This window comes from Gigantopelta aegis, chromosome 9, assembly GCF_016097555.1.
Source record: "Gigantopelta aegis isolate Gae_Host chromosome 9, Gae_host_genome, whole genome shotgun sequence".
Lineage (NCBI taxonomy): Eukaryota > Metazoa > Mollusca > Gastropoda > Neomphalida > Peltospiridae > Gigantopelta > Gigantopelta aegis.
This window is the reverse complement of record NC_054707.1, coordinates 17948087-18080951: the sequence shown is the minus strand read 5'-3', so window position 1 is coordinate 18080951 and position 132865 is coordinate 17948087. Positions and strand designations below refer to the sequence as shown.

Below are 132865 nucleotides of genomic sequence, written 5' to 3'. Positions count from 1 at the left end.
CTAATGCAGAAAGAGATCTTTTATATGCACTTTCCCCACATACAGGAAAGCACATACCAAGGCCTTTGACCAGTTGTGGTGCACTGGTTGGAACGGATAAAACCCAATCAGAAGTCGACGCGTAGTTTGAGGTAGTGAGGTTTACTATCTGAGTTTTAGTCTCACTGAACACAAGTATAGCAGGTGGCTATAGGCTCACCATGTCCATTGCCAAATTAGCCAAATGCCACTATATGTTCATTGCCAAATTAGCCAAAAGCTATTTTTTATCGAAAGTGGCTGCACTATTTAGTCTTTGGCTAGTAACACTTTTCTTAAATTAATCACCTACATGCATTAATAATTTACCAGGAAATACTCTACATATCTGAAAATTGGCGAAACCCAAATTTGTTCCAGTGTGAGCCCTGGTTCATAGGTATTGCCCCCATTCCCACTACCATTTCTGGGCCATTCGAGGTACTTAAAGGTAGGGTCAACTCAAATGGAGTTATAGTATTTTTTTTATTTTTTTTTTAAATCCAAAGGAAAAAAAAGCATATTATTAGGCCTATTGGTATGTTATTAGGGTGCCAGGAAATCACAATTCAGGCCATCTAAATTTCAAAATTGCCCGGGGGTTGGTATGCCTCAGAAACCCCTTAATTGCTCGGGCGCAATGCACTTCATGCCTTGAAAGTTGTACCTATATGTATTATGTCTTGTTTTAAAAAAAAAAAAATTCTGAATCAATAGGACAACAGGTGATGAATGGAGCACAATCATTTTAATGACCGAGTCGTTTACTTTCCGAACTCTCCTCTTTCTGTTTCTGTAAAACCATTGAACATAAGATATAAAATAGATAAAAAAAATTTTTAAATAAATATAAAACATGAAATGTAGCCTTACAGAGAAAGAAACATTCGTTCTATCTTACATATTCGGGTTTTCACCCACCGTAGCGAAATTACACATGCCTGCCACAAGTTTATGACATTTGGAAGGAAAACAAAATGTATCAACTATCCGAGTAACTATGTAAAGTAACACACACACACAAAAATCCCAACAATTTCATATACCGCTTCAGTTTACTTGATTGTCAGAAACATTTTTATTGGTCCGCTCTTGACAACTACAGCCAATTCAATTCAATTGATCTCTTTGCTATAGCCCATAAAATAAAGATAAGTTTAAATAATAATAATAATAATAATAATAATAATAATAAGTTGACCGGTGAAACAATCTAAAATTAAACTGCTTGTAGGACGATAAAACACAATGTAACAGGGTTTTTTTTTTTTTTTTTTCTCTCTCTCTCTCTCTCTCTCTCTCTCTCTCTCTCTCTCTCTCTCTCTCTCTCTCTCTCTCTCTCTCTCTCCTTTTAGGTCTCACTACACAGATCACTTCCAGGTTAGAGTTCACTGATCACGGTTCACTATAGTTCCTAATTGTGACACATGTTATGGTTCACATATTCACTTCTAGGAAATGGTGAAGAATTAAAACAATATGTATGCTTAATGGTACGCCTTCTGGCTGTATTTTGCCCATGTCATTTTGTGATATTGAGCATCGACCTTTTGGGACATGGGTGTATAGCGCAAGAGACAGCCGGAGTGAATCGGTTAACGAAGCACGGGTACTACAGCCAGATGCGGTCATATAGCAAAAAACTGAGACGGAAATGTTCTCAATTTTGGAGTGAAAATAAATGCTTGTATAATGTATGTTCGCAATGGTGTATGTTGTTAGTGCCAACGAGAACCCGTTCTATTGGCAATGTTCGTTTGAAGTTGAGCAATTTAACATGGGTTTCAATGGCAGATGACATCTGTGTAGTGAGACCTAACGACCGAATCGACGTTTGCATAAATATGACGTCATGAACAATGACTACTGGTTCTGGATCGGAATTTCAAAATGTAGCGCTAAACTTGTATTGCATTTGTCAAACTGGGTAATAGGTTTTTTTCTTATCAAACTTGGCATCAGGTAGGATTTTGTTTTTTAAATTTTTAAAGTATATATTCCGATCTTATTTACTTTTGGTGAACCGTCTAAATTTACTTCAAAAAATTATATTTTAAATGGAATTATAGTGCAAGACACGAGAAATGCAACATACGGAATACATTAAAGTAGGTATAATTTTATTAGTAGTAGTCAAATTGTACACACTTTATAAAGCACGCACTGTATTACGTACCCGTAGTGTCAGCTCGAGTGGCCTCTAGCGCCGTTCAGTTATGGCTAGCGCTAGAGGACACCCGACCTAACACCACGGATATGGGATACAGTTACACTTCGTACAACACACACTGTATTGCGTACCTCTGGTGACAGCTCACGTGTCGCTCAGTGCTCGTCTGTTATCAATGGCACATCAGCAACACTCGGGCCAACACAACATGTACGGGATACAATGATACACACTTTCTACAACACACACTGTATTGCGTACCTCTGGTGACAGCTCACGTGTCGCTCAGTGCTCGTCTGTTATCAATGGCACATCAGCAACACTCGGGCCAACACAACATGTACGGGATACAATGATACACACTTTCTACAACACACACTGTATTGCGTACCTCTGGTGACAGCTCACGTGTCGCTCAGTGCTCGTCTGTTATCAATGGCACATCAGCAACACTCGGGCCAACACAACATGTACGGGATACAATGATACACACTTTCTACAACACACACTGTATTGCGTACCTCTGGTGACAGCTCACGTGTCGCTCAGTGCTCGTCTGTTATCAATGGCACATCAGCAACACTCGGGCCAACACAAACATGTACGGGATACAATGATACACACTTTCTACAACACACACTGTATTGCGTACCTCTGGTGACAGCTCACGTGTCGCTCAGTGCTCGTCTGTTATCAATGGCACATCAGCAACACTCGGGCCAACACAACATGTACGGGATACAATGATACACACTTTCTACAACACACACTGTATTGCGTACCTCTGGTGACAGCTCACGTGTCGCTCAGTGCTCGTCTGTTATCAATGGCACATCAGCAACACTCGGGCCAACACAACATGTACGGGATACAATGATACACACTTTCTACAACACACACTGTATTGCGTACCTCTGGTGACAGCTCACGTGTCGCTCAGTGCTCGTCTGTTATCAATGGCACATCAGCAACACTCGGGCCAACACAACATGTACGGGATACAATGATACACACTTTCTACAACACACACTGTATTGCGTACCTCTGGTGACAGCTCACGTGTCGCTCAGTGCTCGTCTGTTATCAATGGCACATCAGCAACACTCGGGCCAACACAACATGTACGGGATACAATGATACACACTTTCTACAACACACACTGTATTGCGTACCTCTGGTGACAGCTCACGTGTCGCTCAGTGCTCGTCTGTTATCAATGGCACATCAGCAACACTCGGGCCAACACAACATGTACGGGATACAATGATACACACTTTCTACAACACACACTGTATTGCGTACCTCTGGTGACAGCTCACGTGTCGCTCAGTGCTCGTCTGTTATCAATGGCACATCAGCAACACTCGGGCCAACACAACATGTACGGGATACAATGATACACACTTTCTACAACACACACTGTATTGCGTACCTCTGGTGACAGCTCACGTGTCGCTCAGTGCTCGTCTGTTATCAATGGCACATCAGCAACACTCGGGCCAACACAACATGTACGGGATACAATGATACACACTTTCTACAACACACACTGTATTGCGTACCTCTGGTGACAGCTCACGTGTCGCTCAGTGCTCGTCTGTTATCAATGGCACATCAGCAACACTCGGGCCAACACAACATGTACGGGATACAATGATACACACTTTCTACAACACACACTGTATTGCGTACCTCTGGTGACAGCTCACGTGTCGCTCAGTGCTCGTCTGTTATCAATGGCACATCAGCAACACTCGGGCCAACACAACATGTACGGGATACAATGATACACACTTTCTACAACACACACTGTATTGCGTACCTCTGGTGACAGCTCACGTGTCGCTCAGTGCTCGTCTGTTATCAATGGCACATCAGCAACACTCGGGCCAACACAACATGTACGGGATACAATGATACACACTTTCTACAACACACACTGTATTGCGTACCTCTGGTGACAGCTCACGTGTCGCTCAGTGCTCGTCTGTTATCAATGGCACATCAGCAACACTCGGGCCAACACAACATGTACGGGATACAATGATACACACTTTCTACAACACACACTGTATTGCGTACCTCTGGTGACAGCTCACGTGTCGCTCAGTGCTCGTCTGTTATCAATGGCACATCAGCAACACTCGGGCCAACACAACATGTACGGGATACAATGATACACACTTTCTACAACACACACTGTATTGCGTACCTCTGGTGACAGCTCACGTGTCGCTCAGTGCTCGTCTGTTATCAATGGCACATCAGCAACACTCGGGCCAACACAACATGTACGGGATACAATGATACACACTTTCTACAACACACACTGTATTGCGTACCTCTGGTGACAGCTCACGTGTCGCTCAGTGCTCGTCTGTTATCAATGGCACATCGGGCAACACTCGGGCCAACACACACATTGCGTACCTCTGGTGTACAGTGGGCACATCACAACATGATACACACTTTCTACAACACACACTGTACTTTCTACAACACACACTGTATTGCGTACCTCTGGTGACAGCTCACGTGTCGCTCAGTGCTCGTCTGTTATCAATGGCACATCAGCAACACTCGGGCCAACACAACATGTACGGGATACAATCACACTTTCTACAACACACACTGTATTGCGTACCTCTGGTGACAGCTCACGTGTCGCTCAGTGCTCGTCTGTTATCAATGGCACATCAGCAACACTCGGGCCAACACAACATGTACGGGATACAATGATACACACTTTCTACAACACACACTGTATTGCGTACCTCTGGTGACAGCTCACGTGTCGCTCAGTGCTCGTCTGTTATCAATGGCACATCAGCAACACTCGGGCCAACACAACATGTACGGGATACAATGATACACACTTTCTACAACACACACTGTATTGCGTACCTCTGGTGACAGCTCACGTGTCGCTCAGTGCTCGTCTGTTATCAATGGCACATCAGCAACACTCGGGCCAACACAACATGTACGGGATACAATGATACACACTTTCTACAACACACACTGTATTGCGTACCTCTGGTGACAGCTCACGTGTCGCTCAGTGCTCGTCTGTTATCAATGGCACATCAGCAACACTCGGGCCAACACAACATGTACGGGATACAATGATACACACTTTCTACAACACACACTGTATTGCGTACCTCTGGTGACAGCTCACGTGTCGCTCAGTGCTCGTCTGTTATCAATGGCACATCAGCAACACTCGGGCCAACACAACATGTACGGGATACAATGATACACACTTTCTACAACACACACTGTATTGCGTACCTCTGGTGACAGCTCACGTGTCGCTCAGTGCTCGTCTGTTATCAATGGCACATCAGCAACACTCGGGCCAACACAACATGTACGGGATACAATGATACACACTTTCTACAACACACACTGTATTGCGTACCTCTGGTGACAGCTCACGTGTCGCTCAGTGCTCGTCTGTTATCAATGGCACATCAGCAACACTCGGGCCAACACAACATGTACGGGATACAATGATACACACTTTCTACAACACACACTGTATTGCGTACCTCTGGTGACAGCTCACGTGTCGCTCAGTGCTCGTCTCAATATCAATGGCACATCAGCAACACTCGGGCCAACACAACATGTACGGGATACAATGATACACACTTTCTACAACACACACTGTATTGCGTACCTCTGGTGACAGCTCACGTGTCGCTCAGTGCTCGTCTGTTATCAATGGCACATCAGCAACACTCGGGCCAACACAACATGTACGGGATACAATGATACACACTTTCTACAACACACACTGTATTGCGTACCTCTGGTGACAGCTCACGTGTCGCTCAGTGCTCGTCTGTTATCAATGGCACATCAGCAACACTCGGGCCAACACAACATGTACGGGATACAATGATACACACTTTCTACAACACACACTGTATTGCGTACCTCTGGTGACAGCTCACGTGTCGCTCAGTGCTCGTCTGTTATCAATGGCACATCAGCAACACTCGGGCCAACACAACATGTACGGGATACAATGATACACACTTTCTACAACACACACTGTATTGCGTACCTCTGGTGACAGCTCACGTGTCGCTCAGTGCTCGTCTGTTATCAATGGCACATCAGCAACACTCGGGCCAACACAACATGTACGGGATACAATGATACACACTTTCTACAACACACACTGTATTGCGTACCTCTGGTGACAGCTCACGTGTCGCTCAGTGCTCGTCTGTTATCAATGGCACATCAGCAACACTCGGGCCAACACAACATGTACGGGATACAATGATACACACTTTCTACAACACACACTGTATTGCGTACCTCTGGTGACAGCTCACGTGTCGCTCAGTGCTCGTCTGTTATCAATGGCACATCAGCAACACTCGGGCCAACACAACATGTACGGGATACAATGATACACACTTTCTACAACACACACTGTATTGCGTACCTCTGGTGACAGCTCACGTGTCGCTCAGTGCTCGTCTGTTATCAATGGCACATCAGCAACACTCGGGCCAACACAACATGTACGGGATACAATGATACACACTTTCTACAACACACACTGTATTGCGTACCTCTGGTGACAGCTCACGTGTCGCTCAGTGCTCGTCTGTTATCAATGGCACATCAGCAACACTCGGGCCAACACAACATGTACGGGATACAATGATACACACTTTCTACACACACACTGTATTGCGTACCTCTGGTGACAGCTCACGTGTCGCTCAGTGCTCGTCTGTTATCAATGGCACATCAGCAACACTCGGGCCAACACAACATGTACGGGATACAATGATACACACTTTCTACAACACACACTGTATTGCGTACCTCTGGTGACAGCTCACGTGTCGCTCAGTGCTCGTCTGTTATCAATGGCACATCAGCAACACTCGGGCCAACACAACATGTACGGGATACAATGATACACACTTTCTACAACACACACTGTATTGCGTACCTCTGGTGACAGCTCAAGTGTCGCTCAGTGCTCGTCTGTTATCAATGGCACATCAGCAACACTCGGGCCAACACAACATGTACGGGATACAATGATACACACTTTCTACAACACACACTGTATTGCGTACCTCTGGTGACAGCTCACGTGTCGCTCAGTGCTCGTCTGTTATCAATGGCACATCAGCAACACTCGGGCCAACACAACATGTACGGGATACAATGATACACACTTTCTACAACACACACTGTATTGCGTACCTCTGGTGACAGCTCAAGTGTCGCTCAGTGCTCGTCTGTTATCAATGGCACATCAGCAACACTCGGGCCAACACAACATGTACGGGATACAATGATACACACTTTCTACAACACACACTGTATTGCGTACCTCTGGTGACAGCTCACGTGTCGCTCAGTGCTCGTCTGTTATCAATGGCACATCAGCAACACTCGGGCCAACACAACATGTACGGGATACAATGATACACACTTTCTACAACACACACTGTATTGCGTACCTCTGGTGACAGCTCACGTGTCGCTCAGTGCTCGTCTGTTATCAATGGCACATCAGCAACACTCGGGCCAACACAACATGTACGGGATACAATGATACACACTTTCTACAACACACACTGTATTGCGTACCTCTGGTGACAGCTCACGTGTCGCTCAGTGCTCGTCTGTTATCAATGGCACATCAGCAACACTCGGGCCAACACAACATGTACGGGATACAATGATACACACTTTCTACAACACACACTGTATTGCGTACCTCTGGTGACAGCTCACGTGTCGCTCAGTGCTCGTCTGTTATCAATGGCACATCAGCAACACTCGGGCCAACACAACATGTACGGGATACAATGATACACACTTTCTACAACACACACTGTATTGCGTACCTCTGGTGACAGCTCACGTGTCGCTCAGTGCTCGTCTGTTATCAATGGCACATCAGCAACACTCGGGCCAACACAACATGTACGGGATACAATGATACACACTTTCTACAACACACACTGTATTGCGTACCTCTGGTGACAGCTCACGTGTCGCTCAGTGCTCGTCTGTTATCAATGGCACATCAGCAACACTCGGGCCAACACAACATGTACGGGATACAATGATACACACTTTCTACAACACACACTGTATTGCGTACCTCTGGTGACAGCTCACGTGTCGCTCAGTGCTCGTCTGTTATCAATGGCACATCAGCAACACTCGGGCCAACACAACATGTACGGGATACAATGATACACACTTTCTACAACACACACTGTATTGCGTACCTCTGGTGACAGCTCACGTGTCGCTCAGTGCTCGTCTGTTATCAATGGCACATCAGCAACACTCGGGCCAACACAACATGTACGGGATACAATGATACACACTTTCTACAACACACACTGTATTGCGTACCTCTGGTGACAGCTCACGTGTCGCTCAGTGCTCGTCTGTTATCAATGGCACATCAGCAACACTCGGGCCAACACAACATGTACGGGATACAATGATACACACTTTCTACAACACACACTGTATTGCGTACCTCTGGTGACAGCTCACGTGTCGCTCAGTGCTCGTCTGTTATCAATGGCACATCAGCAACACTCGGGCCAACACAACATGTACGGGATACAATGATACACACTTTCTACAACACACACTGTATTGCGTACCTCTGGTGACAGCTCACGTGTCGCTCAGTGCTGTCTGTTATCAATGGCACATCAGCAACACTCGGGCCAACACAACATGTACGGGATACAATGATACACACTTTCTACAACACACACTGTATTGCGTACCTCTGGTGACAGCTCACGTGTCGCTCAGTGCTCGTCTGTTATCAATGGCACATCAGCAACACTCGGGCCAACACAACATGTACGGGATACAATGATACACACTTTCTACAACACACACTGTATTGCGTACCTCTGGTGACAGCTCACGTGTCGCTCAGTGCTCGTCTGTTATCAATGGCACATCAGCAACACTCGGGCCAACACAACATGTACGGGATACAATGATACACACTTTCTACAACACACACTGTATTGCGTACCTCTGGTGACAGCTCACGTGTCGCTCAGTGCTCGTCTGTTATCAATGGCACATCAGCAACACTCGGGCCAACACAACATGTACGGGATACAATGATACACACTTTCTACAACACACACTGTATTGCGTACCTCTGGTGACAGCTCACGTGTCGCTCAGTGCTCGTCTGTTATCAATGGCACATCAGCAACACTCGGGCCAACACAACATGTACGGGATACAATGATACACACTTTCTACAACACACACTGTATTGCGTACCTCTGGTGACAGCTCACGTGTCGCTCAGTGCTCGTCTGTTATCAATGGCACATCAGCAACACTCGGGCCAACACAACATGTACGGGATACAATGATACACACTTTCTACAACACACACTGTATTGCGTACCTCTGGTGACAGCTCACGTGTCGCTCAGTGCTCGTCTGTTATCAATGGCACATCAGCAACACTCGGGCCAACACAACATGTACGGGATACAATGATACACACTTTCTACAACACACACTGTATTGCGTACCTCTGGTGACAGCTCACGTGTCGCTCAGTGCTCGTCTGTTATCAATGGCACATCAGCAACACTCGGGCCAACACAACATGTACGGGATACAATGATACACACTTTCTACAACACACACTGTATTGCGTACCTCTGGTGACAGCTCACGTGTCGCTCAGTGCTCGTCTGTTATCAATGGCACATCAGCAACACTCGGGCCAACACAACATGTACGGGATACAATGATACACACTTTCTACAACACACACTGTATTGCGTACCTCTGGTGACAGCTCACGTGTCGCTCAGTGCTCGTCTGTTATCAATGGCACATCAGCAACACTCGGGCCAACACAACATGTACGGGATACAATGATACACACTTTCTACAACACACACTGTATTGCGTACCTCTGGTGACAGCTCACGTGTCGCTCAGTGCTCGTCTGTTATCAATGGCACATCAGCAACACTCGGGCCAACACAACATGTACGGGATACAATGATACACACTTTCTACAACACACACTGTATTGCGTACCTCTGGTGACAGCTCACGTGTCGCTCAGTGCTCGTCTGTTATCAATGGCACATCAGCAACACTCGGGCCAACACAACATGTACGGGATACAATGATACACACTTTCTACAACAACACACACTGTATTGCGTACCTCTGGTGACAGCTCACGTGTCGCTCAGTGCTCGTCTGTTATCAATGGCACATCAGCAACACTCGGGCCAACACAACATGTACGGGATACAATGATACACACTTTCTACAACACACACTGTATTGCGTACCTCTGGTGACAGCTCACGTGTCGCTCAGTGCTCGTCTGTTATCAATGGCACATCAGCAACACTCGGGCCAACACAACATGTACGGGATACAAAAAGGTACATTACAATAATAACAGACCCGTAAGAATCAGGGAAGATGGGTGGCGTCTGTCACCTTCAACCAGACGTAGATTCAGGAAGAGGGTGCTGGAGGTGCGCACACCCTTCGAATTTTGATGTGGCCTTAATAAGTCGACCCCCCCCCCCACCACCACACACACACACACACACACACACCACCACCACCACCACGAAGGTGATGGGGTTTTAGGTTGTTTGCTTTTTAAAACATTTTCCGAGGGAGTATAACAGGGAACGCCCAATAAACTTCACTAACCAGTCTATACCCCACTATTCGCAGCATAATGTCCTTCTTGTAAAGACTTTTCAATAGTGCCTTTTCATAATGTTATGGTGCCCTTTTTGGGCCTTTGTTACACCAGTTGTGGAGCAGTGGCTAGAATGAGAAATAGCCCAATGGGTCCACAGACGGGGGTAGATCCTACACCGAACGCGCATCAAGCGAACGCTTTACCACTGGACTACGTCCCGCCCACCTTGAAGAAAATATCAAAATATTGAAAACATCCTCGAAGAAGTAAGGAACTGCATTTTACTTTGGGAAATATGACGTTATGATGACAGGCGAAGATGATGGGCCAGTCATTGATCACTTTTAGTATAAACAATAGATATTCAGTACCTTTTTAATGGTATATTTTGGCATTAAATTTTGTATCACACAACATTTTGACTGTAAGCTTGGTATGAAATTTAAAGTTATTCAGCTTCAAAAGGTAAGACTTTTTGTAAAACTTCAAAACGATGTATACCAGTAAATCCTTTTCATTATCTATATCTTATCTTATTATATTAATTTAATTGTTAAAAAAAAAATAATAAAATAATAAAAAAAAGAAGAAGAAGAAGGTAAATAAATTATTGGTAATAATTGATGAGCATGTTGACAACTAGAATCTTTAATTATGAAAACAATAATTAGTAAATAATTTTGGCCATTAGGTTGGACTATACCAATTAAAATCCCATAGGCGACCATGTTAACGTTTGTGTTTAAAAACACTATATGAAATATATCAACCAAACTATGACCCATAAATATAAGTACTACAACCCCTACCTCAAAGTATTAACTGCAGAAAATGGTACCTTTCATGGCTCATTTTCGGTATAACCAGATGTTTCTGCAACACCCCTAGTTTCGCACAATATTTGAGTACTTTTTTTTACAGGTGCCCCATACATGTTCCAAGCACAAGGCTACTTGACACGGTGGTACTACATCAAATAAAATTGCATACATTTTTAGCCCAAATGAAACTAATTTGTTTTGGGTACCAGACGTTTCGCTCCGCCCCCCCCCCCCCCCCCCGCTAGTTCGCCCCCAGTCAATTCGCCCCTAGGTCTATTCGCCCCCAGTCAGCTCGCCCCTAAATAGGATGTCAGTTCGCCCCCACGTGAAACACACACAACACACAAAGGTACCAGTTCGTCCCCAGTCAGTTCGGGTCATGTTCCTGGCCTGGAAAGTCATGAAATTTTTATATTGGTCATGGAACAGCCTGAGTGTAATAAAGTTCTTTCTGATATATCCATACGTGTTTGTTCTGTGTTGAATACGAATGCCAGGCTAGGCAGGTCAGGTCAGGTCATAGGAAAGAAAGAAAGAAGTGTTTTATTTAACGACGCACTCAACACATTTTATTTACGGTTATATGGCGTCAGACATATGGTTAAGGACCACACAGATTTTTTTTAGAGGAAACCCGCTGTCGCCACATAGGCTACTCTTTTTACGACAGGCAGCAAGGGATCTTTTATTTGCGCTTCCCACAGGCAGGATAGCACAAACCATGGCCTTTGTTGAACCAGTTATGGATCACTGGTCGTGCAAGTGGTTTACACCTACCCATTGAGCCTTGCGGAGCACTCACTCAGGGTTTGGAGTCGGTGTCTGGATTAAAAATTCCATGCCTCGACTGGGATCCGAACCCAGTACCTACCAGCCTGTAGACCGATGGCCTGCCACGACGCCACCGAGGCCGGTGTCAGGTCATAGGATTTTACGTGCACATTCAGAATAAGTTGCTGTAGCACACGCCTGTCCTCCGTCCATGACAGGCCAAGAAGTGGAAGTGGAACTCTATTTACGTGCCCCTATCCAATCAAGGTTCAGGCACGCCCACCCCGGATTTAGCCTCTGACTTCGCCAGTGACCAATTCCGGGACAGGAGGAGGGGTGGGGGGGATTGAGTTTGAGGTGGGCGGAATTTGGAAAAAAGCCATTTAGTGAAGTCCAGCGAGAGCACGGACCAAATAGCAGACACCAAGTGAGGCCAAGCTGTGATTGGCTGAATTTCGATTCCTTGGAAAGCTTGTCAAAAGTCTAAGTCTGCATATTGAAGTCCAGCGAAAACGCGGACCAAATAGTAGACACCAAGTGAGGCCAAGCTGTGATTGGCTGAATTTCGATTCCTTGGTAAAACCTGCTAAAAAGTTAAGTCTACATAGAATAACTGCATCCAAAAACATGTCTGGACTCTAAAATTAAACCCATAAATAGTTAAGACTGCTCGGCCGAAAGGGTTTTAAGGTGATTTTGAGCAATTGATCGGGCGCCAAAGTAAATTGCGTCGGACTATTTATAAAAAAATAAACATACAAATTTTGAAGTCGATCGCAAAAGTCCAACTAGCCCAAAAAGGAGGTTAATACCTGTCCTAGTAAAGGTTGGCGTCTAAGGTGATCCGATGAAGTCGGTGGTGTCAAGATGCGGGAGGTACGACCGGTAGGCGGAGGTCGCTAAACTCCTGGCGATGGATCGATAGTCTGCCGCTGCGACGGTTTTCAGGACGCGATGTAATGTCGGGTTGTCCTTCTCAGAGAGTAGCAGTCCTTGGTTGTATCTTCCGTCCCGGCGGATGGTAACGCATACTGCGTTGTGTCCCTCCTGCATCTTGACTCGATGGACGGCGAAGTCCCCTTGATCTTTGCTGGCTGGAAGTGGGTGGTAGGCCTGATGTTTGGGCGTGCTGATGAGTTGCCGTACGTCCTCGAGGTTAATCTTAACCAGTTGTTGGTAACGCTGTGGAAGACGGCCGGCCTGCAGTGACCATTGCTCCACTGGTTGTGTGACTGGTTCCGGCGGTTGTGAGGGGCGACGTGGCTTGACTGGAGTGTCACTCGGAGGAGTGGTCGCCTTTCTCTTCACAACAGCCGTCTTCCGGGCCTGCGTCTCTACGGGTGTCGCCTGTAAAATCGGCGACACAGCCGGAAACGCTGAAGTAGAGGCAGGTGGAGTAGGTCTGTTGTACGGTGTGTCACAGATGGCTGTGTCGAACACGTTCAACTCGTCCTGTTCGTTTGAAGAGATTCCAACAGTTAAGGCCGGGGCCACTTCCGTCTTCGTCTTCTTGCTCTGGTGAGCGGCGTTGGGCGGTCCAGCAGACGGAGCCGCTGCCGGCGGTTTAGCCGCCGGTTTTGGCTCCCCCTGCGCCGCCGCTGGCGTACGTCTCCTCTTCCTCTACCTTCCTTTCTTCGCAATCCTGTCTCCGTACACCAAGGTGTACGAGACGCGGTATTCTATTAGCGTCCCATAAGTCGCAATTAATTCCCCCAGGTGTGGGGGGGGGGGGGGGTAATTGCACAGCGCACTCGACCATGACCGGTTGGTTTGGCTGCATAATGAAAACTGAAGAAATCGAATGTGACAGGCCAGGAGTGGGAACTATTTTCTCGTGCCCCTATCCACAGAGGTTCAGGCACGCCCACTACGGATTTAGCCTCTGACTTCGCCAGTGACTAACAGGCCAGGCTAGGCTAGGCTGGTCGTACGCGCTTTTATGGCCATTATCACGTGTTAACCTGCTAACTGTAATCAGTAATAGTGTTTTTAGAAGATGATCATCTTTTTTGATGTTCATGGTTACTAATTAGTGGCCAAAAGAACCCCCGCAATAATCCCTGTTAGAATAATGCTCACCAGAAGAGGCCATACCGAAATGCTGTTCAAAGCCCTCTTAGGTGTTAGCCGAATATGTATAATCAGCATCAAGGTTATGTAGCTGCTTAACCATTGTTTTATTTGTTTATTTCTATTTGAATTTGTGAAAACAATGTCGGTGTCTACGCTTATTCAGCACCCTACGTTTAACTACATCTAAAAAAAATATAACCCCGTTTTACAATTCTCATGATTCATGATCAGTCCAAATTGTGGAAGGACAACAACCCCTTCCCTCTAAGAAAAGAAACACACACGAACACACTTTAACATCCTCTAAAGAAACAGTACACTAATTGTTTAAAAGTAACAACTAATTGGGGGCGAACTGACAAATATTTGGGGGCGAACAGGCAAACAGTTGGGGGCGAACTGGTACATGGGGCGAACAGGTCAAACTGGGGGCGAACTGGCTGGGGGGGGGGGGGCGAAACGTCATGGATTCATTTTTTTTTTTTACAACCGACACATTCACATTTATAACCAATCACAGGACTTGTGGTGTTAACTTCTCTATGCACTTCGAACTTCGATCCAGCCGGAAATTAATTTATTTAGTGCTACCATTATATATGACTTTGATATTGCTCCTTTAAAACGCTTCTTTTTTTCTCTCTTTTTTTCGGTGTAAGATGAGAAGATAACTCTATTCCAGAAGTTCATTTCCGGTTTATTAAAAGTGACAACATGGCAGATTGGAGACGCTCGGGAAATGGTAATACGCATTTAATTTACAATTACGTGAATATATCCTTGAGTTTTTACAATATTTTACTCGAAATCAATATTTCCATTACACCAGCTTTATAGCTGATGTTTATAATTACATGTTATCTACAAGAATTATATTTGACAGTCTTTAACTTAAGAATAAATTTAAAAAAAAAAATTGTTTTGTTTTTATGCACGTAACATTGAATAGTAATATTGAATGATTGATTCTGTCATCTGTTTCATCATGATCATATCACCATGTCGTTGATAGTAATACCAATGCAGGGTGATGTGTCGTCCACAGTGTGACAAGTCACAGGTTTGATCGCAGTGGTCTGTCACTTTGGTGTTTGGGGGTGGGGGAGGGGGCTTGCGGTGAACTCGTATGGAAAACGTACTCGTATGGGGGAAAATGCAGTGAAGTCGTATGGAAATCCACAAGTGAACTCGTATGGAAGACAAACTCGTATGTGGGAAAATGAAGTGAACTCGTATGGAAATTACAAACTGATATATCCATAACTGTATAGCAGCTTGTTTGTAGTTGTTATGCAGAGACAAATCCACTAGCCCAACGTCCATGGCTAGTGGTTTTTAAGTTCGGGCTGGTGAGAAACGCAAAACATGCATGCATTGTTTACGGTTTCTGTTGCAGGAAATAAGTCTAATGACATGCGTGTTTTAATTATAGGTGACTCCTGTTGACACATAAACTGTGGTTGACACGCAAATAGTTGACTGATGGGGACATAAATAAGAAGCATGTATACAAAACAAGTGTCAAAATAAACATTTAAGAGAAATATCAAAGTTAGTATATCTGCATATCCATACATCCCCATACGAGTTCACCGTTATTTTTTCCATACGAGTTCGTTTTTCATACGAGTTCGTTTTCCATACAAGTTTTCCGTTCATACGAGTTAGTTTCCATACGAGTTCACTGCATCCCGGGGAGGGTCCCATCCCAATCGTTAGCCTAAAGTCTGAACCAAATTGTTAACAACTACGATAAATTACTCTCCTACCTTTAATTACCATTAGATTGTCCCCACACTTTGTTCAAACACTGTCACAGATTGTGAAAAAAATATTACAGTGACATAGATTCCACATACAATCCTCTTAAGTATGTGACGTAATTAATCTGACATCATGATGAGTGTGACAACCTTTGGGTATGTCATGGCATTGTTAGATTATGTCATATCGACCCACCCCATTCCATAAACAAGCAAAATGGTAGACGGCAGAAAACTGCATGTATTTTGCCTTATTCAATCTCAGTGAAGTTGATATTGGTGACATCGTTACAGTCTCGTATGTGGAATCTGTGTCACTATAATGTTTTTTCACGATATGTGTTTGAACAAAGTGTGGGGACAATCTAACGGAAATTAAAGGTAGAAGAGTAATTTATCGGAGTTGTTAACAATTTGGTTCGGACTTTAGTGCACAGGGCACGTTAAGTCAATTTTTTTTTAACGTACACAGCAAGTTGCTTCACTCTACTAAGCAAATTTAAAATGACGGGTATATTTTTGAAGGTTGTCGTTGAAGATTTATTTTGTTAATGATGCAAGTACTTAATCAGTATTTTGTGAGTATGGTAGGTTATACATTTTTGGTTTGTGTGTCCATTTGTTGCACTATTTCGGTTAAGAAACAGTTGAAAGATAGTGCCACAAGTTTTGAATACAGGCTATATATAGGGTATGTAACAAGATCCGGACGTAGTAAGAACCCAATTTAATTAAAATTAGCTCCACTATTACATGTGGATCTAACAGCAGCCCGTTGGAGCTCATGTCCAGTTGACCTTTCATTCGACCAATCAAAACCTTACTTGCAAAATCATGCCAGTGATATGAAAAGAATTTGAAAACATTTGGGATTATGCCGAAGGTATACGAAATGATTCGGGTGAATTACGAGGTATGTCAGAAACTAATTGCAATATAAAATGTCATATAAAATTTGTTTCAAGATGGGGGGGAAAAAACGTGTGATGGCATAGCCATAAAATCGGTTTATACTAGTATACAATCCAGAGTTTATTACTGCACTTTTCCCCCTGTTTTTTTTCAATGTTGAAATAGACCAACAAGTTTGCCCATTGCATAAATAGTCTCGCCTGATATTTTTAGAATTTCCATCCTCCTGAATAATGCTATAAAAGCCGAAGTGTAATTGGTCGATATTTAAATTATTATTTATAGATGAAATGTCACCTGGAGATGGGAGTCCACACGATGCCGTTAGATCTTCTGGTAGACCCAGTGGAGCTAATTTTAATCAGATTGGTAAGAACCACACTTACTACGTCCCTCCAGACTATCGTTAGCCAAAGGCTAAACTTTTATGGTAGTATGTTGCAGCAGAAGCATGTTTTATGTGTCTTTTTCAGATCCAATGGTGATAGTTTATAGGATTTGTTAAATAGACTGTCCGAAGTTTGTTGCCATTGTTAAGATATTGCCGACACTTTATGACTAAAAAAAAAAGCATATTAAAATTAAATATATTTTCTTTTACATAAAATATCAGTGGCCATATATTAAATTTTTGTGTTTCTGATAATCCTAGTGTTTGTTCTAGGCAAAACTTCATTTTATTTCCATATATATTTTTTTGTCATACATAAAAAGTTATTCATAGACCAAATCCATTTTGAGCTATTTACAAAAATACGGTCCATGATTAGGATGACCAGAATCACATGGAATATACAGACACTGATATTTTAAACAAAACACTTTATTTTGTATTATTATGTAATTTTAGTCATTAAAAGATTTTATCATATAATATATAATATCTTACATTTTCAGTGCAATCAAAGTATGTGATATTTTTCAGATCACATACTTTAAGAATTTGATAACTTTGCAAATTAGATGTCAATTAGTCAAGGTCTCGGCACTAGGTTTATTGACATTTAAGCAAACGTACTTGGGTGACACTCCATAATTGACGTATGCATTCATAGTCATCAAATAAAAACATTTCAATGGCAATTTGACACTGAAAGCTGTCCAGCGTTCAGTAAACAAAAAAACGTTAGGCATAACTTTATTTTTATGTAAGGACATCCAAAATGACGTCATTCAAGTTTGGCGTCATTTCCATTCAGAAATACACCGCGCCACATATTCTTACGTCATTTGAATATCTAGTAGTGGCGGACTGGAATTAAAGTTGAGTGTACTGTTTACATGTTGTATTAAGCTTGAGCTTATATGATAAAGAGATTATTACCCTTGTGTATTTCGGTATTGTCATTGCTCAATGCTCGCCAGAGGCTCGCATAATACAATTTTAATTCCTAATATATCATATTGATGATACCAAAAAATAATAACCTCTATTTATTAGTCAGAAACATCATACAATGGCAACTAACTCAGGACAATTGCTTTACATAAAGTAATACCTTTGATATTCTGCTAATGTAAATGGGAGCCATGTAGAGGTAGTTGATCTTTTTTCCAACACTATTTATTTACTCTTCATTCCTTTTATTTTTGGTATATAAAGTAATCCTTACTCATGCCTTCTAAACTTAAGACAAATTAATACCTGATAAAATAAACAGAATTTTATTGATAATGATATTTTAGGCAAAACTGAAGAAATGTTGGATCATGAAAATCAGTCTCGGGTAGAAGGGCTAGCAACCAAGATTTCACGTTTGAAAGGAGTAAGTTTTTGTATGGTGGTGAAGCTAGAAATTCATGAATATTTTATTATTTCTGTGCTTATGTATATTGCTTTGATAATAATTAATCATTGTTTCCATGAATTTAGCCCAGTTAGAACTTGTGAAATGGCTCATAACAGTTTCAAGTTTATTTATTGCCTTAACATGAGCCTTGATGTGTTGGAAAGATGCATACCCGGACCACCAACACATACTGACACTTTAATAAATGTGACCGGCCTCGGTGGCGTCGTGGTTAGCCATCGGTCTACAGGCTGGTAGGTACTGGGTTCGGATCCCAGTCGAGGAATGGGTTTTTTAATCCAGATACCGACTCCAAACCCTGAGTGAGTGCTCCGCAAGGCTCAATGGGTAGGTGTAAACCACTTGCACTGACCAGTGATCCATAACTGGTTCAACAAAGGCCATTTCTGCTAACTGGGGCAGTCATTCTCTTTCATTTTCATGGTGTCTGGTACTATACCCAGACCTGTCAACCTTTAGTCAAGAGAAAGCAGGAGGTGTGTGTTGAAAAAGCAGGAGATTTGGTCAAAAAGCAGGAGATTTAACCCAAAATCGCAAGATTTTAAAAAAACATTATTACAATAAGTTATATGAATACTTTATAATGTCATATATACTTCTTAACTTTAGATCTTGGCATTAAAAAAAAATATATATTATTATTATTATTTTTTTTTTTTTTTTAAGTTTAAATATTATTATGATTTAATACATATTTAAAAAAAAAAAATATTTTATCCAAAAATGTTAAGAACGTGAACAAGAAATAAAAAATTTAATTAGTACATTTACGGTATTACACTTACAGCCTTACAGGTTGCGTTACATTATCATTTGTGGTTAGTGTACCTAAGTACCAAAGACAAATTTATATAAATCTTATAAATTAATATTCAGTTTTTACTATAATGAGGAACGGTGGCGTGGTACTGATTTAAAATCATTATAATGATGCAATAAACATTGTATTTTCATTAATCATAAGTAAAACCTCATTACGGACATCGTGTGAAATATACCGGAATTATACCCATTTCCGTGAGTAACTTTATGTCAATGTCAAACACAACATTTTTTAATTGTACAAAAATAATTTCTTGAAGTGTACCCTTATAACCAACATTTTACCGCACAAAATACAAAATTAACTGACACAAGTATGTTTATACAGCTAATTGGTCTTTTCGTTGTCTTGCTGTGACATGTGATTTTAACATGCATCGTGTGTATCGCTGTCAACTCGGGAGTCTGGCAGTTCAGATTTGTCATAGTTGCATTATGTAATCCAGTGGGAAGACATTTTACAATTCAGAGGTGTTATTAGAACTAAATTGGATAGTTTTTTTTTTTATATATGGCAACACTGAATGTCAATACACAGCCTGTTTAATTAGCGGCAACACGCTTCATAGCCATTACGATGACAACAAACATTATAATAACACATCATTTTATAAACTCCATGTGCTTTTTTAACAATATAAATAGGCTATCCCACAATTCTCACTTCGGCAAAGGTTAAGCAGTCGGGACAATTCGGCCTGTTACATTCTCGGAAACCGAAAGTAGTCGACATTTTCCGAATGAGAAAAAAAGGCAGAGTTACTTCCCTTCTGTTATTTTGACAAAAGAGGATCGATTTTTTTTATGCTTACAAAAATGTCATATAACAGGAGAAACTGTCTCCCGCACAGGAGTCTCCGACCAACACCTGTATGCACAGTGTAAACAAACACTCCAATTTACGACAAGGTGCTTCGCTTTCATCAGTCTGACTTTTAAAGTAACATAAATGACTTGATAGTATAATAAACTATTTAACTAAATATATTTCTATTTGCATCAATAGAATGAAATGGAGTTATAGCATTTTTCTCTCTTACAAAATCACCCCAAAAAGCATATTAGTCCTATTGGTTGGAGCAAAAACGACCACTGACATCCAATAGCCGATGATTAATAAATCAATGTGCTCTAGTGGTGTTGTTAAACAAAATAAGTAATTTTCTCTACCAGAGAACAATTATTATTATTATGGGGAATTAAATTCCCAATCAAATGATAATTTCACGGTTTCCGTGTGAAGTTTTCCAGCAAACATATTTGTGGGCCTTTACAGTACATAAGCATAAAAACACTTAGTTTATTGTGTGCAATTTGGATCTGATGAATGTGTAATATCACTACTATATCAAACTACTTCACTTACAGGTAGTATGGTTTTCAAGTAACAGGAAGACTTTATTAAGTCGAGTAATCATGGCTTGGGTAATTTTAAAGTAAAACGTTATTTGAGTTGGTTGTATTTTTATATGATTAATACTAAATATGATTCTTACTTTGCAGATAGCTGTGGATCTGGAATCTGAATCAAGAGAGTCGAATCGATACCTTGATGATATGGTGAGTCGCTGGTGAAAACCTGTCAGTTCTCATTAAAAATCTTTCTTTGATTATTTATATCAAAGTGCATAATTTTTAGAAAATGGACTAGAACAAAATCCATATCTAATAAAGTGATTAGGAAATTCTGTTTTGCATTATGGACGTTTGTGATTCAGTTCTGTAGTGATTTGTTTGTTAATGAATCATAATTATTAAGTAATCATTGACATTTTCAGTCAATGAGCAATAGTTATTATAATAAATACAATGAAGACTCTTTGTTTGTATTATTTTTCTGTCTTGTCAGTTGTACATAGAAAAATAGACTAAATTTTATCTTATAAAATTATTTTATTCAGAAGATACTTGTCAGGGAACATCTTGTTTACAATCATGTCACATTTCGTTTACTACTAGGTTTCAGAGAGGGCTGTATGAATTTAAAACATTTAACAGTAAGCGTTTAAAAACAAAATGAATTTTGAAAACATTTGGCAAATTTTCTTTTGAGTTGGAGAAATAATGTTACTACATTTTATTAGAAAATAACTGGTTTTCTGCCATTTTTGAAGTTTAATGGATAATTTGGCAAAACATTGTGTTTACTCAAAGCTAGCCTTCGTAGTTACTAATCAATTTTTAGTTCACTAAAAATGTTGCTAATCAAAATTTTGGAAACAAAATGTTCCCTACCTCTACATAAATTAATTACATTCAATGTTGGCATTATAAATTGGTACTGATTCCAGTTTAATTTCTAATAAATTTTTGTTTTTGTTTTCAGACAGATGATTTTGGGAGCACCACTGGACTTCTGTCGGGCAGTATTCACAGAATAAACAATATGATAAACACCGGCCGAAGCAACAGGAAGATTATGTGCTACATTATCTTAGGACTTGTTGGACTCTTCCTTATCACATATTACTTGATAATTCGAGTGACAAGTTGATACAGACAGCTGCAAATGTTGTCGAGGTGTTAAATTGGCTTTCAGTAGCTGTCCTTAAAAATGGTTTATGTGCATTCTACACCTGTTGAAAAAGATCTGGTATATTATACCTTTAAAACGTTTTGTTGTTGCAAGTAAAACACCATTTTCAGGACCTCATCTGGACAAAGCAGGTCAGTGAGAATTAAAATGGGGCAAAAACTATTTATGAGTTGCATAGAAATAAATTCAAGTACCCCATTTTGTTTTTGCGAAAGTCATAATGATATCCTAAATTTAATGCACAAATTAAATATTGTAAAAAAAAACCCCCATTGTACTGTAGTTGAAAATCTTTTAAAAAATATATATATATATATTACAGTGCCCTAATTAATTTTGGAGGGGGATTTACCACTTTGTTACTTATATAAGGCGCTAATATGGCTGTCAGTGAACAACTTTTGTCAGCTGTTTACTTGTTGCTCAGCACTATTTAACATCTTACTTACTTTTACTTGATCCTCTTTGTGTGCTGTCACACATAAGGCCGACAGCAAAGAACGCCAATGTTGTCCGTCTGTTGCAAGCTTCGTCACGTGGCCCAAACTCCACCCAAGAGCCTTCATCTCCCGCTCCACCGATCTTCTCCAGGTCTCCTTGGCTCTCCCCCTCATTCTCTTACCACCAGGGGTCCAACGCATGGCCACTCTTGGAATGGATGTCAGTGGCATTCTGCAGACGTGACTATTTAACATCAATTAAAGTTAAAGTTTGTTTTGTTTAACGACACCATTAAAGCACATTTATTAACAAGTTATCGGCTATTGGAAGTCAAACATTTGGTAATTCTGACATAGTATTAGAGGGAAAACCTTCTTCGTGTTTCCATTGGTAATGAGGGATCTTTTATATGCACCATCCCATAGACAGAACACGACAACCTTTGATATACCATTCATGATGCATTGTTTGTTCAAAACCTGCCTGCTTGGTTTTGGTAAAATTCTGGCTCTGATGCACATCACATTAAACAGTGTTTCCTGGTAACATTAATTACTGCTGTATTGGTCATTGTCATCTCATATCATCTCTGATAAAGATTTATTTATTATGGTGTGTGTTATTTTTGCTGGCGACAACAAATGATTAGAAGCTGTTGTTCAAATGATTCAGATGTTTTGAGTACATCATTAAATAAAACATTTCCTTCCAAGATAATTCAACATCAGTATATTTTTTAAAGATAAGAAATATAGATTAACCAGGGCTTTTTTTTAAATTAAAAATATGACAAAAATAATATTTATATCTTCAATCTTGCAATTTATCCATAATCAAAATCATTAGTAAACAACACTGTAACACACAAGTGACAGCTATTTTGTTTTTATTGTACATGATAAATTTCTTTTGTTATATATTTGTTTTATTTAAAAAAAAAAAAAATGAAAACTTATGTTGTATATGCAGGGATCGAAATAAGTGGAGAACAGTTGTTCAGGTTACCAAGAGGTTACCATTTATCAAGAAAGTCAAGAACAATACTTTGTTTTTTACAAAATCTTATTAAGCTGAAACTACATCACCTAAATGTTGATCAACTCGCTGTTATTTACATATATGTACAGTATCAGTACATTGAGAACAGTGGTATGAAGAAGAAGTTTGTTTTGTTTAATGGCACCACTAGAGCACATTGATTTATTAATCATCGGCTATTGGATGTCAGACATTTGGTAATTTTGACATATAGTCTTAGAGAGGAAACCTGCTATATTTTTCCATTAGCAGCAAGGGATCTTTTATGTGCACCATTCCCACAGGCAGGATAGCACATACCACAGTCTTTGATATACCAGTCGTGGTGCACTGGCTGGAATGAGAAAAAGCCCAATGGGACACCTGACGGGGATGATCCACAGTGGTATGAGTAAATAACAAAGTACAGTAATGTCTGTGAAGGTATTTCATAGTAATAATGTCAATATAAATGTGAGGTAACCTATAGCTTACCAGGTCTGTATTTTGTGGTAACCTGGTAGCTAGGGGGAAAATTTGGGTGGGGGGGGAGGGAGGGACAGATGAATTCTGCGCATACCTAAAAATCCAAGAACGGTTGAGAAGAGAATTTTCTTCAACTTTCTAGTATTTTTACCAGATTTTTTACTAGCTGCGGCCCATGTGTACATGGGTTACCAGACACATTGCTTATTTTGATACCTGTATATGGATTGGTTAGCTTAGTTCATGATCAGTTTCTCATTTTTTTAAAATACATATTGTATATGCAACAAATAAACCAATAGTATTTTCTACTAAATGTTAATGCAGTTCCCTCTAACAGCTTGGTGTAGTATGGTGTATATATGTAACATCACTGTGATGTCTAATTTGCACATTTGTTTTTTTTAAAAAGGTCTTTTTAATTATGTTTTTGTAATAGTTGACTTGTATTATGGGTTATGTTGTGAATATTGTTGTAATTGTATTAATTATGTTGTTATAATTTGACATTGAGGTGGCAGAGAGGGTGGGTGTGGGAGGGCTTAAAAATTTTTTCAAAGAGATCTACTTTCAGGCGATATTGTCAAAATATTATTCAGAAAGAACACTCTAATATGTACGAGTATGTTCTGTTTTAAAAAAAGCTGAAATATTGGGGCGGCAGCTGCCTCCCCTGCCGTTCCAGCTCTGATATCCGTGTGTTAAATAGAAAGAACACTAAAATATGTACTTTTTTCTTCAAATTTGTACCCCCTTGATCTTTAATGACCTCTGGTGACCCACAACACACTTTTCAAAGTTAATCTCCACTGGAATATGATGCAGCACATCATCCTACATGGAAAAACCATGGTGGTTGCTTTGACTCTCGGGTAGAACGAAATCCTAAAAATGCCTCAGTACTAAGTAGGTACTGTTAAAAAAAAGCAGCTGAAATATGGGGTTGGCGGTCATAGGTGTACGAGTTGAATGGGAGGGGTTGGGGGTGGCAGCCCACCACGACCAGAGAAATAAATATTTTTCAAGTTTTACCAACCCCCAGTATTAAAAGTGTCCTCGCTAATGCCTATGACCTATGCCGGAAAAATGAGGATAAAAATAATGTGAATATTTATTACTATATTAGTAATATGTAAGCTTACAAGAGTTTGCAAGGCAATGCACATTTTGAGATCTGCCAAAGGTATGCGATACCTTTAGACTGGTTGATTATTTATTTATTTTATTACAGTGTAAATATTATTTTTAAAAAGTGTTAATGTTTTAGTAAAAGTATGTTGACAGTATACACAGGTTTGTAAAAATTGCAATATGAATGCAATATGTACATTACTATATATAACTAATGTATAGAAAACATTTTATGATCTATTATTTATGTTTCCTAAGACTCTAACACGGACCAAGATTTGTTGGGTATAATTATAATAAAAACAACATTATACATGTGTATACTATTATTTAGTTTTGTTTTTATTTAAAGGTATATAAATTTAATAATACCTTAGCACATTTTAAAGAGACAGACCCTAGTTTCAACCCGTGAAAATTAACACTAAGTTTAGTTAATCTACAAACCTGTAACACATTTGGATAAAGTTAAAATTGAGTGAAACATGAGTCTGTTACTTTGGAATGGTGAAAATAGACTAAAACTCGACTCCATACTTCTCAGACGGTGGGCGGAAAAAAAAGGAAAAGGAAAAAAAGTCAAGGGAAAAAAAGTCATAGAAAAAAGGTAGAAGGGAAAAAAGTCAAGAGAAAAAATGTCATCGGAAAAAAGTCAGGAAAAAAGGTAAATTTTTGTTTTTGTTTTTTGTTTCCTCAGTAATCACAAATAACGAAGGAAGTGCTAATAATAGAAAAAATATTTTATTTAAAAAAAAGTACACAACTATATATACATATATATATATATGACTGGCATCATTATTATCGTATGTTTTGTTTTGCAACAAATGATGAAAGTTAGTCATTGATCAGGCAAATATTTTGATAGAACTATTTTCTTCCAACAAATATAGCAATGTTGTCGGTTGCGATGGCAGAGTTTCCTAGTGGAACGCGAATGATGTAAAGGTGGCCGAAGATGACCGGTGCCATTGAGAAATTCCCATCCATAATGGCATAAACGATGTTTCTGCTTCAGCAAGATGACGGAGCCCTTCGTTGGTTGAAGCATTCGATTTTCACTGTTGGCACCATTATCATATATTAAAAACTCCTCGTTTTGATCACCATTCACAAATACTGTATATTCATGACGAATATCATCAAGCTGCATACGCGTTTGAGGTGAGGGAAGACTGGGTCGCTGATTCCTGATTGTTTTGCTTTTTGCATACCTCTTCACTCGGCACATGGGTCCTCACTGTTGGAAAGATTCATTCTACATATTCAGTAAAGATTTGCGTTGGGAAGTAGGACACTTGCTGTGCTTAATAAACACATATTTACACTTTGTTCCATTTTGTTATGTTTTATATCTGTTTTTAAAAATATATATAGTTTGACTTTTTTTCCATTTACCTTTTTTCCTTCTCAGACGCACGTGTGTTTTTAAAAAGATGAGAAATGCATTTTGCGATATTAAAAACACCAGGATGACCAAAAACACTTCGAATGTACGGAAATTGATCATCTAAACCATAAAATCTAAGTAAAGTATGATTTCAGTCATCAAAAACGGCTATAATAGTAAAAAAAAAAAAAAATGTCTTGGTGTTTAAAAACTAGGGTATGTCCCTTTAAGCTACGGCTATTTGGCGTCGAACGTGGTTATTTCTTAATTTTGCACCAGAAGAAATCCGCTCCAGCCATATGGGTATCGTTTAATAGTTACGTAACACAAAATTAGGCTTCTTTTTTTCTTTTCTTTTTTTGCTTTTTTTTAAATCCCTCCCCCCAACCCCATGTAACGTCTTGTACCGCTAAGACCACTCTCCACTCTAAACTTGCGTAACGCTTGTCAATACCCCCTCCCTCCCTATATATACCGATTTCCCTGTCTGATGTAATTTAAGCGATATTGCATTTTATGTTTGTATTTATAGTTTGTTTGTTAATGATAAGACAGAATATATGTTAAAAGAACACAATAATATAATAATATGAATGGCTGCATTTTATTTATGAATAAAAAACGAGATAATAATTGTAGGACATTACGTAACTGTTAACAAAATGTCACTTGATACCCCCTCAGGCTTTTCCCGCCATAACGTTTTTTTCTTACACACCCGTCGTTCTTTATGAGAGGTGGGGATCCAGGATTTTTTATAATAGTCTTAAATAGAGGCGGGCGAAAACCCCTTGTTTTTATAAAAGGTCCTTGACAGGCGGACGGGATAATGAGTATTTTGTAATATAATTATATTATTTCACCAAAAATAGGGGTGGTGGCTTGGGCCCCGCCAGAATCCACGCAAACATGGGCCGTTCGTTTTATTTAACGATACACTCAACACATTTTATTTACGGTTATATAGCGTCGGACATATGGTTAAGGACCACACAGATATTGAAAGAAAAAACCCGCTGTCGCCACTTCATGTTCTACTTTTTTCAAATAGCAGCAAGGGATCTTTTATATACACCATCCCACAGACAGGATAGTACATACCACGGCCTTTGTTACACCAGTTGTGGAGCTCTGGCTGCAACGAGAAATAGCCCAATGGGACCACCGACGGGAATCGATCGTAGATAAATCGCGCATCTGGCGAGCGCTGCATCAATGAGCTATGTCCCGCCCCCCACCCACCCCCCCACCCCAACCCCCCACCCCCATGACAAACCAAAAAAAAAACTAGATGTCCTGAAATCTATGTCCTGCATTCTATAAGTAAAATTCATTGTGACAATGCGCTTCAAATAAATGAACACTAGTTACAGTCATGTACTAAATTGTTGGATTGAATGAAATAATTACTTAAATGAGCAACTGCTAGATCTAGTCAGTAATACATTATAATTACAATAGCAATCTGATTAAAATTAGCTCTACTGGCCTAATAGTAATTAATTAGTGGAGATAATTTAAATTAGATTGTTACAATCGCAACACAAATTTATAATTTGGCAGGGTGTCGTGGTTAAGCTATAGGACATACGGCTGGTATGTACTAGGTTCGCAGTCCGGTACAGGCTCCCATCCAGAGCGAGATTTAACGACTCGGTGGGTAGGTGTAAGACCACTACACCCGCGGTCTCTTCTCTCTCATTAACCACTAACCCCTGAGGTGTGTGTCCAGGACAGCGTGCTTGAACCTTAATTGGATATAAGCACGAAAATAAGTTGAAAGGTGTGGGGGTGGGGGGGGGGCCAAACTTGTTGGAGGTAGAATTTGAATTTCAGGTGTTAAACTATGGTATTTCCAGTCTTCTGAACAGAGTAACAGGGGAAAGTGGGTGGTGGGGGGGGGGGGAGCGGGCAAGGAGGCCTGTGCTTTATCCATTATTTCTTTCTCCGAGTGCAGGTAATTGTGCAGGCAGGGGGACTGTCTAGGCTATAGCAAGCAATGTTTTTAGACGGGGGGGGGGGGGGGGGGGGGTCATTTCTGCTCTCCCGGAAAATTCATTGGGAAAACTAAAAAATCGCTTGTAACGGGAGGTGTGTGTGGGGGGGGGGGGGGTGACCGCAAACCCTGCCCCTCTGAATAATATAATTGACTGGTGTGATATTCTTTGCCTTTGGCAGAAAACCTACAAGAATCGATAAAACTAATTATTGTGGGTTACTTCCCTTCGCTTGCTTTATTTCTCCGTGTCGCGGCGCTAGCTACTTCCTTTTTCATATTGTTATTGGTGTACATGTATGTATTATTGAAACATGTTACCAGTCAGATAAAAATCGCAATCATCGCTTTGTATTATTACTTGTACGACATGACACTATTATTTCCATGTATTAAAGATGAATGAATGAATCCAATTTTGTCGTCATTTATATTCTGTACTACTTAAATAACACAAATAATTTTTGTATTGGGATTCGTAATGTAGAGCCCTATAACAATAAGTAAATTATAAGTGAAGGGGTATTTGTGTTGATCGAGCTTTGTAATAATATTGCGTCCCAAAATCCAGATATTGAAACTTATTTGAATGGATTCCGCCCATTACCCCGTAATCCATAAACGTGGGTGGTGTGTAGGGGAACTGGTGGACTGGAACTGTTGTCATTTTATTGGAGGGGAGAGGATGTGATTTTGTTTTAATTTGTTTGCTTTAATTACTTAGTTTAAAAAAAAAAATCTAGCACAAATAGATGGTTGTTTAATATCAATCGAGTCTTGACTCAAAATTCGTCCTTTAATATACTTTGAAGAAACGGACGAAGATTATTTTTTTGACAGATACAAGAAGATTCGAGTCATTGATCAAAAATGGCCATGTCATCTGCCATTGAAACCCCTTTAACCTTAAGCTACATTAATTGTAACAAAAACCACGTTAAGTGGGTACAAGTTTATAATTTTTACTCACGAATTCACTTAAATGTTTCATAAATACATGAATAAAGTTCATATATGAATCGGTAAGTATTATTTTTCATTTCTTTATAACTTTTTATTATTTTAGATTGGCTAATCGTGATAAAATTAGGCAAAAAAATCGAAAAAGTTGCATTTACTTACGGGCATTTTGTGGCCAGCTGTCCAGTATTTATGTCCATTATTCCCGATAATAGTGGTTTTCTGACCAGAATTTTTTTTAAAACCCGAACTACGATTCATATTGCAATATTTGGTAATTTTTCGTTGTTGGTAAAACATCAAATGTATTATCAAATTAGCTGTCACAATCAGCTATGATCCCTGAAAATTACCGCGACGTGCCGCCATTGTTGTCAAGCACTCCACAGATGTCAAACAAAAACCACCATTTTGAAAAAATTTCTTTTTTCTTTAATTATATTTCCGTTTCCGGTGAGTGTCATGTGCAAAACGACGGGAAATATGAATTGGGGAATGCACTGTATACAGTGTACAGAATATCGACTGATGTGACGTCGGGCGAGATATCTCACCTACAGTAGTCAGAAGGTTAAATTGCCCAACTTCAAATGAAGATTGCCAATAGAGCAGGTTCTCGTTGGCACTAACAACATACACCATTAAACATGCATATTGTTTTAATTCTTCACCATTTCCTAGAATTGAACCATAACTTGTGTCACAATTAGGAACTATAGTGGACCGTGATAAATGAACTCGCCCGGAAGTGATCTGTGTAGTGAGACCTTAACGACACCCCAGCACAATAATACACATCGGCTATTGGGCATCAGAAAAGTCGTACTCCTAGATACATGCAGAGCTTTAAGCTGGGCACATATCTCTGTGATTCTGTTGAAATTGAATTATAACAGCCAATGCAGCCCTCTACATGCGACTGATTGCTGCACAATTTTAAAACATTAAACAGTAGTTGCTAATCAATTTTTAATTGTGTAGAAATATCACTATTAACAAAATGTAGGTCCCATCTGACTGCTAAATGGAAAATTTAACATAGTGTTGCAATGTTGCAATTGTTTGAAATACCTATTGATCCAATTTTCTGCCAACTCCCACCCGTAACACAATGAAACACTATTGTAATACAGAAAAATTAATAATGTTCAAAATGTTAATATGCAAAGAACACCGAAGTAGGACATGTATCTGTGAGAAAACAGGTTTGTGTGCAAATATTGCAGAGGTATGAGCATTCTTGTTTCCAAATATACAAGGTAATATTTTTTCAATCTCTCCACAGTGTGCAGATCGTTTCTACAGCCACTGATTGGCTGGCTTAAAAATCACAATGTTTAATTTGTTGTTTTCCTTGGCTGGAACTTCACTTTTATTCAGATGTTTTCATTCGTGAGTCTGATTACACAAACATAATACAATCTACAAAGACTTAAAAAAATGCTTCTGACTTGTTTGTTTGATAAATCTGAAATAGTATGTTTTCACAAGCAGCGGCTTTAATAGCATAGAAAAACATTTATATTCTAATGCAACCACAGCCATATTATTTTGTATTGTAAACATTTAGCAGTAAAAAGAACACTGTTGTGCTATGACGTCATTTAAATTGTTGTGTATTGTGTGTAAGATTGTAAGGCCAAACAAAAAAAATGGTTTGTTTCCGGTCACCCGACCGACCCTAAATTTTGCCACCGACCCTGAACTTTTTTTTTCTGCTGGGGTGAGGGGAAGCACACAGGGAAGTTGTGGTCGCGGATCGACAAAGCAGACGACAAAAGTACTCAAGTAGGATAACTCTTACACGTCAGTGTGTGTGTTAAATGGAGGTTGAGGGGTGTGGGGAGGGGCGGGGGCAGCAGCGATGGTTTTTATACACCCCCGTTGAAATTGGAATCATTAACCAGTGTTCTACGTTGCGACCAAAATGTTGGCGTGGCGACCGATTGAATTTATTATCGTCGCCATCTGGCGACTGACTCCAAAAATGTCTGAGTATTAAATTATTTGCCATGTGCGTTCAGAGTCCTAGCAGCAAAAACAAATGAAATTTGTTGACATCATTGTGCAGTCGGAACATTTCACTATTTACGAAGTTGTCCGATTGATCACTGTGAATTCCGTATTAATTGTCGATACAATTCGGAACTCATCGTTGATTTTAGTAATTTGGCGAAAACAATCCAGATACTTACAACACATTCATAATGATACAAAATGAGTAGTGTCGCACCGTGGCGAGTAACATTTTAAGCTTGGCTAGTAAATTTTGTTTGTCCACTAGCCAAAGAAGAGTAAGTTATAAAACCGAGTGTAGAACACTGTTAATAACACGTGCTCTTATTAGGTACCATGGTAATTGGTGACACACGAAATCGCTTGACAGTATGGTAACGTGTGTGGCGATTAAACGGCTTTTATTACAAACTGCTAAATACTGTAGGCCTATAGAGGAAAATATATCATATTATCGTAACTCCAGTCATCTCATACAGTGTAGGTTTATTTTCCAAAAACAACAACGTGCGATCTCAACAAAACAATAAAGGATTTCTCGATACCACATGCACAGACTAGGCGTTTTTTCCACATGCAAAGGTGAAGGTCATTTGAAGAAGACTTCGTACAATTTTCGTTGTTGGCTACTGCTTAGGCCTAGTTACTAGTACCCAGAATTTGTTAATATACACGGGTGTAGCCTGTAGGAAGATATCAAAAAGTGGGGTGGGTGGGTACACACACGTATAAAATTAATATATAAACCATCGATGCCGCTTCCTATGCCAGTGATGTAGATAGGCCTATCAACTGCTGAGCATGGGTAATAATTAAATAAACGGAATATTCAAGAATAACAACTAACATTAAACAGTTCACATTTATTTCAGTGTTTCAGTTAATTGGGAATAAATTAATTTGAGTGATTTTAGCATGGGTCCGTTCAATAGGCTAATAAACATTAAAACTTTAAGTCCGTCCCACAGGGAACGCCTTAGCCCGAGTACTCTGACTGTAAGAGAGCTAGACAGACATTTGAACATAAACACGATCTCATTATTTATGTCCAAATTTCCGTCTAGCTCTCTTACAGTCGGAGTACTCGGGTTAGAAACGCCTTTTTTATTACTATGAAATTTACTACAAGTTATTCATTTCTAAGCCGATTGATTTGTAAATTGCACACAAAATTAGTATTGTTTTGTTATTTCCAATACAAGTTGGATAAATCTGTGAACTTTTTGTGCAAACATCTATTGACCAACTTGGACAAATTTGTGCAGTCATCCTATGACAAAACTGGACAAAGCTGTGAAGTTTCTGTGCAGTCATCTACTGACTTTTATTGGTGAAAGGAATAGTTTGAACTTTTTTTGTTTTTCTGTCTTTTGAAAATGGCATGTGAAACTTAAAACTGACATTGACAGTGAGATTGTTTTTATTTCTCTCTCAGTCTCTGGCTGCAACAAGTAAACTAAGATTTTTCAGACAGCTTGCCTTCATGTCTTTCATCTTGAGATTGAGTTTTTCTCTGGCAAACACATTTAAGGTAGGGTAACCTTTCTTTAACTAAAAAAAAAAAAAAAAAAAAAAAAAAAATCTACCTACCTACCCTACTTTTTTTGGCCATGTTACCTGAAACAAACTTTTTTTTTTTTTTGCCTAATGTACATTGATTTAGTTCACTAAAGATAAATTAAACACCTGGAGTTATATATATGTAATATATTGCATTGGAACAGTCGCCTAACCCGTCCCGTACGTATTGGTATAGTTCGCCATACTGCTGCCACACAAATACTTGCCCAATATTTTTAGAATTTGTATGCTCCCTAATAACGTTATAAAAGGCGAAGTGTGATTGGTTCGATATTTAAACTACTATTTGGAGACGAAATGTCACTTGGACATGGGTCGATGCAATGCTGTCAGTTCTACTGGTAGAGCTATTTTCAATCAGATTGCGTAAATCTATGAATATTCATTGCAATGCATGAAAACAAATGAATATATTTAAATTAAAAAAATAAAAAAACTTTTTTAATTTGATCTGAAACAAAATTATTTAAATATTGTTTAACATGCATTAAAATGAACATTTATGGATCTATGAGCGACACGGATTAAGCTTATGGTTCGCGAGAAAATTAATTGAATTGAATTCTTGTTTTAGATGGGTATTGCAACTATGGTTGTAGTTATTTTCTATATATAAAAATCAGTACTGATGGATGTTTTTCATTTCAGCAAACATGGCGTAAACCAAAAGGAATTGATAACAGAGTACGAAGGCGATTCAAGGGTCAGTATTTGATGCCAAACATCGGTTATGGTAGTTCCAAGAAGACCAGACACATTTGCCCTGATGGTTTCAAGAAGTTCCTTGTGAACAACATGCGGGTACTTGTTTATTTTGTTTGGTGTAGCCAATTAGAATTGCTGATATTACATAAACCTTAAAAAAGAGAAACTAGTTTTTAAATTGCGGAGCTGGTCATCATTCAAGAGTGTTGTCATCCAGTAGTGCCACACCTATAGCCCAACATCTAATTTGGTTGTATTTTAAGTATAATGTATTAGTCCCCTGCTGGTCCAATTGGAGAGGACTATACAGGGTTTTATCATCTATGTTTCTAGACTCCGATAATCGGCACCATTCGTCAAAAGCTATGTTGTTTTTTTATTCCCATTTTGGAGTAAAAATATTCCCAATAATTCTAAATATTATAGAAAGGCATATTTTGAAAACAATACATACGCCTAGATATTAATTTGAATAAATACAAGTATATGTATGTTATTAGTCTTTTCGATTCTAACATGGCTTAAGTACTCAAATGTGTTTTTTTAATGAATCTGAAAATTCCAAACATTTTGTAAAACAACACTAAAAGTCAAAGCCATGGGTGTCAAGTCAAATTTTAGAAATAAAACCTTACTATAGGTTTCATAAGTAAGTAAAGTTTGTTTTATTTAATGAAGCCACTAGAGCACATTGATTTTTTTATCTTATCGGCTGTTGGAAGTCAAACAGATAGTCATTCGACACTGTTTTTTTAGAAGAAACCCGCTGTCGCCACATAGGCTACCCTTTTACAACAGGCAGCAAGGGATATTTTATTTGTGCTTCCCACAGGCAGGATAGCACAAACTATGGCCTTTGTTGAACCAGTTATGGATCACTAGTCGGTGCAAGTGGTTTACACCTACCCATTGAGCCTTGCAGAGCACTCATTCAGGGTTTGGAGTCGGTATCTGGATTAAAAATCCCATGTCTCGACTGGGATCCGAAACCAGTACCTACCAGCCTGTAGACCGATGGTTTGCTATAGGTTTCATCTTTGTTCTTCTATTCGTCCGTCCATTTTTCCGATGTTTTTTTGACAATGTCTTGAAATATTGAGCTAAATTTTGTGTATACAGGGCTAGAAATGAAAAAAAAAATCTACATGCACCAGGTGCATGCTGAAAGAAAAGTTGCATGCACCAAAAAATAAGGCAACTTTGTGGGGTTTTTTATACGAAGCTATTCGGCAATACCTATATTTATTTATTAACAGTACCGGAACGTTATACAACTGCGTTTATTACTGATTCTTGATCAAATTTGAAAATTTCATCCAACGTAAACGCCTTACAGAAATCTATAATAGGCCTATTACAAAAACGTACGAATATTTGCAGAGTTCGAGATTAACGGTATCCCGGGGATACCAGATTTTGATCTTGGATACCAGACTTCAAGAACCCAGTATCCCATCGGTATACCATATAATGGTGTGTTGTTGTTTTTTATCCTGAGTTTTTATTTTTCGTTGAAACAATGAAAGTCGTCATTTACCGGCGAAGTTAACTGAAAGTATTTTCGAGCTTGTACCATCTAATGCTACACCGTAACGATATTTCCCCCAACTCGTATCCAGTTTAATGCTACGCCGTAACTATATTTCCCTCAACTCGTACCCAGTCTAATGCTACGCTGGAGCAATAGCAGCGTAGCAATAGACTGGGAACCGCTAAGTCGCTATTGGTTTTGTTGGATGTTTCCTTCCTTCAAGTTATATTTACAGAAAATTGATACAGGTAGGTTTATCATTAGTAATGTGGAGAACACTAAATACTAATTTGTCAGTATTACGCAAAAATTGATGTAGCAAATATTTTTGCCGATTCGGTTTGATTGTGAATTCCGAAATTGCGATAGCGGCGTAGCAATAGACTGCGAACGAGAACAGTGTCGTCCAAGTTTGTTAAGATTATTTTATGACTTTCGTTTAAATGAAAATGGATAAATTTTTGACAAAGAATCCCCTTGCTAAATCAGCAACACAAAGTCACACAAACGAAATAGGAAGTTTAATCAGTCCTGGAAAAAATTCTCTTTCCATGGGTGAAACTCATTGACAAAAAAATGTTCTGCGATATTTGTGTAGGTAGTCCAGTAGCAGATTGTGACAGTAAATTTGTGAAGGTGGGTTGTGAAAATTTCCATATAAAATCACTCCAAACTCATAACAAAATTGAGGGACACCGTAAATGTTCTGATGTTAGAAAGGCAAGGTCTGCTGTACCAGGTGCTAGTCCCGCAGAAAAAGCACTAAGAGCTTTAACTGAAAAGGATTTTAATAAGATGCGTACGTTGTTCAGTATCACACATTCTTTAGCCAAAAATGGAAAGCCATTTTCTGATTATGAGTGGACTTGATCTTCATGAAAAGATACATAATATTGATTTAGGTGAAACTTATCAAAATGATCGGGCTTGCCGCAACTTCATTACTTTCATCGCTGAGGCAGAACGCCTCAAACTTGTGTCAGAACTGTCAGAATCTCTGTTCTACAGCATAATTACAGATGGCACCACAGATTCTTCAATTTGTGAGGCAAAAATCATGTATGTTCGATACTGCTATAAAGGAAAACTGTCAACCAAATTTTTGGCACTTCGCAATGTGCCGAGGGCCAACGCTGAAAATCTTACAAAAGTTATAGAAAATACTTTGAAAGAGTTTGGGGGTTTTACAGATGCAAATATTTATGCAAAGCTTGTGGGATTTGGCGCTGATGGGGCAAGTGTAAATATGGGTTCCCAATCAGGTATCGGTGAACGGTTAAGGAGACAACAGCCACTGATCACTTCAGTTCACTGTATGGCTCACCGTCTGGAATTGGCATTTAAAGATGTTAATTTTCTGGAACATATTTACTTATTTTACCATGGAAGTTCACTCAACAGGAGTATGCTAAAGCGATGTGCTGGCACCTTTGAAGTGACTGGTATTCCAACACGTGTAGGCGGAACACGGTGGATACCACACACCCATAAAGCACTACAGAACTTGTGGAAGCTCTATCCGGCTCTACTACAACACTTTGGCGAGCTTGAAGTCAACTCCCATTCAAAGGATGGGTCGTCAAAAGCAATTGGATTTTTGCATCAACTGAAGAGACCAGCATTTATCAAGAATGCAGCAATGACCACAGATATGTGCACAATTCTAAAGAATCTGTCTTTGTTCATACAGAAAACAGACATCAACATCGCTGATGTTCAAGAAGTTTTAAAAGCAACTGTTGACAATCTTCTGAAATTAAAAGAGATACCTGGGCCAAAGTTAGCTGATTTGTTAAAGGCTGGCATATTCAACGACATAGATATCAAGGCAGATGGAGATTGTACTGTACAAAGTTTCACGAGTGTGATCGATAAATTACAGTCAGCCATAACATCACGATTTGCTGGTCCTGGTCACACTGATCATCTAAACTGGATCCAATTTCTTAATCTGAAATCTTGGCCAACAAGGGGATGGAGAGATTTTGCTGACAAGGATGTTACATCACTTTGAGAAGTACTTGTCTGCAGCTCATCCAAATGTTGAAGATGTGATTGCTGAATCATTGATTGAATGGGGTGGACTTAAATCTAGAATCTATGGCAGATATGGTGGAAATAACCTTGATTGGCAGCGGATCAATCGTGAATTTGGCGATACCACAGAAAATTTCATGTTACTTGTAGATTTGCTGTTGTCAATTCCGGCTCACTCAGCTGATTGTGAAAGGGGGTTTTCTTTGTTGAAGATCATCAAAACAGATTGGAGGAATAGGCTAACAGATGCTGCTGTCACTGACCTTGTACGCATACATTTAGAGGCATCTGACATTAAACAGTATAACCCAGATGATGCTGTTCTTCTGTGGAACAAGACAGTGGTTTGAGGCCGTAGACCAAATCAGCGTATTTGGAAAAAAACAAAAGACAGACGAACTGCAACAGCAGGGGTTTCTCTAGAGCGATAAGCCGACATGGCCCGTGCTCCCTTAGCCAGCCAAGTAAGCGCCTTAACTGCAGGACCGTGTCTGCTTAATTTGTAACATGTATACAAAACAATGGAGCTGTGATCCGTAACTTCATTCACCACACATTATCACACTTCCATTTGGTATCTCTGCAATTCTTTAGATGTTCACTTTGAGGTCCATTGATCGCACCGTTTTAATTGTCGGCGGGCTTGTGCTGGTCACGTGGTACAGGTGATCGGCTACTACTAATCCGCCAGATAACTGCTTCTTGTAATAATGTCTGTATGCTTGGGAATTATGCATCAAGACAAATCAAAGAAAATACCTATTAATTGAATAAACATCTTAGAAGGTGAAATTCTTGAGTAAAACATGTCACCATTATTTTAATTTTGTAGTCTTTGAACCAAAGTAATAAAAACAAACCGACACTGCATGTTAATTTGAATACACATGCCATTTCAGGGCCAAAAGACATGTCGGCTATCCCAAGGGCTGAGTTCTGCCAGACTGAGCAAAAACAAAACGTTCGCTACACTGGTTTGTGCGCTTCACGTTAAACCAAATGGACACGACGGACACCAATCAAATAGTTCGCGAACGTTAGGAAGAACGTTTGTTGGCTGAACTGAGGAAAGCTCTCGGCGTAATATATGTCACGCTTCAGAGTCAGCTGACACCCATGTGTCAAGAGACATCGTTGCGGACATGAACAATACGATTACACGGAAGTAAATCTTGATGTAAATGTGTAGAAAAACAATAGTTGTTTGCATGAATGAATACCTAACTGCAGTTTCATTATTTCCTTTGTCTTTGTTAATTTTGTACCTATGGTCGAGAGCACGCACTGAGATCGCGATCACAGGAAATGAACATGCAGTATTTATACAAATTGCAGTTAAACGTACATTGAATTAGTTTACAATAATCATATTTGTTAGATATGTGTTTGTTAAACTGTGAGGTGACAAGCATTTAACACGACGCTGAAATCAACAGCAACAACATGGCGCAAATTATGAAATTGTTGAGGGTGGGGAATTGATGGGTTTTTTTTTTTTTAAGTTTTAAACCCCTCACACCCCCCCCCCCCCCCCCCCCCCCCCCCCCCCCCCCCCCCCCCCCCCCCCAAAAAAAAAAAAAAACCCCACAAAAACAACCCCAACATGATTTGATGGATTGAAGGCAAACACTTAACTGTTTTCAACCCACTACCCCACTTCTTTTGGCTTGATTTTTGTGTTATAATGATGCTATATATGTAAGTGCCTTAAAAAAATCCTGGGGAAAGGCCTGAACAGTTGTAACTGAATCAGACTCTTCTTGTTCATGTCTATCTGATTCAGACGAATGTGATATGGATTAAGCCAAACTCCAGGGATGAGAATCTTCTGCAAAATTCCATGGATTTGTGTTGCTCTCAAGAATCATCTAAATGCGATAAAACTTTTAACATTTCTTTACAGTGGTGGAGGGGGCAATATTCTGATTTGTAACATTGGCCATTAACACAGTCAGAAACACTCATTTAAAAATTTAGCACTTATATTTTTTCCTGTTCTCTATTGGTGAGTTTTACTTTATAACAATTTGATGGTCACAACAGCCGACTTATGCTCAGCATGAAGCTGCAAGATTTCATGCGAGTCACGATGAACTAGTATTCCGATATTGGTGTGAACCAGACTGTTTCTTAATTAGGCACAGTAATTCCAAAGTCGATAAAAACACTGAAAAGGCAAGTAGCCATTATAAAATGTTTCCAATACAGACTTTTTTTTATATATTAAATTTACAATTGGCTTGCTAAACATTTGAATATCAGGTAACCATACCCAAAAGTGGGATACTAAATTCTCAGGTGGGATACCAGATTTTGAAATGTTAGTATCCAACTGGGATACTGCCCCAAATTTTTAATCTTGAACACTGATTTGTGTTTTGTATTAAGCAAGTTATCAACTTTTTTAACTCTATAAGATCTGTTGGTATAATATAAATTAGCCTACGGAAATCGACAAGAAGTTGCGATTGAAATAATCACTGGCTGACTTCGAGTCAACTACGCGAGTAACGCACCTGCACGTTCGCAATCATCTGATCAGGTGCCCATATCTGAGGTTGAAAATGTTCATGGCAGTTACGGTACTTTGTATTGATCACAGATCTGGCGGAGTTCAATTTGTCTGTGTTATGCTCGTGGATACGTTCACGGATATAACCGAGATATTGCCGGCAATTTTTGCAAATATATACTCTTCAAAAAAAGTAACGCAAAAGGGTACAAATGGGTTATAACTCCGATTTTATGTTTCCTACCGGTTCATGCTTTGTGAATATAAGGTCATTGCATGTCCCAAACACATTCCCACGGTTACATTCGATAAAACGCAGCTACTGTACAATAAAGTTCCAAAATGTGAATATTCGCAAAAACGCAGCCACGTGCAAACCATGTCACCACTGCACGTGCGTTGTCTGCACGTGCAACATGAACACCGACAGTATAAAAGTGCAGGGTGTTCGCTTGCCTGGCCTCTGTATCTGGCCAACAGTTGGCAATCCAGGACATGCCACGTCTCAGTGAACCGCAGAGAAACAATGCCATCGGCCGACTAGACGCAGGCGAATCCAGAACGGCCGTTGCCAGGGCATTCCATGTGTCCCCAAGCACCATCTCCAGACTGTGGGACCGTTACCAGCAACATGGATCAACACGTGACCTCCCTAGATCCGGTCGACAACGGGTCACTACCCCCGGGCAGGACCGCTACATCCGGGTACGCCACCTTCGGGAACGATTGACTACTGCCACCTCCACAGCCGCAGCAATACCAGGTTTGCGCAGGATATCCGACCAGACCGTACGGAACCGCCTACGTGAGGTAGGAATTCGTGCCAGACGTCCAGTTCGAGGTGTCATCTTAACACCACAACACCGTCGACTCCGACTGCAGTGGTGCCAGATTCATCAACAATGGCCTCAACTGCGATGGAGACAGGTGTGGTTCAGTGACGAGTCCCGATTTCTGCTCCGACGTCATGATGGAAGATGTCGCGTGTATAGGCGTCGTGATGAACGTTATGCGGCAAACTGCGTGCAGGAAGTGGACAGATTCGGCGGGGGTAGTGTCATGGTGTGGGCAGCCATCTCACACACTGGCAGAACTGACCTGGTCCACGTGCAGGGCAACCTGAATGCACAGGGCTACATTGACCAGATCCTCCGGCCACACATCGTTCCAGTTATGGCCAACGCCAACGCAGTGTTCCAACATGACAACGCCAGGCCTCACACAGCACGTCTCACAACGGCTTTCCTACAGAACAACAACATTAATGTCCTTCCTTGGCCATCGATATCACCGGATTTGAACCCAATTGAGCATCTATGGGACGAGTTGGACCGACAGCGACAACCACAGCCCCAGACCCTGCCCGAGCTGGCAGCAGCCTTGCAGGCCGAGTGGGCCACCATCCCCCGGGACGTCATCCGTACTCTGGTTGCGTCAATGGGCAGGCGGTGCCAGGCAGTTGTCAACACACGCGGAGGCCACACCCGGTATTGACTCCAGATGACCTTGACCTTGGTGGTGTGTCCTATCACTTACTCACAATGGACTAGAGTGAATTGTGAACAATCCTGCAACATTTGGTAATTATCGGACTCACCATTCAGTAATTAAATCAATTCTCCAAATGTTACGACAATGTGGTTTTGCGTTTCTTCTTTTGAAGAGTATATTTCACGGAAATGACCGAAAGGGCGCCATTGTTGTAAGTAGGATTATGGGATATAAAATGGATGCGCCCATAAGATAAAAGTTATCGTTTTCATGTGGCGAACAGATTACGAAATGCATACGCAAAATTCAACAACTTGAGTCTGAATCTGGTAGACAACATGATACTAGTATACGCAATACACAGTACTTGAAAAATATTAGCATGCACCCAGTTTTAAAAGTTACATGCACACGCAAAAATCAGCATGCACCAGTGCATGTACTAACACTGCATTTCAAGCCCTGGTATAGCTTTGTTATATTCTATCACGGATCAGGTTTGACTTTTCATGACGATTTACCCATTTTTATTTTTTTACCCTTGAAGTTAGGAGATAAGAAAATTTGCATTCTAGACCTTTTTTTTTCAAAGCCTGAAGATATTGAGATGAAATTTTCTATATAGAGGCTTCATCACAAGGGTTTTTAACTTTAAAAATATCAACCAAGTCTGTTAATTGGTATTTGTCAAGGCTCTGCCTAGACAAGCAGCGATGAACTAGACATGGTTGATATATTTTACATATTAAAAAACACCAGTAGTGAATTCTATTTACTTCTTAAATAACGTTTTTAATTTGATATTTAGTTCTGAAGTCGCCTCACCAATAATAACAGGGCTAGCTCTGGCACTTGCCACATTTGCCAATTGCGAATTATAAAAACAACTGGTGAATTTTATTTCAATTTGGCAAAATAATTTCATGAAATAAATGATATTTTGTTTGAAAATAACTGGGTTCCTGGCATTTTTGAAGTTTATTAGATGATTTGGCGAAATTTTCTGCTGACCCATAGCTAGACCTGAATGACATTACACACTTTAACTAGATCTCATCAAAACGTTACTCTCGGGTATACAAGTCTTGTTGGCTGTAAACAAATGACTCGTTGACAACAAAGCATTATTAACCAAGTTAATAATGGTAAATATCAAATGGGTTTATGACATGGATATCATGGGTAAGTTATCTAGGATAAATTGCTTTATCGTGTACTGTTACAAATCAAGTTTAACGTTTCATTACCCAATTTTTATACAGTTGTTGCCTTTGAACTTAGGAGATACGAACATTTATTGGGCTTGGAAGGGGACATGTATTGCAGTACTTTCTGAATGTTTTTTTTTTAATGATTTAAATTTAAATAATGATAAGTCTTGTTTGGACAGGTACGGTTTAATTCGGGATGGCAGAATTTCAGCCCAATTTAACCCCACAATTATAAAAAAAAATGGTTGTGCAAATATTTTTGCATACTATCTTTCCTGAATATTTCAGGTTATGCAAAGTTTGATTTAATTATTCTTTCATATACAATACATGTTTAATTTATTATTTCAGGATTTGGAGGTCCTTTTGATGCAAAATAGAACATTTTCTGCTGAAATTGCGCACAACATATCCAGTCGCAAAAGGAAAGAAATTGTTGAAAGAGCACAGCAGCTGGCCATTAAAGTGACCAATCCAAATGCCAGACTCAGGTCGCAAGAGGACGAGTAAAGTTGATGATGATTGTCAATTAAAAAGAAAAAAAACTGAACAAGTGGTTTTGCCTGAATTTTGTTATCTTTCCATTTGACAGATTAAAAAAAAGTGAAGGTGATGTAGTTTCAAGTCTATGTTTACAAATTTAATAGTTAATTCAAATATTGGAAGCTAACACGACCATTTAATAATTCAACTGATGTTGGTTTGTGTCTTAATGTTGGGGTAGTCCTGCCTATCATAGTATGGAAAACACATTTTGAAAAGTTTATTGCTGTACCCCCATAACATTTCGTAACACTTCATGATGCCCTCTTCCCCTATTTCCGTAATTGATGAATGGCCTCTTAATATAATTGATAAGCAAATCTGTAGGGATATTGTACTAAAAGGGCTTGAGATGTGAAGTAAAATGTGGCCTGATAATACAACAGTGTGGGATAAAGGGTGGGTTTAGGAAAGTGGAAAATTATTATCTGTCCGGTATTTTAGAACATTGTCGAATTAATATTGCATGTATTAATATAACAGAATCCTGAGCTAAATGGATTAGATACTAGTAACCTGCAATTTAGTGGTGGTTATACTGCAACCCCTGCAATTAAGAAAATGTCTTCCAGCATAAAAAGTGCTGTGGGAATGAAAAACTCCATAGCACTGCAGATTGCTGTGAACAATTGCAGCGATTGTACTGTGAATATCTATTCCACCTGATGGGTCTAAATTTACTGCTATTTCTTGGATTTTGAGGTAATGGAAACGCATCAAATGTCAGCACCAACTCGTTGGTTGTATGGTCATTGGACTGAAAGTTAAAGCTGCACCTTATTTTAAAATAGTTTGTTTTGTTTAAAGACATCACTAGTGCACATTTATTAATCATCAGGTAAAGTGTTAAAAACGTGAACCTGGTACATTTTTCCTTATGTTGCAAGGAATCTTTTATATACTCGATCCTACAGACAGGATAGTGCATACCATGACCTTTGATATACCAGTTGTGCACCGACTGGAACGAAAAATAGTCCCAATTGTATTTTATAAGTGTTATGATATAGATAATAGCTTTTTTTTCTTACTATTTTTTGTTTGTCATAATGTGCTCTTTGTTTTCTTGTAGACCTTACGATATAGGTTACATTGAAATGTATGCTTAATAAAATAAAGCCAGGTGGAGCACTGCAATATAATGTGAGTTTGCATATAACTGACATCAGTAGGAACTGGTGTGTGTGGACAGCACCCCCACTTGCACGAGTTAAATCGTTTACTTATTTGTCTCGCGGTCACAAAGTTTAAAAAGGTACATTTGTTACCTTTTCAGACGAGTCAACTTCTGCGCTAATGTTTTGCATTAGATCGTGTTACTTTTCAGACGGGGTCAACTTTCTACACTAAAGTTTTGGTTTAGATCCGTTACAAAAAAATTTGGGTCCTAGATTAATGAAACTATTAGGGGGCGGGATGTAGCCCAGTAGTAAAGTGCTTGCTTGATGCGCGGTCGGTTTAGGATCAATCCCCACCGGTGGGTCCATTGGGCTATTTCTCGCTCCAGCCAGTGCACCACGACTGGTACATTAAAGGCCGTGGTATGTGCTATCCTGTCTATGGGATGGTGCATATAAAAGATCCCTTGCTGCTAATGGAAAATAAGAGTTGCCCATGAAATGGCGACAGCGGGTTTCCTCCCTCAATTTCTGTGTGGTTCTTAACCTTATGTCCGATGCCACATAACCGTAAATAAAATGTGTTTAGTGTGTTGTTAAATAAACTATTTCCTTCCTTTTGTTCGTAGTGTCACCTATAGATGATCACCATAGTGCACTGGAAACGTTTATACTATGCGAGACCCAATTCAAGGAATTCGTTGTGGATTTTTGTCTTCAATACATATAAATTAAAAAAAACTAAACAATATCTACATATGCCACCCACCCCCTATCGGGTCCGATTGTACCTATTGTGGAAGTGCATAAAACCAAAATACACACTTAACGTATTTGTTGCAACAAAGGGCGCGCTATTTATCTCAGTCGGTTGAGTGCTGTCTTGAGGTGCTGCGTCGCAGGATCGAGTTGTAAGCACCAAATGTTTGACATCTCGATGATTAATTGATCAACACGTTCCTCGCATCGGAACAGTTTCGTAGTCGCCATTTGTGAACAATCACTTTTCGGCTGGGGTCGTTAATTTTACCAATTTTTACTACCCATTTATTAGTTTAAAAAATCGTAGATGGCATCATTACTTTCCTCTGGTGTAAGTTGGTACGAATTCAGGCTGCCCCTGTTTTCGGTCATACAAATTTACTATCGGGAATTCTGCTATGATGTGCATGCAAGGTGTGCAGAATGAGATAATGTCCATCCCCTTCATAAGAAAATGGGCGGGATTTAGCTCGGTCTTGAGTGCTCGCTTGAGGTACTTGCGTCGCAGGATCGAACCACCTCGGTGGACCCATTCAAATGATTGGGTTTTTCTTGTTCCAACCAGTGCACCGCAACTGAACAAAGGCTTTATCTGTGGGAAAGTGCATATAAAAGATCCCTTTCTGCATTAGGAAAAATGTAGCGGGTTTCCTCTGACGACTACAAGTCAGAATAACTTTGTTTGACATCCAATAGCCGATGATTAATTGATCAATGTGCTCCAGTGGTGTTAAAAAAAAAAAAAAAAAAAAAAAAAAATTATAAGAAAGGACAGAACTATTTTTTGAACGACACCTCAGCACGTTTAACTGCACCCATTTGATGTCTGATGTATGGCTATTTCGTTGTTAAAGGAAACCTGCTGCTGCTGCTGCTGCGACATGGGATACTTTTATTCACTTCCCAAACACGCGACATTGCATTCCACGATCTTTGATTTACCAGTTACAGGGGATGAAGTGAATATTTAACGCACTCTAGCATGACAAACACAACGGTCACTTTGTGTCAAAGGTGACCACCAACATCGACACGCCGATATTGTTAATATCACAGGCGTTCGGGTCCACCGTCCTTGTTGGAGTTTATGGGTGTTTAATTAGTAATACTCCTGGATCGAGCCATACCCTGTGGTGTATATATTGAGTACATACGATAACATGGGGATTGGCTCGTTCCATCGAGTGGTACTAATTAAACACCCATAACAATGTATCAACTCCAACCAGGGCCGTGGTTAATATATTTACTCAAAATTACTGTTAATTGTTACACTGGTAGCAAATGATTTTCAAACCCTGAAAATGTTTTAAACTACCGGTACATTTATTTGATGTGTAACATTCCGACATTAAGTCGTCAACAGAGAGAGATTAAACCGGCTACCGCCATAAAAGCTACTATTATCGACAGTGCAATGGAATGGAAAATTGTTTAACGTGCACATTCAGAGCAAGCTGTTGTAGCGCACGCCTGTTCTGGGCACAAGTACCGGCCTCAACCGGTTCTTCCGTCCCGAACAGGAAAGGGTTTGGGTGGGTGGAAGAGGGGACCGCCTGCACTGGCAGGAGCAAGGGAGCACCAGCAGTCCGACCGTAGCCGGTAACAGGCGGGGGGTGGTATGGTGCTAGTGTAATTTGGAATGTCCTGTAGGATTAAGCCAAAGGGAAATGGTGCTCATTTTGATGAAGGAAATTTGGCGCAATTTTGAAGGTCGTTCTAAAGAATAAAAGGTAGGGAGCTACGTATAGGTTTGGATTTTAGTAGGCCGAGTGTAGCTCGTTATCGACAGTACAGTAAGGGATCTTTTATAAGCACTTTCCCATAGACAACACAGGGCATGACATTGTATACCATGGTCTTTGGTGTACCAGTCGTGGATCATTGGTTTAGACGGCGGAAAAACACGAAACAACTGAGTGCAACCGATCGTAGTTCAAAATGACCTTGATCCATAGGGCCAGGTTCATATGAACCTGGAGGAAAATAGGCTTGGTGAACATCCATATCAAATGTGAATGTTATCCTTGAAGAACAAATATTAAATCAAGTTTCCTTATTAGCTTAGCCTTGCCACACATTCAGATTCAAGCATCAGCGTGGGTGTATGCAGCTGGAAGATTCACCTCGTTTAACAACCGTACGAATATGAAAGCCACCTATTAAAGGTAGGGTCAACTCAAACAAGAGCGTTATGTGTTGGAAATATGCATACCCGGACCACCAACACATACTGACACTTTAGCAAATGAAAAACGAGTAATTTTAGAGTTAATAAAAAAACATGATTATTCCTGCTAACTGGGGGCAGCCATTTTGTTTAGTTTTTGTGACGTCCGGTGGGATAGCTTGGGGCGAAGTGACGTCAGCTCCTGTATGTACAGTGTAAACAAAAGCAGTAATTTTCGACAAGGCGCTTCTCTTTGATCAACCTGACTTGTAAAACAGCATAAATGACGTAATAATATAATAAACTATTTAACTAAATATATTTCAAGTTGCATTAACGGAACAAAATGGGGTTATAGTATTTTTCTCTGTTTAATAATCCAAAGGAAAAATTTACACTATTAGGCCTATTGATATGCTACGTTGGAACAAAAACGACAACCCACGATACCCAAGTGATAATTTTCTTTTCTTTGGGACTACGTAATTGGTCAGTTCTGTGGTTTTAGATGGAAAAGTCTACTTAATCAATAGTTTTACAGAACTATTTACAGTAATAAACCATTTTAGGGGCGACAGGTAATATTCCACAATACCGGTATGTATTTTTGTATCTAGACAGCGTCAATTAATTGGCTCGTCTGGTTACCAATCAAATACACACCTGCCAATCAGGAATCACAGGTAGAAGCAACTAACAGCATAGACCAATTAACTAAGAAAACACTCCGTGTATCATTTCAGTACGTAGGTTAATGCATGGGCAAAACATTGTTAATTGTTTCGATTTGTTGTGTAGCCACTTTGACAATGGTATTTTATTTTGTATTGAAACATTCATCAGAAAATATGATTTTTACCAACATATAGCAGAATGATTACTATTCTGAGGTTGTTGCCATTGAAAGATGTTTCTAACAAAATTACATGTTTAGAAATGAGTGTCTGTATTTAACAGGGGTGTGAAGGAAGAGGGTTTAGGGGATCGAAAGAAAGAAATGTTTTATTTAACGACGCACTCAACACATTTTATTTACGGACATATGGTTAAGGACCACACATATTGAGAGAGGAAACCCACTGTCGCCACTATTCTTTTCGATTAGCAGCAATGGATCTTTTATATACACCATCCCACAGACAGGGTAGTACATACCACGGCCTTTGATATACCAGTCGTAGTGCACTGGCTGGAATGAGAAATAGCCCAATGGGTCCACCGACGGGGGTCGATCCCAGACCGACTGCGCATCGAGCGAGCGCTGTACCACTAGGCTACGTCCCGCCCCTTAGCGGATCGAAACCCCAGGCTCGTAGGATCCGTGTGTGTGTGTGGGGGGGGGGGGGGGGGGGTCACGTGCGCCCGCCCTCCCACTCGTGGACGAATATGTATGTTGTTTTTTTTTTTTTTGTTTGTTTTTTGTCCTACTCTATAAATAAAGATAAACATTTGGCCATTAGAAGCTGTTAAACTCTCCACCCCCAATTTTGACACTAAGTCAAATCCCACTATAGATGTCGTTCCTACGGGCCTGAACGCTGAAATCTGTCTCAATACATACTCCAAGGGAGAACGACTTTACCCCCACCCCCACCCCACCAGTAAATTTCACTCACCATAGTTTAGACCCCCCCCCCCCCCCACCTCCGCATAAATTCCTAAAAACACCTAAATCATGATTACAACCTAACGTGTGTCACTGAGACAATACATTTGACTCAAATTGAGCCACCATGGTATTTACCCATGCGGTTAAGATGACGAATTTAAAAGTAGGCGACGTCCCTGTGTGTGTGTGTGTGTGTGTGTGTGTGTGTGTGTGTGTGTGTGTTTTTTGTGGGGTTTTTTAACCAAAGTCATTCAGAACCTCCCACTCACATTTAGGGGCTATTTTCTTTGAGATGATGGGTATGTCCAGACACGATTAAAATGTTAATACCATTATTCCGGAGGTGATGTTCTTTATCAAATCAACAGGAGTCATTTTTTATTTTTGGCTGAAGTGCACTAACAATATGTAATCATTATTAATGTTTTTTTTCCAAAACGTAGCTGTAAACAGTGTAATTAAAATATTAGTACAGACACAGGTACCCACAAACAACATCCCCGGGATACTATATTTTTATTATAGAATATCATATTATGGAAGGAAGGAAATTGTTTATTTAACGACGCACTCAACACATTTTATTTACGGTTATATGGTGTCGGACATATGATTAAGGACCACAGATATTGAGAGGAAATCCGCTGTCGCCACTTCATGGGCTACTCTTTCCGATTAGCAGCAAGGGGTCTTTTATTCGCACCATTCAACAGATAGGATAACACATACCACGGGCTTTGATATACCAGTCGCGGTGCACTGGCTGGAACGAGAAATACCATATTATGGAGTATTATTGCCTTACATTGGACATTCACCAAACAAAATAATAATTTAAAAAATACAACTGCCATGATAGGCAGCCCTCATTAGCAGAGGCAATACACACTGTCGCGGTGTATATAATCACTTATGTTTAGTGACAAAGCTGGCGACGTTCATTGCGGTTGTATTTATGGAATTCATCTTTGTGCGCAGTATTTAACACAATGTGTGTAGGACCTACATTAATCGATTGGACAAAAAGATCCGTACAAAGAAGGCCGTTGGCAGTGCAAATCAAAAGAGAAACGGATATAAAATTAGAACGATCGGAAACGATTAAAGGGGCTTGCGCATAGATTTAATAATAGGACCCGGATTTATTGTTTTGGGGTATACTTGTGTTCTTGGATAGGCTCGTGGTTTCCAGTCATGCTGAGCATTGCTTCTTTGGAAAATTATTTATATATAGAAAGAAAATTAGCTTTGAACAATTTCCGCCTCTATGACTGCATGAGCTCTATGCACGTGAGCTTACGTTATAAATGACAAGCATATTCCTTGCGTTCGGAAAACCTCGATGTGATAGTTAACGAATACATCCGCAGAGTTCTGAGTAGAGCTCAGTGCCCGTGACCTTACTGACCCAGGCGATCATTGACGTAACTTCCGATGATGGATCTCATTCTGCGCACCTTGTATGCGCATCGTAGTAGGATCCCTGATAGTAAATTTGTTTGTAACCAGCCTAAATTGCAGACGATTTTTACTGCTGTGCATGTTTGTTTCCATGTACGGGGTATGTAAGGTTGTTGTCATATATTTTGTGAATAAACATATGTTATCTGTTAGTTTCCAAAAATGTGCATTAGTCAGCAAACCCTTCTCTTTTTTTTCAGGTCTAGCCAGAACGATGCAAATATGGTGTCAATTCCCAGTCCCGAGTTGAGAAAAACACGGTGTTGAGATGGACAGATACATCACTAGAATGTCTTTTCTGTGCTAGAAACAACTACTTTTTGGATTTCTAGGATGATCAGAGCTTCTGTGTTATTGGTATAATCCCCTTTTGTAGAGTAAAATGAGAGTGAAGCTGGTAACCCATTCGGAGATATTTGGACAGTTCTCTGGCGTTTAATTAATTCTCGGAGGACATTTTTTTCACAATAATTTCTTATTTCATGTATAAATTGCTTTGTAAATCCCTTGTTTTTAATCTCTGTGCTGGATAAATGTTGTGATTTTCAAACATATCAACAGAATAATAGTGATCTCTTGTTCTGTTGTTTCAGTAAGTTAAAACAAGTTTGATTTCCTGGTTGACACATATATTCATTCATATTGAAGTCTTGTACCTGTCTGTCTTTTGTAAAATCATAGATTAGATGCTTGCAGTTTTGTGTTGATTTATTCGTACAATTATGTCCAGAAAACCTGCCAAATCTAGTGATAATTTGGCTGTGGCAGAAAGACTTGCTGATTATAAAGGGGAGAGTGTTACACCAATTGTTAACCAAGGGGCAGGTGATTCGCCAGATCTTGAAACTCACAGACCATTTCATTCAGAGATGAACTACGCAGATGATATCGGAGCATCAGTGGATAATATCTCCCTGAAGGACAATCTCCATGCCAAAGAAATCACAAAGGTTTGTTAATTTGTATGTCACAATATAGGGTAATTTTCTATTAAAGATTGTAAGATTTTCTGTCTGCTAAATACCATTCTAAGACTTCAGAAGAATTATTTTTTTATTATCTGCATTTTATTAAACAGTCTTAATTTTTTTTTTAATTTGTGTTATATAATCGTCAGATATACAGTGAAACCTCTCTAAACCAGACATCCACTGGACCAAGTTTTTTGCAGGGCTTCTAGATTATGGTAGCCCCACTCCCATGGCTAGTGATATTCAATGTTGGGCTAGTAAATAACTACTATTGCCATGCCAGACAGGGCTTCTAGATTATGGTAGCCCCACTCCCATGGCTAGTGATGTTCAATGTTGGGCTAGTAAATAACTACTATTGCCATGCCAGACAGGGCTTCTAGATTATGGTAGCCCCACTCCCATGGCTAGTGATGTTCAATGTTGGGCTAGTAAATAACTACTATTGCCATGCCAGACAGGGCTTCTTGATTATGGTAGCCCCACTCCCATGGCTAGTGATGTTCAATGTTGGGCTAGTAAATAACTACTATTGCCATGCCAGACAGGGCTTCTTGATTATGGTAGCCCCACTCCCATGGCTAGTGATGTTCAATGTTGGGCTAGTAAATAACTACTATTGCCATGCCAGACAGGGCTTCTTGATTATGGTAGCCCACTCCCATGGTTAGTCATATTCAATGTTGGGCTAGTAAATAACTACTATTGCCATGCCCGATGGCTAGTAAAAAACCCAGGTCAAATATTGCAGTTAAGTCTATTTTGTAAATATGAACATGACGCCCCCACCCCAACACCCAATGTTAGTGTTTTTAACCTCTATCTCCCTCATTAGGTGACATATCTGATTACTATTATTATTTAGTAAAATTGTATTAACTTAAAGTAAAGTACGGCTAGTGGATTTTGATTCTTGGCTAGTAAATGTTTATAATCGCCGATCCCATGGCTAGTGGATTTTATAAAAATTCTAGAAGCCCTGTTTTTGTCCAGTTTTTATGGGTTTGTATTCTGACAAAAGCTTTTGTTGTACTCTGCTGTTTGTTTCCACTGGTATCCTATTCATAGTCAGCCGTATCTATGTATTGAAGATGTATTCAACTAATAATGTTTTAAAAGATAAAGAAACTTTGACTTAAGATATTTTAATTTCTGCTTATAAATATACTTTTAATGCTTGTATGTTTATCATCAAGTGATTGTTCAATACTGTGACATTTAGCTGGACGTTCCATGTTGAAAATCTATGTTAATGAAATGCTACTGACATCTTTTTGACAGCACAAAGCCAACATTACTTTTGCCTACTCTTTATTTTGCTAAATGAAAGTTTTTTTTTTTTAACAAAATCAAAACGAAGACTGGATTAAATGCATTGTTGTTTTGTTGATCCTGGAAGCAAACTTTAAAGTTGAAATTGTGAAGAATATCAAACAGTGCTCTACGAAGCGAGTAAAATACTCGCCATGGCGACTAAAAACATTCCCTGGCGTCTAAAAAATTAAATCACATTCGCCATTTGGCGACTGTCCAATAATTTTACTTTAAAACTACATTCCCTGGAATATTTTTATTATTTAAGCATATAGAACAGAAAACCCAATTACGTTTGGTGCATATATGACGCCGCACTCCGCATTGGTTTCACTACACTGGCTTATCCAGGTCAAAAACAAAGCCATGATTTTGAAAGTGGAACATTTTTGACGGGCTCATACCGATCTTGGTTTTCACTAACTTATCAGAAGTATAGAATTCCCCAACAAGAGATCACGCGAGATTTCGCAATTTTTTAACAAATTTAACTGTCTTGATTGAGGGGTCGTCTCATATCTCCAAAACATATTTATATCCATAGAGGAATGGTACAACGCCTTTCCAGGGGTCGGTGAGTGGGGGATTTGCCTTAAAATTTTGACAGTGGCCAGCTGTTGGCATACACGTTACATGTAAAGGGGTGTTAATAATTACGTAACGCTCTATGGGTAGAGGAAGAAGGTATTGTGTTCGATTTACGTAACATTTTTCAAGACTATATGTTATTTTTATTCATTACTTAGACCTAAAAAGGTGTTTTTTTGGAAATGCGCGGTCAGTCTAGGATCGATCCCATCGGCGGGTATACAAAAAGACCATGGTATGTGATATCCTGTCTGTGGGATGGTACATATAAACAATCCCTTGCTAAAAAAAAAAATGTAGCGAGTTTCCAAGACGCGTGTGCAGGGATTTCAGTTGGGTTGGGGTTATAGACTGTTGAGCGAATATGGGGCCATGTTCCCCCCCAAAATACATTTCAATTTATTTTAAGCTTTTAAGTAAGTGTTTCGACCTCCAATACCCTCCCCCTGCACATGCACCCGATTCCTCTCTGAGATTATATGTCAGAATTACCAAATGTTAGACATCCAACAGCAGATGGAAGGATAGGATATGTTTTATTTAACGACGCACTCAACACATTTTATTTACGATTGTATGGGGTCGGATGATTATTAAATCAATATGCTTTATCTTTGATGTCGTTAACCCCCCCCCCCCCAACTTTACCCTTTACAAACGAAATAATATTTATTTGAATTTGTCGATTTTAACACGTAAACTTAAGAAGTGAAAACGTTCATTGTCTACTTTAGTATATTTTATTTTAAAAATATATACATGATTAATGTGTTACTAGTATACAAACTAAACTTTGAAAGTTCTACTAACACTTTATAAAATATCAGTACTGAAATAGCAAGGTACGACTGTCGATAATGCGTTGTCAAGATCAAACCGTTTTTAACTAAAGACTAGTCCTGTATCCTCAACCGAACGTTTTTCATACAGCGTAAGATTTCTCTTTAAATTTTTTGAGACGAACCTTACAATTTGAAATCGGCAAACGCACGTGTTAACTGAAACTGACAACAGGCTGTCGTTTGTGCTTTGCCGAGCTATGGTGGCACAGGTGACGAATCAAGTGTATACGTTTGACGATATCCGTTCATAGTGAACACACACAACTTTTTTAAAAGTGCATTTGAGCTTGTATTTCACATTTGTACATGATGTTATAATATGGTAACCAGAGAATGTAACTTTAATCTGTAAACAAAGCTGGACAACGGAAAACACTGTGGACCAGTAGCAATTTATCTTCCATAAAACGTGTTATCTATCTGTAGTTTGTTTGAAAAATAAAAGTTTGAGACATGTTAATCGGACTATGCACGAGTAAACACAGTGACGTTAAGGGGGAGGTAATACTTTGTTATGATGTTATCTGCCTTAACTTGAATATCAAGTGTTTGGAAATAATTCGGCCCCTGTTCAGTTTTGGACCAAGTCGGTCCTGTCCCATTTAGAGACAGGTTTTATTTATATATGAAATGAGATTGTTGAGCCACTGTACGTCTTTAATTATTTTAAATGTTGACTTGTATATGTGTTGTATATGCTGCACTCCAATAGTCTCGTGCTTATAATCGTGATAACGGGTCCCTCCACGATAACGACGTCTCCAGTCGTGAATGTCGTTTTAATCACATCATAAGTCATGTTCACCAGTGGAAGTTGAAAACATGTTTCTATTTTTATGACTCTACTTTAGACTGCTTTAAAGACACAACTATTTACAAAACAGTATTTATGGATTGACAAGGCAGTATGTGATGAAAATAAATATTATTTAAAGAGACATACCCTAGTTTTGAAACAGTAAGGCATGTTTTTGACTATTAGAGCCGTTTTTTGATAACTGAAATCACACTTTACTTAGGTTTTATTGTTTAGATTATCTTTTTCCGTACATTCGAAGTGTTTTTGGTCTTCCTGGTGTTTTTAATATCACAAAATGCATTTCTCATATTTTTAAAAACGCGCATGCGTCTGAGAAGTAACAGCTATGGAGTCGAGTTTTAGTCTATTTCACCATACGGTAATTCACCATTTCAAAATCACAAACTCATGTTTCACTTAATTGTAACTTTATCCAAATGTGTTACAGGTTTGTAGAAAAACAAAACAAGAATGTTTGTTTAAATAACAACTTTGAGAAAAGATGAATACTGTAAAATACTTTATTTTCGCAGGATCAAATTTTCGTGATTTAATAAAAATGAGTCACTTCGCGAGCATTTAACCGTCACACCTCAACATGATGTTCATCTTAAAATTAAAATCTGTAGGCCTGCAGGCATTTTTCAACATTATTTTGAGTTAGGTGGGTGATCTGTAGCCCACCTGGTTAACACCTTATGCAGGTTATGGTGCCTTATAAGGCCTGTAATCAAAAAGAGTATCTGATTTTGTGGCACTTCATTCATGGGGCGGGATTTAGCTCAGTCGGTTTAGTGCTCGCTTGAGGTGCTCGCATCACAGGATCGAACCACCTTGGTGGATCCATTCAGCTGATTAGTTTTTTTCTCATTCCAACCAGTGCACCACAGCTGGACAAAGGCTGTGGTATGTGTTTTTCTGTCTGTGGGAAAGTACATATAAAAGATCCCTTGCTGCATTAGAAAAAAATGTAACGGGTTTCGTCTGATGACTACGAGTCAGAATTACCAAATGTTTGACATCCAATAGCTGATGATTAATTAATCGATGTCAGTGGTATCATTAAACAAAACAAATTTCTTCACTTAATTCATATATACTTTGTCACCAAAAAGCATACATCGAAATAAGTTGAGAACTGCTGTTCATGTTACCAGGAAGTTACCAAATGCAAGAAATCAAGAACGGTACTTCGTTCTCCACAGCAGGCGAGATGTACCCCAGTGGTATAGCGCTCGCTCAGTGCGCGGTCGCTGTGGAATCGATCCCCGTCGGTGGGCCCATTGGGCTATTTCTTGTTCCAGCCAGTGCATCATGACTGGTATATCAAAGGCCGTGGTATGTACTACCCTGTTTGTGGGATGGTGCATATAAAAGATCCCTTGCTGCTAATCGAAAAGAGTAGCCCATGAAGTGGTGACAGCGGGTTTCCTCTCTCAATATCTCTGTGGTCCTTAACCATACATGTATGTATGACGCCATATAACCGTAAATACAATGTGTTGAGTGCGTTGTTGTTAAATAAAACATTTCTTTCATTCTCCACAAAATCTTATTAAACTAAAACTACACCACCTAAATTTGATCAGTTGAGTGTTTGTTTAGATCAACATACAGCATCAGTAGATGGGGTACCCACGGGACAGGGAAATCAGGGAAAATTATTTTAAAATATTCCCTGCAGGGAAAATTCAGGGAATTTGAAATTTTGTTCTGATTCTTTGAAAATACATGGAATTTTATTTGGATGTAATGGAATCTGGAAAAATATCAAGGAATTTTGTTGTTCTATATTGTACACATGTATATACATGGATATGTACATACAAAGTCATGTAAAAATGTAATAAACCTAAGATTTTGAATTTCTTTGTCTTTCATGACGGTATTGAATGATAGCTACTGATGACTTCTGGTATATGTTTAAAAAAATATCTATTTTTATTGAGAAATCATCTAGTCACTATATCAAATTGTAAAAGGTTATACCAGACTTAATCTATATATGCAAGTATTGTTATATTTGTAAACCATAATCTTTATATTCAGCATGTAGTTTTACATGTAGTTATAATACAACATAATGCCTAATGTTTTCCCCAAGGACCACAGTGAACATTTGTAGTTTTTATGGCTAGTCAGTATTAACAATAACTGGAACATTAGAAAAAAAAAATGAGTTGAAACGTACATGTATATATATACTCAAGGAAAAAAGTTCCTGTGCATCATTAAAATTTCAGTGAGACATTTTTAAAATTTAAAAATATTGTGTTTTACATAGACGTACTATTGGTCTGTTACAAGTACAGTGATCCTCTCTGGCCTTCTGAACCTGAAGTACGGTCTACACAATGCTAGGTGCGTCGTCGGTGACGATGTAACAGAACAACGTCTTGACGTACAGTCATGGTCGTACTTTGTGATCACCTAATTGGTTGCGTACATTTCTTCCACTGATTGGCCTTAACTCAGGGATGTATTGGGATGTTAAACTTGTCATTTCCAAATGATTCCACATGTGTACCTGCTTGATATTGACATTTGTTAATGTGACGTTCAGTGTAGACTCCCTAAACATGGAAGATCCCTAGTATCCCTAAACTGTCGATAGCATATCCGCAGACACTGCATAGTGTTGTGATGAAAACCAATAATACCCATCTTTCAAAGCAGTTCTTCTCTTTTTGGCATGGCAGCACACTGACAATGATCAAATACCAACAAAAGTATTTTTCTGAGTGATGAAAATCCATACAGTAGTTTTAGAGTCCAGTGATAAGAAAAATGGCGTCAAACAGGAGCATGTGACAATGCTAGTAATGCAACTTGTGATCACAAGGCATAAATAGCTAGTGCAGTTGACAGGACACCGATAGAATATCGAAGGGAGTGGCTACACTTTCATTTACTGAAACCTTTATGACCAGATTTCAAGTAAATTATATTCTATATGCAATTATTCACTGTACAGGAACTTTTTTTCTGTGAGTATATATTGTCACAATATGTTGATTATGGTATTTGGAGGTGAAGACGCGGCTATTGGGAGTGGCAGGAGGCCCTTGGATACAATAGAAAATCATGGATATTGGACAGGGAAAAATATTTTACAACAGGGAAAATGTAGGAAATTCTAATTTTCTAATTCTGTGGGTACCCTGAGTAGAGAACAATGATGTGAATGAATAACAAAGTATCTGTATCTGTGAAAGGTTTTTACTGTAATACTGTAAGTCATAAAACATTAGTGATCTTAAAATTTAGGAAAATCCAAATAAGTGACTTACTTCAATCTCTGGATAGCCCATATATTTTTCATGATTGTGTGTTGTACATTAAACGTTAATTAATAAATCCATTGTTATTGTGGTGTCAGATTTCTTTTCTTGATGTCTGTAGTTTTAAACCGTGTATCCCTACCATATTTAAATCCTTACTGTACATAGATGTCTTTAAACATTCCATTTGTTTTTCTTTCTTTTTTAATCTCTTTTTTTTGTGTGTGTGGGTGTTTTTTTTTACATCAAACAATATTACATTCATAATTGTTTTGACCTATCTTTATTTGTAGGAGAAAAAGTACAGTCAAGGCTCAATAGCAGTAGATCCTGTGATTGCCAAAAAGCAGGTGACTGTGACAGCCCCTGGAACTAACAAAGCAAAACCAACAGTAACTGGAAGACCATCCATAAGGGCAGATCTGGTAAGTAAAATGTCCACCAAATTGCAAATTTTGTTTCATTCATTCATTGATAGTTATTTTTGTCCAGTTACGGTTCAAGTGCCATGTCCTTAGGTAGGACAGGGCATACATAGCCTAATGGTAAAGCACTCACTTGATGTGTGGTGTCGTGAAACAATACCAAATAGTTTTTGATGTGCAGTCAGTCTGGAATCGATCGCCGTCAATGGACACATTGGAGTATTTCTCGTTCCAGCCAGTGCACCATGACTGGTATATTAAAGGCTGTGGTATGTGCTATCCTGTCTGTGGGATGGTGCATAAAAACAATCCCTTGCTACTAATGCAGGGCTCGAACTTAACGACAGCACCGATGGCAGTTGCTGTCGTGGAAATATAAATTGCAGTAGGTCGGGAGCATCATAGACGGCATAACAGTCTATAAAGCTCCTCAACAATGGCAACATTTGTGCATTTGAAATATGTCTACATACATCAAAATAAATTATGTTTATTTGTTGCATAAGTTACTTTTTAAAAATTGTTATAGGCAGGGTCAAAATTGCCATTGGCGGGTCATTTCACCCATTGTATTTAAACAAACATTGCCGTGGGTGAAAGTTTGAACCCTGTAATGGAAAAATGTAACAGGTTTTCTCTTTTGGTTTGACGTGCAGCACATGAAAACAGTCTACTGAACATTTCTCCGCTCTATCTGGCTGAACACGGCCTTCATTTTAGATGTGCAAATATCGTGTTATATGCAGATTGAATTAGAATCAGATTTTACATGTGGTTTCTTAAGTATAAAAGCAACAGTTGACTTACAGTGATTTAGACACCAGATAATATACAAACTTTTGTTTCCCAGTGGAAGGCCATGTCTCAGTGCTTGTTACCAAGTTAATGGCAAATGTATCGGACTTGGTAAACTTCTTGCTTAATTATCAATTTTGTCTAATCTAATATGTTTCCTTTTATCCTTTTCCTTTGCTTATATGTGTTTCTTGGTTTCTCAAAAATAATGTTGCTGTGCTGTCTTTTCTGTTTTAGGATGTTGCTAAGGAGTTCAAAAAGTGTAAAGAAGAAGGTGCTCAGCGTTTGGATCTAAGCAAGTCACAAGTATGCAATATTACTTACAATAATTCTTTTAATAGTTCAGTGTGTACATTTTATCCCAGTGTGATTGAAAATAATTCTGACATGTACTTACATTTAAACTTACAAAGAATGTTACAACTGCACTGCAGTCAATTCTAATTCTTTACCTTTGAACTCTTTGTCACCTCAGCTAGTCATTAACAAAACAGACACGCCTCTGGTTCAGGGTTCCTTTATTATGGTGTGGTATGGTGAAGAAACCTATAAAAATATATAAATACATCATACTTAACATTCGGTTATAATAAATAATGTACAAATAATATTTTCACAGCATAGGGTCATTCCATGTCAGATCACCCAATGGGTTAAACCCTACCCGCTCCAATTTCAATGAAATTTGGTATATAAGGTTATTTTGGCCTTTTCTTTTTTTTAAATTTTGTCAAAAAAGGGCGTGGCCGCCCTTTTTTAAATTGCCATAACTCGGCAACCAATGGTCCAATTTTGACAAATGAGGTATCATTGGAAAGGGGGAATTACAAGTATTCCTGACACTTGGGTTACTTTTGGGCTGATGACCTTTTGACCTATATTTTGACATTGAAATTGACCTTGTGGGACACGTGACTTTGAGATGACCTTTGATTAAAATTATAGCCCAAAATGTTATCTACAACATATAAAAAAATTGGAGGTGGAAAATGTTTCATTAGTCAGCAATTTCAGATTGAAATATGTTTACCTTCTGTTGTTCTATGCTCTCTGTATAGACTGCATGCATTTCACTATTAAATGTATATGCGTCAACACTGTAAATGTCATGAATGTTAATGATACAATATAGTGTGGCAACCAGGCAACCAATTGATTAAGGAAAATAGAATCTATAAATCACTACTGGTAGTTTTCTTCATCTTTTGTTAATTTTATATATTATTGTATTTCTGTTTATTTGAGGAGTCTTGACTATTTGATTGAAGTCACAAGCTTTCTAGTCTTTAACTATCCATGTTGAACAGACTTTAGAAATTCTGACGAGATAATTTTGGCAGATACTGTAATTCCTGGATGAAGATGATGTCATGGATGGGGTGTTTATAACACAAAGTATATCCCTTTTTGGAACCCAAACTTGTCTGCTTTTGACGGCCAGTGGAACTGTCTTGAAGGTCCATGAGGGTGCATGAACTTGACGTTATAGTCTCCAAATTCCTCTGAAACTTCATCCACCAAACCAATCCAAGGAATACCATCATAGAGGCTGCAGACAAAGTTTTGCGCCTTTATTTCTAGTGGAATTTGTGAATCGTCATTACTATCATCGAAATTGCTAGTATCTTGATTTGTACCAATTCGGGTGGATTGGATTGTAAACTCAGTTTGAAAACCTGCATTGTAGACTGATAATGGGACAAAACGATGGTACTGCAGGGTTTTGTTTAACTAGAGTTCATTGATTTATTAATCACTGGCTATTGGACGTCAAACATTTTGTAATTTTGACATAATAGTCTTAGAGAGGAAACTCATTACGTTTTTCAATTAGTAGCAATTGATCTTTTATATGCACCATCCCAGTGACAGATAGCACATACCATGGCCTTTGATATACCAATTGTAGTGCACTGGATGGAGCAAAAAATAGCCCACTGACAGGGATCATTGCCAGACTTGTCAGCGCACCAAGTGAGTGCTTCACCACAGGGCTATGTACCGCCCCTGCCATCTAGTTAACTATGTACAATGAAATAGCATTTGTTTGGCGTTTTAAAAAAGTTCCATATATATGACTATTTTTCTGCCATTTATTGCTGAATTGTGACAATTCCATTTTTTAAAATTCTTTATCCATTAAAAAAATTTGTTTTATCCTTCATTATTTATACATGTACTACATTGTAGGCCTATCATTAAATGCTATAAGTAACTTTTTTCAGTTGGATTCTCTGCTGCTTACGGTACAGGCCTATGCTTGAAACCTTAGAAAATAAGTGTCAAATTGTGATGCAGTACCTATGGTGAATAAACAAATTATTTAGCAATCTTACCATAATGACTTGCTCAATGACATGATGTAGACTCAAAATTTTAAAGTACAAACATTCTTCACTTCATCAATAAGGATGTAAATGTACACACATAAGTGTGCCAGTAGGCCTACAGACCACAGATACAATGTAGCAATTAATCTTAAAAATAATTATCAATACTAATTACATACATGTATATAAGTAAGAAGGATCAATTAGTTCTTTTGTTTGTCAGTTACCTACTGGAGACTTTCTGATACTTACATCTTAATGGATCTTGGAAATGGTGGGAAATCCGAGATCTAATGGATAAACTTAAATTTCTTCGATTTTAGATATTCATGCAGCATGCTCTGAATTGGGGTTGGGGGGCTGCAGTTTCCTCCACATGGGGTCCAAAGTCGATTCAAGGGGCCATAACTTCCTTTCAGTGTAGTCCCCATGGTAATATAGTTTAGCCTGTTAAACAATATGAGATGTTGGCACAAGATGTTTTTGATAATTAGGCAATATTTCAAAAAATTTATCTTAAATCTGTTGGATGCTGGACTATATTGTTAGAACATTCATGACATTTACAATGTTGATGCATGTACATTTAATAGTGCTTAAATACATGTGCAGTCTATACACAGAGAGCATAGAACAACAGATAAACATATTTCAATTTGAAATTGCTGACTAATGAAACATTTTCCACCTCCAATTTTTTTATATGTTGTAGATAACATGTTGGGCTATAATTTTAATCACAGGTCATCTCAAGGTCACGTGTCCCACAAGGTCAAATATAAGTCAAACGGTCATCAGCCCAAAAGTAACCCAAATATCAGGAATAATGCCAGATTTCGATTCCTTGTAATTCCCCCTTGCCAATGATGTCTCATTTGTCAAAATTGGACCATTGGTTGCTAAGTTATGGCAATTTAAAAAAGGATGGCCACGCCCTTTTTTGACAAAATTAAAAAAAGAAAAACGGCCATAACTCGGAAACCGTTGGTCCAATTGAGCTGAAACTCTATATACCAAATTTCATTGAAATTGGAGAGGGTAGGGTTTAAATTTCCTTTTTTGGGGGGTGATTTGACACGGAATGACCCCATAAATAGATGTATGTCTGGTTCATAAAATAAAGCAATACATATTTTCATTCACACTCAACAGCCATCCTTTCTTTAGTTTGCGCCAAAGAATCTGACCACAATGAATACTTTAAAATTAATATAAAATCCTGACACTTTGAATTGAAGGCTGATATAGTAGAATGGGAATGGGAACGTGCCCACATCCTTACGGTTCGGGCACGCCCACCATGGATTCGGATTCTGGCATAGCCAGTCCACGATTCCATGGTGGGGGGATGTAGTAGAAGGAGAGGTGGTGTGATTATCTTTGAAAGGAAAGGTTGGATTTTTCCCAGCATGCAGTGCTACTGTCATAACACATCACTGTATTCAGTCAAGCGTAACCATCACTAAATACACGTGCAACTGATAAATAAATAATCACAGCCAACAGCCAGTAAGTACATTCCAATTGATAATTGTACATAATCTAATTTATAAAGATAAAATTATGTATTACATTGCAAGTTACTGGTCAGTTTTATCATTTATCTATTCTAAAATACATATGGTTACATCTTTACTAACATTTGCAGATGAGCCAGAATAGAAAACATTAGTTCCAGTACTTTAAAATGCAAAAAGACATCTTTAGATCTTTTATTTATATCATTTTAAGTTGAACTTTGTTAAGCACAGTATCCTGTCCCGAGTCAGACCTCCGATCCTATCGGAGGCCAAAGTCGGGATAGGCATGTTCGAAATCATAGAGGTATATGGACACATTAAATTCCTAGTCAAGTCAAGTAAGCACAGTAAATGTTTTTACAGTCAAGTGAATTTTTAAATCACGAGACAATATTTTAAAGTGTTAGTTAAAATGTGATTTTTACCAAAGTAACAAATTGTTTGGTTAAGTAAATTATAGTTGTCTAACCAAACCATTTTTCTACAGCTTGAATTAACCGTATATTTTAATGACAGTATTTCCAGCTGATGTTTTAATTTTAAGCCAAATGCAAAAAGAGAAGATGTCATTGGAAGTCATTAATGAATAGTTTCTTTGATACAGGTACTTGGGCTATTTCTGGCTCCAGCCAGTGCTCACAACTGGTCTAACAAAGGTTGTGGTATGTACTATCTTGTCTGTGGGATGGTGCATATAAAAGATCCCTTGCTGCTAATCGAAAAGACTAGCCCATGAAGTGGCGACATCGGGTTTCCTCTCTGTTGTCTGACGCCATATAACCGTAAATACAATGTGTTGAGTATGTCGTTAAATAAAACATTTCCTTCCTTCATAACTGACACACAAATAGTACAATGATTCAAGTAAAATTTTGTGCCCTAAAATCATGAAAAACTGAAATAACTAGTTTATCCATTAATGAAACCTTTTTCCTCTTTTTCAGATTTCAGCTCTACACAGTAGTGTTAGAGAGGTAATAATATTTTGTGTTGTCATGTCAGCTTTTTGAAACAACAAAGTTCTGTTTGCGTATTCTGTTACTGTGCATGTATGACACAGTAGGCCTAAATATTTTTTTTTCGAGGATTGTTAACCCATTCTCCTTTTCAAATCCACTTTCTGTTTTATTTTTGTAAACAATAAAATACCAGATGTAATGTAATTTTCTTAGATCCATCTACATATATGATACATGTAAATGGTACAGTTTATTAAATTAGAATATTGTTTAAACTCTATTAGATCCTTTTTTTGTGATTATCACTCAAGAAAAGGTCATTTGGCCATTTTACATTGAAAGGTTTTAACAATGGAAGCATCATAGATGAGTTTATTATTTTTTTCAGTAATGTACAAATAACATCATTTGAATAGTTATGACTATTGAAACACTTGAGTCAGGTTTTTTTTATTAAATGCCAAAAATATTTTTGTTAACTACTTGTACATATTTGAGATGAATCTTTTTAGATAATGATATGAACCTGCTTATCTTAGTTGATTTGAGTTCATTAACATTTGATTTGTCAGTTCGTGATATATTAATGGGACATTCCTTAGTTTGCTGCATGTTTTAAAGATGTTATCGACTAACAGAAACTTTTTAACGATTGTAATTACATATCAGCTATATTTTTGTGCATAAAATGTTAGTGTCTGTATATTAAACATGTTTCTGATCGTTCTAATATTTGTACTAAGTTAAATTTCATTTTAATTCCTAAAATATGGTGTTTTTTTGTACATACAAAATTATTTGAAGACGAAATCCAGTTTGGGCTTCTTACAAATATTAAAGACAACCAGAAACACATTAAATATACAGACACTGCTATTCTAAACAAGAAAATATATTTAATATATAAGTTTAATCGTAGAAATATTTTATTAGTCGGAAACATCTTACAATGCAGCAAACTCAGGAATGTCTCTTTGAGTGCTAACTATAATCCAAATTTACCTTCTTCTATTTGCATTTGTTTGATCCTTGCAGTTAACCCAACTGTCAGAATTCTATTTGTATGGAAACCGTCTGACTCAGTTACCACCAGAGATTGGTTACTTGACTGGTCTCTCGACGCTGGCACTAAGCGAGAATTCAATAACAACACTTCCAGATTCCTTAGAAAACTTAACAAAGTTGAGAGTTCTTGACTTAAGGCATAATAAATTGCAGGAGGTTAGTACCTATCATTTTGGCATGTTATGCTGTATTATTAGGTTACCGGTTATTTAAAAAATGTATTGGTTCCCTGCCAGTCCAACTAAGGGGACCTATAGGTTTTGTCTCCGTGTCTCTGTCAGTCTGTCCCACATACAATTTTATGGACTTTTTAATTATTATTTTTTTAGCTATTTTGTGTATAGCTTTATCGCGCAGAGTTACAAATCATATTCGACGTTCATGGCAATTTGTCCATTTGTGACAGGGTTGTATCCCTTGAACTTAGGAGATATGTAAATTGGTTGGGCCCGGTTGGGGGACATGTATTGCTTTAGCAGTACTCTCAGAATGCTTGTTTTTTGTTTTTTTAAATTAAAGAACAAGATTAATCCTAAATATAAATATTTCTTTATTCACTGAATCAGTTAATGGAAGGCAAGACATTGAATTCTGCTGAATGCTTGTTTGAATTATATATACATGTGTGTATGTATATATATAGAGAGAGAGGGAGAGAGAGGATTTGTCACAAATATTTTGTAATATGAAAAATATCAACTGAGTCTATAATAATAAGTATTTGTTGAGGCTCTGCCGAGACAAATACCAATTAACTAGGCGAGGTTGATATTTTACATATTAAAAAAACACAAGTAGTGAATTCTATTTATCCTATAACATTTCTAAAATAACATTTTAATTAAATGTTTTGTAAATCACAGTACTGAAGTCTCTGCATCGTTAATATGACGTATTCACAATTAGCACAAATTAGTTTTGACGTCACGCATTTTAAGTAAATCTTTGAAAACATTACGCTTAGATACACAGGTCTTATTGACTTGTAAGCAAATGACCCATCCACAGCAACATTACCTAGAGACCTTGCAAATTTGCATACCATTATTAACCGGGTTAATATGCAAAAATTATCACATGGGTTTATGACATGGATATCATGGGTATGTTATAGAATAAATTCCAATATTAAATGTGTTGGTTGGCATTGATTGTCTCATTATATACCTGTGTATGTCTCATCTTTCAGATTCCGAATGTAGTGTATCGGCTGAAGTCGCTGACCACGCTCTTTCTTAGGTTTAATAGAATTAAACACGTAGAAGAGGACATTTCCAATCTCACTGTGAGTTCTTTTATTTTCTCATTGTTTATTACCTGAAAGTATTTTTTACTTAGGTCTCTTTCTTCAGTTATGGGTGTTGCATGTAAATCGCTCACTTGATGTGTTGTCAGTCTAGGATTGATCCCCTATTCGCAGACTCAATTGGCTATTTCTCATTCCAGCCAGTTCTCCACAACTGGTGTAACAAGGTCTGGAGTATGTACTACCCTGTCTGTGGATGATAGAGTATTTCTCATTCCAGCCAGTGCACCACGACTGGTATATCAAAGGCCGTGGTATGTGCTATCCTGTGTGGGATGGTGCATATAAAAGATCCCTTGTTACTAATGGAAAAATGTAGAGGGTTTCCACTCTAAGACTTTATGTAACAAAATTACCAAATGGTTAACATCCAATAGCCACTGATTAATAAATCAATGTGCTCTAGTGGTGTCATTAAACAAAACAAACTTTAACATTGCCACTGTTCGTTTTTGCATTTTGGAAAAAAAATCCAAATACAAAATGTCTTTTTATTTTGTTATTCTTTATCTTTGTCTTGTTTTCTGGAGAATGACCACTGACTTTTAATGGAATTCTTCCAAGAACATGAAATGAAAGTATTTTATGACTTTTTTCTTCAGAATTTAACAAAGTTCAGTTTGAGGGAGAACAAGATAAAAGAGCTTCCTCAAGGAATTGGACAGTTGGTCAATTTGGTGACCTTTGACATTTCCCACAACCACCTGGAGCACTTACCTGAAGGTATATCGCTAATTATCTGTTGACATTGCATAATTTAAAATAGTTCTTTAAGATTAGTTAATCTGATATTTTATTTTTGTTTTGCATATATTTATTAACCTTGAAAATCATTTTGTGAAAAATATATATTCTACTATATTTTGAGAAAACCTGTTCTTAATTCCAACCTATAATTATGTTAATTTACTATGTTGTAGATATTGGAAACTGCATAATGTTGAACTCCCTTGACCTGCAACACAATGAGTTGCTAGATATTCCAGATTCCATTGGTTATCTGAAGTTGTTGACCAGGCTTGGCTTACGGTAAATATAATTATTTTATCTCGTTCCTATATATAGAGGACAAGGCTATCTCATGAAAGATACCTATAGTTTTATCTTTTATACTGATATTCTAAACAGAAAAATATCTTTTAGCATGTAATTTTGGTCATAAAAAACAAGCTACAATATTTGAAAATATTAGGCAACCGGAACTTGGTTCACGTGATTTTTACTTGGGTAACACAAAATATATTTCTATAATGAATAAAATTCTGATGATACTGCAATTTGTTTCTTTTAATTTTATAATGTGACTGTTTACCACTTAACCTACTGACAGTTTGCTTAAATTTAAAATTACGTAACCGACTTGCAAACAGAGCAATAGTTCGCGTAAAATATTGTGCCCTGAAAAAGGCTCTGTATATCGTAATGTAGTAAACATTTTTCAATGACAACAAATTCAGGTAGTCCCTTTAACCATTGGTCTTTATTATAGGTATAACCGGTTAAGTGCCATCCCACGCACCCTGGCAAACTGTTCTATGATGGATGAGTTCAATGTGGAAGGAAACAACATATCAAGCCTACCGGTGAGAGGTTTCCCATTGATATCCTTAGATTGTCTCCCTTTGATGTAGCCAGAAGGTGAGATACAGGTATAACTGGCCACGGTGGTGTCGTGGTTAAGCCATCAGACATAAGGCTGGTAGGTACATGGTTCGCAGCCCGGTACCAGCTCCCACCAAGTTTTAATATCTCAGTGGGTAGGTGTATGACCACTACACCCTCTTTTTCTCTCACTGACCACTAACAACTAGCCCATTGTCCTGGACAGACAGTCCAGATAGCTACGGTGTATGCCCATGACAGCGTGCTTGAACCTTATAAGCATGAAAATAAGTTGAAGTGAAATGATGCAGGTATTACTTTTCCAGCAGCAGTGATGCCGATAGCATTAACTTTTGTATTTAGTTCCAAATGTTAGGTTTTCAGTGATGTTTAGGATTGTTTCTCACAAACGATAAGTCCTAGTTAATTAAAACTTTGTTTAATAATATCATGTATTCGTGATAATACCAAATTTATAATTTATTGTTTTACATTTTACTTTTTTTTTCGCTCTATTTTTTTCGGTTGTAATTTTTATTGTAAACTAAGTTAATTCTGAATGTTACATCACAAATAATTTTTTGTAATTCACTGAATCAATTTATGGTAGGTAAGACATTTAATTACATAGAATTCTTGTGTGAACTGTCAAGTGCATTTACTTTAATGTGTCAAGTTAACAGTATTTTGCCATTCCTCTCTCTCTCTCTCTCTCTCTTTAGATTTCTTTGTTGTTGGTTTTATACTTTCATCTTTGAATGATTGTTAGTATCAAAGTAATGTAGGATGTGTTTTACAATTGTTTATAGTAATATTGAGTATTTCTGGTAATTGAATTGCTTTCGGTGAAATTTTCTTTTGTTTTACAGAATAATTGTATTTTTAACTTGAATTGAAACTGTCCTTTGTTATACGAAAAACATACACATATTTTAAAAGCAAAAAAATAAATTTAAAAAATTTGATTTTGTGTAAGCAAGCAAATCCATGAACTGCAGGTTTTTTCCCCCTCATTTGCATCTAACACCTAGTTGCTTATATATTGTTTTAGATGTTGAAGTTTTGTCATTATAATAAATAAGGATTTAGTCTTTTAAAAAAAAAAAAAAAAAAAAAATGTATCACCAGTTGTGTCTTGAATAACCTATTTAAGAAAAACTAGATTTGACTTTTTTAACTTTGAAAGTATTTCTTGTCGTATATTTCTTATGTAAAATAATGTGATTGTTTTTACAGGAAGGGTTGCTCTCTAGTTTAACCAATCTGACGAGTATCACACTGTCGCGGAATGCGTTCCAGTCCTACCCGACAGGTGGACCATCCCAGTTTTGTTCGGTGTATGTAAGTAGATGGTCTTGTTAAAGATTATATATAGTTTTACTTTCATAATATCTGTGTGGTCCTTAACCATATGTCCAACACCATATAACGGTAATTAAATGTGTCAAATGGGTGGTTAAATAAACCATTTCCTTCCTTCATCTTTTTCTTCTTTTAATCAATTAGTATCACATTTACTGAATTGTTGTTTGTTATTTAAAGTATATTTTTAATTGATCCTATTTAAAACGGTATTGGTAATATAATTTCAAAAGTATACTAATCACTGTGTATATATATATATATATATATATATATATATATATATATATATATATATATATATATATATATATATATATAGAGGTTATTACCAGAGTGTTTTTCGGTATCGTCAATATCGTATATTAGGAATAAAAATTGTATTATGCGAGCCTTTGGCGAGCATAATACATTATTTTTATTCCTAATATACGATATTGACGATACCGAAATACACGAGGGTAATAATCTCTTTATCATATAAGCTCCAGCTTAATACAACGTGTTTTTGTAAACTGTACACGCAACTTTAATTCCAGTCCGCCATTACTAGATATTCAAATGACGTAAGAATAGGTGGCGCGGTGTATTTTTGAATGGAAATGATGTCAAACTCTAATGACGTCATTTTGGATGTCCTTACATCAAAATAAAGTTATGCCTAACGTTTTTTGTTTTCTGAATGCTGGACAGCTTTCAGTGTCAAATTGCCATTGAAATGTTTTTATATGATGACTATGAATGCATACGTCAATCATGGAGTGTCGCCCAAGTACATTTGCTTAAATGTCAATAAACTTAGTGCCGAGACCTCAACTAATTTACATCTAATTTGCAAAGTTATCAAATTCTTAAAGTATGTGATCTGAAAAATATCACATACTTGCACTGAAAATGTAAGATATTATATGATAAAAAATAAATATATATATATATATATATATAAACACACAAAACCACAATATAATCATATCTATGTGGAAGAGCCTCTAATGTTTTGCATTTTTGTTTCACTTACATAAACAAGCCAAATAAGAATGGATAATAACCCAAATTATTAAAAGTCTGATGTTGAGTTTTAGAGTACTACAGTTACAAGTAATGTTTTTCTTCATTTTGATTTATGTTTGTTTTTTTAAATTTAGTTTTTTTCTTTTCTTCAGGCAATTAACTTGGAGCACAATCAGGTGAACAAGATTCCGTTTGGGATATTCTCACGATCAACAAGTCTAACAAAGTTAAACATGAAGGATAATCAGTTAACATCTCTTCCTCTTGGTATGTTATTTTTAGTGTCATAATAGAAAAAAAACCCCCAACTATTCTATGAACCTCAGTTCCATAGAGGCAGGGTGTAGCTTCATGATAATAGTACTTATCTAATGTGAGGACTTCTAGATCATCCTAGCCCCACTCCCACGGCTAGTGATGTTCAGTGTTGGGCTAGTAAATAACAAATATTGCCTTGCCCGATGGCTAGTGAAAACATTTGTCAAATGCTACAGTTAAGTCTTATTTTGTAAATATGAATATCCTGCCCCATACACACCTCTACCCCACCCCCAGTGTTAGTGTTTTTAAGCTCTATCTAATTCTTTAGAGTGGACCCATTGGGCTATTTCTCATTCCAGCCAGTGCTCCACAACTGGTATAACAAAGGCCGTGGTATGTACTATCCAGTCTTTGGGATGGTGCATATAAAAGATCCTTTGCTGCTAATCGAAAAGAGCAGCCTATGAAGTGGCGACAGCGGGTTTCCTCTCAATATTTGTGTGGTCCAAAACCATATGTCTGGCACCATATAACCGTAAATAAAATGTGTTGAGTGCATCGTTAAATAAAACATTTCCTTCCTTCCCTCTTTAGGTGATGGCTCTGAAAATGTGGGTTGTAGATGGACCATACTCTATTTAATTATGTCATTAATACATGAAATACATGAAATAACTGTCGTGTGACCTAAACACCAAATCCTAACTTGGTAAAAATGAGACAATTTCATTGGTTTACTAATATTTTAAATTTAGTAGAATTTAGTATGGTCGAACTCGGAAGGGTCGAATACACCGTAACGCTCCAACCAAAAACAAAGTCCCGAGCTACACGATGTTGACCACATGGTTTGGTCAAGCTACCAGATGGGTCGAACACTTTCTCGAGCACCGACGGGGTTCGAGCCAACAGGATTCAACTGTATTTACATCATAGATTAATTGCTATCTAATAACCAATTAGGGATGAGCTTTTAAATGCATATCAGAAGGTTATCAACATGCACAAATTCTGTAAAAAAAATCATTTGGCCGGGAAGCATATATTCTATGTAATTCTATATCTGGCAAACATTTATTAAATAGGTGTTGAAAAATCGCCAGCAATCGCCTATTAAATTACATCCCTGCAGGTTTTCATGTCCAAACCATTGTGTCATGACTGATGCCTTAAAAGGTTTGGATGGGCTGGATCTAGCTCTGTTGGTAGTCTAAGCGTATTTGGAGAATGGGCTGGCCTGAAAATGTAAATTTTAAAGAGCTACAATTAAGCAATCTTTCATAAATGTTGCATGTTGTTTGACAGAGAATGGGGGCTGATTTTCATAAATGTTTGTTGTTTGTTAGATATGGGTACCTGGACGAATATGGTGGAGTTGAACCTTGGCACGAATCAGCTGACGAAGATCCCAGATGATATCCAGAATCTGGAGAAGCTTGAAGTTCTTATTCTTAGTAATAATTCCCTCAGGGTCAGTGTTTTCGCATTTCTATGTTTTAGAACCAAACAGTAATATGTTATAATAATTATCAGGTTAAATAATTGGTAGGGGACAGGATGTAGCCCAGTGGTAAAGCACTCACATAATGCGCAGTCCGTCTGGGATTGATCCCCTTCGGTTAATCCATTGGGCTACTTCTCATTCCAACCAGTGCACTACAAATAGTTATCAAAGGCTGTGGTATGTGCTATCCTGTCTGGAATGGTGCATTTAAATTGTGAATTTCCTCTCTAAGACTGTCAAAATTACAAATGTTTGACATCCAATAGCCGATGATTAATACTTTTGTATGCTCTAGTGGTGTTGTTAAACAAAACAAACTAACTTTTTAAATAATTTGTATGTGAAATAAACTCATGGAGAATAAAATTATGAAAATGGGGATAAAATTAGTATGTTTGGGCAGGATTACCACGTAATTCAATTCTGCCTTTTGCTGCTAATATTAAACATCACAGATGTCATTAAAATGTGTTTGTGTTTGTTTTTTTGTTTTTAAATTGATGTGGTTTTTATTGTATTTTTTATTTTACTAAAGTTTTCAAATATTGATCTATCACTATGATTAAGGAATTGCTAATTATTTTAAAACAAGATCCAAGTTTTTCTGTTTCAAAATTACTGTTGGATGTATTGCTGTGTTATTATTCTACACTTTTCTATTGTCTTTAGCGGTTAACGTCGAGCATTGGTAACCTGAAGAAACTCAGAGTATTAGACCTAGAGGAGAATCGCTTGGAACAGCTTCCTCAAGAAATTGGTTTGTAATTTGTTGAGTAATATATCCTTTTCACATATAATTCAGTTAAAAAAACTGGCCAAAAATACTGACAATCACTGGGGGGTTTTATTGGGGAGGATACCAATATTGTGAAAATGTGATGGAAACAATTTGAATCCATCCAGATATTTTATTACAATTTTTACGTGATACTGAGTTATATTTAAAATTTTAATTTTACCTATCTGTGATATTTGTATTTTTTTCACAGTTCTTTACACTGTGTTTTAATTTAACTGTTGAATTTTTATATTGATGTTGATCATTACTTTATTTGCCTGCATTTACCATAGTTTGACACCCAATAGCCGATGTATTTTTTGTGCTGGGGTGTTGTTAAACATTCATTCTATAACTAATTTTCTGGAAAAAAAGATGCAGAAATACTTATGAACAGACGCTACATTGTGTCATATACTATACACAAATGCAGGCTACTGCAATGAGTTCTCGCTTTGATTGTCAGCTTTTATGTTAGACACATCCACAGTAATGTTTGACATCATATATAGAAAGAATTCTACGGAACCATTTCTTGACCTCAAGATACCTTGAGTTAATGAGAGAACAGAGGGTGAGATAAATACATTTGACTACATTGTTTTAAACTGAAGTTTTTGTTTTTAAACAAAAGTAATGAATGTCAAGGTAAAAACATTTTTGTTTCAGGTCAACTGAGAGAGCTTCAGCGACTTGTTGTCCAGTCCAACCAACTTACCTGTCTGCCACGATCAATAGGGTGTGTATACAACTAGATAATATAGAGATTATTATACGAGCTGGTGCGTTGTACTGACTTAACGAAATAAGTGTCCTGGATTTGTATAGGATTTGTGTATTGCCCGACCAAGAGCGAGGGCCATACATGAATCCTGACACAAATTTCATAAAATCTGTAAGACTCGTCCATGAATGTAATTATTTCTTTATTATCCATATTATTAGTGTCATTTCTTTCTATGAACAAAAAGGGCCATCTCAAAATGTTTTAGCCACAGCTAGGAGATGACGAAATAATGTAATATTTCACATGCACAATCTGAGCCCAAAATTATGTTATTACACGTGTGTTTCGTATGGTTTTTATTGACTTGGTTGTGTTGAACCATGTGGATAATTAAGCTTATTATAACCTATATGGGCTCAAATATACAGGGTAATATATATTTTTTTGATAATCGTACAATGTGCAGATTGCTTCTATAGCTTCTAATTGGCTGGCTTAAAAGTGACATTTTGTTGATTGTCCACCATGACTGGAATTTTAATTTTTCCATTTATGGGCTAGATTACATATACGTTACACGATCTACAAATATTTACAGGAACATTTTGACTCATTTGTTTCATAAACATAAAAATGGTATATTCTCATAAGCAGCAGCTTTAATAGCCTAGAAAAATAACAGTTTTTTTAGTGCAACCACTGTCGTATTATTTTGGCTGTAATATGACTTGTAATGCACATAATGATTATATGTCAAAATGGCTGATGGCTTTGTTGTAGGCAGTAGAGGAATTTGTGTATGAATTTTGTTGTTGTTAAAGTGACAATGGGTAATAAAGAGAATAACCAACTCCCTACAAGGAATTACAAAGGTTCGGGTTTATAACATTCATTCACTCGGGACACGTATTCCATAATTTCTCATAGCTCATTATATATTCTCTAATTACCTCATTCCACTGAGGGGCGGGACGTAGCCCAGTGGTAAAGCATTTGCTTGATATGCGGTCAGTCTAGGATTGAGCCCCGTTGTTGGACCCATTGGGCTATTTTTCGTTCCAGCCAGTGCTCCACAACTGGTGTAACAAAGGCCGTGGTATGTACTATCCTGTCTGTGGGATGGTGCATTTAAAAGATCCCTTGCTGCTAATCAAAAAGAATAGCCCATGAAATGGCGACAGCGGGTTTCCTCTCTCAATATATGTGTGGTTCTTAACCATATGTCTGACGCCATATAACCGTAAATAAAATGTGTTGAGTGCATCGTTAAATAAAACATTTGCTTCCTTCCTTCCACTAAATGTTGTACAGTCACAGTAGGAAAACATTTATAGCCACTTCCATAAGTCTCCACATCTGTGAAGCCTCCATCCACTTTTTGGTACTAATTAAAGTAAAAGATTTATGTTAAAAACATAGAACAGACCTGCTGGAATTTATTGAATTGACTCAACATGATTTTATGCTAATCAGCCATCTTTTTGTCCTGCTGTCTCTAATCAATTTTCCTTTCTCTTGGTGTGCAATCAATCTTTGTTTACATCTCTTAACAGGTTCTTAAAAAATCTTCAGTATTTGGGAGCAGGAGAAAATAATCTTACGTCCTTACCTCAAGAAATTGGTAAGTTGCTAACTATGTTGTGTGTTTACTTGGAGAAAATGGTGTCAAATATTAATTTTGATTGTACCTGTTTCCAGCAGATATCTTGTTGATAGAAACATAAATCGGATATCTTTACCTTTTGAATTTCTGGTGTAATGTCAATAAATAATAACAAATAATACCAACTTCACAAAATAGATAATATATATGAAACTATCACAAAATGGCAACATTTTGAACAGCCAGTGGACTTCAAGAGAGCAGCATATAATTTGGTCTTTTAAAAACATTGATATAGAAAGTGTATAAAACATCACAAATTGTCAGTGATCTATTCAGTAATGTTCACTGTGCAACTAGCCAATTTAGCCAATTGCTAATTTTTATACAAAGTGGCTACAGCATTCAGCATTTGGCTAATACAATTTGTTTTAAATTATCCTTTTTATAAAAAAATTCAAGTTAGTCTATCTGAAAATTGGCTAAGATAACATTCTTTCCCATTGTGGGCCATGATATAATTAAGGAAATGTGTATAATTTCACAATTTATATTATTATTATTTTATTTTTTTCAGGTACATTAGAAAACCTGGAATCCCTCTACATTAATGACAACCCCGAGTTGCACAGTCTGCCGTACGACTTGGCGTACTGCAGCAACCTCCAGATCATGAGTATTGAGAACTGTCCACTCAGTCAGATCCCAGCGGAAATTGTAGCCAGGGGGCCCTCTCTGGTCATACAGGTAACCTGGTCTGAACACTCCAAGGCCCATGTTTATAAAACTTCAGTCTATAGTCGTTTCCCCACACTCACACATACACACACACACACACACACACACACACACACAGGGAATGCCTTTTTTTTTTTCATTCTATGGAATTTACTACAAGTTATTTATTTGTAAGCCGAATGTTTTTTAAATTGCACCATAAAATAGTATATTTTTGTTATTTCCAAAATACTTTTGCTTATCGTTTTACGTCAAATCAAACTGAAATTATTTACGACAAATATTTTGTAGGAGGATGGGACAGACTATAGACTCGAATGTTTACTGACATTATATGTATGCAGTTTTTAAGGGAAAATGATACTATTCGGTCAAAATTTAAAAGTCATTACATCTTGAAATTTTCACATATTGAAGATATATCCTTATATTACTGGAATGTGCCAAAAAAATCATAGGTCACTGAACAAAATTTTGATCCACGGATCATAAAGTGAATAGGTGTATGAATCACTATGACGTATCCTTTTTTTTCGTGTGTAGTCTAATTAATCATGTTTTATATCCATTAACCATATTTAATTTAAAACATTTTTGTAATGCAACAACAAGAACAGTGGTTGTGTTGCTTGAAATGACATCCAGCAGACACACAAGTAGATATCTTCACTACTAAAACGGAGTTTTAAATACATTGGAACTAAAGGAAAGAGTGACTTTTAAAAACATTTACCGACTATTTGTTTTACAGTTTTACAAAATTATATATGAGAAAAGATGTTTTGAAAACTGTTAGCCTATTTTGTTACGTCGTTGTGTATGTTTCAGGCTAAACCTGTCTTTAGCAACATCACGCCACTGTTCTGCTAGTTAACGAGTCTACCGTTGCCAAATATAGTGGCGCTGCGTGCGATAGTATGATTTCCCCTTAAGGCATTGGGGTGACATTAATAGATTTAATAAAAATATTTAAACTTGGGGCCAGTTTAGACTGGTGAATAAATGAATGAATGTTTAATGACACCCCAGCACAAAAAATACATTGGCTATATGGTGCCAAATAGTGGTAAATGTGTACATTGATGATCAACATCAGTATAAGAATTCAAAAGTTAAAACCCAGTGTAAAGAGCTATGAAAATTAAGAGTAGAAGTCAGTCAAGACATTTGTAAAATTTCATACAGTGAAACCTGTTTAAACCAGATCACACCGGAGACCTAATATATATCTGATTTAGACAGGATCTGGTATTTAGAGGGTCACGTTTTAGAATTTAGAAGATTCGGGACCAATGAAACTAGACCCGTTTTAACAGGACTCTTGACTTGTTCAAATTTAATAGAAAATTTGGCCAAATTATCTATTAAATTTCAAATACTGCAGAAACCCACCATTATTTTCAACAAAATGTCAATCATTACATGAAATTCTTTCACCAAATTAAAATAAAATTTGCCAGTTGTGTTTAAAATTCGCAATTGGCGAATTTGGCGAGTGTCAGAGCTAGCCCAGCAGTGTTTTTTCCTCTCACTTCTGTACGGAGGCCATTCCCAGCCTAAACTATCTATGGTTGTATCCTTCTTTTTCAATTCTAGATGAGGGCCTGATACTTTATTAAAAGAAAGAAATAGTAAACACTAGTCTTGTAGACCAGATTTAAGTCACATCATCATCTAATGTCTGTATAAAATGCAAAATTTGTCATGTGGGATAGAAAGTCAGTAACGTGATCAGGGCTGGGAATTCTCCTCGGATCAGCTGTTTTCCTCTTATGGAACATTGCCCGGCCTCGGTGGCGTCGTGATAGGCCATCGGTCTACAGGCTGGTAGGTACTGCATTTGGATCCCAGTCGAGGCATGGGATTTTTAATCCAGATACCGACTCCAAACTTTGAGTGAGTGCTCTGCAAGGCTCAATGGGTAGGTGTAAACCACTTGCACCGACCAATGATCCATAACTGGTTCAACAAAGGCCATGGTTTGTGCATCTGTAAAAAATCTCAGTAACCCCTACTTGTCAAGACACTGCAAAGTTTTCCTGATTATTGTCCAATGTTATTTTCATATTATTTTCATCTCTGATAAATAACATCCATCTGCGTTACTCGAGCATAACATTTTGGACTTTGGCTTTGTATTGAAACATTTAAAGGCTTTGTATTGAAACATATAAAGGCTTTGTATTGAAACATTTAAAGGCTTTGTATTGAAACATTTAAAGGCTTTGTATTGAAACATACAAAAGGCTTTGTATTGAAACATTTAAAGGCTTTGTATTGACACATTTAAAGGCTTTGTATTGAAACATTTAAAGGCTTTGTATTGAAACATTTAAAGGCTTTGTATTGAAACATTTAAAGGGACAGACCCTAGCTTGAACCCGTGAAAATTAACACCAAGTTTAGTTAATCTACAGACAATAAAATGTAAGTAAAGTATGATTTGTGTTATCATAAAAGACTCAAATAGTCACAAATATGCCTTAGTGTTTAAAAACTAGGGTATGTTTCAACATTACCGATACATATCATGTTGAATTGGGCTTTTATTTTCCAAATTTTTTTCAGTACCTCAAGCTCCAAGGTCCATATTGCCAGATGCGAGACTAAAACCATTATCCAAGACTTGGCGGAATCATTGTCAGCATCGACCATGAGTTTGTTAATGGACTGTGTGATACATTAATACATTACACCAACCCTCTGCTGTACTCCGTAGGTCATAGAATTATGACATGCTCCAGTAATGCTGTCCTCTCACACAGCAGAGCATCAACATCATCATTGTCATCCTCCTCATGATCATCGCCATCATCATCATGATCATCATCATTGCTGTAAGCTTTATTTTGCTAGTTTAATGTACTAAGTTTTAACGGGCAGTGACGTTGGCTTGATATGAGAACCAGCAGGTTTTCCACAGCAAATCTGGTCTGGCAGCAAGCAGTCAGTTGATGGGAGTGTCGTTTAGTTGCGTCTCCATAGCAACGTGAATCCTCAAGTGCAGAACGCCTGTTACAGTAATATTTTGGTGCTTTTCATGATCATTGTCTCGGAATATTAACTGTTTTGTGTGTTTTGCTCCCTGGTAATTGTGATTTTTATATATTGCTTGTTTATTATATTATATTATATAATAAAATTGTGATAGTTTTGATGTATTTTATCCCCCGAAATGTTCATTATTAATATTTTGCTTGTGATCTGACTTAATAATGTTAGTTGATGTCTGTTCTTCAGATTACTTACAAAGAGTCTGTCTATGAGTAGATTGCAATACACAACATACACAATGGCATACACCCAAACTTTTAATTGAATAATAAGTTATGAAATGCACAACAACCATTTGTTCAGACATGTTTCATGAAATATTAAATTATTTTAATTAATGATTTTTTTTTATGTCAGTAAAATGATTCATGTTGAAAATAATTTCCCATCCCAGTTAAAAACACCAAAACACGTAACAAATTGAAAACATTTCTGCCTCTGGGTTGTTTTTTTAAAGCCATTTACCTAAGTTTTTGTCGTGATATCATCCAGAAGGGAATCTATTGCTGTAGATGGTGTGCTGTTTGTAATGTTGTGAAGTATAGTTAACACCATCACTGATTCATTTGAAATGTTAAGTAGGCATCTTACTTTAAAGTATTGCTTAGGATTTTGTTCTAGCTGTAGTTACCTGTACGTGGAACTACTACCCAAGAACTGGCAGGCCAGTTTAGCCGTGACTTGTAGGATAGATAGCCTATTGTATATTAAGTACATTCTTTCATGTATATATTTTCAATGTTTTACAATGATCATAACAAAAATGTACAAATAATGGATTACGGGGGGAAAAGAGAAACTGAATCTGTAACCTGTAGTAAAACTGCCACGCGAAATATGTGGTATAAAAACTTATTATTGATATATTAAGATGTAAAATTAATAGTATTTACCATATACACAAGAAATACATAATCGATCTCTATTACATGTAATACGGGGTACAATATTTCTTTCATTCTTTGCGTATGTCAGTGATACATTTGATGTGTGGCACATTAGTAATTAAATAGAAGATACAATCTCTTTTAAAAAAACAAACACCGGTTGATTTAAGATATATTTGAAATGTTGTACAATTGTAGTAGAATTGGGTAACTCACCAGTTACGCAATATAATTCATGTGACTGAACAATAGGTTACCTAGGTAAAAATTGAATGAATCAACTTCTGGTTAAGTACAATTGTGAAATATTGTCCCCTGTAGTACTGATGTTATATGTAAATACTAAAACTATAAACCAACTTGAAAATACTACATATCATCGCTGTACACTTTGTATGTGGAATTTGAATCCTTCAGTTTAGACTCTTATTATCACAGCTGACTGCGCTGTATTGGGATTCTCATGTTGACTTTTTATATATATATATATCATTTTTGGCAAACTATATTTTGCTGGCAACCTTGATAAGCTGTGTTTGATATAATAATGTATATTTACATGGAGCAGTTAAACACTGCAGGATAGGAGTAGTAAAAATACACATGCAGGAGTTCTGTTTGTATTCATGTTTTTATTGATTAGTTTGAAATAAATTTGAATTCCACATCATCCGAAATTAAGTGTATTTGAGCAACAATAATATACTATGCAAAGTTTGCTAAGGGGATCACGAATTCCAGATCATTTAACGTTAATGTGTTCCACATTAATCACTAAATTGTACTAATACACAATAGTTAAATGTTTAATGAATTGAAAATTGCAAGAATTCATCCATTTAGAGGGAAAATTAGCTACATGCCATAGGGTATGCACACCTCTGAAAACTATTTTGGTGATCACACATGAAGATATTTACAGATAATGAACAACAATGGAACATCTTTGACTGAGGTACAATGTCAAGATCATACGTGAAAACCTCTTGCCATAATAACTGGCATTGTTATTTCATGCTCCTAATCAGCCGGAACATATATCTGTAGACGGTCATATATCTGTAGAAGATTGTTCCATTTCTCCCAAAAATGTATATGTGATCCTTTGCAAACTTTGAATAGTATATTTGGAAGCGATATTGTCTGATAGTGTTTTATGCTTCTGGGACCTAATTCACTAAACTCTCACAACTTTGCGATGTCGCAGTGCAATGCAAAGAGACTTGCAAAGAGGATACTTTGTTGTCTAGAAGAGCCTAAGAGAGGTTTGTGAATTAGGCCCCTGGTGTCATTTTCTTTATGTTTACATGGCAAGCCAAAAGGATACAGTCATTTTCTATTTGACTGTCAAATTTTCCAAATGATTAATTTTAGCAGCCAAATACAGTCAAGACATTGTCTTCGCCTGCTATCTCATGAGCTTAAGATAGATGTATCTTGAGGTAGAAAAATTGTCCCATGCTATAATTTTCATCATCTCTTGTTATGTTTATCACAAACCACCATTACCTTGAGCTGTTTGGGTTATTTCCCTTCAACAATGATATATAATGAAGTTTGACCATAGTCATTTTAAATTATTTTTTCGAAATTAATGTGTTGTGTAGTTTTGACAGTATGAAGAAATAAATTAATGAAAGGTATACCATTAGACGTACATGTTTGTTCTGTTACAGTGTCATGTTGTAGACAGGATTTATGGTCCGTTTGTTTTAATAAATTTGGTAATAATGTGAAGAAAAAATCAAACCTTTAAAAACATGACAGTTCCATTCTGTTATAAGCATTTGATTTTTTGTTTGTTGATTTTTTAATTTACAAAACCAAATATGTTTATTTGTTTATTTGCAGGAACTTAATTATCATGCTTTACGTAGAAAACAGGGTTTTTTTTTTGCATGCATTTAAATATCTTATTAAAGGTGAAATTACGTTATGGCCTATACAGTATTACACCAGTTGATAAGTTCACTTCAGGTAAATATATAACACTCCGATTAGGTTTTCCTTCCATTGAATAGGAGTAGCCTATGCAGAGTTTAAGCTGGATCAGAAAAAATATATATTTGCAGTTTGGAGAACTTGGCTAGAAAATCTTTAGCAATACTCTAGTTTCAAACAGTCTAAATAACAGTAGTTCTTTTGTTCTTTGTACAATAAAATACGTTTTCAATTAATCAAGATTTAAGAACCAGGGGCCTAATTCACTAAACTCTCGCAACTTTTCGATCTCGCAGTGCAGTGCTAAAAGACTTGCAAAGAGGATGCTTTGTTGTCTAGCAGAGCCTAAGAGACCTGTGTGTATTAGGCCCCTGCTCCCAATTTTACAAAACATCATAAGCCTAGTTTTGCATGTAAATGTAAATCTACAACTAAACCACAATTTTAATTATTATTCAAAGTACAATAAATATAATTTGAAGTACACAAATTTCATTTTCTTTTATCCTTTTAGTGCTCGATCTTCCATAACATGTAATTTTCTGGTTGAAATAGATGCCAATTATGGGTGTGGTTTTTTTTTTTTTTTATCAATGTGATTCCATTTTATGAAAGCTTAATAATATCCCAGCAAAGTACAGAAGGAATTATGATTTAAGTTATATTTGTGGTGCTGGGCCCCGTTCCATGAATCGATTTTAACGCTATGATTACCTTACTTGCTTTTGAAACAAGTGGATCAGTAGTCCAGTATTTGAATGGTTGCTAGCAGATTATGTAGTTAACACTGAGTTGATACAAAGCAGTGAGTTCACTTAGTATGAATCTTGTAAATGCAAACTTCACTGCATTGTCTATTGCCGTAGGCAGTTGCAAACTCCACTGCATTGCCGATTGCTGTGGGCAATTGCAAACTCTACTGCATTGCCGATTGCCGTAGGCAATTGCACCACGGCAATTGCAGGGGTTGAAATTGTATCTTTGGTTGTACTCGGTATACTACTTTTTTTTAAAGTATTTTTCTTTTGTTGATTCTCTTTTAATTGTCAGTGTTAATATATTACTTTTCATTTAAATCAGTAAATTGATTGGAATGGCTTTTTCTCTTTTTACATGTATTGGTTAATTAACTAGTCCTTTGTCCATCTAAAACAAAGCAAATGTACCATGATACAAGGTTGCATTCTGCAGTAAAATTGTATGAACTGAAGACATAAAAAAATATTTTGTGTCAATTCCAGCGTATTTTATTTTAATGGGTTGTCTTGTATAAAAAGGCAGTGTCCGTATTTACATTTATTCTTTCTTGTCCATATTGCAGATAAATGTCACATATATATGTATTCCAAAATGTGCTACTGATTGATCAAAGTGCAATAATTTAAAAACATTGTTGTCTTTTTTCTTTTTCTTTTTTAAATTCTGTAAATTCCATTAGCAGGTAAATACATTTTTTATTAAAGCTCTAATATTGAAATATTTTATTTCTGCAAGCTACTCAATTTATGATAATCATGCATTGTTAATAGTTGACACCTACATTTTAAAATATTAAAAACAAGTGAAGTTAGTTTATCAAACTTTCATTGGTATGTATTGCCATTATGAAAAATATTTTTGGAACATAAATCCATCAATAGCACAAATCCAAAATCGAAATATAGCTTACAATACATATATATATAATACATACAGACACATACACACACACAAACACACGCACACACACACACGCTCACACACACGTGCACACACACTTGTAAATATAAAACATACTTTGACCATGCATCTTCTGTGTTATCATGTGTTTCTGTTTTGTAGCATACTGTATAAACTAATGATGAAACTTTAGCTACTGAAATAAGTACTGGAAAATGCAAATACATGTATTGCTATGGCATTTTCCTATTTAGGTGTTTGTACATCGCACTGGCCTGTGGAGCAGTCAGGTTTTGTTTGATAACTGTATAGCAGCGCACGGGGGGAGAGCTTGGATACCTCAGATTTGTGATAACTTGAAATGCTCGTGATTGTAACAATATGGCTGCCGCCTCTCGGATTGTGAACAAGCAAAAGTTTAGTTTGTGTGTGCATGTGGGTGGCATTTGATCAACTCTGTAGACGTTGTATACATACTGATACATTTTACTAATGCTTCAGACGAGACATATGACATTTTTAAAACCGTGGATCCATGGGTACGTATCAAGATTTCTTTGTTAATAACAATTCGCTGGACAGACACCATGTGAACATTAGTTGAATTTGTAAAGAGTGGGAATGACTCTTCATTTTTACGTCGTTTTGGCTCTAAGGCCTTGTTGAACTTAACAGTGCAGAGATAGTAATTCGGCATGTATGTATGTCTGGGTATAAAGCTTTAATATTAACAGATAGGGAGTAATATAAAGGGCCGTTCGCATTAGATAGGGAGTATTATAAACGGCCGTTCGCATCAGATAGGGAGTAATATAAACGGCCGTTCGCATCAGATAGGGAGTATTATAAAGGGCCGTTCGCATTAGTATATAGAGGAAATTTCATGTTTTTTGTAAAATATGATTTATATCTCATCGAGTGAAGTTTGCAATGAGTGTGATATGATTGCAAACTTCACGAGTGACCGATAACACTTTTATTTCATTGATATTTTAAGATATTTCACTAAATGTTGTATAATAAAACCAGGATATTACATTGGAGGGGGACACCTACATTGACTAAATTGTATTATGGAACGAGAGGCAAATATAAAAGGTGGTGTGAAAAAAAGAAAGAAAAAGAGACGTGCTGGGGCGGGTGGACAGACCCCTCCCCCTCCCCCTAGTGCCAACACACAGCAACGCCAGTGGCGCACACGGCTATCGGCATTTTAACTCGAGTACAAACTACACGGAGAGTGAGAGTTAGGGCGTTAATACCAGCAAATGTTTTGAAAACGACGGCCCGACCCGTACCCCCATCACACACACACACATCATCAACCATGGGCCTCGAGCATTGAATGTAGATTGATTTTAGTCCATATCAGATTCTGTTCCAAATTATGCTATAGATTACGGACAAGACCCCCACCCACGTACCTCCCACCCTCCCTTAATCTCTGAATTGTTATGCTCGATCAAGAGATCTGGGAAGTCGTTCAACGAAGGTTCTGAAATCTGTGATTGAAATAACGGTACTCGCGTAAGAGCTAAAAACCGATGCCGGCTATGACTAATGCTCTGAATCTGTTACTACTAAGCAAGTAATACTGTCCAGCATGTTTCGTAACAAGAATTTCTATATATGTATTCCGTGGATCACGAATTTTGTTCTCCACTCAAAACCATCCCCTGTTCACGTCATCCCTAATTCCTGTCTATATATTATCTGAATTGGGCTGATCGAAACGAATAAGTCCATCACGGGAAGTACACGTATTGTTGTTATAAAGAAAGTGCACCTCTGTCGGTTACTTGTATAATAAAGATTATATACGCAGCATTGACGAGGACGTTTGTTAATACGTAAATCGTATTGGTCAATAATCGATTGAAATGCGTTTTGGACATGGTTCTTGTGCGCAGTTTGCGAACATCATTGTTGCACTGGATGGTATTGGTAATATTACAGTCGGGTGAATGAGGCGGAACTGTAGCTTAGTAAGTGAAGATGTATATATACAATCAAATGAATAAACTTAATGCCATACTATACATTTTTTGTTCTTTTTGATCAGCGGTTTCACTTGTCCTGGTTTCAGAGAATGTTTTGCCAACGTTAAAGAAACAAGAATCATGTTAATCACCTCTTGGCATCCCACTGTCCAAACACCATGATTCCGCGCCTGGAAATTGTTGATATTTCTAGGGCCCAATGGTAAAGCGATCGCCTGAAGCACGGTCGGTCTAGGATCGATCCCTATCTGCTATTTCTCGTTCAATCCACTGGCATATCAGTCCGTGGTATGTGTTATCTGTCTGTCGGATATCCCTTGCTACTAATGGAAAAATGTAGCGGTTTTTCTCGAAGACTTATATTCTCGTTCTAGCCGGTGCACCACGACTGGTATACCAAATACTGGTATGTGCTGTCCTGTCTAATGGTGCATATAAAAGATCCCTCGCTACTAGTAAAAACAAATGTAGCGGGTTTCTTCTCTAAGAATATATGTCAAAATTACCGAATTGTTGAACATCTAATAGCTGATGATTAATAAATCAGTGTACTCTAGTGGTGTCGTTAAACAAAACAAATTAACATGTGGTATGCTGCCATTTATATAACCGCAAACAGGCTGTGATCTGGCTCAAAAGTGGGCAACTAGTTTTGAAAACATTGTAGTCTGCCTGTATTGGTAATTTTTGTTTTTGTTTTATTATTTTTATTGTACTACTGTGTAAGAGGATTGCTTTGACAAATCCAAACCTGTATAAAGGTCGTGGTGAATTACAGTTGCGGTGGCGTTACGTAGCCCAGTGGTAAAGCGCTCGCTTGATGCGCGGACGGTCTGGGATCGAGCCCCGTCGGTGGGTCCTGTGGGTTATTTCTCGTTCCAGCCAGTGCACCACGACTGGTATACCAAAGTCCGTGGTATGTGCTATTCTGTCTGTCAGATGGTGCAAATAAAAGATAACTTGCTACTAATGAAAAAATGTAGCGGTTTTTTTCTAAGACTGTCAAATTACCAAAAGTTTAACATACAATAGCTGATCTAGTGGTGTCGTTAAACAAAACAAACTTTAACTATGTGTATACCATTCAGATCCATTGTGGTTTTCCCATTACAAATAAGATTCACAAACAATACTCCAAAGGTCGTGGTAATATGTATCTGCATATAACTTGTAAGAGGTAGATTCCAATCAATTCGAAGTGTAGCCCTATGGCTGAAGCCATAACTTTCATCTTCAAACAACGTCACAGTGATATTGTCGCAATGATAAACGCTTACGAGAACAAGACCGGCCTCGGTGGCGCAGTGTTTAAGCCATCGGACTATAGGCTGGTAGGCAGGGTTCGCAGCCCGATACCGGCTTCAACCCAGAGCGAGTTCTTAAGGGTGCCACTACACCCTCTTCTCTCTAACAACTAACCCACTGTCCTGGACAGACAACCCAGGACAGCGTGCTTGAACCTTAATTGGATATAAGCACGAAAATAAGTTGAAATGAAAACGAAAACAAGATCAAACATATTAAACATTCTTTCCTCGTGCAGTTTAGTACATGTTTTATTTTATTACATTCCCGTACATAATGTATTATCACTTTAAAAATATGTGAATCCACAAAAATGACTAAACTGTTTTTTAAAAAGTGCTTAGCATCTCCGTAATAAAATATTAAGTGTTAATTCCTAAAATGAAGTGAGCTCTGTGATCTAGTGGATAAGCTGCTGGACAATCAAGCTGACGACAGTGGTTCAAATCCCGTCAAAGCTCTCTCCCTATCATTCTCAGTATTTTAATATGAAAAACTTTCCATTTTCTTCCACGATTTCAGTCTGTTTCGACCCTTTCTGTCAGTTTCCTTCAATTCTGTCTTCTGAGCTGTCCTCACCATCGCCTACCTGTCTCAACTTCCTTCACGGGTGCAGTCTCTGTGTATTTCCCTACACCCACCTGGCATCCTCGTTCTCAGCCGCTAATAAAGCTGGCCTGATCCACGGCACTAACTAACGACCGCCGGTAGTAGGGGTGTATAGTAGGTGGTTACAAGTGCCTCTGAACAGGGAAGGAAGGAAATGTTTTATTTAACGACGCACTCAACACATTTCATTTACGGTTATTTTGGCCTCTTAAAATGCCAGAAGTAACTACTGAACACTCCCCGAAGTGGTCAGACTAAGCCACACCTAAAAGCTTTATGGGGAATGGCAGATGTATGGCACAGATAGCCACAAGAGACAAGCACCTGTTGCGGTTAGAGAGACGAGGACTGGGATGGATATGGAGGTGGATAGCGAAAGAAGTTGAAAGATAGGAGGAGTTGCCAGATCGGGGAAAAAATTAGATGGAATTCAAAGGAGAGAAAGGAAAGGGGGCAATGGGATAAGAAAAAAAAAGAAGAAAAAAAATCCTAAAATGAAATCACATATAAGTACAGCTGTGTTTGTTGCTGAAATAGAAAGGGAAGACGTTATATACATGGCACATATTGGATATTTTATGTTTATTTGCGCATTTGTGATTGCATAATTTATTTTTTATCTTTTTTTTTAAATCTTTTTTTTATCTTTTTTTTTCACGTATAGCTATCCAGAAGAATTCCAGTTTACCAAAAGCACCCTAAAACGTTCAACATCAATAATCACAGGATGGTGCATACCCACAAAAAGTATTCAGTATCAATAAGAAAATGATGGGGTACACTCCATAAACATTCAACATCAACAATCAAAGGAGGGGTGCGCACCCTAAAACATTCAGCATCAACAATTAAAAGATTGGTGCGTACCCCAAACACATTGAACATTAAGAATCAAAGGACGGGTGTCTACCCTAAAAAGTTTCAACAGTAACAATCAAAGGATGAGTGTACACCTCAAACATATTTAACGTTAACAGATAAATGATGGTGCGCACGCACAGAAATATTCAATATCAACAAATAAACGATGGATTACACTACATAAACATTTATCATCAACCGAAGGATGGTGCACACCAAAAAACATTCAACATCAACAAGCAAAGGATGGTGCGCACCCCAAACACATTCAACATTAAAAATCAAGGGATTGTGCGCACCCCATACATTCAATATCAATAATCAAAGGTGCGCACCCCCCTCCCCCTTTGATGGTATTAAAGGGACACACCCTAGTTACGGCTAGTTGTTAACCATTACGGCGTTGTTTTTCGCTATTAAACCCATTTTTTTTCACAAATAAAATTGCACTTTACTTACCGTTTATTATTTAGAATATACATTTCCATTCACCTGAAGTGTTTTTTGGTAATCCTGGTAATCCTGGTGTTTGTAATACCACAAAATGCATTTTTTGTATTTCCGAAATACGGCCGCACGTTTGAGAAAAAACCGTTGAGCTGACAAGGTCTAATCTATTTTTAGACGGGATATTTCCATTTCAATGTCACAGACGTTGGTATACCACGTGACCGTTATCATTTTGGTTCGGTTTGTTTTCTCGTGCACGGTTCGCGCAATCAACATCCGATTTGTTGTTGTTCATTTGTGAGATTTTTCTTCACAGTTCGTGAACATTTTCAGTAACAATAAAGTTCAGACAAGTAAGTATCTCAATACAAAACGTTACAAACCCTTAAAACCAATAATTTTTCTAAGTCCTACGATATCTGGAGAGGGGATACAACCAGGATAGAACAGTTGGAACATGTCCAGGAGAGGTGAAAAGAACGCACCCCAAGTCTGTGAAATTTGTCGTGACGTAGGCATTGTTATGCTTCGAGCGACATCTACCGGTGACATCAGAATACAAACTTTCAAAATTAGTTCAAGCAATTGGGACATGGGGATTCCCATGGTATTTATCGATATAAAACCTGCTTTTTCACTCCATTTGATAAAAACGTGATCTAAGTGTGTTACAGGTGTGTAGATTAACCAAATTATAATTTATTTTCGCTGGATGGAACTAGGGTGTGCGGCTTTAAGCGACTGCTGAACTTTCTCAAAATAGCAGCCATGTAACCTTTGACAGAGAAATTGTGTAGATGTGCATGCAGAAGTGTTTGGTAGTGTACAACTTGAAGCGAAATTATCTGAATACTTTACATTTAACAGCAAGTGGTATTTCAAGGGTGCTAGGGAATTTTCCTGTTGTCCCGAATGATTACGTTCACTGCATACATGTGGTATGCGGGGCGCGACGTAACCCAGTGGTAGCGCGGTTGGTTTGGGATCGATCCCCGTCGGTGGACACATTGGCCTATTTCTCGTTCCAGTATGTGCATCACGACTGTTATATTAAAGGTGGTGCATATAAAAGATCCCTTGCTACTAATGGAAAAAAAATGTAGCGGGTTTCCTCTCTAAAACTATATGTCAAACTTACCAAATGTTTGACATCCAATATCCGATGATTAATAAATCAGTGTGCTCTAGTGGTGTCGTTAAACAAAACAAACTTTAACATGTGGTATTAGGCTTGGGCAAATAAATACTTTTTCTACATTAGATAAATGTGTCTCGTTATTCTATGGCCATTTTGGTCACTGAGCACGATTCCGGTGGAATCTTTTTGTCTATGACCACTTTTTATATCCGGAACTTCAGTTTATTCAAAATGGCGGAAATTGTTCATATCATTCTGTGTATTTTGTAGCTTTTACATCCTACACCCCATGTAATATATTTATAAATGTTTGTTTGTTTTTTGTTGTGGTTTTCTTTCTTTCTTTTTTTTCTTCTTTTTTTTGGGGGGGGGGGGGGGGTGGGGGGGGGGGGGGGGGGGGGGGGTGGGGGTCACAGACCACGAAAAGGACACTTTCAGATAGCATATATTTCATGTAGAGGTCGTTCCTGCCTTTTTGCACTAAAAATATCACCTTTTTCTACAGAATATCATGGAATTTCACTATTTTGTTAGCAGCTTCAGTGAACATTTTGTAAGTGGGTCATATCTTCGTCATCTTTAATACCAAAACATGGGTCTATATCTTTATTGTTGAAAAGGGATGGCATAAATTTCCCGAAACAATCCTGTAATGTTTGCACACAAAGTGTGGACAGAACAGGAAACGTCTTCATTGAGTCCTATGAACAGGCTCACGAATACGAACCAAAACAATAACTGTTTCGCTGTTGCCTATCTTATTAGTAGCACGCTTTCTTTATATTATGTACCAAAAAAAAGGTTTCAAGTGACTAAAAAGTGACATGAGGTGGAATGCCAAGGTAACTTTGGGGGAGGTTTGGAGGGGGATCGTAAAAATTATAAAATTAATATATAATAAAATTATAACTATCGCATTAATTAATCAGTCATCGACATTTTAAAATATTTTTTGACTTTGGCTTTGAACCATTCTTATACTTCATTTATTCTGGATTTTTTCATAGTCAAGCAATATTTGTTTAACCACTGCTTTGTCTGTCTTCTCGCTCCAGCCAGTGCACCACGGCTGGTACATCAAATGCCGTGGTATGTACTATTCTGTCTTTGGGATGGTGCATATAAAAGATCCTTTGCTGCTAATCGAAAAAGAGTCGCCCATGAAGTGGCGACAGAGAGTTTCCTCCCTCAATATCTGTGTGGTCCTTAACCATATGTCCGACGCCATATAACCGTAAATACAATGTGCCGAGTGCGTCTTGTAAACACTTTTATTATCCAATCAAATACAAACCTCCTTACCTATAATTTCATTGCACTGCTCTTTCTAGTTACTGGAAGCCAACTAGTACATTGCATACTGAAAGCATTCTGCTGATTAGGAAGTCACCATTTTTATTTTTGGTTGATACACATCTATTTGTCCTCAGGGTCAGCGGATAAGTTATTTTTGTTGTTCTCTGTACGCTGTGTAGATAAAACAGCACGGTTCATAGGATGGTATCTTCCTTTTTCAATATCTTGTATTAAATGTGGTCAGCACATGAACCAATTACTAAGAGTGCGCTCAAACTACTGAAAAACATCCAGTGAAATACTATATTGTTAGTGCATAAATGCACAAAGAGTCTCTGTATGAAGTCTAAGCTACTTATAAGTGCCATATTCATGTTTTGCAACCGCCAAAACCTATATATGGATATATTACACGGATAATATGCTGTGAACACTTTTTAATTCATTGCAAATGACGTACTATGGCCGCCATTTTGAATAAATTACAGTTCCGGATATAAAACGTGGCCGTAGACCAAACAGAAATTCCACCGGATTTGTATTCAGTGGCCCAAAATGGCCTAAGAAAATGCTAGGCATAAAAATTCTACCTGGATTTGCCCAAGCCTAGTGGTATGTTGTAAATTTTTATAAGAGCAAAACGAGGCTGTGTTCTGGCTTAAGGGTAGGCAACTCGAGTTTTGAAAAAATAATTGTAGGCTGCCTGTATTCGTGGTTTTTGTTTTCGTTTTCATTTTATTATTTTTATTGTCCTGCTTCTGAGGACTGCTCTGACAAATCCAAACCTGCACAAAGATCGTGGTGAATTAGACAGTCGCGTGGGCGGAACCTAGCCCAGTGGTAAAGCGCTCGCTTGATGCGCGGTCGGTCTGGGATCGATCCTCGTCGGTGGGCCCATTGGGCTATTTCTCATTCCAGCCAGTGCACCACGACTGGTATATCAAAGGCCGTGGTATATGCCAGCTTATCTATGGGGTGGTGCATATAATAGATCCTCTCTAAGATTATGTCAAAATTACCAAACGTTTGACATCCAATAGCCGATGATTAATAAAATCAGTATGCCCTAATGGAATAGAATGAATGAATGTTTAACGACACCCCAGCACGAAAAAAATACATGGGCTATTGGGTGTCAAACTATGGTAATGCAAACAAATAAACTGATGATCAACATCAATATAAAAATTCAAGATTTAAACAAAAACACAGTGTAAAGAACTGTGCAGAAACACCAATATCACAGAATTTTACGGATACTGACTTTTACTCAAAACTTCAATTTTGTGCTGTATTGGCCATTCTCAAAGAGAATGTTACACCCCTGCACCACGGTGAGGTTACAGCACGCGCAGGGGATGCCCTAATGGTGTCATCAAACAGTTGCGATGGATCACACCCATGATACACAGTGAAGACTGATGATATCAGGTATTAGCCAAATATCTTTGGCACCGCCAACAGCTGACAAGTCTGTTTCATTTGTTTTTTCATTGATAAATGTTTAAGATTTTCACCAGAAAAAAAAACCCCATACGTAGGGTCAAAATCGAGTATAGCATCAGATATCATTTTAGTCCATGATGCGTCATGTTGAAAAATTATCTGTATTGAAATGAATTTCATAAAAAGAATTAAAAAATATTTCAGGAGTCCTGAAAAAAGCGTTATCCGTGATTAAAACTGTATTTCTGCAAAATACAAAGTCTAATGTGTATTTGACAATAGTGTGGTTGATACCATGAATTATCTAGTGCCTCGTCTATAGGAGGATGGCCACTCCGGAGAAGATCCTTTATTGGAGATTTCATCCCCCTTGCACCGCCACTGAGGACTGCCTCTCCCAGAATAGTTTACTAAATCAAAACGAGCACAGGACGGAGCTCGTTGGAACAAATACAGAAGTGATGATGGCATGTATTCATGAATCACTGTCAACACAGTGATAATATCAGGTGTTCTCGAAAGGGGAACATATCCTGTCCCGCCGGTGGCACTGCCGCCACAGCTGTCAAGTCCGTCAATTCAACTAAAAAAAAAAAAAAAAAATGTTTTATTTAACGACGCACTCAACACATTTTATTTACGGTTATATGGCGTCAGACCACACATATTTTGAGAGGAAACCCGCTGTCGCCACTTCATGGGCTACTCTTTCCGATTAGCAGCAAGGGATCTTTTATTTGCGCTTCTCACAGGCAGGATAGCACAAACCATGGCCTTTGTTGAACCAGTTATGGATCACTGGTCGGTGCAAGTGGTTTACACCTACCCATTGAGCCTTGCGGAGCACTCATTCAGGGTTTGGAGTCGGTATCTGGATTAAAAATCCGATGCCTCGACTGGGATCCGAACCCAGTACCTACCAGCCTGTTGACTGATGGCCTAACCACGACACCACCGAGGCCGGTCTTCACCTAAAACGACGAAAACTAAATGTTTCACCAAAAAGATAGTTAAAGTTTATTTTGTTTAACGATACCACTAGAGCACATTGATTTATTAATAGTCGGCTAGTGTATGTCAAACATTTGGTAATTTTGGTACCTTTAAAAACACATCTTGTTAAAAAAAATATGCAACGAAGTCGCATTTAAGTCCATCTGAAGATGAAAAAAAAGTTACCGGGTATCAAGTTAAGGTTTGTTTTCTTTAATGACACCACTAGAGCAGAATAATTGATTAATAATCGGCTATTGGTAAATGTTTGTTTTGTTTAACGACACTACAAGAGCACATTGATTTATTAATCATCGGCTATTGGATGTCAAAAATTTCGTAATTTGACATATACTATAGTCTTAGTCATGAAACCCGCTACATTTTTCCATTAGTAGCAGGAGTTCTTTTATATGCACCATCCCACAGGCAGGATAGCACATACCCCGTAAATAGCTCGCCCCCACCCCCACCCCCACCCCCAGAATATTTGTTGATTTACGAAAATAGAATCAAGGTTTCTTAAGACAATCAGACTGATTTATTATAAAAGTAATTGTTAAGGAAAGCGAGTTGCTAGTCTGATGTTTGCGTCTATGAATTCCATATGACAAAACAGTTAACATGTTTGCGAGCGCTCGCCCTCATCAAGACGCCGCTTGTCTGAATGCTTTAATTTGCAATACGATTTGTATTATATGTCCTCATAGACGCAAGAATTCATTACTGAACTAAGCTTGTAAATCCTGCATGGACCAAAGCCCAGACGTGGAACAAACATGACGGTTTGTTGCAAGGTTCGGTAACTCGCGGAAATTGCATGTCTCGCTAGTCGGCATCAATGTCCATGCTCATCGAAACTCAAATATTTTTCTAGGAAGCTAAATCCAGCAAAACGGAGATTCTCCACACAGATTTGTGGGTTTTGTCAGTTAAGAAAATTAATCCGTTAAAAACTCTGCCACGCGTATCTTATAAAGGCCGCAAACGGGCCTGCGACACGATCACTTTCTAAAGGATCGGATTGATACCAAACACGGTAAGTGCCACGGTGTTGAGTAATATCGGAAATATCTTACTTTTATTTTTACATTGCACTGAATAGTACATATTTCACTTAAAGGGACATTCCTGAGTTTGCTGCATTGTAAGATGTTTCCGACTAATAAAATATTTCTACGATTAAACTTGCATATTAAATATATTTTCTTGTTTAGAATATCAGTGTAGGTATATTCAATGCGTTTCTAGTCGTCTTAATATTTGTAAGGAGCCCAAATTGGATTTCGTCTTCAAATGATTTCGTACGTACGAAAAAAATATATTTTTGAAATAAAATGAAATTTAACCTAGTATAAATATTAGAACGATCAGAAACACGTTTAATATACGGCCACAAATATTTTATGCAGAAAATATATTTGATATGCAATTACAATCGTTAAAAAGTCTTTGTTAGTCTATAACTCGGGAATGTCCCTTTAATTAATTAAGAGCCAGTATACGTTTTGAAAAAAAACAAACCCAAAACAATTTATCTTATTATTTTAGCAAGATTTGATCACAGATAACTTTTAAACATTGGTTAAGAAAAAGCCGAATTAAAAAAAGAAGCTTTCTCTCTGCTTGTATTAATACTGTATTGACAGGACCGTAGCTAGCGAGGGACGGGGGGAGGGGGGTGTTAAAGAAAATTCTTTGCTTAACCGTTTAAGGAGTTTTAAACTATTAACTACTCAATTGACCCCTCAAACAAAAAATCCTAGCTCCGGCCCTGATTGAACAACTCATGTATACCTCTCTACATGGGCTAAGTGTTTTTATCTGAGGGACTGAAAAAATAAAGTTTAAAAAAAGAGAAAAAAGATGCAACATTTTTTTTTTATTGGCCCTTAATTAATTTTATTGAGCATATTTAATATGTTAAATTTGACATTTATATTAGGCATGTTATAAGTCAGATTACGTTTTTCAGTGACTTACATGTGATGATAAAATTGTAATTTTGGCTATTATTTCAGTATATGGAACCGTTTTCATTTAATGCAAAACTTTGACTTTTCTGTGGAATCTTATATAAAATCACTGGCGTAGGGGGCGGGGGGGGGGGGGGTGCACTTTCCAGATATTTTGCTTTAGTCTATGATGCGTCATATCGAAATATAATATATAATAGTGTAAAAGTGTGTAAATATAAAAGTGTGCCCTCTACCATTTGTTGGCACCTTCCTACGCCACTGAAAATGTTGTAACACCAAGACCATACTCACTCTACTAATACACAATGCTTTTGTTAAAACCACGGGCGTTTGGGTCCTAGTCTGAGGTTATGGGTGTATGATTGGTACCAGTCGATGGAACACCGATGCGCGCTGCGCTATACAGCCTATGTTAATATATATATAGAGAGACAGGCCTGGGGTGTAGCCAGAGGAAAAAAACAAAACGCCGTGGCAAACCCAGACCTGTAAAATAAATATCAGTGTCATGGGAAAAATATAATAAATCTGGGGAAATTCACGACGAAGTAAGCGCCTCGTCTGCCTTATGCTGGTTACGCCATTGCAGGTTAAATAGCGTAGCGCGCATCGGTGTTCCATCGATTGGTACTAACCATACACCTATAACCTCAGACCATCCCTAAGTTCTGCTAGCCGGGTTTCGCTAACGTTTGCGAACTATTTTGACTGGTTTCCGAAGTGGTCATTCTTTTTAACATGAAGCGCATACACAAGTCCGGCTGACGTTTTTTCTGCTCAGTCTGGCTAAACTTAGCACAGGACCCGACCTCCCGTGGCTAAACTCAGCACAGGACCCGACCTCCCGTGGCTAAACTTAGCACAGGGCCCGACCTCCCGTGGCTAAACTCAGCACAGGACCCGACCTCTCGTGGCTAAACTCAGCACAGGACCCGACCTCCCGTGGCTAAACTCAGCACAGGACCCGACCTCCCGTGGCTAAACTTAGCACAGGACCCGACCTCCCGTGGCTAAACTCAGCACAGGACCCGACCTCCCGTGGCTAAACTCAGCACAGGACTCGACCTCCCGTGGCTAAACTCAGCACAGGACCCGACCTCCCGTGGCTAAAACCGCCTTCTTTTCACTTAGATCGTGGGAATGATATAGTCCACATTAATAAGTTTCATTGTTTGTAAACAGTCATCCAATTCTGTAGCAATCTAATTAAAATTAGCTCCACTGGTTAATTACTATAGACCAGTAGCAGAGGCGTGCGCAGGAAATTTTGCAGGGGAGGGGGGGGGAGGGGTCGAGGTATCTGGCGAAGCCCGTGGCGGGGGGTCTGGGCCGAAAATTTTGGAAAATTGACCCCCTCTAGGGCTATTCTGATGTGTTTTCTGCTGGCTAGCCGAGCTGCTTTCTGACCACATTAAAAATCGGAATATGAAAAAAAAATTCGCCTTGAGCGGGTGTGTGTGTGTGTGTGTGTGGGGGGGGGGGGGGCCTGAGTAGAGTTAATATGAATCAGATTGATTCTGTAGGAACAAATTAGCCTTGGGCTTCGTTCCACAAAGCGATCTTAGCTCTAAGATCACCTTAAATGCATATGTTAGTTGTGCAGTTACGGTGATCTTAGGGCTAAGATCGCTTCGTGGAACGAGGCCCAGAACTTGCTGTATTTATATTAGTTTATGAATAAAATGTGACGTAACTCTTGACATACACCCCCATTTCTCCTATCATGACATTTTAAACTCGTCCTATCATTCCTACCTCTTATTAAAGCGTAAAGCAACGCCACACGACACGAGTGCATCGAACCAGATTTGTCAAAACAAAAAATCGGCTATTTTCGTACTCGTAAGACACTCGTATCGTGTTGCGTCACCTTTTCGTAATTGGGCTACGTTCAGCCAGACCGAGCAGAAAAAAACGCCCGCCGATATGGTTTATGCGCTTCACGTTAAATTACATGACCACTTTGGGAACCAGTCAAGTAGTTCCCGAACGTTAGTGAAACGTTCTCTAGCTGAACTTGGGGAAGATGAATGAACCCCTTTAGAACTTCCTGAATATTAAAATGAGAAACTGCTAACATATTTTTAAGTATATTTTTATATCAAGGCTGAGCTTATTTTTAATATATACCCTTAAAATGAAATTTACGACTGGTTTTTTTCTCCATAAATCAAACTCATTGAAATCTCAGTGAGGTTGGTAAAATAGTGTAAAACAACACAGAATTTTAGTACGTTTCTTCTCCAAAATATGAGCGAGGGGCGCCATGTAGCTCAGTGGAAGAGCACTGTCTGTTATTGACTTATTTGACTGTACCGGCCTCGGTGGCGTCATGGTTAGGCCATCGGTCTACAGGCTGGTAGGTACTGGGTTCGGATCCCAGTCGAGGCATGGGAGTTTTAATCCAGATATCGACTCCAAACCCCGAGTGAGTTCTCCGCAAGGCTCATTGGGTAGGTGTAAACCACTTGCACCGGCCAGTGATCCATAACTGGTTCAACAAAGGCCATAATTTGCGCTATCCTGCCTGTGGGAAGCGCAAATAAAATATCCCTTGCTGCCTGTCGTAAAAGAGTAGCCTATGTGGCGACAGCGGGTTTCCTCTGAAAACCAGTGTCAGAATGACCATATGTTTGACGTCCAACAGCCGATGATAAGATAAAAAATCAATGTGCTCTAGTGGCGTCGTTAAATAAAACAAACTTTACTTTTTTATTTGACTGTATTACATTCATAGATGTGTTATTTGCTTTGCTATAATATCTATTGCATTATTGATATTATATATACTACTCAAAAGAATTTAAGGGTCAAAAATTTATAACCAAATAAGTTTCAGAGTGTATTAGATTGATGATGTAAACTACACCAAATTTTTTATTTATTGTTCCATATTTACAAAAAACCACAAATAAACGTCACTGTATACAAGAAAGTCACATGACATGCTGTCAAAGTTGAAGGTTGTCAAACATGGATTTTACACATTAGAACATTCGTTTAATAGTGTATGAATCCACCCCTGGCGCGAATACACTCGACACATCGTTGCCTCATGCTGTTGATCAGACGCCTGCCACTCTGCCATAAGAAGTTGACCCAGATCATGAAGGTTGGCCGGAGGGGCATGGTTATCCCGAACTCTCCTGCCTAATTCGTCATAGGCGTACTCTATTGGGGCCAAGTCAGGCGAATATGCTGGCCAATCCATCCTGGCGATACCTTGTTGTCTGAGAAAGTCTGTTACCACCCTGGCGCGGTGGGGTCTGGCATTATCATCCTGCAGAACTGCCCCGCCGCCAATCTGCTGAAGGCCTGGGAGAACCAACGGCCGGATAATCTCATTCAGATAGCGGATTCCATTCAGATTGCCATCCACCACATAGAGGGGGGTCCTGTGGTGGATAGAGATGTCGCCCCACACCATGACGCTGCCACCACCGAACCGGTGACGTTGTCTAACGTTAATGTCAGCGAAGCGCTCCCCAGGACGTCTGTAGACACGAACCCGACCGTCGTTGAACTGGAGACTAAACCTGGACTCATCAGTGAACATCACTCGACCCCACTGAACACGTTGCCACCGCAGATGAAGCGTGCACCAGTGACGTCTGGCCGTTCTGTGACGTGGTAGGAGTGGTGGTCGAACAGCCTGGCGACGGCAGCGTAGATTATTGGCTCTCAGACGATTGCGTATGGTTTGATCAGACACTCGAGTTCCAGTCGCAGTCCGCAGATTGTCACTAATCGGCGTGCAGTGGTTGTGCGTTGACGTAGAGCCATATTGGTGATGTAGCGGTCCTCTCTATTTGTAGTGCTTCGGGGTCTTCCCGAACGTGGACGATTTCGAACAGAATTCGTTGCTTGGTACCGTTGCCACAGTCGGCCAACGACACTCTGACTGACACCAAGTCTCAGAGCAACATTTCTTTGCGTATTGCCATCCTGAAGCCAAGCAATAGCCCTTCCTCGATCTTCGATAGTCAGTTGAAGTTGTACCATTGTCGAATTTGGAGTGTGCACCGTACACGAACGCGAGCTCCAATTATACGGAAATTCAGCATTGGGAACATGGAATACACGTGCAAAGCGTGCAAATGAAGCGCTTTGTGAAAAAGCAAGTTATGGGCACTTAGCAGACCTTTCGCTTTCGCCCTAATTTAAGTGCAAATGTAAGCATGTTTTCGCCATTAGAACTAGTCGACAGTGTCAATGACAGTGGATTTTAATTCATTTATGGGTTTCTTAGACCCACTTTCGTCAAAATGGAACAATACCATGCGTGACATTATGGTCTAGCTAATATAATTGACATTCAGAAAATAATGTCGAAAATATCGTCTGACCCTTAAATTCTTTTGAGTAGTATTATAATATATTGAGTCAAATTAAAAAATTCACAATCTAAAATTTGAATAAAGTCAATGAGTGTTGAAAGCAGTGTTTTTTCAGGAATAAATATTGTAATGGCAATGTCTACACTCCATGTGAAGCCCATCATAGTCCACGTGACCCGATCCATAGCACGTGCACAGCACCATTGAGGCAAAAGTGGTTTTGCACGTGCCACTGGTCACGTGACTATAATAGCACACGTGTTTTCATCGTTACTTGCTCATAGTAGTCTGACACAACGAAAAAACACATTAAAACGATATTTGTTACGACCTGTTTCGATGCCACGCCTCACAAATGTGCAGCGTGAACGTGCCGTCGGCATATCAGTAGCTGACATTGCAAGGGCGTTGGGTTGCAGTCGACGGACAATTTATGATCTGCGGACACAAGTACAACAAACGGTTACCACACCTGATCGCCCCCGACCGGGTAGACCACGTGTGACGCCATAGGCAGATCTTGTATTACGTCACCTCCGCAACCATGTCAAGACAGTTACAGCAACCAGTAATGAACCTTTCTGATATCGGGTGTCCGCGCAAACAATCCGAAATCGGCTGCGAACCGCTCACCTGCACGCACGACGCCCATATGTTGGACCCATTTTGACCCAATTTCATCGACGTCAACGTAAACTGGGGGCACAACGCCACTTGCGATGGACTCGGAGGGAATGGAATAGAGTCGTTTTCAAGGTTCACACTGCGATTTGCCGATGGCAGGCAGAGTGTTTGGAGACGACGTGGTGAACGTCATGCTCAGTGTTGTGTCAGTGAAATTGACAGATTCGGAGGCGAAAGTGTATTGGTTTGGGGTGCTATCTGTGGAAATGGACGTTCTTGACTTCTTGTCATCCGTGGCAACCTCAACGCTGCTGTATACCGCGACCAGGTGCTGGTCCAAGAACGTGTGTCCTTCTTGGCAGCTCATGGTCCAGGCCTGATCTTTCAGCATGACAACTCCAGACCCCACACGGCCATCTTGACAAGGGATTACCCGAGGAACGCGGGCATCAATGTCATGGATTGGCCTTCAAGGTCGTCCGACCTGAATCCCATCGAGCATGTCTGGGATGTGCTGAGAAGACGCCTGCGCACTCTCAGGAACCCTCCACAGACTTTGCAGGAACTTGGTGCCTCATTAGTGGAACAATAGCGACGTATTCCTAATGCAGTCTTTACACGCATCAGGTAGTCAATGAGGAGGCGTTGCCTTGCAATTGTGGGTACACATGGAGGGCATACGCGCTACTGAACCTGTGATTTCATCAGACGACCCTGCTTGTGAATTACCATTTTGACTGTTTGCGGTTTTGACGAATGCCGTGGGCGCATCGAACAGATTTTTGACTCAACATTTATTCCTATTCTTTCTTTGGACGTCATAAAATAAAAAAATACCTTATTTAACCCGTTCTGCTGCCATGTTTGCTAATTAGCCAAGATGAATCGGTTGTGAAGTTTTTAATTTGACTCAGTATATATATACTAGTATATATATACACATGTATATTACAAGTATTTGATCGATATATGTTTCATTAGTTGAATTCTTTTGTGTGTTTGTAATAAACTGTGTCTGTCCATAAACTTCTAACTATAGGCGTACAGGCTCCATTTTTTTTTTTTTTTTTTTTTTTTTTTTTTTTTTTTTTTGTAGAGCATAATCTGTATAACGTTTATTCAGGTTGACAGTACTACCAAACTCCCCTCTTCACAAATACACCACATGAAAATGTATTTATACACGATGGGTATAATAATATAATGATGCAAAGCGCTCATACGCATTTCAACTCGATTTATAATCGTTGTTGTGTGTATACGTCTAGTTATAACACATATAACTATATGACCGGCCTTGGTGGCGTCGTGGTCAGGCCATCGGTCTACAGGCTGGTAGGTTCTGGGTTCGGATCCCAGTCGAGGCATGGGATTTTTAATCAAGGTACCGACTCCAAACCCTGAGTGAGTGCCCCGCAAGGCTCAGTGGGTAGGTGTAAACAACTTGCTCCGACCAGTGATCCATAACTGGTTCAACAAAGGCCATGGCTTGTGCTATCCTGCCTGTGAAAAGCGCAAATAAAAGATCCCTTGCTGCCTGTCGTAAAAGAATAGCCTATGTGGCGACAGCGGGTTTCCTCTGAAAAAACCCAGTGTCAGATGTTTGATGTTTGATGTCCAATAGCCGATGATAAGATAAAAAAAAATCAATGTGCTCTAGTGGCGTCGTTAAATAAAATAAACGTTTTCTTTTTATAACTATATGAATTAATTTGTTTAATGCACCCACCCACCTCATGAAATACCACACTTGGACCTACACCCATCCACCCTCTGAGTCTCGAGCGCAGCGTAATAATTCAATGGACCCTACATGTAAGGCCTCGGTATGTATTGTCCTATGGGAAAGTGGATATAGAAAATCCATTTTTTGTGTGTGTGGCGGGAGCGGGTTTCCTCTCTGACTCTAGTACAAGTGTCAAAAGAACTAAATGTCACACACCGCAGTTTAAAATGTAATGAGAAATACAACAGCCAACAAAGTGCTGCATTAAGGATATATTCCTCATTTTCTTCTGCAGCTGCAATGACCCGATCCAATACATTCATGCTGCTGTTGTTGGTATCATTCTGTGCCTGTGCCATGGGCTACCCGTTCAAGTCGTTTGGACCACAGGAATCTAAATTAAAAGAGTAAGTATACTTACAACTACATTACTTCTGAGAAGTGAAAGCACACCATATTTAAGAGTGGGTGCTGGGGCATTCTTGCTCGCAAAATGTTTATCATTGGATGCCCGACCATTATGAAATGGTATTTTCTGTAACTATAACCTCTCTCTCTCTCTCTCTCTCTCTCTCTCTCTCTCTCTCTCTCTCTCTCTCTCTCTCTCTCTCTCTCTCTCTCTCTCTCTCTCTCTCTCTCTCTCTCTCTCTCTCTCTCTCTCTCTCTCTCTGTGTGTGTGTAATATATGTATGTATAATCAATCTATCAATCTATGTATGTATGTATGTATGTATGTATGTATGGCTGCCTGCCTGCCTGCCTATATATATATATATATATATATATACACGAACACACACACACACACACACACACACACACACACACACACACACACACACACACACACACACAGGGCAAACCCGAACTCAGTGCAGTGTATTAATTCCCTGAAGAAATAGTTCGATTGTTATTTAATAGTATTTTATATCGATTTAAAAGTTATACACTTGGAATTATATATATATATATAAACCCAAAAAACCCCGTAATATTGTTTGACGTTCATGGAAGTACTTCTATGAACCATTTGCACAGAACAACTTTAGAGACTATATAAATATATGAGCGGTTTCGGAGCTAACACGCTACACCCTTCATACAGCGTGCAAAGTGATTCTGTGGTTCATACTTGCATTGACGTCAACAATTATCACGTTCACTTCTTAAATGGACATTCCTGAGTTCGATGCAATTTTAAAGATGTTATCGACTAACAGAGACTTTTTAACGATTGTAATTACATATCAAATATATTTTTCTGCATAAAATATTAGTGGCTGTATATTAAACGTATTTGTGATCGCTCTAAAATTTGTAATAGGTTAAATTTAATTTTATTTTCTAAAATATATTTTTTTGTACGTACGAAATTATTTGAAGACAAAATGCAGATTGGCCTTCTTACAAATATTAAAACGACCAGAAACATATTGAATATACAGACACTGATATTCTAAACAAGAAAATATATTTAATATGTAAGTTTAATCGTAGAAATATTTTATTAGTCGGAAACATCTTACAATGAAGCAAGCTCAGGAATGTCCCTTTAAATAAACGTTGGCTTTTATTTCTTTTTTAAACAGGATTCCCGAAGGTTACAAAGCGGAGCGCTTTATGGAGGTGTGTGAAATATGTGGGATGTACTACGGAAGCCACACTACCTACATGTGCCTCCATGACACGACGTTCAAAACATTTAAAGGTTGTTCAATCGCCGTCGAGTGATCATGCACGTGATCATGACGTCAGAGGGACACGTGGTCTGTGAACTAAAGTTACATGACGTCGATGTTGTCAGACAGAACATCTAAATAAATTGCTCTGTGTAAGACAATTTGTTACGTCATTCTGCAATTTTTGCTATGGGACCATTCAACAATTAGATAACGCAAAAATTTAGCTGTTTTTGTTTTTCTTCTTCTATAGCTCTTCCCCTATGTGACGTCTTGTAACGCTAAGGCCACTATCCCATCTAAAATTACGTTACGCCTGTGACGCTCTTCCATTTAAAATTACGTGACGCCTGTGACGCTCTCCCATCTAAAATTACGTGATACTCGTAACGCTCTCCCATCTAAAATTACGTGATACTCGTAACGCTCTCCCATCTAAAATTACGTGACGCCTATGACACTCTCCCATCTAAAATTACGTGACGCCTATGACGCTCTCCCATCTAAAATTACGTGACGCCCGTGACGCTCTCCCATCTAAAATTATGTGACGCCTATGACGCTCTCACATCTAAAATCACGTGACGTATATGACGCTATCCCATCTAAAATTATGTGACGCCTATGACGCTCTCCCATCTAAAATTACATGATGCTCGTAACGCTTGCTCATCTAAAATTATGTGACGCCTGTTACACTCTCCCATCTAAAATTATATGATGCCTGTTACGCTCTTCCATCTAAAATTACGTGATACTCGTAACGCTCTCCCATCTAAAATTACGTGACGCCTATGACGCTCTCCCATCTAAAATAACGTAACGCCTATGACGCTCTCCCATCTAAAATTACGTGACGCCCGTGACGCTCTCCCATCTAAAATTATGTGACACCTATGACGCTCTCACATCTAAAATCACGTGACGTATATGACGCTATTCCATCTAAAATTATATGGAGCCTATGACGCTCTCCCATCTAAAATTACATGATGCTCGTAACGCTCGCCCATCTAAAATTACGTGATGCTTGTAACGCTCTCCCATCTAAAATTACGTGATGCTTGTAACACTCGCCCATCTAAAATTACGTGACGCTCGTCAATACCAAACCCCACCCCGCCCCAACACACTTTCCATGTACTAATGATGTAATTTGACCAATAATATATTTAAAAAAAAAAAAAAAAAAAAAATCCAATGTCTGGCTGCATTTTACTTTATAAATAAAAATGAGTCAATAGATTTGAAAACTTTACGTAACTCAACAAACACAAACACACCTCCCTCCCCTATAACATTTCGGAACGCACCGCATGATATCCCCTCCGCCCTAGAGCATTACGTAGTTGTTGAACGGGCCCTATAAACACCATTAATGCAATATCGTAAATGTAAATTATTTATTAGTAACATTTTAAACAATATACAATTAAACCATACTTCAACATGTTATTTATGAGCAGTTTAACGTGGTTTATATTACAAACATTAATATGTTGTATGTATGTTCCTTTGTGAAAGAAAAAAACAAAAAACAAATAAAACTAAACTAATATGTTACAAGGATTGTTTCAGTTATTTTGATTCAACACATCTGAAAACACCGAAAGCAAACGTGTGTCATATCTTTAAGAACTATGCATAATGATATAATGTATAATGATGCCACGAAAGCTTCTAAATATTTATATTTTATTCTTACATTATTACACTATATCTACAAATAGTCATATTTATTCACAATCTGATTAAAATTAGTAGATCTAACAGCATTGCATGGACTCCCATGTCCAGGTAACATTTCATCTATAAATAATAATTTAAATATCGACCAATTACACTTCGCCTTTTATAACGTTATTCGGGAGCATACAAATTCTAAAAATATCGGTCGAGACTATGTATGCAATAGGCAAACTTGTTGGTATATTTCAACATTGAAAAAAACAGGGGGGAAAGTGCAGTAATAAACTCTGTATTGTATACTAGTATAAACAGATTTTATGGCTGTACCATCACGTTTTTGTTTTTTTTTGAAACGAATTTTATATAAAATTTTATATTGAAATTAGTTTCCGGCATACTTCGTAATTCACCCGAATCATTTCGTATACACTTGGCATAAACCCGAATGTTTTCAAATTCTTTTCAAATCACTAGCACGATTTTGCAAGTAAAGTTTTGATTGGTCGAATGAAAGGTTGACTGGACATGAGCTCCAACGGGCTGCTGTTAGATCCACATGTAATAGTGGAGCTAATTTTAATTAGATTGATTTATTCACAACAAACTACGCATTTAAATTGGAAAGGTATTCCCATTGTCTATATGTCTGCTGGTTTGAATTCCCATCAAAACAAAAGAGGGTACTGAACCACATGTCAGATGTAAGTGAGGTTTCAATATGTTTATTTGCAAATGTTCGAATATATACTCTTCCAAAAAAGTAGGGGAACCTGCAACATTAATGTTAATATCAACTATTAGACCGAACATACGTTTGGACCACAGACATCCTAGTAAAGAACGTTCATCTCTGTTTATCAACACAACTAAACGCATTCCATAGTTTGCACGTGCATCATTCTCGATTTTGACAATTTCCAGGAAGGTCGATTAATCACTGTGAAACATTATTTCTGTCAATCTTTTTCATTCTGTTGATCATACAGTTGTTATTGTTTTGTTTTTAGTCATTTTTATCGTTTGAATTTGCGATTTACCGAATAAAAAGAAACCCGTCAACTTTTAAATTTCACTTCTGACCCCAATCGTCCTTCAAGATATTTGGTGGTCATAAAACCTACTGTAATACTAAACTACCGGTTGTAATGTTTGCCCAATTAATTCACTAGTATCATATAACCATTCCCTACAGCTAATACACCTTACAATTTTGGCAATTGTAAATTCTTATTAGAGTTCCCCTACTTTTTTCGAAGAGTATATGACCTACCTGGGAGACAGATAGCAGTTGGGACATTTCAAGTTGAATACCGCGTGTCACCACTCCTTGACAAGATTGCTACATTATGCGCCAACAACTGCAAGACCACTGAGACAATTCATCAAACCATTGGAACTCAGCAATGGTCAGAGGCGGATCTAGGGTGGGTGGGGTGGGGGGTGGGGGAGTGGGGGGTGGGGGGGGTGGGTGCGCCCCCCTACATTTTGCGATAGTTATAATTTTATTATATAGTAATTTTAATTTTTTTTTTACGATCCCCCGTCAAACCTCCCCCAAAGTTCCCTTGGCATTCCACCTCATGTCACTGACCCCCCCCCCCCCAAATGGATTTTCTGGATCCGCCACTGACGACCCATCAGTGCTGATACGGTCCGTCGTCGCTTGACCTCCAACAACTTCTCATGTCGACGTCTTGCTCGGGTTTCCATTTCGACAAACCGTTACCCACAGGAAGGAAGGACATGTTTTATTTAACGACGCACTCAACACATTTTATTTACGGTTATATGGCGTCGGACATATGGTTAAGGACCACGCAGGTATTGAGAGAGGAAACACGCTGTCGCCACTTCATGGGCTACTCTTTTTTTTTATTAGCAGCGAGGGATCTTTTATATGCACCATCTCACAGACAGGGTAGTGCATACCATGGCCTTTGTTACACCAGTTGTGGAGCACTGGCTGAGACGAGAAATAGCCCAATGGGTCCACCGACGTGAATCGATCCTAGACCGTCCGCGTATCAAGCGAACGCTTTAATACTGGGTTACGTCCCGCCCTCTCCGGCAGGAACGACTGCAAAGGGCAATAACTCGCTAACACTGGCACCATCAGCAATGGATAACCGTCCTCTTCTCAGATAACGTCGGTACTATATTTCCACTGCGGACGGCAGAGTAACGGTCTGACGAAGTAGGGGTGAACGTCACACAGTAGCGTGTATCATGGAGAGAGATGCAAGGGGTGGGCAAAGCATCATGGTTTGGGGAAGAATCAGAATAAACCACAACGCTGGACCTGTGGTCTTTCAGAATATTAATAATGGTGTCACGACTCTCCGATACATCAATCTTAGAACTAACATTGTGCATAGACCCTAGACCTCGCATTGTGTTCAGAGTCACATGATCCAGCAGAACAATGCCCGTGTCCACACTGCCAGCATCATCAGGGAAGTTCTCCAGCAGCGCCATATCAGAACCATGCCATGACCTGCCCTCAGTCTGGATTTAAATCCCGTAAAGCAGTTGTGGGGCCGAGGTCCTAATTCGGCTCATTGAAGAGAATTGCCGCAGATCTACATGCAGCTTTTCTTAAGCATATGGGCTCAGATTTCAAAGGCCTTTAACAACCACCGTATTAATTCCTTTACCGGTCTCGGTGGCGCAGGTTAAGCCATCGGACTACAGGCTGGTAGGTACAGGGTTCGTAGCCCGGTACCGGCTCCAACCCAGAGCGAATTCTTAAGGGCTCAATGGGCAAGTGTAAAGCCACTACACCCTCTTCTCTCTCTCTCTCTCTCTCTCTCTCTCTCTCTCTCTCTCTCTCTCTCTCTCTCTCTCTCTCTCTCACACTAACCACTAACCAACTAACAACTAACCCACTGTCCTGGACAGACATCCCAGATAGATGAGGTGTGTGCCCAGGACAGTGTGCTTGAACCTTAATTGGATATAAGCATGAAAATAAGTTGAAATGAAAATGATTAATTCCTTATACTGGAGAGGTGTATCCGTGGTCAACGCTCATGGGGGGTCATACGAGGTATTGACTTGCAACGTAGCAACAACTACCTGTAGTGGTTGTGTCCTCCTCGTCAATGTGAAGAAATGATGTGAAGGACTTTCTTAGATGTTCCAAGTCATATATTCGAATATTTAAAAATAAACATATTGAAAACTCACTTACATTTCGAACGTTTCTTTTGCGGTTCTCTCGTTCCAGCCAGTGCACCACGACTGGTATATTAAAGGCCGTGGTATGTACTACCCTGTCTGTGGAATGGTGCATATAAAATATCCCTTGCTGCTAATCGAAAAGAGTAGCCCATGAAGTGGCAACAGCGGGTTTCCTCTCTCATTATCTGTGTGGTTCTTCACCATATGTTTGACGCCATATAACCGTAAATAAAATGTGTTGAGTGCGTTGTTAAATAAAACATTTCTTTCTTTCTTTCTTTTGCGGTTCAGTATGTTTGCAGTAATTGATTTTAGCCGAGCATTGGGTTTTGTTTCAAAGTGCTCTGCATTGAGATCCTTTTTTGTTTTTGTTTGTTTGTAGAGTGGATTTCACAGATTACGGGGGGGGGGGGGGGGGGGGGGGGGCTAGACGGGTTTACGCGCTTCACGTTAAAGCAAACGACCACATCAGGAACCAATCGCATCGAAACGTTAGCGTTACTCGCTATCACTGAACGCAAGCACATTTCTCTCGGGAGACTGTTATTATGAGTGTCAAAAGAAACGACGGCTTTGCTTTAACCAGTATTTGGTTACCATTACATGGGCGTACATAGGATTTTGAAAAGGGGGGTTCCAAAATAGATTGCAGAGATATTGGACATATATTTCTATGTTGAGTTTCGAAAAGGGGGGGTTCCAAAATAGATTGCAGAGATATTGGGCATATATTTCTATGTTGAGTAAATATAATAATGTCAGATATATTAAATTATAAAAAAAGCAATTTCGGGGGGGGGGGGGGTCGGTCGAACCCATCGAACCCCCCTATGTACGCCCATGCATTACCCATCTTCGTTCAGCGACAGTGAACAACGCTAACGTTCGCGATAACAACACAAATAGTATCCTAATAATTGTGGATGGACAAGTAAATATATATATTTGATAATGTGCGTCCAGAATATTATTATTTATCTTTGCATAGTCCAGAATGTATTGTTTTCTCTCCACCACTCAGATCTACAGACAGTATACACATAGAAGTCGATCACCAGGTCTCTTTCTTTTGGCTCGGTGGGGCTACCTCCCATATCAGTTGAAGCCACATTTCTAGCTTTTCTGTGAAGGCAAAAACATTGTCATCGTTAATTCAGTGCAGTACCTAGCCATAATAACCAGGGATGGGGACAGAAAAAGCCTCAAAAGACCAAGCAAAACCAAACAAGAATCGCGGCAGAATAATAAAGGTTTTCTTCAATTGGTCAAAAAGAGCACTTCTAAACGAAACATGGTGGTGGTGGTGAGACAGCTGCTTTAGGTATTGGAATTAAGCTCCAAGTCCCAAGAACAATTGTATCATTGCTATGTTGTTAATGTTATTTAGAAGAACATACTATCTTTGTAAAAAAAATGGATTTTAAACAATCTGAACCCTCGCATTATTCGTCAAGAAGTAAAAGGAAACCATAGGCATTACAGACCCGGGGGAAAGAAGTCAAGAGTGTTAGATCCTCAAATACAAGCTGTATGGACAAACAAAGAAGACGTTTAGAGCGAATTTATCACTACACTATTCTCACCTAAGATTTTTGGCTTGACTTTGTAGTGCACCAAGGGTATGTAGATTAAAGTTGACCCCAAGCAGAATATGACTGCGTAGAGGAACTCCAACTTAGGATCTTGAACAATGGGCGTGACGAGGAGGAAAATGCATATGAGAAGAAACAAAACAGGAATCACAATAGGAATCTGCAATAAACATAAACACGTGATTAGCTGCGATCGTATAGTTACCGGCGTCGGTGGTGTCGTGGTTGAGCCATCGGACGTAAGGCTGGTAGGTACAGAGCTCGCATCCCGGTACCGGCTCCCACCCAGAGTGAGTTTTAACGACTACTACACCCTCTTCTCTTTCACTAACCACTAACAACTAACCCACGGTCCTGGACAGACAGCCCAAATAAATGAGGTATGTGCCCAGGACAGCGTGCTTGAACCTTAATTGGATATAAGCACGAAAATAAGTTGAAATAAAATTAAATGACAATACTCACAGTCTCTTGAACTAGACTCAAAGTTTAATAATCGATTCCTTCAGGAGGTTGGGGAAAGTGTTCATAATACATTAAAAGACCTTAGATATGGAAAATCATTAACATCATTGAATGACACCCCTGCGCGTGCTGTAACCTCACCGTGGTGCAGGGGTGTAACATTCTCTTTGAGAATGGCCAATACATCACAAATTGAAGTTTTGAGTAAAAGTCAGTATCTATTTGTGATATTTGTATTTGTATTTTTGCACAGTTCTTTACACTGTTTTTATTTAAATCTTGAATTTTTATATTGATGTTGATCATCACCTTATTTGTTTGCATTACCATAGTTTGACACCCAATAGCCGATGTATTTTCGTGCTGGGTGTCGTTAAACATTCATTCATTCATTCATTCATTCATTGAAGGACACACAGCTAACGCAGGCGAATCAAAAATATTATTGGTGGTAAATCTTAAGGCAGAGAAGAATTTTACTTGTAGAATGCAGAAAATTGCATTTCAGGATATCTAGTTTTCAAAACTTTACGAGAGAGCTGGACAAATGAAGTATGGTTATGGAACGGGTATTTAACCTTAAAAACAAACCTCTGAGTGCCGCAATACTACCATCTATTTTCCATCTTTAGGGATGATGGTACCGACCATACCCTTTGACTTTTGGACTCGTTGAAAAACGTAAATAGCTTTTCAAATTTTCTCCAGTCGAGACAAAATGAATGGATGTTTAATGACATCTCTGGAAACCGCAAAGGCTAATATTTTTACATGTAAAATTAAAAGAAGAAAAAAGAAAACAAAAAGAAAGAAAGAAAACCCCCGATATATTCAAGTTTCAATTGCGGGTGGATTTCGAGAGCATCTTAGGGAACTAGTCTTCTTCAAACAATTATATAGGACATTCAAGTTTCTCCAAAATAGATTTTTGTTAAACAATACTGAAACTATTAAACGATTATTTTCCGATGATGGTAATGTCCTTTTAACTTGCAGGATCAATCCCCGTCGATGGGCCCATTGGGCTATTTTTCGCTCCAGCCAGTGCACCACAACTGGTATATCAAAGACCGTGGTATGTACTATCCTGTCTGTGGGATGGTACATACAAAAGATCCCTTGCTGCTAATCGAAAAGAGTAGCCCATGAAGTGGTGACAACGGGTTTTCTCTAAATATATCTGTGTGGTCCTTTTAAACCATATGTCTGACGCCATATAACCGTAAACAAAATGTGTTGAGTGCGTCGTTAAATAAAACATTCCCTTCCTTTAAAACTTGCCCTTCCCCGTTGAAACAAATTCTCGAGTCCAGCACTGCTATATACCTTTATTCTTTCTGGATCGTTCTTGGCCCTGAATCGGAGAATGATAACACAGAGGGCACACGTGCCCGTGAAGAACCACACGAGGAAGGTCATGAAGCTGATCAGGGTGGTGATGCTCCCCTGTGCCACCATGAAGATCGCCATCATCGTCTGCGTCAAGAAACAAACAATTATTACTAAAGGTGCGTTCACACGTAGAGACTTGCAATGACGATTCGTTACACATAACTATTATCATATTCAAAATTATATCCATAGGAAATTTATTTATACCAAGCAATGATATGATTACACACTCAATTCAAATTCCTCCTTTTTAAAGCAAAAAAACAACAAAACCCAACAACAACGACAAAAAACAAAAACGCCCCAAAACACCCCACACCCCACAAAAAACACAACAACAAAGCAAACAACAACTATAACAACAACAACAACAGCAACAGCAAACAAATGCAAAGGAGAAAAAAACTTAAATCGGAATAACACATTTTTCTTCTTCAGTATATAAACTCATATAAATGTAACATTGAATGTCTCTGTAAATCATATTTCATTTTTAATTTAACTTTTAAAAAATCATATCACACCATATGATATGCAATTGTAAAATAATTAAATAATAATATGATTTATTTAATCATGACATTTATTATACACCAGTGTAAGATATTGCCCATGACATAACAATCACGCAATATCTAACTAGTGTAATACTGGCGTGACGTGAGCGTGATGTAGTTCACTTGCTGACCCAATTCGTAGAAAAATAACGCGTAGTAGGTCTCGACATCTGCTTACTTCTGCGTTGTGGCTAGTTTGTAGTTGGCTTGTAATAAATAAAATACTAAACTAGCTTGCCTGTCACACCATTTTTATAAAACTCGTGAACAGTGTTAATATCTGACTCGCGTCCGCTCGTCAGATACCAAAACTGTTAACTCATTTCATAAAATTGGTATGACAGGCAAGCTCGTTTAGTATTCTATCTATCTATCTATCTATCTATCTATCTATCTATCTATCTATCTATCTATAATTAATTTATAATTAATTTTATAAGTGAAAATAATATGAAAAAAGTAATTTTGTGTACCCTGAATAGGATAGGAACAATGGGTGTGTAATACCGGACGTTGATGTACGACATGAATTGTGGGAAGACTCCGTCTCGTGCCGCAGCGAATGACGTCCTTGAACACAGAATTCAAATTAACATAGGTTATACTAGACAATACACAAATAAACACAAAATTCAGGAGCAGATAAAGGATATATTTTGGGAAGGGTGTAAATCAAATACGACTGTTGGCCGATTGTCAATTTTCGGTAACATCGTGTTAAATACGTTGCTGCCTTGTTGCAAAAAAAATAAAACCCAACCCCCAAATACATATACACACACCCTCCACAACGCCCCCCCCCAAAAAAAAAACAAAAAATTAAAAAAAAAAACCCCGCCACAAACACACACAAAAAACAAACCCACACCAAATAAACAAAAAACAAAAGCAACAAAATATTTCGCCATGTTTTGTATTACATTGCTAAGAAATCAGTAGCTCGATTGAGTCCGCTTATGCCAAGTTAATACATTTTATTTTTTACCTGACCTAAATCTAAAAGATATAGAGATATAGCATCTTTAAGAGTGGCTATATGTATACATGCAGAATGCCACTGACATTCATCCCAAGAGTGACCATGCGCTGGACCCCTGGTGGCAGGAGAATGAAGGGGAGACCCAAGGAGACCTGGAGAAGATCGGTGGAGCGGATTAAGTAAGTAAGTAATATGTATACCTGGTGCTGGCTGTGATTCCACCGCTGACGGAGCCGAAGGTGGACATCAACACGGAGATGGGGATGATGATGGCGGCCTTGCCAAGCACCTCATTCGCCCACGTCTGGCAAAGACATCGCATGACATCATGTTATGATATTCAACCAATTCATAGTGTTTATTGAAGCCAATTAGCCTGAAATTCCTACTAGTCTAAAGTCTGGTTTTCCTAAAATGTGTAATAAGACACAGACAAAAGAATATTTGTTTTATTGAAAAAAAACCCCACAAAAACAACACAAAAAACCCAAACAAACAAACAAACAAAAAACAGTCACAGTGTTTTCATAAAAAAGTTTCTTTCGTCTGCGACTTTCGACGACCTGCTACATATTTTATGAAAACCAGGTTGGATACAATACTATAAAATTGTCAGCATTATTATCACTGAAAATGTATACACCCACAGGATGGAAATTTGAAGTACTATGTGGGGGTTGAGGGTGGGGGAGATGGTGTTGTCCGAGCCATCTAGGGATGGTGGCTATTGCATTCTCTACCGCCATTTTGTTTCCGAAAACATTATTTTCTACCATGTAAAGAACATAATTTCAAGATATTTATTTTTATCACATTGTGATGTTCCTTCTAAAATATAATATGTACATGTATGTAGTTTTGTTATTAAATGTCTTAATAGATTTAGAATGATATATGAACTAAAAACAGATAACAGGAAAAAACATATAACGGTATATTGTCAATAATCGCTCCTATATACTGAACAAATCGTGCAACAATCAGCGTAAATAGTTGATGTTTTTTTCTGAATAGAAATAAATATGGGAGATAACTCTTACAGCCTTATATTAGAACTACAGAGAAAGGAAAGGAAGGCAATGTTTTGACAAAACTAGAGCTAAAGGTGAGTGTGCTGGAAACTGTGCAGAGGTGGGTCTGGTCATGCTCCCCCGAAAAAAAAATTTGCTTGGAGTAAAGGGTCGACATCCATCCCCCTATCTGCACACACTCCTGCGTTACCACCACAAACGCATATTGGCGTAGCCAGGCGCAAGTTCAGCCAACCGTTTGTCGATAACGCTTGCTATCCTAGTTTTAATACTATACATTAAAGGAACATTCCTGAGTTTGCTGCATTGTAAGATGTTTCCGACTAATTAAATATTTCTACGATTAAACTTACATATTAAATATATTAACTTGTTTAGAATATCAGTGTCTGTATATTCTAGGTGTTTCTGGTCGTCTTAATATTTGTAAGAAGCCCAAACTGAAGTTTGTCTTCAAATAATTTCGTACGTACGAAAAAAACATATTCTAGGAAAATAATGAAATTTAACCTATTACAAATATTAGAACGATCAGAAAGAAAGAAAGAAAGAAGTGTTTTATTTAACGACGCACTCATCACATTTTAATTACGGTTATATGGCGTCAGACATGGTTAAGGACCACACAGATTTTTTTAGAGGAAACCCGCTGTCGCCACATAGGCTACTCTTTTTACGACAGGCAGCAAGGGATCTTCTATTGGCGCTTCCCACAGGCAGGATAGCACAAACCATGGCCTTTGTTGAACCAGTTATGGATCACTGGTCGGTGCAAGTGGTTTACACCTACCCATTGAGCCTTGCGGAGCACTCACTCAGGGTTTGGAGTCGGTATCTGGATTAAAAATTCCATGCCTCGACTGGGATCTGAACCCAGTACCTACCAGTCTGTAGACCGATGGCCTGCCACGACGCCACCGAGGCCGGTAGAACGATCAGAAACACATTTAATATACAGCCACTAATATGTTATACAGAAAAATATATTTCATATATAATTACAATCGTTAAAAAGTCTCTGTTAGTCGATAACATCTTTAAAATTGCAGCAAACTCGGGAATGTCCCTTTAAAGGAACATACCCTAGTTTTGAAACACTAAGGTATATTTTTTACGATTATAGCCGTTTTTGATAACTGAAATCATACTTTACTTAGATGTTATGGTTTAGGTTATCAATTTCCGTACATTTGAAGTGTTTTTGGTCTTTCTAGTGTTTTTAATATCACAAAATGCATTTCTCATATTTTTAAAAACGCACGTGCGTCTGAGAAGTAACAGATATGGAGTTGAGTTTTAATCTATTTTTAGAGGGTATTTCACCATTTCAAAGTCACAGACTCATGTTTCACACAATTGTAACTTTATCCAAATGTATTACAGATTTGTAGATTAACTAAACTTAGTGTTAATTTTCACGGGTTGGGGCTAGGGTCTGTCCCTTTAAACCGAATAATCAGTTAGGGAACCAATCAAAATAGTTCGCATATGTTTAGTATTGAAATTGATGTGGTAGGCTGTCACAAATCCTGTGCACAGTATACCACTGTGAAAACACGGCGAACTGTGGCTGTATTAGACGAATTATTACGACCAGGATTGGAATAGACAGAGGGGGTTGTAAACAAAAAACCCAAAACCCAAGAACCTGTTCACAGTAAAAGTAATATAATGCATTGTCGTCGGAAGATGTAAGCAACTGGATGGATCAATTTCTTGTATATATCATAATTCGTCCTTCAACGGGGGGTGCATTATCTTTAGATTTAAGGGGCAGTGTCACCCCATCCAAGCCTTCCCTTACTCCACCCCCCCCCCCCCCCTTCTCTCGCCTATGTTAATATAGGATCTGGGTACTGAATACTTTTAAACTTAAAAACTGGATACTTTTAAACTTTAAAAAACAGAATGTTTTCATGGGGTTTTCGTAGTAGGGAAACAAACCACCACCTGCCACCACTACATACGACCCTGATACTAATATTAGCGAGCAGACGACTAAAATGACGTACCGCGGCTACAGCCTTTGAACTAAAGATCTGTCGCTTGCTGAGGACGGCGAGATAGGAGATGTTGGTCAGTACATACACTAAGGTGGTCAAGGCCGTCCCGCCCACACTGGCCAGCACAATGTTTCTGAAACAAACAAACAAAATACTAAACAGTTTAAATCATGGTGGATTGGTGGTCAAGGCCGTACCGCCCACACTAGCTAGCATAATGTTTCTGAAACAAACAAACAAAATCAACAAGAAAAAAACCCAGTTTACATTTTGTTTGTACTCTGCTAGCTCATATGGGTGTCCTCTAGCCTTATGCCATTTTTCTTATGCACCCGTTGGTGAGAACATATATTTTTTAAAACACATACTAATAACACATAAGTGTGATAACAATTTAAGGACATAAAACAGACTGCTCCTAAGTGATTACTAGGGCCCAGTTACACGAAGCAATCTTAGCGCTCAGACCACCTTACGTGCATAAAGTAGATATGTACTTAAGGCGACCCTAGCGATAAGATTGCTTCGTGGATCGGGGCCCTGGTCTCAAATTCTATACCACCCAATGCACAAAAAAAGCACTATGGAAATTGATTGCTCTGTGACGTATAAATTAACGTAAAACCGATTTTAATGTCAAGCATTGGTTAATTACAAGTGCTAGGGCCATAAATAAGGTATATTTAGAAAAGACGTTTAAATTTAATTTAAACCTTTGTTTGTTGTTATTTTTTGCTGTTTTGGGGGGTTTGTTTGGTTTGGATTTTTTTTGTTTTTAGATATGTAAGACATAGAATACGACATTCGTTTCCGTTAGATGCTATTTATCTTAGAAAACGGTCTCGCTTTCACTCGTTAGATACGTTTTGAAACAACTCGTTGTAAGATAAATGGTATCTAATGGCCACACATGCAGTACTCGTATTAATAGAGCACCTGAGACCGATATTTTTGGAAGGGGTGCAACCGGCGTTACAACATTTGTTATTATATATCAAAATGTTCATCTGAGTCTGTAGATTATGAAACCAATGATGACATTGCGGCAATTTAGTGCAGGCTGAGATATTGACCTTTATTTGGGGGTACCCCCTCTTGGAATTTTTGGGAAATAAAATCTCATGTAATCAACATAAACAGTCACAGTATCCTTATTATTTGATTTAAATAGCTGAAATTGTATGATGTTATAAGTTATGTACCATTAAATGTTATTGTGAAGCTTAATTGAAAAACTTTACCCTAACAAGAGTTATTTGCCTTGCTAAAGTTCAATTTTATGAGTTTAAGCGTTCAAATGCATACTGGCTGTGGCGTGGACCTACACAAAATCTTTATATTCTTTATGTCGCTTTCCGATATAGTCATTTAGCAATTAATACGCAACTGGAGATATATACGACACACCCAGACATTCACCAGATGGTTAAAAAATTTAAATATAATATAGTAAAAAACATTACCTTCGTGGATTTTTAACTTCTTCAAGAAGATAGTATATATTATTCCTGAAAATACACATTATTGAAATAAAATAAAACATTAAGATATATCTCTAGAAGATAGTATATATTATTCCTGAAGATACACATTATTGAAATAAAATAAAACATTAAGATATAACTCTAGAAGATAGTATATATTATTCCTGAAAATACACATTATTGAAATAAGATGAAACATATTAAAGATATAACCAACACTATCTTCCTGTGGTTCTAGTTCATGTTGTACTAATATTCATAGTTTTCATGTAAGAATACGAGAGCACTGTTTTTAACTGTTCAGTGCAAGGTTCGTGCGTCTTTTGGAAATTCAAGGCTAAAGGCTCATTATTATAGACTGGACGCGGCGCGTGCGTGCGATGCGGATAAAAACAAATCAAAATGCATTAGTGCCAGTGAGAACGTCTAGATTGGATGCGTACCTCTGCAAAACGCATGCGGCCAGCGGCAATAAATAGGGAATAACTGGTTACTGTCTTAAGATATCGGCTTTATCCTGCGAAAATTAGAATGGCGAATGCAGCGAGGCTCTGAAATACTCAGTCGAGTCGGGCTTATGTCACGTGACCTATATTTTTGGTCAATGACCGAAAATATAGAGATTTATCTCGTCATCATATCTTGCCAATGTATACAGTGATTGCGAGATAAAATATACGTATATGGTTTATATGCCTAAATATCATGCGACAGATGTATCAGACGCAACAATCCAAGTTCAAATTCAAGTTATTTATTGCTTTAAGTTATACAATTAATAAGCTTTATAATAAAAATAGCAAAATATAATAAGTACATATTTACAATATCTGATAATGGTGAGGAGCGCTATAGCGCTATCTAAAACACAGTCATGCGTGAAAGATCAATACATATCTAAAATAAACGAAATAAAACCTACATAAAAATATGCATGATAAATATAATTACGTGGGTAGTAATATGGAAGATATTAAATATAAACACATCACGTGCGTAAGGAAACTAAAGACACACAAACAACATAAGTCTTAAAGGGACATTCCTGAGTTAGCTACATTGTAAGATGTTTCTCTTAAAGGGACATTCCTGAGTTAGCTACATTGTAAGATGTTTCTCTTAAAGGGACATTCCTGAGTTAGCTACATTGTAAGATGTTTCCGACTAATAAAATATTTCTACGATTAAACGTACATATTAAATATATTTTCTTGTTTAGAATATCAGTGTCTGTATATTCAGTGTGTTTCTGGTTGTCTTAATATTTGTAAGAAGCCCAAACTGGATTTTGTCTTCAAATAATTTCGTACGTACGAAAAAAAAAAACGTTTTTAGGAAATAAAATGAAATTTAACCTAGTACAAATATTAGAACGATCAGAAACACGTTTACTATACAGCCACTAATATTTTATGCAGAAAAACATATTTGATATGTAATTACAATTGTTAAGAAGTCTCTGTTAGTCAATAACATCTTAAAAAGTGCAGCGAACTCAGTACGCACCCAGTGTATTTGAACCTTTAGTTTGAAAGTATGTCATGATGATATGTGACTAATGGTGCTAATTCTACCAAAATGTTCACTGAATTATTATATATTTAACAGAAGGTAATAGCTTTAAGCACACACCATATTTTGGTGTATTTATACCAAGTTTCCTTTGTGTACTGATGTCAGAAGATGATGGCAATAGTTATGTTAAGAAGAACGTATGAATGCACATGCACCACCGCACACACACCCCCCCCCCCCCCCCCCCCCCCCCCCCCCGATGTCAACCAATGTATTGTGGCATAAAACTAGAACATTCAGAAACAGCAATGTATATATACAGGTATGCACACATGCACGCACACATACTTACGCACATACATACATACAAACATAAATTATTATACATACACATACACACATAACTGGAACAGAAAGAAGAAAAAAAACAACGTTTTACCAGCCTCCGTACGCAAACATGGCGAAATATAGAGAAAGAGCCGCCGACGCTGGTGATGCTACAGTGCCGTCAAACCCCGTAGATAACTCCATGGTGTATCCTGGTGATATAAGAACACAGTTCTGTACTGACGAAACATAGTTACGGAATGTATCCTGATGACAAAGGAAAACAGTTCTATAACACGAAACATAGTTAAGGAATGTATCCTGATGACAAAGGAAAGCAGTTCTATAACACGAAACATAGTTAAGGAATGTATTCTGATGACAAAGGAAAACAGTTGTATAACACGAAACATAGTTAACGCGGTACTTTTATTGTGTTAAGAAGTAAACCACCAACAACCAAAAAACAACAACAAACAAACAGCCACCAAAATACCTCGCAAACCTTTTCATTTTGTATCAATAACACCCTCCCACCCCTCTAAAAAAAAGAAGAAAAAAAGAACAAGAAGAAGAATCATAAAAATCAAAATAGGGCTCCGCCACTAAGGCACTTGGATCTCTAAAAACCTTGGATCTCTAAAACCTCTGGATCCCTAAAAACCTTGGATCCCTAAAAACCTTGGATCTCTAAACACCTTGGATCTCTAAAAACTTTGGATCCCTAAAAACCTTGGATCCCTAAAAACGAACAAAAAATGCTTAGAACTATTATTGCACATTGGAAACAATACCTTGTCCTGCCGTAACCATCCCAGCTATAATGATTATAAACAAAGTGATTATAAAGAAAGCGACATATATATATATAGTGATATTATTACACACTGGGCACAACACCGTGTCCAATCTTAACCATCCCAGCTATAATGATTATAAACAAAGTGATTATAAAGAAAGCGACATATATATATATATATATATATAGTGATATTATTACACACTGGGCACAACACCGTGTCCAATCTTAACCATCCCAGCTATAATGATTATAAACAAAGTGATTATAAAGAAAGCGACATATATATATATATATATATATATATATATAGTGATATTATTACACACTGGGCACAACACCGTGTCCAATCTTAACCATCCCAGCTATAATGATTATAAACAAAGTGATTATAAAGAAAGCGACATATATATATATATATATATATAGTGATATTATTACACACTGGGCACAACACCGTGTCCAATCTTAACCATCCCAGCTATAATGATTATAAACAAAGTGATTATAAAGAAAGCGACATATATATATATATATATATAGTGATATTATTACACACTGGGCACAACACCGTGTCCAATCTTAACCATCCAAGCTATAATGATTATAAACAAAGTGATTATAAAGAAAGCGACATATATATATATATATATAGTGATATTATTACACACTGGGCACAACACCGTGTCCAATCTTAACCACCCAAGCTATAATGATTATAAACAAAGTGATTATAAAGAAAGCGACATATATATATATATATATATATATAGTGATATTATTACACACTGGGCACAACACCGTGTCCAATCTTAACCACCCAAGCTATAATGATTATAAACAAAGTGATTATAAAGAAAGCGACATATATATATATATATATATATATAGTGATATTATTACACACTGGGCACAACACCGTGTCCAATCTTAACCACCCAAGCTATAATGATTATAAACAAAGCGATCATTGAATACTGGACACTGGTCACAGTACCTTGTCCAATCTTGACCAGTCCCCCTATGATGATGATGAATAGCGCTATGAGTTTTGCAGCCGTGAAGAAAACTTGACATCGTGACGCAAGTAAGACGCTGTAACAGTTGATGACCATCACCGTCACTGTGAAACACAAACATCAATAAATTTAAAGTGACTGACTCTAGTTTTTAAACACTATGACGTATGTTTCAATGTTAAAGCCGTTTTTGATAATCGAAATCAGACATTACTTAGATTTTATTATTTAGATTATTAATTTCCGTACTTCCGAGTGTTTCTGGTCATCCTGGTGTTTGTAATACCGCGAAATACAGTTTTCATATTTTAAAGGGACATTCCTGAGTTTTCTGCAATTTTTAAGACGTTATCGACTAACACAGACTTTTTAACGATTGTAATTGCATACCAAATATATTTTTCTGCATAAAATATTAGTGGCTGTATATTAAACGTGTTTCTGATCGTCCTAATATTTGTATTTGGTTAAATTTCATTTTATTTTCTAAACTATCTTCTTCTTCTTTTTTTGTACGTACGAAATTATTTGAAGATAAAATCCAGTTTGGTCTTCTTACAAATATTAAGACGACCAGAAACACATTGAATATACAGACACTGATATTCTAAACAAGAACATATATTTAATGTGTAAGTTTAATCGTAGAAATATTTTATTAGTCGGAAACATCTTACAATGCAGCAAACTCCGGAATGTTCCTTTAAAAGACACACGTACCTATGAGAGGTAACGGTTATGAAGAAAAGCTCTAATATGTTTTTAAGAGTATTTTCCCGTTTCAATGTCACAGACTCTTGTTTCAATTTATTGAAACCTTATCCAAGAGTGTTACATGTCTGTAGATTATCCAAACTTAGTAACCAGTTTTATGTTTTGAAACTAGGACTTCAAAGCTACAATGTATATATAATACCTTGAATTATATGCCCATTCAAACTATTTCCTTTACTACAATTTTATAAATTTATATTATTGAAAGTATGAATTTGAACTGCATCTCCATATTGATAAATAACTGGATGCTATGCATATTTATCCTGCAATTACTATAAAAATGGAGCAACATGATAAATATATCGATTTCTGATATGAGTCCTTTGGAAATGATACCTTAAAGTTTGAACTAGGCACTAAACCAGACAATCTAATTAAAATTAGCTCCACTATTACATGTGGATCTAAAGACAGCCAGTTGGAGCTCATGTCCACCAATCAAAACCTTACTTGCAGAATCCTGCCAGTGATTTAAAACTAACAACACTGCGTAGTCCCCAATGTCCAGGTAACATTTCGTCTGTACATAATAATTTAAATATTGACCAATCACACTTCGCCTTTTACAACGTTATTTGGGAGCATACAAGTTCTAAAAATATCGGGCGAGTCTATTTTAGTGGCCGCAGTACAGCGAACCATACCAATACGTACGGGGTGGGTTATCAGTCTTCAATTTTACATTAAAAATTATTTATTTATTTATAAAATTTAAAAAAACTAAATCAGTCTTCAGTTTTACATTACAAATTATTTATTTTATAAAATAAAACATGTTTTAAGGCATTCGTAATTCACACGAAACATGTCGTATACCCTCAGGATAATTCGGAATGTTTTCAAATTATTTTTAAATCACCGGCAGGATTCTGCAAGTAAGGTTTTGATAGTGGAGCTAATTTTAATTAGATTGTAAACCAGAACGCATTAAAATAACAACAATAAGTAAACGAATTCCGAGTGGCTACAAATGTTAGGATGACTAAAAACCGGCCTCGGTGGCGTCGTGGTTAAGCCATCGGATTTAAGGCTGGTAGGTACAGGGTTCGCAGCTCGGTACCGACCCCCACCAGAGCGAGTTTTAACGACTCAATGGGTAGGTGTAAGACCACTACACCCTCTTCTCTCCCACCAACCATTAACAATTAACAACTAACCCACTGTCCTGGAAAGACAGCCCAGATAACTCATATGCATGCCCAGAACAGCGTGCTTGAACCTTAATTGGATATAAGCACGAAAATAAGTTGAAACGAAATGATGACTAAAACCACATTCAGTTCAAAGGCACTGGTATTATCAAAAACAAAGTGTATTTATTCTGTAATTATAGTCGTTAAAAAGACTCAGACAAATACATGTTACAATTGCAACACACTCGGCTTATAATAGTCCCTTTAAACGAATCTCTCCATAGTGTAGTGGTTAATCAATCAGACTTAAGGATGGTAGGTTCTGTGTTCGTGTCCACGTACCTGCTCTCACCCAGAACGAGTTAAACAACTTAATGGGTAGGTGTAAGACCACTACACCGATTTTTTTTTTTTATCTCACTAACCACTAACCCACTGTCCTAGACAGACAGTCCAGATAGCTGAGGTGTGTACCGAGGACAGCGTGCTTGAACATTAAGTATAGGGGAATGTCCGAGTTACGAGGATACTCCCCATCTTAAAATACACCACTAAATAATAATTTTATGCCAATATATGTTAGTATGGAGTTTAACACTAGTGATTTTGGTGGGTTAATTAAGTAGGGTTTCATCTCTCAATTACTGAAAAATAATGGAGCGTTGAGACAATACTGTGACTTCGCAGGTGTATTTTAATTGATTTAAAGCACAAATTACACTGACCTATTACGGCAACCGCCACTAGTTTTTTCGATACCTCTGGCGAGCCGCAGTCGTACAGCATGGAGTTGAAATACTCGGCGAACGTGAGACAGCCGACGGCGGCCCCGGCAGGAAACATGGCGACCTCTACGGTGAAGACGTAGATGAAGGCGGGCAGCGGCCCAAACGTCTTGTAGTAAAACGCGTACTCTCCGCCAGACTGCCGGACCACGCTGGCCAGTTCCACGTATGTTAGAGCTCCTGGAATGGATGTATGGATGGATGGATGGATGGATGGATGGATGGATGGATGGTTGGTTGGATGGATGGATGGATGGATATGGGTGGGTGGGTGGATGGAGGGATGGATGGATGGATATATGGATAGATGGTTGGTTGGTTGGTTGGTTGGTTGGTTGGTTGGTTGGATGGATGGATGGATGAATGGATGGATGGATGAATGGATGGTTGGATGGATGAATGGATGGATAGGCAGATGGATGGATGAATGAATTAATGGATGGATGGATGGATGGAAGGAAGGAAGGAAGGAAGGACGGACGGACCAACGAACGAACTAATAAACGAAAAAATGAATGAATGAATGAATGAATGAATGAATGAATAAATGAACAAACGAACGAATCAATCAATCAATCAATAAAATAACAGATAAATGGATGGATATATAGTGCAATGAATGGTTCATTAGTCCCTCATATATTAAACAAAACATGGATAGATGGATGAATTATAAAATTAATTTAATCTCTCCCCCCCCCCAGCATGTACGCTGGCGAATTTTACATGAGCTAGTGCCTTTAAAATAAGTAAATATATGTATAAAATAAATAAATTTAAAAATAAGATAAAAATAAGAGCTAAATAAATACTAGTAATAGTAGAATACGCAATATTAGTATATGATATAACTGTAGGCCTATATACAGTTTTTATTTGGCTGATCGTTGCAATTATTAAAGGGACATTCCTGAGTTTGCTGCATGGTAAGATGTTTCCGACTACTAAAATATTTCTACGATTAAACTTACATATTAAACATATTTTCTTGTTTATAATATCAGTGTCTGTATATTCCATGTGTTTCTGGTCGTCTTTACATTTGTGAGAAGCCCAAACTGGAATTTTTTTCTTCAAATAATTTCGTACGTACGAAACAATTATATTTTATGAAATAAAATTAAGTTTAACCTGGTACAAATATTAGAACGATCAGAAACACGTTTAATATACAGCCACTAATATTTTACGCAGAAAAATATATTTGATATGTAATTGCAATCGTTAAAAAGTCTCTGTTAATCGATAACATCTTGAAAATTGCAGCAAACTCAGGAATGTCCCTTTAATAATAAATGACTAATGTGCATGACTCATGTTGCAGTTCGAGGTTGGTATCAGTGTTTTCAGTATTGGTTACTTACCCATCAGTGAAATGATCCCACCCACTGTCCACATAACGAGACACAAACCGGCGGATCCAGTGAATCGAAGAACATACTGTGGAGTGACAAATATACCGGACCCTAAACAGAAAACAAAAATCAGTGTAAATACATCGGTCTGTAAATGTGGCAGAAAGAAAGAAAGAAATGTTTTATTTAACGACGCACTCAGCACATTTTATTTACGGTTATATAGCGTCAGACCACACATATATTGAGAGAGGAAACCCGTTGTCGCCACTTCATGGGCTACTCTTTCCGATTAGCAGCAAGGGATCTTTTATATGCACCATCCCACAGACAGGGTACATACCACAGCCTTTGATATACCAGTCATCAATTAATATCATATACAAGTAAATGCATGTATTATGTATTATCATATGTTATTATTTCATCCTCCTGTAAACCATCTTGTCACGTTTATACTATTTATTATGTATGTTCCTCTAACGCCGTTGTGGAACGGCCTGAGAGTAATAAAGTTCTGTTCTGTTCTGTTCACTGGCTGGAACGAGAAATAGCCCAATGGTCCCCCCGACGGGGATCGATCCCACACCGACCGCGCATCAAACGAACGCTGTACCACTGGGCTACGCCCCGCCCACGTCATTCTGTAAATGTGACAGATGTATACATGTATAATATTATAAAGATAATGGACGTTCTAGAAATTATTTCTAAGAAATGTATCCATGTGAGTAATAACAATTTAATACCCATCAGATAGAGAAAGAAAGAAATGTTTTATTTAACGACGCACTCAACACATTTTATTTACGGTTATATGGCGTCAGACATATGGTTAAGGACCACACAGATTTTGAGAGGAAACCCGCTGTCGCCACTTCATGGGCTACTCTTTCCGATTAGCAGCAAGGGATCTTTTATTAGCGCTTCCCACAGGCAGGATAGCACAAACCATGGCCTTTGTTGAACCAGTTATGGATCACTGGTCGGTGCAAGTGTTTTGACCTACCCATTGAGCCTTGCGAAGAACTCACTCAGGGTTTGGAGTCGGTATCTGGATTAAAAATCCCATGCCTCGACTGGGATCCGAACCCAGTACGTACCAGCCTGTTGACCGATGGCCTAACCACGTCAGATAGAGAAAGCAATTAAAATTTGCAACCACACTCAGAATAAAAAAATGTTTAAATGTAGTACAGTTAATGAATAGTTTGATACTTGTAATTTAACTCCGCAAAAATAGATGCTGTGGTGACCCCAAACACGAAGCCATTAAAGAGACAGACCCTAGTTTCAACGCGTGAAAATTAACACTAAGTTTAGTTAATCTACAAATCTGTAACGCATTTGGATAAAGTTACAACTGAGTGAAACATGAGTCTGTGACTTTGAAATGGTGAAATACCTTCTAAAAATAGACCAAAACACGACTCCATAACTGTTACTTCTCAGACGCACGTGCGTTTTTAAAAATTTGAGAAATGCATTTTGTGATATTAAAAACAACAGGATGACCAAAAACACTTCGAATGTACGGAAATTGATAATCTAAACCATAAAATCTGAGTAAAGTATGATTTTAGTTATCAAAAACAGCTATAATAGTCAAACATATGCCTTAGTGTTAAAAAACTAGGGTATGTCCCTTTAAGATTAACTCTGAGTTTTTACCAAGACTAAGATGTGAATCCAGAGCTTACTAGTCTTAAAGCCGACGTCGCCTAACCACTAGTCTACGGACGTCTAGGTACGTTCAACCAGTCGTTTGTCTTTAACGCTTGCTAACCGGCCTCGGTGGTGTCGTGGTTAGGCCATCGGTTTACAGGCTGGTAGATACTGGGTTCGAATCCCAGTCGAGGCATGGGATTTTTAATCCAGATACCGACTCCAAACCCTGAGTGAGTGCTCCGCAAGGCTCAATGGGTAGGTGTAAACCACTTGCACCGACCAGTGATCCATGGTTCAACAAAGGCCATGGTTTGTGCTATCCCTTGCTGCCTGTCGTAAAAGAGTAGCCTATGTGGCGACAGCGGGTTTCCTTTTAAAAAAACAGTGTCAGAATGACCATATGTTTGACGTCCAATAGCCGATGATAAGATAAAAAATCAATGTGCTCTAGTGGCGTCGTTAAATAAAACAAACTTTACTTTAACGCTTGCTAGACTGGATTATTTTTTTTTTTACGCTACACATTAACTAGAATGACCACTTCGGGAACCAGTCAAAATAGATTGCAAGCGTTAAGTGAAAAACGGCTGGCTAAACGTTAACCAGTTCTGTAATACTGATAGACAACGACGCTGAGATAACCATAAACTCACCAATCATGGTACCGACTACAAACGAAGTTGCGCTGACCAAACCAATCTGTCGGAGAAGGCTGACACCAGTCGAAATTTGTATTTCGCTGTTCCGTTCCTCGGAGGGATGCTTTTCGGTTACCATACTGCTCGGCTAGTCCACCTGAAAACACAAAAACATAAATACTGTTTTCCAAACAGCGAGTCTGATATACTGAATAAGATATAAACAATCATCTCGGTTTGAAAATCTGACCAAAGCCTGCGTTATTCCGTGTTCCGATGATCTTTCATTCAGCCAATCAAAACATAGTTTGTATACACCTCCAGCAGATTGGTGCATTCGATATAGCCCTATTCAGACGAAAGGTCACATGAACACGAAATGTCTTTGGCGAATGTCAGATCTTACTAACGCAGACAAAAAAAAAAAAGTGAAGCGTAAAACTACCAATCAGTAAAATACAAATGTATGCGTTTTTAGTTTGGACCACATGTGATTTCCAAAGCTTTGACACGCGATTTTAGTTGGAGGCGTATCGGGTATATAGTAAATTATGTATTTTAAGTTGGGTTTCTAGATTATGGTAGCCCCACTCACATGGCTAGTGATATTCATTGTTGGGCTAGTAAATAATTACCATTGCCATACCCGATGGCTAATGAGGTATTATTTTTTTGGGTCAAATGCTGAATTTAAGTCTATTTTGTAAATGTGAATATCCTGTCCTTCCCCAACTGAAACCTAAGGTTTTTTAAGCTCTATCTCCTTCTTTAGATGACATATCCAATTATTCCTATTAGTAAAACTGTATTTACTTAAAATAGGGCTAGTGAATTTTTAATCATGGCTAGTAAATTTTTAAAATCACTGATCCGATGGCTAGTGGATTTTTATAACAATCCTAGAAACCCTGCAATTTAAGGCAAACATGGCTCAGGAACCCTTCAAGTATTGCGTAACGCTGTTCATGTCCAAACTAGACATCACGTGAAGGGTTGAAGGGGCAGTTGCGCCTCCAGATAAATAAGAAAAAGCGCCTACTGTCACCTCACTTATTTCATGCTATGTATGGCCGTGAAATTACAGATCTTTCGTCAATTCATCTTTATTATCAAAAAGGTCTACAGCAAGTCTACGGACTCAAGTATTGAACACTCAACAGATAAAAAGTTATGATACCCCACTAGTCTGTTAAGCGACCGTTCATAAATTATCAACATTTTAACGAGCAAACAAACCGAACGTTAATAATGCCGAGGGTGAGGGGAGGGTGTCGGGATCCAGCTCAGTGGCTAGAGCGTTCGCCTGAGGTGCTTCGCTTGTAGGATCGGACCTTCTCGACGGACCAATTGTCTCCCACCCACCCCCGTTCCAGCCAGGTCCTCGCACGACTGATATATCAAAGGCCATGGTATGAGCTATCCAGTCTGTGAGGAAGTGCATATAAAAGGTCCACTGCTGCTAATCGGAACATGTAGCAGGTTTCTTCTGAAGACCACGGGCCAAATTTACGAAGCTTGTTTATGTCTTACACGCGTGTAACAGACAGACAAACAGACAGAAACCAGAGAAAGACAGACAGACAGACATACTTGCATACATACATACATACAGACAGACAGACATACAGACAGACAGACAGACAGAGAGAGAGAGGGGGAGGGGGAGGGGGGGGAGGAGGGAGGGAGGGAGGGAGGGAGGGGGAGAGAGGGAGATGGGGGGGGAGATATATATATGGATATATATATATATATATATATATATATATATATATATAGCGAGAGATATAGAGAGAGAGAGAGAGAGAGAGAGAGAGAGAGAGAGAGAGAGAGAGAGAGAGAGAGAGAGATAGAGAGAGAGAGAGGGGAGATAAAGGGAGAGAGATAGGGAGGGAGGGAGAGAGAGAGAGAGGGGGAGACTCAGAGAGAGACAGATAAAGAGAGACAGAGACTGAGAGAGAGAGAGAGAGAGAGAGAGAGAGAGAGAGAGAGGGGGAGGGAGAGATAGAGGGAGAGAGATAGGGAGGGAGGAAGAGAGAGAGAGAGAGAGAGAGAGAGAGAGAGAGAGAGAGAGAGAGAGAGAGAGAGAGGGAGGGCGGGGAGAGACAGAGAGAGAGAGACAGATAAAGAGAGACAGAGACTGAGAGAGAGAGAGAAAGAGTGAGAGAGAGAGAGAGAGAGAGAGAGAGAGAGAGAGAGAGAGAGAGAGAGAGAGAGAGAGAGAGAGAGAGAGAGAGAGAGAGGTGAAGGGGAGAGTGATACTTGTACGTTTGTGAAAATAATCATAACTGTGCACGAGCGCTTATCGGTTATAATTCAGAACAGCTCTCATGATATAAATATATTTTATTTGATATGAACTCGTACTACAGTGCAAGTTTGGAGTGCGGTGTTTTATAGCTTCTGACAGAACTTTAAAAGGTAACTGGGTTCGGTACTAAAAGGCAAATGACCCTAGTTTTTAAACAGTGCAAAATGTATTCGGAATTTAACAGCTCTTTTTTTTTCTTTATAATAATAATAATAATAATAATAATAATATATTATGATTATTATTATTATTATTATTATATTATTATTATTGTTGCTGTTTTATTTTCTAACCATTAACTTACACATTACTTTCTTTTCTGCTTAAATTATAATTTTTATCAAATCCAGTGTGTTTCTAGCCATACTCCTGTTAGTGATGTAGCTCAAAATGTATTTTATACGAAAGACCAAAGGTACGTGGGCCTGGATCTAGGGCCAGTGATTTTAATTTAGAACTATAGTCACGGTAATAAAATATCTCTTGCTGCTAATGAAGGGAGGACTTTCCTTTGGCACTGTCACTAACCCAAACCCTAACTCTATTTACCATAAGTATTTATAATGTTCTTTATACGTGACAGTGCCAAAGGAAAGTCCTACCCTAATGGACATTTGTCCAATGGCGTAGGAAGGTGCCAAAAAGTGGGGGGAGGGGGCCGCACACTTTTATATTTACACACTTTTACACTATTATAAAGCAAATATAAAGCAAAATATCTGAAAAGTGGGGGGGGGGGGAGGGGGGGCACATGCCCCCTTGGCCCCCCTCCCCTGCTTCCTACGCCAGGGTTTTTCCTAAGACTGTGTCAAAATTACGAAATATTTGACATTTAATAGCCGATGATTAATTAATTAATCAACGTGCTCTAGTGGTGATGTTAAACAACAAACAAATTTTTAAACATACTTTTAAAACTTTATTTTGATTTGGTGTATTACTCGTGAGTATATTAACGCATATTATGGTAAATATTTGGTGAAATACGACCTTCCTAAATAGGACGAAATACATGTACCTTTAAACTATAAATACTGTCTATGGCAATTTGTGAAACAGTTTCTTTTTTCGACGAGTATATTAAAATGTCAACAATAATAGAACATCTTAGCAAGGGTTTTTTTCCCGCACATGTACACAGCACTGTTTCCCTTATATAACATATAACTATACAAACAACGATTTTTAATAGAGAAAAGAAAATGTTTTTATGTAAGCCATGTTTTAAACGTTTGTGCCTTTGTCACAATAACTTAGTACACTAAAATTGTCACATACCTCACGTAAACAGTATTTCATGTAGCTTCCCCGGGGACAATGTTTTGGTGTCAGGAGTTCAATCTGTTTACCTGAGCGCGGTCACGTGAATAAAACAGGTAAATGTATACATGTGTTTGACCCAAGGTTCGCAAACGTTAGCGTCTCTCGCTGTCGCTGAACGCATGACAGGGCACAGTAATATTCATTTCATGTATAGTTATTTTCGTGCTCGTGTCCAGTTATAGTTCAAGCACGCTGTCCTGAACAGACACATCAGCTATCTGGACTGTCTGTCCGGGACAGTGGGTTAGAAAAAAAAAAAAAAAAAAAAAGAAGAAAAAAGTTTGTTTTGTTTAACGACACCCCTAGAGCACATTGATTTATTAATCATCGGCTATTGGATGTCAGACATTTGGTCATTTTGACATATAGTCTCAGAGAGGAAACCCGCTACATTTGTTCCATTAGTAGCAAGGGATCTTTTATATGAACTAAGAAATAAGTCGGTCTGGTGATCTTACGCCTACCCGTTGAGTCGCTAA

At 38.2% G+C, this 132865-nt stretch overlaps 4 protein-coding genes and 1 long non-coding RNA gene across 6 annotated transcripts; 4 read left to right on the top strand and 1 right to left on the bottom strand.

Annotated features, from left to right (window-relative positions):
* The first annotated feature begins 15297 nt into the window (after positions 1-15297).
* On the top strand, positions 15298-23805 carry LOC121381185 (BET1-like protein). 2 transcript variants are annotated; one of them, XM_041510365.1, is made up of 5 exons: positions 15301-15332; positions 17551-17634; positions 18952-19031; positions 21402-21458; positions 22225-23805. In XM_041510365.1, the coding sequence occupies exons 1-5, from the start codon at positions 15305-15307 to the stop codon at positions 22390-22392; spliced, it is 417 nt and encodes a 138-aa protein (XP_041366299.1). In that variant the 5' UTR covers positions 15301-15304; the 3' UTR covers positions 22393-23805. The 2 variants fall into 2 exon arrangements, with proteins under 2 accessions (XP_041366300.1, XP_041366299.1); XM_041510366.1 differs by lacking the exon at positions 17551-17634 and having other exon boundaries at positions 15298-15332.
* Positions 23806-26512: 2707 nt separating this feature from the next.
* Positions 26513-43552, top strand: LOC121381483 (60S ribosomal protein L32-like). Its single transcript, XM_041510802.1, has 5 exons — positions 26513-26546; positions 29708-29748; positions 30680-30683; positions 34102-34253; positions 43291-43552. The coding sequence occupies exons 1-5, from the start codon at positions 26513-26515 to the stop codon at positions 43447-43449; spliced, it is 390 nt and encodes a 129-aa protein (XP_041366736.1). The 3' UTR covers positions 43450-43552.
* A 7027-nt stretch (positions 43553-50579) lies between these two features.
* LOC121382029 (leucine-rich repeat protein SHOC-2-like) lies at positions 50580-85961 on the top strand. The gene is made up of 18 exons (XM_041511494.1): positions 50580-50702; positions 50803-51552; positions 58691-58822; positions 59855-59923; positions 64412-64441; positions 65462-65647; positions 66681-66776; positions 67400-67520; positions 67718-67826; positions 68287-68380; positions 69636-69740; positions 70925-71039; positions 72380-72504; positions 73207-73294; positions 73985-74054; positions 75596-75663; positions 76223-76392; positions 78952-85961. The coding sequence occupies exons 2-18, from the start codon at positions 51325-51327 to the stop codon at positions 78991-78993; spliced, it is 1848 nt and encodes a 615-aa protein (XP_041367428.1). The 5' UTR covers positions 50580-50702; positions 50803-51324; the 3' UTR covers positions 78994-85961.
* Positions 85962-94773: 8812 nt separating this feature from the next.
* On the top strand, positions 94774-104523 carry LOC121380417. Its single transcript, XR_005958931.1, has 3 exons — positions 94774-95061; positions 102984-103095; positions 104278-104523. It is a non-coding gene; the product is annotated as an uncharacterized LOC121380417 (long non-coding RNA).
* Positions 104524-109960: 5437 nt separating this feature from the next.
* On the bottom strand, positions 109961-132415 carry LOC121382030 (b(0,+)-type amino acid transporter 1-like). Its single transcript, XM_041511496.1, has 13 exons — positions 132342-132415; positions 128771-128912; positions 126459-126560; positions 125035-125274; positions 122378-122503; positions 120694-120793; positions 118719-118763; positions 117265-117388; positions 114422-114525; positions 113716-113812; positions 112620-112769; positions 110820-110988; positions 109961-110358 (listed from the first exon to the last, which is right to left on the bottom strand). The coding sequence occupies exons 2-13, from the start codon at positions 128892-128894 to the stop codon at positions 110288-110290; spliced, it is 1452 nt and encodes a 483-aa protein (XP_041367430.1). The 5' UTR covers positions 128895-128912; positions 132342-132415; the 3' UTR covers positions 109961-110287.
* Positions 132416-132865: the final 450 nt, after the last annotated feature.

Excerpts from the sequence above, each read along its gene's own strand:
- LOC121382029 (XM_041511494.1), top strand. The coding sequence starts at position 51,325 with ATGTCCAGAAAACCTGCCAAATCTAGTGATAATTTGGCTGTGGCAGAA. Across the intron at positions 58,823-59,854 it reads CATCCATAAGGGCAGATCTG|GATGTTGCTAAGGAGTTCAA; the intron begins GTAAGTAAAATG and ends TTTCTGTTTTAG. Across the intron at positions 72,505-73,206 it reads TTAGTAATAATTCCCTCAGG|CGGTTAACGTCGAGCATTGG; the intron begins GTCAGTGTTTTC and ends TATTGTCTTTAG.
- LOC121381185 (XM_041510365.1), top strand. The coding sequence starts at position 15,305 with ATGGCAGATTGGAGACGCTCGGGAAATG. Across the intron at positions 15,333-17,550 it reads TTGGAGACGCTCGGGAAATG|ATGAAATGTCACCTGGAGAT; the intron begins GTAATACGCATT and ends TATTATTTATAG. Across the intron at positions 17,635-18,951 it reads AGCTAATTTTAATCAGATTG|GCAAAACTGAAGAAATGTTG; the intron begins GTAAGAACCACA and ends ATGATATTTTAG.
- LOC121381483 (XM_041510802.1), top strand. The coding sequence starts at position 26,513 with ATGTTTCTGCTTCAGCAAGATGACGGAGCCCTTC. Across the intron at positions 26,547-29,707 it reads GCAAGATGACGGAGCCCTTC|AAACGGACGAAGATTATTTT; the intron begins GTTGGTTGAAGC and ends TATACTTTGAAG. Across the intron at positions 34,254-43,290 it reads TCCTTGTGAACAACATGCGG|GATTTGGAGGTCCTTTTGAT; the intron begins GTACTTGTTTAT and ends TTATTATTTCAG.
- LOC121382030 (XM_041511496.1), bottom strand. The coding sequence starts at position 128,894 with ATGGTAACCGAAAAGCATCCCTCCGAGGAACGGAACAGCGAAATACAA. Across the intron at positions 122,504-125,034 it reads AGTGGCGGTTGCCGTAATAG|TGACGGTGATGGTCATCAAC; the intron begins GTCAGTGTAATT and ends TGTGTTTCACAG. Across the intron at positions 110,989-112,619 it reads ACGATCCAGAAAGAATAAAG|ATTCCTATTGTGATTCCTGT; the intron begins GTATATAGCAGT and ends TGTTTATTGCAG.